The 131,020-nt window shown below is 38.6% G+C and overlaps 2 protein-coding genes and 1 non-coding gene across 5 annotated transcripts; 1 reads left to right on the top strand and 2 right to left on the bottom strand.

Moving 5' to 3' along the window:
* Positions 1-54,181: 54,181 nt before the first annotated feature.
* Positions 54,182-60,473, bottom strand: LOC107774342 (protein DETOXIFICATION 42). Of its 3 annotated transcripts, none has more exons than XM_016593836.2 (14): positions 60,263-60,468; positions 59,873-59,988; positions 58,797-59,158; positions 58,494-58,675; positions 58,306-58,374; positions 57,853-57,988; positions 57,630-57,726; positions 57,395-57,495; positions 56,502-56,665; positions 55,617-55,688; positions 55,410-55,526; positions 55,222-55,317; positions 54,507-54,628; positions 54,182-54,405 (listed from the first exon to the last, which is right to left on the bottom strand). In XM_016593836.2, the coding sequence occupies exons 2-14, from the start codon at positions 59,941-59,943 to the stop codon at positions 54,363-54,365; spliced, it is 1,632 nt and encodes a 543-aa protein (XP_016449322.1). In that variant the 5' UTR covers positions 59,944-59,988; positions 60,263-60,468; the 3' UTR covers positions 54,182-54,362. The 3 variants fall into 3 exon arrangements, with proteins under 3 accessions (XP_016449322.1, XP_016449323.1, XP_016449324.1); XM_016593837.2 differs by having other exon boundaries at positions 60,271-60,410; XM_016593838.2 differs by lacking the exon at positions 58,306-58,374 and having other exon boundaries at positions 60,263-60,473.
* Positions 60,474-71,728: 11,255 nt separating this feature from the next.
* On the bottom strand, positions 71,729-77,332 carry LOC107774341 (dicarboxylate transporter 1, chloroplastic). Its single transcript, XM_016593835.2, has 3 exons — positions 76,139-77,332; positions 73,793-74,014; positions 71,729-72,459 (listed from the first exon to the last, which is right to left on the bottom strand). Exons 1-3 carry the CDS (start codon positions 77,237-77,239, stop codon positions 72,097-72,099), a joined length of 1,686 nt encoding a protein of 561 aa, XP_016449321.1. The 5' UTR covers positions 77,240-77,332; the 3' UTR covers positions 71,729-72,096.
* A 47,066-nt stretch (positions 77,333-124,398) lies between these two features.
* TRNAS-GCU (transfer RNA serine (anticodon GCU)) lies at positions 124,399-124,480 on the top strand. Its single transcript has one exon. It is a non-coding gene; the product is annotated as a tRNA-Ser (tRNA).
* Positions 124,481-131,020: the final 6,540 nt, after the last annotated feature.

The following is a 131,020-nucleotide window of genomic DNA, read 5'->3' on the forward strand; positions in this document are numbered from 1 at the left end:
GGTGTGACAGCTCTGGCGACTCTGTTGGGGACTCTGAATTTGTAACCCAGAACCACTGGTTCAGGGTTTAAGAATTCAAGCTTAAAATAACTGTTATAGTTGGCTTTATTTATTATATGATTTTTACATGTTTATGCTTAATATGCTAAATGTTGCTTTTTACCACTTTAATATTATTTGAATTGTGAATATAAAACTGCTACGAAACCCGCCTTCTTTCTGAGTCTTCTAAATTTATGGTGCACACATGTGCGTGGCCCACCTTTCTGTTAAAGGTCATACCAAATAAGACGAAGTTGGGACAAGTAACTAGGCCGGGTAGACTTTCGTGCTCCCGGTACGTTGCCCCCACTTCGGCTCAAGCTGTCCACTTGGGTAAGCCAGGTTTAGAACAATATGCCTCAGGTTTTTCACTTAGAATAACTCAGCCTCGTACCGGATCCCTAGTAGGAACGTCTATTTGCATCATGTACATTTGACCTTGGAGACTCAACACAGGGGTTGGGTCTGTCTAGGACAGGTGAACCCGAAATGAAAAGACCATTCTGATGCATCCTACTTGCTACTTGTACATTCATTTGCCTCGGATTTGCTTGTTGACCAGCTTAATTGAAAAAAGATCATTGCGAGAGCCGAGAAATAAAAAGTTTTTTTTTAAAAAATATATATAGTTTTAAGTTTTGAAAAAATAAGAAGTGCTAAATAAATAGATAAAAAAATAAAAAAAAATTGATTTTTTTTAGTGTCTGTTTTCAAAATGTGTCTTGATTTTGTTAATATTAATTTCAGATACAAAATGAGCACCACACAAAATCCACCGTCCGCGAATGCAGACGAGTTTCTATTTCGGCTTCAGATGTGGTGGTATGAGTTAGGCGAAGATGGTCAAAAATGGGTCATTAAGCATTTGGGAAATCTCACAGATATTATGAAAGTTAAACCGTGTGATGATCTGATTGCGGCGTTAGTAACTTTTTGGGACCCTGTTCACAATGTCTTTCGTTTCTCTGATTTCGAGCTTACCCCTACATTAGAAGAGATAGCTGGATATGCTGGTTTTGACGGAGATCTAAGAAATCAAAATCTGATATTCACAAAGGCTTCCTCGGTGCATCGATTCTTCGGTCTTCTAAACATCAGTAATCAAATCAGAAAAAGCAATGTTGTCAACAGGTGTTGTTCTTTCAACTTCCTATATTCAAGATTCGGAAAGCCGGACGGGTTTGAAATTCATGAAAAGGGCCTTACTAACAAACAGAACAAAGACACCTGGCAAATTCACCGACGCTTCTCTTTCATAGTGGCTTTTCTGGGAATCATGGTTTTCCCAAACAAAGAACGAACAATTGATATTCGCACGGCGAAAGTCGTACAGGTCCTCACTACCAAAGAGAATCACACCCTTGCCCCGATCATTCTCTCAGACATTTATCGAGCATTGACTTTATGTAAATCAGGGGCAAAGGTCTTCGAAGGATGCAAAATTTTGTTGCAAATGTGGATGATTGAACATTTCCAACATCAGCCCAAGATCATACAGTATGGTCCAAGCAATGATAATTTCATCGAAAGTTATGAGGAAAGAATAAAAGATTATAAGTCCCTAGAAGGGATGGAAGCCTGGGTATCTCATCTAAGGGCTTTAACGGCGAATCAAATTGAGTGGACTTTGGGATGGCTCCCGATAAAGGAAGTGATACACATGTCAACCTTGAAATGTTATTTGCTACTATTGGGATTGAGAAGCATCCAGCCATATGCGCCACAGAGAGTTCTAAGACAACTAAGGAGATACCAAGTGGTTCCTGATGATGAAGATTTGAGCATGCAAGTAATCGAGTTACACCCTGAAGCCACTCTTCCCGAGGCTTTAATTCAGCAGATGTGGAATGGATGTCGATACTTAAAAGATGATACTCAAGTCCCAGACACTACAAAGGGCGAGATAAATCCAAGATAAAACGGTCCCGCGTGGATGATGCACCAGAACCCGATCTAAGAAGGCCAACAAAAAGACCCCATGTTCAGACCTTTAACGATAAAATCCAAGAGCGGCTGATTTGGGGACAAAAGGAAAAGGGGTACAAAGCAACTATCCATGCCTTAAAGGAAAATCTGAGGAGCCTCAGTCTGGATAAAGATTTGCAAGCACAAGAAGCCAAAGGCGAGAAGAAGAGTCTAGCTTGTGAGAATGAAAATCTTCACGCTCAATTTCAAAAAATGAGAAAAGCTTCCGAAATACCAATAAGGAGTTGGAAGGATCAAAAAATTATCGCCAATCTTTTTGAGAAAATGCAAGATTATGATTCCATTTTGGCAAAAACCGAAAAGGCGTTGAGCAAAGCTAAAGAAAGAATCCAACAATTAAATGAAGAAGCCAGATCTAATAAGGAACGCCAAGTAAGGCAATCCGAAGAAGACTGGGCACAATTAAAGAAGGAGAAAGACCGTTGGATACATTCAGAAGCCCAACTTCATGCACAACTGGAAGAAGCGAGAAGATACAACAGAGAACATCAGCAGGCAGACATCGACAGAGAAAGAGCACAGGCAAGACTCGATCTGGCCAGACTCCGAGCTCAGTTAGAGTCAGCTTTAGATCGTGAAGACCGTATCAGAGATATAGCCACAACTCACCAACAGCAACTGCAAAACCAAGACCAACATCTCCAAGACTTCAGGGCACAAATCCATGATTTAGCGGTTTACACTTCTCAAAGTTATGTGAACTGCCAAGGGATGGATTATGAAAGGTTTATAGAGCATGCACCTATTTTTGCCCGTTATCTGGCAATGGAGTTAGAAAGAATGTATCGTACGCTGGGAGGTCATCCAGGTCAAGCCCCACATTGAGCAGATAATCCAATGATTGATAACAAAAGTGGAAAGTAGGGCATGTTCAAAGATGTTAAGAGTTGTGTCTTTCATTTTGATTTGGGTGTGTGTGTTTTCAAACCATTATCTTATAATGTTTTCCAAATGTGATGTCTGTTTCATCTTTGTATTATTTTCAAGAATAAATAAAAGTGTTTGCCTTACGTGCGAACTACGCAAGGTCTGATTCATGCGGGGGCATGATACGTAGGCAATCTCTATAAGATTCGACCACAATAAAAAAAATATATAAAAAATAAAATAAAATAAGAGTGAGCAACAATAAAAGACCAAGAAAAGCTGGGATGACACAAGCAGCCGAGCAAATGCATAATAGAAATGGGTTATTTGTCTAGGAGCATTGCATCACAACGTGTAATTATATATGTGTTAAACTCTCAAAACTAACAAGTTTGCTCATTTCCAGAATTCAAGCAGTTAGTTTCTCTAAAGAGTATACTGGCATATTATCATTATCACACGAGATCAAAAGGACCAATACCCGAAAGTATGTCTATCCCAGATGTCGACACAGGTATTGAGATAGAGGAGATGGATGTCGGTAAAATGAAAGAAGAGATGTTTAAACTCAAGCAGCAAATGGTTGAGATGTACCGGGCCTGGTCTACAGGGCAGTCACCCCCATCTTACCCAACTAACCCTGCTCCATCACTAGCCCAAACTCAGGATAATCTTACTACTGAACTATCCCCAAATTTCCCCATCTACCAACACTACCGAGGCACCACTTCTCAGACACCACAGTCTCCCCCTCCTAAACCAGTTCCATACCTTCCTCCACCTATAACTCCTGTCTTTGTAGCACCTCCCACAGCTACACTCCACAAATCTCCTAGTGAGCCTACATTCCAGGCCCAGGACAACCAATACTACCCGCCGGAGCCTACTCTCAAAACCTCCGAAATCCATTCATTTACTCCCTATTTTGACCTCCCAACTGAAATTGACAAGCCAGACAAAAATGTTGAACAAGAAGAGATGTTCAGAAAGGTCAAAAGCTTAGAACAATCGTTCCGAGACATGCGAGGGTTGGGAGGACAGGTCAGTGTGGCTTACAAGGACTTATGCTTATTCCCAAATGTGAAATTACCAATTGGTTTTAAGATGCCCAAATTTGACCTATACAACGGTCACGGCGATCCAGTAGCCCACTTAAGGGGTTTCTGTAGCAAGATGCGAGGAGCTGGGGGAAAGGACGAATTACTAATGGCTTATTTCAGTCAAAGTTTGAGCGGATCAGCTCTATAGTGGTATACTCGCCAGGACCATGGGAGATGGTACACCTGGGATGACCCGGCACAGGCATTTGCGTATCACTTCCAATACAATCTAGAAATTATCCCAGATCGACTATCCGTGACAAAATTCGAGAAAAAGCACAATGAGAGCTTTAGAGAGTATGGTTTCCGGTAGAGGGAACAGGCAGCAAGAGTGGATCCTCCTATGAAGGAGAGTAAAATGGTAGACTACTTCCTTCAAGCCTTGGAACCAACTTACTATGACCATTTGGTTTCGGCGATAGGAAAATCATTCAATGAAGTAGTGAAGATGGGAGGTATGGTGGAAGAAGGCCTCAAGACAAATAAAATCATGAGCTATTCGGCTATTAAGGAGACTACTCAAGCTATTCAAGGCGGGGTAGGAGGAATCGGAAGAAAGAAAAGGGAGGAAGCAGCAGTAGTTGATTCAGGAACTTGGTCGGGATCCGGAGGTTCACCTCCTTACTATAATCAACATCGACCCCACCAATCAACTTACTACCACAATTCACCCCAACACTACTATCACCATTCGGAACCTCATTTTTCCATTAACCATGCACAAGCATACAATCAGCCACCTATTCACGCTAATTGGCGTGCTCCTGTCATACCAAGTACCTACCCTTATCCGCGAGCCCACTCCGGACCAGGTTTCAGGCCTAGTCCAGTATTCAGGGGTGAAAGGGGGCAGAAAAGGAAAACCTTCACTCCATTGGGAGAGTCCTACACTAGTCTGTTCCACAGGTTGAGACAGCTGGACATGCTAAGACCAATACAATCCAAGCTACCCAATCCTCCTCCAAAGAATCTGGACTACACCATTAGCTGTGAGTATTGTTCTGGTACACCATGCCATGATATGGAAAAATGCTGGCATTTAAAGAATGCAATACAAGAACTGATTGATACTAATAAAATTGAGGTTCAAACCCCCGAAGCTCCCAATATCAACAGAAATCCAATGCCAGCCCATCAGGAGGCCAATATGATAGAAATAGTACAGGCTGATGGGGAAACAAAGAAGCCGTCACAAACCGTCATGATGATCAGGTCTCATAAATCCAAGCCAGATAAGCAGTTAACAGAGGAGAAGTCGGTACCTAAGCAGAACAGAAATGGTGATGAACCATCTGTGGTAGTCGAGAAGGGATCTTCGAGCAAAGTTGCCACAAAGCAAGAAAGGTCGAAAGTGATAGTACCAGGGGTCGCCAACAAACCCATTGTAGTCGTGGAAGGAGCTCGTATAGATCGGGTCATTATCAAGCCGGTAACCCAGTTACCAGTGATCAGCAACAAAGCCATTCCATGGAACTATGAACGGGTGACGGTAATGTATAAAGGGAAAGAAGTCAAGGAAGAAGTCTGTGAGGTGCAAGACTTGACTCGTTCGGGAAGATGTTTTATTCCCGAGGAGTTAAGAAAGACTAAAAATAATCCAACACCAATAAAGAAAGCTGTGACGGAAGAAGAAGCGGAAGAGTTTTTAAGAAAGATGAAGCTCCATGACTATTCTGTTGTGGAACAATTGAAAAAGACGCCCGCTCAAATTTCATTATTGTCATTACTGATCCATTCAGAGGAGCACCATCAAGCTTTGATGAAAATCCTGAATGAGGCACACGTTCCTGATAAGATCTCCGTAAATCATTTGGGAAGAATAACCAACAGAATCTTTGAGGCAAACAGAATTACATTTTCTGATGATGAATTGCCTGTGGAAGGTACTGAGCACAACAGAGCTCTTTACCTCACCGTGAAATGTGAAAACTCCGTAGTAACCTGGGTATTGGTTGACAAAGGGTCAAGTGCAAACATCTGCCCTCTCTCCACTTTAAACAAGTTGAAAATAAAAGAGGAGAGGATCCAGAAAAATAGTATTTGCGTACGGGGGTTTGACGGTGGAAGCAGAGATTCATTTGGCGACATAGTGCTAGAGCTGACAATAGGGCCAGTTGAATTCACGATGGAGTTTCAAGTGTTGGATATAACTGTTTCTTATAATTTTCTGTTAGGTCGACCATGGATCCATGCTGCTAAAGCAGTCCCGTCAACACTACACCAGGCGGTCAAGTTTGAATGGGATCAACAGGAAATAGTTGTGCATGGGGAGGACAGTTTAAATGCTCACAGCAGTGCCATTGTACCGGTCGAGGGAATAGAAGATGACCAGGGACCATGGGTTTACCAAGTGTCCGACACAGTGTCAGTAGAGAAAATTCCAGAGGGGAAGTACCTTCCGAACTCAAAGATAACCTCTGCATCAGTCATGGTAGCCTATGAAATGTTAAAAAATGGTTTTGTACCCGGCAAATGATTGGACTCATCTTTACAAGGAATTATTCAACCAGTATCTCTCCCCGAGAACTGGGGAACATTTGGTTTGGGATTCATACCCACTGTCACAGACGTGAGCAAGGCCAGAAAGCTGAAACAAAAGGCATGGGTTCTTCCAAAACCAGTCCCACATCTATCAAAGTCTTTTGTCAAGACCGGTGCTAAAAATCACCCCGATAACAACAATCCCTAAATCCCTGGTCAATCCTGAGGAGGAATTAATTGAAAGATTCGAGAAATTGTTTGATGATGTGAATATGGTAGAAAGTGGGGAAGGTTGCAGCAACGCAGAAGTTCAATTCGTTGGGCCATAAACAAAGCTTAATAATTGGAAAGCCACTCCTCTCCCCATTCGAAAGGAGTCTTGGTAGTTTATTTTTGATTTTCCTTCAGTTTGTTTGGGGTTACCTCAGGGTTGTAATCCCAATGCTTATCTTACAGTTTGTTTGAAGTGTGCAAACCTTGTTATCTTTCATCATCCAATAAAATACAATTTCCTTTTTCATTATCATTCCTGATAGTTTTCTTTTCTTTTTCTTCTTTTTCTGTACAGTTCTTTTTACGCTGGCTCTAGTGATATGGCATGCATGAGGAATCCTCAACCCAGTCTTAAAAATCAATCTGGTTCCGAAATAATAATTCAAGAAATATATTGTGATTATGAATCAGAATATTATGAGGATGAAGCTTTTGAAGAGATTAGTAAAGAGTTAATTTATTTTGAAGAAAAAAGCAAACCTAACCTGAGTGATACCGAAAACATCAATATAGGGGGCACGAATAATATCCGAGAAACTAAAATAAGTGTCTATCTCGAACCAAAGATCCGAGAAGAGTTAATTAAAGCACTCATAGAATTCAAAGATATTTTTGCATGGTCATATGACGACATGCTAGGCTTGAGCACTGATTTAGTGGTTCACAAATTGCCCACTGATCCAATGGTGCCTCCTGTCAAGCAAAAGTTGAGAAAGTTCAAGCCTGATATGAGTGTGAAAATTAAAGAAGAAATCACCAAACAGTTGGAGGCAAAGGTCATTCGAGTCACTCGATATCCTGTTTGGTTGGCTAATATCGTTCCTGTGCCAAAGAAAGATGGCAAAATTAGAGTATGCGTCGACTACCGCAATCTCAACAAAGCAAGTCCGAAGGATAATTTCCCATTACCCAATATCCATATTTTGATCGATAATTTTGCCAAGCATGAGATAGGATATATTGTGGATTGTTATGCCGGATATCATCAAATTCTAATGGATGAAGAGGATGCAGAAAAGACAGCATTCATCACACCATGGGGAACTTATTGCTACCGGGTAATGCCATTCGGTTTGAAGAACGCCGGAGCAACCTACATGAGAGCAATGACCACGGTGTTTCATGATATGATACACAAGGAGATTGAGGTATACGTGGACGATGTGATCATAAAATCAAAGCATCAGGCCGACCACGTTGGGGATTTGAGGAAATTCTTCTTAAGACTTTGCAGGTACAACCTCAAGCTTAACCCTGCCAAATGCGCATTTGGAGTTCCTTCTGGAAAGTTGCTGGGATTCATAGTCAGTCGACGAGGCATCGAGCTAGACCCATCAAAAGTCAAAGCCATCCAAGAATTGCCACCTCCAAGGAACAAAACTGAAGTAATGAGTTTGTTGGGGAGGTTGAATTACATCAGCAGGTTTATTGCTCAGCTCACGGCAACATGTTAGCCTATTTTCAAATTGTTAAAGAAAGATGTTGCGGTCGAGTGAACTGATAAGTGCCAAGAAGCATTTGATAAGATAAAAGGATACTTGTCAAACTCACCCGTGTTGGTCCCGCCAGAGCCAGGAAGACCTCTGATTCTTTACTTGACAGTCTTGGAAAATTCATTTGGTTGTGTATTGGGGCAACATGACCCCACCGGCAGAAAAGAACAGGCCATCTACTACCTTAGCAAGAAATTCATAGCTTATGAGGTTAAGTATACTCATCTGGAAAAGACATGTTGCGCCCTAACATGGGTAGCTCAGAAATTGAAACACTATTTGTCATCTTACACTACTTACCTCATTTCGCGTCTGGATCCGTTGAAATATATTTTTCAAAAGCCTATGCCAACAGGGAGACTTGCAAAGTGGCAGATATTGCTCACAGAATTTGACATCATCTATGTGACTCGGACTGCAATGAAAGCCCAAGCGTTCGCCGATCATTTAGCTGAAAACCCGGTCGACGAGGAGTACGAGCCATTGAAAACCTATTTTCCCAATGAAGAAATAATGCATATCGATGAGATGGAGCAAATTGAAAAACCTGGCTGGAAACTTTTCTTTGATGGGGCCGCTAACATGAAAAGAGTCGGGATAGGAGCTGTAATTGTTTCTGAAACAGGGCATCACTATCCTGTTACGGCTCAACTTCGTTTTTATTGCACCAATAATATGGCTGAATATAAAGCTTGTATTTTGGGGTTAAGGCTAGCCGCAGACATGGGTATCCAGGAAATCTTAGTCATGGGGGATTCGGATCTTCTGGTACATCAAATTCAAGGAGAATGGGAAACCCAAGACTTGAAGCTCATACCATACCGACAATGTCTACATGATCTTTGTCAGCGGTTTCAAGCAGTGGAGTTCCGGCATATTCCAAGGATCCATAATGAGATTGTCGATGCATTGGCTACCCTGGCATCAATGTTGCACCATCCGGACAAAGCTTATGTAGATCCACTGCATATTCAAGTCCATGATCAGCATGCTTACTACAATATGGTTGAAGAGGAATTTGACGGTGAACCATGGTTCCACGACATCAAGGAGTATATCAGAATGGGGATATATCCAGCACAAGCCACAGGGGATCAAAAGAGAACCATTAGGCGATTGGCAAATGGATTCTTCTTAAGCGGAGGAGTTGTGTATAAAAGAACACCAGACCTTGGATTATTAAGATGCATAGATGCCAGACAAGCTACGGCTGTCATGTCTGAAGTACATTCGGGAGTTTGCGGACCCCACATGAGCGGATATGTGTTGGCAAAGAAAATTCTCCGAGCTGGTTACTATTGGCTTACCATGGAGCGAGATTGTATCAGTTTTGTGCGCAAGTGTCATCAATGCCAGATACACGGGGATTTGATTCATTCTCCACCATCCGAGTTGCACACAATGTCGGCACCATGGCCCTTCGTCGCCTGGGGCATGGATGTGATTGGACCAATTGAGCCGGCAGCATCCAATGGGCACAGGTTCATTCTGGTAGCCATTGATTATTTTACCAAATGGGTTGAGGCCAAAACATTCAAATCAGTGACCAAGAAAGCTGTGGTCGATTTTGTTCACTCAAATATCATATGTCGATTCGGAATCCCAAAGGTGATCATCACAGATAACGGTGCTAATCTTAACAGTAACTTAATGAGGGAAGTATGTCAACAGTTTAAGATTATACATCGCAATTCTACCCCATATCGGCCCAAGGCGAATGGAGCAGTCGAGGCAGCCAATAAAAACATAAAGAAGATACTTCGGAAAATGGTAGAAGGTTCAAGACAATGGCACGAAAAGTTACCATTTGCATTGTTGGGATATCGCACTACTGTTCGCACTTCAGTAGGAGCAACTCCTTATTTGTTGGTATATGGCACTGAGGCAGTAATTCCTGCAGAAGTTGAAATTCCTTCCCTTCGGATCATCGCGGAAGCTAAGATTGATGATGACGAATGGGTCAAAACCCGTCTGGAACAGTTAAACTTGATTGATGAAAAACGATTGGCAGCAGTATGTCATGGCCAATTGTATCAAAGAAGAATAGCAAGAGCATACAATAAAAAGGTGCATCCCCGGAAGTTTGAAGTGGGTCAACATGTGTTGAAACGTATTCTTCCACATCAGGTTGAGGCAAAAGGCAAATTTGCCCCGAATTGGCAAGGACCATTCATTGTGACCAGAGTATTATCCAATGGTGCATTATGTTTAACAGATATTGAAGGAAAATGTATAGACATGGCTATCAATTCTGATGCGGTAAAGAGATACTATGCATGATTTTTCTTTGGTATAATTATTAAATGTTTGTATTCGGCATTATTTCGAAGATTGGAATGACAAAGGCAATTTATTCTTCTATCCAAACACTATACCCTTTGTTTCCCCTTTGAGCCACATTCGTTTCTTTCTTACCCTCTCTGGGAATCAATGAAAATAAAAAAAATAAAAAAAAATCACTATTATGGCAGTGAACTACGTTTGACCTGATTCCTCAAAGAGGATACGTAGGTGCCTCACGGCTCGGTCATAGGGAGCATAATATGCATAATGTGAACAAAAAGAAACATCAAGAGACCCCAATCAAGAAACTGGGACAGGAATTGTATTGGTAATAAGAAAAAGATTCCAAGAGTTGTAATTTTAAACCCATATCGAAATTGTTTAACTTTTGATACCTTTTCATTCCAACCACATACCAAAAAGACCTTTCGATCAATCTTAGAAAAATGCTGAATCAAGCAAATGAAGATGATTCATAACATTCTGGTCCAAACAAGAAGAAGTGATGAAAATGAGAGAGTCTTATAGGTGAAAACCCGCACGGGCACCGTAATACGACGGAAGCTGAAAGAAAGTAAAATGAGAGAGTCTTATAGGTGAAAACCTGCACGGGCACCATGAGATGACGAAAGCTGAGAGAAAGTAAAACGAGAGAGTCTTATTGGTGAAAACCTTCGCAGGCACCATAAGGCAAAAAGGAATTAAGAAATGAACAAAGACTGGGCTGATTAATCCAAAATGCATACCCTGATCATTGGTGCCAGTAACTCCAATCAGATAAGTTCCTTATTCCTTTCTCCAATAGTCATCCAAAGTTGATTTTTCTTTTCATTCTATATTGTCAAAATCGTCATGTTTCGTCACTAAAAATCTTACTCTTCTAAAGCTTTTAAGGCAAGTTTTGTTCCAAACAAATAAGAAGGAATTTCAAGGTATACTACCAAGATTCAAGATTGCATAGGGCAAAATACGGCCATGATGGGCAGGAAGTAATAGGATGAAAATAAGGTATGGGTGTAAGAAAAGTTGAATCAGAAAAGTGATTCAGTAATGCCAGGAGAGACATATGATTACAATTGAAAGGGTTTGAAGTGAAAACAATAGTTGGGGATCCTATAGTTAAGGATCAATTACAAGGACAAAACAGTCTTTTCAACTATTCCAAGGCAGTAAAACAAGACAAAGAGAAACCCCACCCTCAGCAAGAATGCGACAACTAACCACCCTGCTTTAAACTAACGAAATTTTCTTTGATTTGAAACAGGGGCAAAAACAACATTTGTGTCAGGAAATACCCGGTGGAAATCAGGCGTCCACCTGGAGAATAAGGAAGAGCAATGGAAGTGTTAGAAGTCAAGAATCCACCTGGAAAACAAGGAAGAGCATAGAAGTATTAGAAATCAGGCGTCCACCTGGAGAATAAGGAAGAATCATGGAAAGAAAGACAATCAGGCGTCCACTTGGAGAACAAGGATGAAGAATTGAGATAGCAATCAGGTATCCACCTGGAGAACAAGGAAGAAGAAAAGAAAAGGCAATCAGGCGTCCACCTGGAGAACAAGGATGAAGAAAGGAAATGGCAATCAGGCGTCCACCTGGAGAACAAGGATGAAGAATTGAAAAGGCAATCAGGCGTCCACCTGGAGAACAAGGATGAAGAAAGGAAATAGCAATCAGGCGTCCACCTAGAGAACAAGGATGAAGAATTGAAATGTTAGCAATCAGGCGTCCACCTGGAGAACAAGGATGAAGAATTGAAAAGGCAATCAGGCGTCCACCTGGAGAACAAGGATGAAGAATTGAAAAGGCAATCAGGCGTCCACCTAGAGAACAAGGATGAAGAAAGGAAATAGCAATCAGGCGTCCACCTGGAGAACAAGGATGAAGAATTGAAATGTTAGCAATCAGGCGTCCACCTGGAGAACAAGGATGAAGAATTGAAAAGGCAATCAGGCGTCCACCTGGAGAACAAGGATGAAGAATTGAAAAGGCAATCAGGCGTCCACCTGGAGAACAAGGATGAAGAAAGGAAATAGCAATCAGGCGTCCACCTGGAGACCAAGGATGAAGAGTTGAAATGTTAGTAATCAGGCGCCCACCTGGAGAATAGGGAATACAGTTAAAGTATCAGCAGTCAGGCGTCCACCTGGAGAATAAGGGAATACAGTTGAAGTCTCAGCAGTCAGGCACCCACCTGGAGAATAAGGGAATACAGTTGAAGTATCAGCAGTCAGGCGTCCACCTGGAGAATAAGGGAATACAGTTGAAGTTTCAGCAGTCAGGCGCCCACCTGGAGAATAAGGGAATACAGATGAAGTCTCGGCAGTCAGGCGCCCACCTGGAGAATAAGGGAATACAGATAAAGTCTCAGCAGTCAGGAGCCCACCTGGAGAATAAGGGAATACAATTGAAATTTTAAATAGTCAGGAGCCCCACTGAAGAATAGAATGGCGATTGATTGGTTGAAGTCAGGAGCCCCCTGAAGAACAGAATGGCGATTTATTAGTTGAAGTCAGGAGCCCCCCCCCCTGAAGAACAGAATGGCGATTGATTGGTTGAAGTCAGGAGCCCCCCTGAAGAACAGAATGGCGATTTATTGGTTGAAGTCAGGAGCCCCCCTGAAAAACAGAATGGCGATTTATTGGTTGAAGTCAGGAGCCCCCCTGAAGAACAGAATGGCGAATTATTGGTTGAAGTTGGGAGCCCGCCCAGATAACAGAGGCATACATTTCAGTCTTTACATTTCAAGCATTGAAGTTGGGAGCCCGCCCAGATAACAGAGGCATACATTTCAGTCTTTAATTTTCAAGTATTGAAGTTGGGAGCCCGCCCATACAACAGAGGCATACATTTCAAGATCAAGTCAGAGGACAATAAAACAGAGGGTTACAATAGGAATCCCCAGCAGGAAACAATAAAATTCCCCGGCACCGGGAAGCAGAAGGTTGCAACAAGAGGTCCCAGCACAAACTCAAGTGCATGTGTCAAAAAGAAGAAAAGCACCGGAAAAAATGCAAGCAAACAAGAAAGCAAGGCAACAAGAAAAATTGCAGTTTAGCCTAGCTTCTTGTTTTCTTTTAAGCACGGTGTAACAAGGAGATCGGTAAGTAGTGGTAATAGCATGCAACAACAGTAACATTGCAGTCCTACGGTAGTCCCAGCTACCAAAAACTTCCCGAACTACATTGACCCGATTCCTGTTTAGCCCAGGATATGTAGGAAACCTTTGAAGCAAAGGTTCGGTCAAATCTTTTTCAAAAAAATGCTTCATACGGAGTACTCGGATGGGCAAAAATCGCTCGCTTTATCTTTGCACGAAAACCCTTCGTGTCTTCGGGCAAAGAGGGGCAGCTGTAAGCACGTGATTTTTCCCCGATATGAGAATTACTCCCAAAAAATTCAAAAATAAAATAATTTTCTTTGGTGTGCAATTTTGTGATATTTTTTGATATTTTTTGAATAATTATTTGTATTTGTCTGCGCATGTTTATTTGTTAAATTAATAAAAATACAAAAAAATGTCGCATTTTGCATGTAGGATTTAATCCTACAATTGTTAGTAATTAAGTTTGTTTTACAAAAAAATAAAAATTACAAAAATAGGCATCGTTTGCATTTTTAGCATTTAATGTCCAAATACACAATTTTATGCTTAATTATTATTTAATTGTGTGTTAATTGTTATTGGGAGTTAATTTGCGCTTTTATAACTTAATTTAGTTCTTACTTTTGTTCGAGCTTTGGTCGATATTTGTCAAAACAGTCCATACATGGTTCAAGTTCGTCGTTGTTCATCTCCGGTTAGTTGTTCTGAGTTTTATTTTTGTCCATATTTTTGTTTGATATTTTTCGGATCCAAAATCGTTAAATAATTTAATTCTTGTTTTGTTTGTTCGTCGTTGAAATAATTTTTTAGTTTGTTCATGTGATTTGTTGTTGAAATGTTGAAGAAATCATGTTCATGAGATTTGTTGTTTGAATTTATGTAGAAATTGGTCATATTGACTATATTTTGGTTGAGTTTGATTAATTGATGTGTTATAGCTGATGGGGTAATTTGGTAAATCGCAGTACGTTTGGGGGTAAAATAGTAATTGCAATAAGGTCGGAGGGGTAGTTTAGGAATTGTACATTTTGTAATTTTTTTGTATGAAGCATGGGGGACAAAATGTAATGGGGTGGGTTGTGATATAGTTGTTTAATATAAAGAGGGGACAAGACAAAATTTAGTGGGGAGGAATCTTGTATTTGTTTAGTGAAGCATGGGGGACAAAATATAATGGGGTGGTGATGATATATTTATTTAATGTAATGGGATGAGTGAGAAGATAATGGGTTTGGTAGGAAAAAGGGATTGATTTTAATTGATTAAAGGGTTGGGATTATATATAGGAAGTCTTGAACACAAAAAAAAGGACACACGGATAAGAAGAACGAATCTGAAGTAAGAAAAAAAAACGGACAGAGAAAAAGGGCTGAATATTTAAGAGAGAAAGAAAAATTCCGAAAAATATTTAAGCTTTCAAATAAAAAAAAACCTATAAAAAAAATCTTTTGCTTTCTTTCATTGTTTGAAATTAGTATTAATTGTTGTTGTTTCATTCAAAGCTTGAAGCTTTTGTTTTTGGGATTACTGCTCTACTGGTTTGCAAACTCTTTTCCTGGGTAGTTACTGTTGTTGGGCTGTTGTTGCTGTGCTGTACTGTTATTACTGCTGCTGATTCTCATCTTCATTTTCTTTTGCTTCCAACATCAGGTACATATCTGTAAACTCATGTCATTGAAAAGCTTCAATATGACAAGTAAATGAAGTTTGGAATTATAAGGATGTCTTCTACTCATTTAAATTTTATTAGTTTAAGTTTCAGTTTTGTTTTAGTTGGTTAATATAGTATTATACTTGACATGATAAACTGTTAACTAATTAACCTTCTGGAGTAGTAAATTCCACGATAATCTTATATATTTTGAGGACTAGTGATGACATTTACTGTTTGAATTGTTGAGATAGGGAACATGGCAGAAAGTTGGCCATTAATTACATTTTGTGATACTGTTGGTTAAGCGTAGGATAGTATGAAAATATCAATAAACTACATTACTAGCATATCTCGTCCAATATTTGATTTTGTTCAAAGCTAGATGATTGTTAGTTGTATTTCGATCATATATGGCGCAATAATGGTTATGTGTATAATCAATAGTTGATAGGTGAATTGATATAATCCGTTACGATTACAATGTTGGAATATTGTGAACAGTTCGTGATGTATGTTTGCGTTATATGAGATGTCGTCTTATTAAATCAATTGGTAGATTAGTTCTCTTTCTTAATAACAAATGGCCATAGTTATTTTGAGAGTGCGATCAACTCAATTCCTAAAAAAAAAATAAAGTATAAAAATAATGTCAATAAATTTTTATAAAATATAGAGTTAGTGTTTGCAAATATTCGCATAGGCCGAGAATAAGAATTGGTTTGATTATATTTATCCTAAATTCAATCATCATGAGCAAATTAACCAAATAATCATACATTTGGATTAAAAACAAGTGGTGTAGAAGAAGATTGGATTTATAAATTGCAACATTTTAAGAATGTATAAATAGCACTCGCTACAAATAGAATAATGCAAATTCTTCGAAAAAATATTAGTTTGTTTATCCGTTTATATCTTTCCGAATTTTGCGTGTAATTCACTTTTTATACTAATACCATATTAACTAATAAAATGGTAAGTGTAGCCGCGCGTTATTTATTCTTTATCATTAATTTCTTAAATTTGAATAATCTTTGAGAGACATAACCCATACGTGTAAAATATAACTCGCGGTCAACGCCTAATAAATTTTGAATTCTTTTTCAAGAAATTTGGTGGCATCCCAATCGGTGATTCTCCATGACTCTCACATTTAAAAATAGATGGATGCAATAAACATTTGTAGAGAATTTATATTACCATCAAGAATATTTGTATAATTAGGGATGCGTTCGCGTGACTTGATTATACTTCTAAAGGCAATTCGGATTATGTGTTCGCGCAACTTCGAGCAAATTTTTAATAAAAGGGGTTCCTCGGAGGATGTTAAAATAATTTCATATAACCCGAAATATGCAGTTCACTATTTAATAATACAAGGGTGATGATGTTCTTAATTTTATTTCGAACATATTTTTTTTATAACAAAAATATAAAAATATTATCAATCTTATTGTGTACACGTATGCGTAACACGATTCTCTACGTTTATAAAAAATATATAATACGAATATACGTGCGCGTGATTCGTTTCAAAGAAGGGTCTATAATTATAAATAATCTAAGGCGGTAACGAAATCATGCAACAAGAAAAAAAAAATTTAGTAAATCACATAATTAAGCCAAATATAATAGTTGAGCGACCGTGCTAGAACCACGAAATTCGGGAATGCCGAACACCTTCTCCCGGGTTAACAGAATTCCTTATCCGGATTTCTGGTTCGCGGACTGTAATACAGAGTCATGTTTTTCCTCGATTCGGGATTAAAATTGGTGACTTGGGACACCCTAAATCTCCCAAGTGGCGACTCTGAAATAAATAAATAAATCCCGTTTCGATTGTCCTTTAATTGGAAAAAACTCCTTGCGCCCTCGCGGGGGCGGAAAAAGGAGGTGTGACAAGGATCAATGAGATAGGGCGCCATATCACCACGAAGTGCCTAACATGTGAAGAGATGCCTCGTGATATCCTTTTTGCCTCAGTCATGGGTTATGTCCACCAGATCATGGAGGAACTAAAAAGCTTGCAAAGAGGACTGGCACCAAAGCCCGCGGAAAGGCCGAACGATGCCTCGCGGGCACCAAAATTCAAAGCTTTAATGTATCCCTAGCTCAATCTTGCACTTGTTTGAGTCTGTTGTCTACCCTTATGTTCTCTTCAAATGTTCCTAAAAAGAAAAGTATGGAGTCTGTATTTTTGTTTGTTTTTTAATGATGGCTTGTAATAGCATATTTGAATAATAAAAGTTAAAATTGAGTCTTTATTTTTATGGCACGAACTACGCTTGGTCTGATTCGTGCGGGGTCACGATACGTAGGCAATCTCTATAGGATTCGACCGTAGTTATGAAAAAAATAAAAAAATAAATATATAATATGTATACATATTATATATTTATTTTTTTATTTTTTTCATAACTACGGTCGAATCCTATAGAGATTGCCTACGTATCGTGACCCCGCACGAATCAGACCAAGCGTAGTTCGTGCCATAAAAATAAAGACTCAATTTTAACTTTTATTATTCAAATATGCTATTACAAGCCATCATTAAAAAAACAAAAAAACAAAAATACATACTCCATACTTTTCTTTTTAAGAACGTTTGAAGAGATATATCAGAACAAAATAAGTCGGGATGATGCATGCGGTCAGAGCAAAAGCATGTTAGAAATGATTAACTGCCTAAGAGCATTGCATCCCCCCAACGTGCAATTACAATATCTGTTAACACTCTAACACTGACAAGTTTGTTGTTTTTCCAATCAATACCAGTTAATTGTTAGAGCGTACTGGCACCGTAGCATTATCAAACAAGATCGAAAGGTCCTATACCAGAAAGCATGACTGGATCAGACAACAGCGTTGAGTCGGAAAAGACAGCACATCAGATGCTGAAGGAAGCTATGGAAAAAATGGAAAAAATGAGGCTGGAAATGAATGAAATGCAGATAGCCTTGGCTAGAGCCCAAAAGGGGCAGGAACTACCTGTTACTCCTACTCTCCAACCAGGACACATGTCAGAATACCCCTCTCCCGGTCCTTCAACAAGTTTCCCAAGCCATCACTATTTTCAGGGAAGAGAGGCTTATGATCCCCAAGCTCCACCACCCAGTCAAAACCCTCCTCCACCAAATGTTCCCGTCTTTGTGGCACCTCCCCCAGCCCCATTGCACAAATCATCCAGTGAGTCACTGTTTCAGGCTCACGACACACAATATCACCCCCTCGAACTCACATTCAAAGCACCCGAGCCACATACCTATAATCTCCACTTTGAGGTCCCGACGGAGATTGAAAAGCCGGCTAAGAGCCCAGAGCAGGACGAGGTGATGCAGAAATTTAAAAGCCTGGAGCAGTCCTTCAGGAACATACATGGGTTAGGCAACCAGGTCAGCATGGGCTACAAGGATATATGCCCTTTCCCTGATGTTCAATTACCAGTAGGGTTCAAAATGCCCAAGTTCGATTTGTACGAAGGGCATGGCGATCCTATGGCACATCTGCGGGGCTTTTGTAGCAAAATGAGGGGAGCGGGTGGCAAAGATGAGCTACTGATAGCTTACTTTGGCCATAGTTTGAGCGGGTCGGCATTAGAGCGGTATACAAGACAAGATCCGAGCAGGTGGTACACCTGGTATGATCTGGCACAGGCTTTCGCAGGACACTTCAAATACAACCTTGAGATAGTCCCAGACCGTTTCACATTGCTAAAGTTTGAGAAGAAATCTGGGGAAAGCTTGAGGGAATTTGGGTTCCGATGGAGAGAACAGGCAGCCAGAGTTGATCCTCTAATGAGAGAAGGAGAAATGGTAGATTACTTTCTACAAACTCTAGAGCCGACTTACTTCGGTCACTTGGTGACATCAGTTGGCAAATCCTTCAATGAAGTGGTGAAGATGGGGAGTATGATAGAAGAGGGACTTAACTCCAATAAGATCCTGAGTTACTCGGCAATTAAGGCAACAACTCAGGCCATTCAGAGCGGCACAAGAGGTGCGCTTAGAAAGAAAAGGAGAGAGGAGGTCGCAACAGTAGAGGCGGGCAATTGGTCCAGATCTAAAGGCACTGCCCCTCATTACCAACCCAGACCCCATCATCTAAACTACCCATCCAATCCATATAACCTTCCACAACCCTACTACCCACCACAAGAACAACATTTTTCCATACATCATGCCCAAACTTACACCCAGCCTCCGGCTCGTCCGCAATGGCGTGTACCGGCTCCCCAACATACATATCTACCTACACAAAGCACATATCCACCACCGAGGGCCTACAGGAATCCTTCAGGGCCAAACTTCCGAGGAAATCAGGCTTTCAGAAATGAAAGGATGCAGAAGCCAAGAACATTCACTCTGTTGGGAGAAACCTATACTACTCTGTTTCACAAGTTGAAGCAGATAGGCCTACTAAGTCATGTTGAAACCAAATTGTCAAATCCCCTTCCCAGAAATCTGGACCATTCAGTGAGCTGTGAATATTGTTCGGGTGCTCCCGGGCACGATACTGAGAAATGTTGGAAGTTAAAGACTGTCATACAAGATCTTATTGACACAAATAGGATCGAGGTTCAGGCACCAGGGGCCCCCAACATCAATGAAAATCCATTACCGGTGCACCATGAAGCCCACATGATCGAATTAGTGCACGAGGGAGGGAAACCAAAAACACCCTCACAAACGGTAATGGTGATTCGCGCCAGTACTAATGAAGAGTCAACCAGTGGAAAGGCAGTGGTACAGTCGGGAAAGGTATATGACAAGCCCTTTGTGATAGCAAGGAAAGGATCATCTATTACTGCGAAGAGGCCAGAGTCAATCAAAGCAGTATTGCAGGGAGTAGCAAACAAACCAAGGTTGGTAGTAAAAGGGGTCCATGTGGGACCAGTTGTTATCAAGCCGGTCATACAGTTGCCGATAACAAATGAGAAGGTTGTGTCATGGAGCTACAGTCAAGTGACAGTAACGCATAAGGGTAAGGAGGTTGTAGAAGACATATGCGAGGCACAAGGGTTAACTCGATCGGGAAGGTGTTTTGCTCCCGCAGAGTTGAGAAGGGTCAATCCTGAAACAATAAAGAAACCTGTAACAGAGGAAGAAGCAGAGGAATTTTTGAAGAAGATGAAGGCGCATGATTACTCAATTATAGAACAATTGAGAAAGACCCCAGCCCAGATTTCATTGCTATCCTTGTTAAACCATTCAAGCGATCACTGTCAGGCCTTAATGAAGATTCTAAACGAGGCCTATGTCCCAGACAAACTCTCAGTAAACCATTTGGAGAAGGTAGTGCACAAGATCTTTGAAGTAAACCGAGTGACATTCTCTGATGATGAGTTACCGGTAGAGGGTGCTGAGCACAACAAACCACTCTATCTGATGGTAAAATGCGAAGAATCGGTGGTCATTCGAGCATTAATTGATAACGGGTCAAGTGCCAATATCTATCCTTTGGCCACTCTCAACAAGCTAAAGGTTGCTGATGACAGGATCCACCAGAATAGTGTCTGCATCTGAGGTTTTGATGGAGGCGGCATTAACACAGTAGGTGATATCGTACTGGAACTAACCATTGGTCCAGTCGAGTTCACCATAGAATTTCAAGTAATAGATGTGGCAGTGTCGTACAATCTTTTGTTGGGTCGACCATGGATCCATGCAGCTAAGGCAGTACCTTCTACACTGCATCAAGTGGTCAAATTTGAATGGGATAGACAAGAGATTGTGATACACGGGGATGATGGCACACACGCCATCAGTGATGCTATTGTGCCCTTCATAGAAACCGACGATGATAAGGGCCCGTGGGTTTATCAGGTTTTTGATGCAGTCTCGGTAGACAAAATTCCTGAGGGTGAAGGCCTTCCACTTCCCAGAATCACAACTGCAGCCTTCATGATAGCAGCAGAAATGTTGAATAATGGGTTTGTACCAGGGAAAGGTCTGGGGGTTGATTTGCAGGGAATGATCCAGTCAGTTTCTTTGCCCAAGAACCTGGAAACTTTTGGGTTAGGATTCAAGCCTACCGCAGCGGATGTGAAGCGAGCCCGAAAATTGAAGAAAAGAGTTTGGGTCCTTCCTAAACCAGTCCCACGCCTGTCCAGATCATTTGTCAAAGCAGGATGCAGAAAGTTGCCAGTCCCGGAAGTTCTTGGACCTCTGATGGGGCCAAACGGAGATTTGAATGAAAGCTTTGGAAGAGTGTTTGCCGACGTCAACATGATAGAAGTTGGAGAGGGTTCTAGTAAGGCAGACATACAGTTTGTGGGTCCCAAAGTCAAGGTCAACAATTGGACGGCTACTCCTCTTCCTATTTGGAGGGAGTCTTGGTAGTTGATTCTGATTTTCCTTTTCTATTTTCTAGATTATTCCAGGACTGTAATCCAGATTTCTTTTTATTATATCAAATACAGTGTGAAGACTTGTTATCCCATAAATAAAATGAAAAGTTTCTTCTTTATTATTTTCTATTATTTTAATTTTGTTTCTTTCGTTTCTTTTCTGAACAGTTCTTTTCATACTGGTTCTAATGACATGGCATGCACAACGGATCTTCAACCTAGTCTAAAAGATCAATCTGATTTTGAGCTAATCATATAAGAGGTCGATTATGATAATGAGTCGGAATACGATGAGGATGAAGCATTCGAGGAGGTAAACAGGGAGTTAAGCCAGTTTGAAGAAAAATACAAACCCAATTTAAATGACACAGAAACTATCAATTTAGGGGATGCCGGCGATATCAGAGAAACTAAAATAAGCATCCACATTGCACCAAATATAAGGGAGGAATTGATCAAAACACTTATTGAATTCAAAGATGTTTTTGCATGGTCATATGATGACATGCCGGGGTTAAGCACAGATTTAGTGGTTCATAAATTGCCCACTGACCCGGCATGCCCTCCAGTCAAGCAAAAATTGAGGAAGTTCAAAACGGATATGAGTGTGAAGATTAAAGAAGAAGTAACCAAGCAGTTGCAAGCAAAGGTTATTCGTGTCACTCGATATCTAGATTGGTTGGCTAATGTGGTGTCGGTACCAAAGAAAGATGGAAAGATCAGGGTGTGTGTCGATTACCGCAATATGAATAGGGCAAGCCCTAAAGACAACTTTCCTCTACCCAACATCCATATATTGATCGACAATTGTGACGGACGTGAGATTGGATCTTTTGTGGATTGCTATGCTGGGTATCATCAGATTCTGATGGATGAGGAAGATGCGGAAAAGATAGCCTTCATTACGCCATGGGGAACTTATTGCTACCGGGTAATGCCATTTGGTTTGAAGAATGTTGGGGAAACGTACATGAGAGCAATGACCACTGTGTTTCATGACATAATCCACAAAGAAATTGAAGTGTACGTAGACGATGTAATCATAAAGTCCAAGCATCAGGAAAACCACGTAGCAGACCTAAGGAAGTTCTTTCAAACACTTCGGAGGTATGATATTAAGCTCAACTCGGCCAAATGCGCATTTGGTGTTCCATCTGGGAAGCTTTTGGGATTCATTGTCAGTCGGCGAGGTATTGAACTAGATCCATCAAAAATCAAATTTATCCAAGAGTTGCCACCGCCAAAGAACAAGACAGAAGTAATGAGTCTGTTGGGAAGATTGAATTACATCAGCAGATTTATTGCTCAACTCACAGCAACCTGGGAACCCATTTTTCGGTTGTTAAAGAAGGATGCTGCAATAGGATGGACGGCGGAGTGTCAGAAGGCATTCGACCAGATCAAAGAATATTTATCAAATACACCAGTATTGGTTCCCCCTGAGCTGGGAAAACCGTTAATTCTTTATCTAACGGTCTTGGAGAATTCTTTTGGTTGCGTGTTGGGGCAACATGACATTACCGGAAGAAAAGAGCAAGCCATCTATTATCTCAGCAAGAAGTTTACAGTAGATGAGGTTAAGTACACTCAACTCGAGAAGACATGTTGCGCCCTAACCTGGGTGGCCCAGAAGTTGAAACATTATTTATCCTCATATACTACTTATCTTATTTCCCGTCTGGATCTGTTAAAGTATATTTTCCAGAAGCCTATGCCCACAGGAAGGTTAGCAAAATGGCAAATACTACTCACGGAGTTTGACATTGTCTACGTGATGAGGACAGCCATGAAGGCCCAAGCATTGGCAGATCACTTGGCTTAGAATCCGGTTGATGAACAATATGAGCCATTGAGGACGTATTTTCCTGACGAGGAGGTAATGAATATAGATGAGTTGAACTTACCTAAGGAACCAGGTTGGAAGCTTTTCTTTGATGGAGCCGCAAACGGGAAGGGAGTTGGAGTAGGAGCAGTGCTTATTTCTGAAACAGGACATCATTACCCTGTTACAACTCAACTGTGTTTCTACTGTACTAACAACATGGCTGAGTATGAAGCATGCATTTTGGGTTTGCGATTAGCGGCAGACATGGATGTCCAGGACGTCTTGGTCTTGGGGGACTCAGACCTCCTGGTGCATCAAATTCAGGGTGAATGGGAAACACGAGATTTGAAACTCATACCATATCGACAATGTTTGCACGATCTGAGCAAGAGATTTCGATCAGTGGAGTTCAGACACATCCCAAGAGTTCACAATGAGGTTGCCGATGCATTGGCCACTTTAGCATCAATGTTGCATCACCCAGACAAAATTCATGTTGACCCGTTACACATCCAAGTTCGTGATCAGCATGCCTATTGCAACATGATAGAGGAAGAAGTGGATGGCAAGCCATGGTTTTATGACGTCAAAGAGTACCTCAGAATGGGGATATACCCGAAGCAAGCCACCGGAGATCAAAAAAGAGCCATGCGGCGATTATCAAATGGTTTCTTCCTCAGTGGAGGAGTGTTATACAAAATAACCCCAGATTTGGGATTGTTGAGATGTATAGATGCCAGTCAAGCCACGACAGTTATGACAGAAGTACATGCTGGAGTTTGTGGGACACATATAAGCGGATATATATTGGCGAAGAAGATTCTTCGAGCAGGGTATTATTGGCTCACTATGGAGCATGATTGTATCAGTTTTGTACGAAAATGCCATCAGTGTCAGATACACGGAGATCTGATTCATTCTCCACCAACGGAATTGCACACAATGTCAACACCATGGCCATTTGTGGCATGAGGAATAGATGTCATTGGGCCTATTGAGCCTGCAGCTTCGAACGGTCACAGGTTCATTTTGGTGGACATCGACTATTTTACTAAGTGGGTTGAAGCCAAAACTTTCAAGTCAGTAACCAAGAAGGCAGTAGTGGATTTTGTCCATTCCCATATCATCTGTAGATTTGGGATCCCGAAAGTGATAATCACGGACAATGGTGCTAATCTTAACAGTAATTTGATGAGAGAAGTATGTGAACAGTTTAAGATTACACTTATCGTCCCAAGGCAAATGGAGCTATTGAAGCGGCCAACAAGAACATCAAGAAGATATTGAGAAATATGGTAGAAGGATCCAGGCAATGGCATGAAAAATTACCATTTGCATTGTTGGGTTATCGCACTACCGTCCGGACCTCAGTAGGTGCAACCCCTTATTTGTTGGTATATGGAACTGAGGCAGTGATACCGACAGAAGTTGAAATTCCCTCCCTTCGGATTGTCGCAGAGGCTGAGATTGATGATGATGAGTGGGTCAAACCCCGTTTGGAGCAATTGAACTTGATTGATGAAAAGAGATTGGCAGCTGTGTGTCATGGCCAGTTATATCAAAGGAGAATGGCAAGAGCCTACAACAAGAGGGTACACCCCAGAAAATTTGAAGTGGGGCAACAAGTGTTGAAACGAATCCTGCCACACCAAGCAGAAGCAAAGGGCAAGTTCGCCCCGAATTGGCAAAGACCATTTATTGTAACCAGAGTATTGTCCAATGGTGCTTTATGTTTAACAGATATCGAAGGGAAATGCGTCGACATGGCTATCAATTCCGACGCAGTTAAAAGATATTATGTATGATCTCTTTTGATTGTAATTGGCATTTGTTTGTGGTTGGCACTTATCGGAGAATGAAATGACGGAGGCAATTCTTTCTTCTATCCAAACACCTTAACCTTTGCTTATCCTTTTGAGCATTATTTATTCTTTCATATCCCTCTTTTGGAGTCAGTAATTAAAATAAAAGATAAAAAGAGAAAAAATAATAATAATAAAGACAAAAAAAAATCACAAGAAAAACAAAGTAAGTGGGAACTACGTTTGACCTGATTCCTCAAAGAAGGATACGTAGGTGCCTTGCGGCTCGATCATAGTGTAACAAAAATAATAAGAATCCCCAAGCAACAAAAAACTGGGGCAGAAGTTGTGTTTATAATTTTGGGAAAGAAAGTTTGATTCCAAGAGTTGTAATGTTTTACCCGTCAAAATTATTTTGAGCTTTTTGATAGCCTTTTCTTTTAACCCCACACAAAAATCCCTATTGATGTCCAAAAAAGACCTCCCGATCAGTATCCGAGAAGTGCCAAGTTCATGCACATGGAAGTTGGGAACAACACTCGGATCCCCAGCAGTGAAGAGGATCATAAACTAGAAGTGAATTGATAGCCGAAAGAATCCCCCAACAAAGAGCGTCGTATCGACACGCTCCAATCCCCAGCTGAAAAATAAAACAAAATGAGAGAGTCTTATTGGTGAAAACCTTCACAGGCACCATAGAGCGATGGGAGTTGAGAGAAATGGGAGAGTCTTATTAGTGAAAACCCCTCGAAGGGCACTATGAGGCGACAAGGCGAGGTTGGCGGAAAAGGTGCACCTTTGGGAAAAGTTGAGTATTTATTTATCCCCAGCGAGATGAGCCCATCCGAAAGATTGATTGATACAAATAGACTGGGTTGATCGATTCGGAATGTACGACATGATCGTTGGGATTGGTTATATCTTTTCTTTTCTTTTTCCCCAGCGTTTGTTCAGAAAGACTTCTTTTTCTATCTTTAAAATTATCACTCTTTCATTTCTTAGTTTAAAAGATTTCATTTCCCTAGTAGTTTATTTTTGAAAAGGATTTTCAGAGTTTACTACCAATTGCCAAAATGGTGCAAGGCGAAATGCGAAAAGGACAAGCCAAAGATAAGGCGACCAAACGAAAGGAAGTTTGTCGCAAGACCAAATGATGAATGGATCTAGATCCTAAGAGGCCCAAATTTCCAAGGGAAGTTATGGATCAAATTCCAAGATGATCCTCAGAAGATTTGCGAGATATAGGGACAACTCCGACAGATTCTCGACCAAGCTCCACAATGGTCGGACAACACGGAGCGGGGGAGGAAGAGGAACGACAACCACCCCCAGCAGGAATATCAGCCTCAACAATCAATATTCTCCTTAGCAAAATATTATAGCAATGAAAGGAAAAGAAAAGGGAAAAACCATCCTTAGCAGAAGTGGCACGACCACTCGCCCCCATTTTCAACTAATAAATTTTTCTTTGATTTGAAACAGGGAAAAGAAATATTATTGACCGCAAGAAGACAGGGTCACAGAGAAGATCATCAAACTGGGGCAGAAAATTTTCTCTCATTACGAAAATTTTCTTAAAATCAGATAGTCATTTGGGAAAGAGAAAAAATAACACAAGTGTTGAAGGAAGGAAAAACTCCCCAGCAGTATACGAGAAGGGAGATATAAGTTTTAAGAGAAAAGTAATCTTGGAAGAAACAAGATAATCAGTATCATCCCCACCATTATTAAAAGGAGAAAGATAATTCCCCAGCAGTGTTATTCCCGGCAGGTTTCAGGGAAGTGAAAGCACCAGCTTTAAAGGAAATAGTCTTTAAGGAAGGAAAATGACACATTGATGAAATAAAATATCGGTGTTATCCCCAGCAATTTTCAGAGGAATAAAACACCAATTTTAAAGGAATCAGTTGAAGAAGTCAGGAGCCTGCCTGGAGAATGGAGGTGATAAAATGTAAGAAGTTGAAGAAGTCAGGAGACCGACTGGAGAATGGAGGTGATAAAATTTAAGAAATTGAAGAAGTCAGGAGCCCGCCTGGAGAATGGAGGTGTTATTTTTAAGGAATTGAAGAAGTCAGGAGCCCGCCTGGAGAATGGAGGTGTTATTTTTAAGGAATTGAAGAAGTCAGGAGCCCGCCTGGAGAATGGAGGTGTTATTTTTAAGGAATTGAAGAAGTCAGGAGCCCTCCTGGAGAATAGAGGTGATAAAATTTAAGAAGTTATTGAAGTCAGGAGTCCGCCTGGAGAACGGAGGTTGTTATAATTTTAAAGTTATTGAAGTCAGGAGCCCTCCTGGAGAATGGAGGTGTTAAAATTTTGAGAAAGTTGAAGAAGTCAGGAGCCCGCCTGGAGAATGGAGGTGATAAAATGCAAGAAGTTGAAGAAGTCAGGAGCCCACCTGGAGAATAGAGGTGATAGAATTTAAGAAGTTGTTGAAGTCAGGAGCCCGCTTGGAGAATGGAGGTTGATACATTTTAAGTTGAAGAAGTCAGGAGCCCGCCTGGAGAACAGAGAATGGAGATTGTTATATTGTTGAAGTCAGGATCCCGCCTGGAGAATTGAGGTTGTGTCATCTTTCAAAAGTTAAGATTGAAGTCAGGAGCCTGCCTGCAGAACAGAGGAATACATTTCAAGATCAAGAAGAAGGCAGTAATGAGGAAGGTCACAACAAAAATCCTCAGCATAACAAGCTTTAATGCAGAAAGCAACGTCCCCAGCAGACAGAACGGAATAATAAAACTTATACTCAAAAAGGCAAAAGGTCAGTGTCATCCCCAGCAGTTTTCGAAAGAAAGGCACCAGAGGAAACACAAGCCGACAAGAAAGCAAGGAAACCAGAGCAAGGGGAAGACAGATAAGATCTTGTAATCCGTAGTCTAGTCTAACTTCTTGATATTTCTTTTAAGCGTGGGATAATAAGGAGGTCAGCAAACAGTAAAAGTAGCACGCAACAGCAGTCTCATGGTAGTCCCAGCTACCAAAACTTCCCGAACTACATTGACCTGATTTCTGTTTAGCCCAGGATATGTAGGAAACCTCTGAAGCAAATGTTCGGTCAAATCGTTTTCAAAAAATGATTCACACGGAGTACTCGGATGGGCAAAAATCGCTCACTTTATCTTTGCACGAAAACCCTTCGTGTCTTCGGGCAAAGAGAGGCAGCTGTAAGCACGTGATTTTTGCCCAATATGAGAATTACTCCCAAAAAATTCAAAATAAAATGATTTTCCTTGGTGTGCAATTTTGAGAATTTTTGTGACATTTTTGGATAATTATTTGTATTTGTCTGTGCATGTTTATTTGTTAAATTAATAAAAATACAAAAATATGTCGCATTTTGCATGTAGGATTTAATTCTATAATTGTTAGTAATTAAGTTTGTTTTACAAAAATTAAAAATTACAAAAATAGGCATCTTTTGCATTTTTAGCATTTAATGTCCAAATATACAATTTTATGCTTAATTATTACTTAATTGTGCGTTAATTGTTATTGGGAGTTAATTTGCGCTTTTATAACTTAATTTAGTTCTTAATAATAATTTAAGTATTTTATAATTTAGTTTTAGAAAAATAAAAGAAGAAAAGAGAGCGAAAATATAAAGAAAATCGGAATTGGGCCTCTTCTTCAATTTCAAACAACAGGCCCAAAAAATTGCCCAACCTTCCCCATGACCTGGTCCATTTCAAACCGGGTTGACCCAGTCCATAACCCCAAAACCCAACACCCCCTATCTTGCATTTCAAAAAAACAAAATAAAACAAAACCCTAAAAAAAACACTACCTACTCGCCCCCACTCTCTATCTTCTTCTCCAAAAATCTCCAAACAAACCCATCAATGGCTGCCCTTCCCCCGCCTCTTCTCCTTCACATACACACACACACACAACCACGGCAACGCAACACACACACACTTGCTGCCCGTGTTTCTTCTTCTTCTTCAAGATCGCGAGGGTTTCTTCTTCTTCAAGTTCACGTTGATCGTTGCTTCTTCTTCCTCCTCACTTCATGCTGCTGCATTTCCAATGACCCCATCACTGCCACTGCTGCGGCTTCGTCTTCAAACAACCAGCCATGGACGAGATTCATCGAGCTCGAACTCGAGCTCCCATAGCTGCCGCTGCTGCTTCAGCTGTGCTACTGTGCATCGTTTGCTTCTTCTACTCCTTCAAGGACGTCCATGGCTTACCCTACTGTGCGTCGTCGAGCAGCTGAGTTTAAAACAAACCTCCACTGCTGCATCATCTGCTTCATCTTCTTCGTTTCATCTGAGCTCAAGTTGAGTGGTCGAGTTCCCGAGCTCCAGCCATGGACGTGGGGCTTTGCTTTCATCTTCTCCATCCAAGCAACCAAACGACCTGTTGCGTCATCCATGGCTAACCCTACTGTTTTTTCTTCGCTACGTCCAAACAGACCTCATACAGAAATGGGTTCGTTGCTTCAGTCCGGTCCGAAAACGAGACTCAAACCATCTCGTTTGTTCAAGATTTGGTTGGGGTCATCAAAACAGTCCCTACGAGTTCGTCGTTGGTCAGTCATTGATTCGTTGTTTCGATCCGGTTAGTGGGTTTTGAGTTTTATTATGTCCGTATTTCGTTTTGATATTATCGAATCTAAAATCGGTAAATGTTTGATTTTTGTTTTGTTTCGTGTTCATTGTTTTGTTAATTTTTCAAGTTTGTTTCATGTTTGTTTTATTGTTCTTGTTTATTGTTTAGGTAGAAATTGTTAGTTTAATGTTTTTTAGATTCAAATTGAAATTTAAGTAATTATTTCTTCAATTTGTTTCATGTGTTTTATGTATTTTTTCAGAAACTGTTAACGTTGTTTAAATCATTTGAATCCGTCATGTTTTGTTGTTTAAAATAGATTTAATTCATGTTCATCTTTGTTTGAAGTTCATTTTTAATCCATTGATTTAATGTGAATTTATGTTTTGGTTTTTGATTTGTTGATTTAGTTTGAATCATGTATTGTGTTGTTAATATTGTTGTTTCCTTACTCATCAATTTTTGGTCTAAGTTAACCAGGATTGGTTCCCAATATGGTTAATTTATGCACATTAATTTGATGTTGTTCAATTTGCGTTCATGTGATTTGTTGTTGAATTGGTTCAGAAATCATGTTCATGTGATTTGTTGTTCGAATTTGTTTAGAAATTGGTCATATTGGCTATATTTTGGTTGTAATTGGTTATAGCTAATGGGGGTAGTTTGGTAAATTGCATTACATTCAGGGGCAAAATAGTAATTGCAATAAGGTCGGAGGGGTAGTTTTGTAATTGAACATTTTGAATAATTCTTTATGTTAAGCATAGGGGACAAAATGTAATGGGTTGGGGTTGGTAATAATTGTTTAATATAATGGGGGACAAGACATAATGTAGTGGGGAGGAATATTGTAATTGTTTATGTTAGGCATGGGGGACAAAATATAATGGGGTGTGGGTGATACAATTATTTGATATAATGAGGTATTTGTTTATTAAAAGGGGGATGAGTGGAAGATAGTGGGTTTTAATTTTTTTTTTTAAAGCTGAAAGATGTTAATAAAAGGAAGGACTTGATCAGATTTTGAAAAAAAGAGAAGAGGACGGATAGAGAGTGAGAGAGAGAGAAAAAAAAAAAAGAGCTGAATATTTAAGAGAGAAAGAAAAATTCCGAAAAATATTAAAACTTCCAAGAAAAAAAAGAAAAGGAAAAAAAATACAAATAAAAAAGGAGCTGAAAATTAGAAGAGAGAGTAGTACACACCTGATAAATATTCTGATATACGTGTTTAGAAAAGAAGGGTTAAAGATTAATTAGCCTTTCAAATCCGAAAATTCCCTTGGTTTCTGGCCGTTGTTTGTTGTTGGTATTTCTGGATTTTATTTTGATTTTCAAATCTGTCACTGAGATTTCTGTTGACTGGATTGCTGGTTATTATTGTTGTTGTTGTGTTACGTACTACGTGGCTGACTTTCTTCTTCTTATATTGACAATACCGGATACACAACTGTAATTTTGGCCTTTTGTAAGATGAAATGAAGAATGGAAGTTAAATTTTTTTAAATTTAGTTTTTTTTATTAATTGCATTCAGGTTATTTCATGTATTATTATTCTGTAAATCGCCGTTGTTTTGCATAATTAGGCATATTGTAGCGATGTATTAAATAATGCTTTGCTTTAACCTGATAATTAGGTAGTATATATTTAAGCATGTTCATTACTGATTAAACTGTCAAATAATTAAAATAGAAGAAAATAACGTAAAAATGGCTTTATTAAATCAGTTTGGCAAAATTGATTAAGTTCCTTATTCATAAGGGTTTTAGTATCGCGAACGTTAAGTTAATCGGAATCATGTAGCTAAATTCAGTTAAAACTTGAATTAGTTTTGCGAATCAAGTATTAGGACAGGATTTGAATTAAAACAAGGTTAGTTAAGGTTAAATTATTTAATTTTTAGAAATACGGTTTAGTAATCAAGATTATTTCTAATTTTCAGTATTTGTAAATAATTAATTTCAATAGCTCAAGTCATCTAACAATATGATTTTTAATCCGACTATGGGATAATTAATTTTTTTTTATTTGACAATTTCATGTTGTATTTATAATTATAATTTTAGTAATATTACTTTCCGTTAATATTTGTTTTAAACTAGTATTTAATATGTTTTTTTTAAGTATGTCGAGATTGATTTTATATTTATAGACAAACTTAGTAATAATAAAAATGTAGTCATTAAAAGGTATTCATAAAATAAGGGAGGATTTCACTAAAAATAAATAAATATAAAGAATACAAAGATTTGCAGAGTCCTCCAATCTTATTTATTTTTCTTTTAAAAAAATAATAATAAAATACTTAGGTTCTGGGATGGGCGATTTAGTAAATTTCACAGTCATACCTAATAGTATAATAACGCGTAGTATTTTGGCGCATATTTAATAAGGTTATTTTTTAAAATACGGGTGTGCATTTATGTAACCCAAATCCCGATCTTGACGAAGTCAAAATGTGTCAACAAATCACGTGTACACTGGTTGTGACGTGGTTCGAGATGCGTTTTCACGACGTTGCAATTTTGTATAAAATAATAAGAAGAATAATGATAAAAGCGGTTTTAAAAGCTAAATTTGCATATAAGTTCTTAATTGTTTAAAAAATCAGATAAATGAGCCAAATATGACAGTTGAGCTACCGTGCTAAAACCACGGAACTCGTGAATGCCTAATACCTTCTCCTGGGTTAACAAAATTCCTTATCCGGATTTCTGGTTTGTAGGCTGTAATACAGAGTCATTCTTTTCCTCGATTCGGGATTAAAATTGGTGACTTGGGACACCCTAAATCTCCCAAGTGGCGACTCTGAAATAAATAAATAAATCCCGTTTCGATTGTCCTTTAATTGGAAAAAACTCCTACTCCCCTCGCGGGGCGGAAAGAGGAGGTGTGACACTGGGCTCCGAAACCAAGATACGAACCTGATACTAACAAGATCAAATATTAACCAAATTCTTAAAACCATTAGATTTTCAACTTTTCAATTTTCAACAAAAAAACATATCTTGAGCAAAGGAGCTCGGAATTCGATTCCGGGCATACGCCCAGGTCCCATATTTTATTATGGACCCACCGGGATTGTCAAAATACGAGTCCGGGACCGTTTACCAAAACAATTGACCGAAGTCTACTAAAATCAACTTTTTAGGCAAAAATTATTATTTTCATCAACTTTTAACATAAAAGCTTTTGGGAACTAGGCCCGGACTGCGCATGCAAATCGAGAAGGATAACAATGAGATTTTTAAGGCTTTAAAACACCGAATTTAATTTTAAATCATAAGATGACCTTTTGGGTCATCACATTCTCCACCTCCAAAATAATTGTTCGTCCTTGAATGGACATTGAAAAGTACTTGAGCTGGGGGGAAAAGGTGGGGATATCTACCCCGCATGTAGGACTCGGACTCCCAAGTAGCTGCCTCAACGGGTTGACCTCTCCGCTGCACTCGAATTGAAGGATAACTCTTTGACCTCGACTAACGAATATGCTAGTCTAGAATAGCTACCAGCTCTTCCTCATAAGTCAAATCTTTGTCCAACTAGACAGAGCTGAAATCTAACACGTGGGATGGATCACCTTGATACTTTTGGAGCATGGACACATGGAATACCGGATGAACTACTAATAAACTGGGTGGCAATGCGAGCTTGTAAGCATACTCACCCACTCGCTGAAGAATCTCAAAAGGCCCGATGTACCTAGGGCTCAATTTGACCTTCTTTCCAAATCTCATTACACCCTTCATGGGTGACACATGGAGCAACACACACACTCTCTCTCTCTCTCTCTCTGACCATGAATGCAACATCACGGACCTTACGGCCGGCATAACTCTTCTACCTGGACTAAGCTGTACGAAGTCTATCCTGAATGATCTGGACCTTATCCAAGGCATCCTGTACTAAATCTGTACCCAATAACCGAGCCTCTCCCAACTCAAACCATCTGACTAGTGATCGACACTGTCTACCATATAATGCCTTATAGGGAGCCATCTAGATGCTCGACTAATAACTGTTATTATAGGCAAACTCTACACGTGGCAAGAACTGATCCCAAAAGCATCCGAAGTCAATAACACAAGCATGGAGGATATCCTCTAAGATCTGAATAGTTCGCTTGAACTATCCGTCAGTCTGGGGATAAAATGTTGTGCTCAACTCAACTTGCGTGCCCAACTCACGCTGCACTGCTCTCCAGAAATGCGAGGTGAATTGCGTACCTCGATTAGAAATGATAGACAAGGGCACACCGTGAAGATGAATGATCTCACGGATATAAATCTCTGCCAACCTCTTTGAAGAATAGAAAACTGCCATAGTAATGAAATGCGCTGCCTCGGTCAGCCTGTCCACAATGACCCAAACTGCATCGAACTTACTCTGAGTTCGTGGGAGTCCAATAACAAAATCCATAGTGATTCGCTCCCACTTCCACTCTGGAATCTCTATCTTCTAAAGCAAACTACCTAGTCCCTGATGCTCGTACTTTACTTACTGACAATTTAGACACTGAGCTACATATGCAACTATGTCCTTCTTTATCCTCATCCACCAATAATGTTGCCACAAGTCCTGATACATCTTGGTGGCGCCCCATGAAAAGAATAGCAGGAACTGTGGACCTCCTCTAGAATCAACTCATGAAGTTCATCCACATTAGGCATACAAACACGACCCTACATCCTCAAAACTCCATCATCTCCTACCGTAACCCGTTTGGCATCTCCGTGTCGCACTATATCCCTAAGGACAAGCAAATGAGGGTCATCATACTGCCGCTCCCTGAGGCGCTCAAACAATAAAGATCGAACGACGGTACAAGCTAGAACACAACTGGTCTTAGAAGCATCCAACCTCACGAACTGATTGGCCAATTCTTGAACATCTAATGCAAGCGGTCTCTCACCGATTGGAATGAATGCAAGGTTGCCCATACTGGCTGACTTCTTACTCAAAGCATCGGCTACCACATTGGCCTTTCTGGGATGATACAAAAAGGTGATTCATAGTCTCTCAATATCTATAACCACCTTTTCTACCTCAAGTTAAGTTCCTTTTTCTTAAACAAATACTGCAAACATGATCCGTGAACACCTCACATGACACGCCATAAAGATAGTGCCCCCAAATCTTCAATGCATGAACAATAGCTGCCAACTCTAAGTCATGAATTGGATAATTCTTCTCGTGAACCTTCAGCTACCTCAAAGCATATTCAATAACCTTTCCATCCTGCATCAACACCGCACCAAGTCCAATAAGAGATGCATCACAATATACCGTATAAGATCCTGAACCTGTTGGTAACACTAACACTGGCGCCGTAGACAAGCAGTCTTGAGCTTCTAAAAGCTCGCCCCACATTCGTCTGACCATCTGAACGGGGCATCCTTCTAGGTAAACCTAGTCATCGAGGCTGATATAGATGAAAACCACTCCAAAAACCGATGGTAATAGCCCGCCAATCCCAAGAAACTCCGGATCTCTGTAGCTGATGTGGGTCTGGGCCAGTTCTTGACAGCCTCAATCTTCTTCGGATCCACCTAAATACCCTCTACTGATACAACGTAACCCAAGAAAGTAACTGAATTCAACCAAAACTCATATTTCGAAAACTTAGCATATAACTGGCAGTCTCTCAGAGTCTGAAGAACGATCCGAAGATGCTGCTCATGCTCCTCTCGACTGCGGGAGTAAATCAAGATATCATCAATAAACACAATCACATAGAAATCTAGATAGGGCTTGAACACCCGGTTTATCAAATCCTTAAATGTTGCTGGAGCATTTGTCAGCCCAAATAACATTACTAGAAACTCATAATGCCCATACCGAGTTAGAAAAGTTGTCTTAGGGACATCGGATGCCGTAATCCTCAACTGATGGTAGCCAGATCTCAAATCAATCTTCGAAAATATCTTTATCAATCATCGGCAATGGATACTTGTTCTTGACGGTGACTTTATTCAACTGTCGATAATCTATGCACATGCTCATTGATCCATCCTTCTTCTTCACAAACAACACAGGCGCACCCCAGGGCGAGACACTAGGTCTAATAAAGCCCTTGTCAAGCAAATCTTGCAACTGCTCCCACTACAAAAAAAAACTGGAATTAGCTATGAACATCATCGCTAAGGTGTAGCTAAAATGATCATAGCTAAAAGAATTTTTTGATAATCCGTCGCTAAATGAGATTAGTGACGAATTTTTTTATTTAGATACAAATTTGTTCGTCGCTAAAACCTGATTTTTTTAGTAGTGTCCTTCAATTCTTTCAACTCTCTCGGGGCCATACGGTATGGCGGAATAGAAATGGGCTGAGTTCCCCGAGCCAAACCAATACGGAAGTCAATATCCCTATCAGGTAGTAACCCAGGCAGGTCTGCAGGAAACACCTTTGGAAACTCACGAACAACTGGTACTGAATCCATAGAAGAATCTTCCGCACTGGAATCACGAACATATGCCAAATAAGCTAGACATCCCTTCTCGACGATATGCCGAGCCTTCACATATGAAATAACTCTGCTGGTAGAATGACTAGGATTCCCTCTCCAGTCTAGTAGAGGAAACCTTGGTATGGCTAAAATTAACCATATCGAGAAGCAAAAAATATACACTAGTCTCAAGGCCTCCAATGACAATCACGTATGAACGATAGACACGATCTACAACAATAGAATCTCTCACAGGCATGGACACATACACAGGAGAACTCAAAGAATTACGAGGCAGATAACTAGGCATTCTAGTCTATTTTATACTCCTTTTTTCTTGAGTTTTAGATTAAAAGTGTATACAAGTAATCCCGAAAGCTGACATGTTGTACTTGTTTACAGTGTATGGTCAAAAGTGACAAGGAAGTCAAAACCAACTCAAAAAGGAGTGAAACCTGCACAAGTTCCAAGAACAAGTTAAAGCACCGCTATAGCAGTAAATCCACAGCGGTTGCAATAGACCCACCGCGACCATAGTGCTTTTATCGTGGTCCGTGATGGCAAAGATCAGAGAGGATGCAATTCTGGAAATTCAAGCACCGCGGTTCGCGGTTGATTCTTCGCGACCGCGGTAGCTTCATCGCGTCCGCGATCCATTTTTTACAGTCTGCGGAGAAGAGATTTAGAGAACATGAAGTTTGGAAGTTTCAAGACACCGCGGTCCGCGATCCATTTGTTGCGGTCCACGGTAAAGCCATCGCGGCCGTAGACAATTTACTACGGTCCGTGGTGGCTAGATTCATAGATCAAGATTTGAAACCAAAAAGTCTCACCGCGGCCGCAGTCCATTTTCCGCGGTCCGCGGTACCTCCTTCAGGGGCATTTTTGTCCAGAAAAATTGGCCTTGTGTAAATACTTCTTTTTCAAATTTTTAGGTTATCTTATCTTTAGTTAAGCACGTGAATGTCGTTCTTTAGATATTTTGAGTAATTATGTAGCTAGTTTAACATTGAATCTTCGAATCTTAGCTTGTAATTATATTTTATGGGTTATTCTTCATCTCAATATCTGATTTCTTTCATTATTATGAGTAACTAGACCCATTAGCTAGGGTTGTGGCTCAACCCTAGTGTAGGTATTTGATGGGTCTCTTGTTTTAGGGCTTAGATGTTTATGGGTGGTTGATATTTGGCTTGATTTGTGTTTTTCATGTTGAATTAGGGGTTGAAAACACTAATTTGTGCCTTTTTGACTTGGGCTCTTCTTGAGAAAGAGAGCTTGAGTTTAGTAAAATCGGGCCAACAAGGAATTGGACGTATTCAAGAGATTGATAGCCCCGATTAAAGGGTTAAACCTAGATATAGTAATACCCGACTTGAGCCTATATTGTTTGCCATATTTTGACACCCAATTGGTCTTGAGAAAGTCAATTAGGGCAAAGTCACTCAAGCTACCGAGAGGTATAGAGTGAGTAGTTTCGTGCATTATCTATATCGCGATCCCAAACATAACAACTTTGCCTTAGGCTTTAGAACCCGTCAAGTATTCACCTAGGGGAAAGTCACTTCCCTAGTGCCTCTTTAACCATTTAGAAAACCTTACAAATATTTATACTTAGCTCAGTTTAGCACATCATTAGTATAAAATTAGAAGTAACAAACAAACAAATATGATTGGAAGTGTAATCAAGAGCACTACACACTGCTAGATTAGATAGAAATCAAACTCCAAATATTGTTGTAGCTCCCTCTAGACTCGATCCCGACCTTCTCAGGTAAAAGATGTATAGACCGTTCTCTCCACTCTGTAGTGGTGTAGGGTTGGACCCAATCACTTTTTTGCGTCGTTGTCGGGAAGCTAAGCATTTTTGGCTATCTATTTGAATAGTTTTGTGTATTGTTTTTCTTTCCTTCTATGATACTAATTTATGTGTGTCGCCAATTCAGGTACAAAATGGCGGTAAACAACAACAATGACCCTCTTGGAAACGTGATCCCGGGGGAGAAAGTTGATGATAATGGTGAAGATGAGGTGTCTCTAGTACCTCAGGGACAAATGAAAGTCTTTCAGGCCAATGATAATGTTCCAGACCCACGCCTGCCACCTCCAAGAGTGGCTCCTCGGGTGCTTCCAAACCAAGGATATGCTAGTGCAATTGTCCCACCCTGAATCCGGGAGGGAAATTTCCAAATTACAAATATGATGTTGACTTTGTTAGAGCAGCGAGGGTATTTCATAGGTGCTCCCCATCAGAATGCTTACAAACATCTTAAGGGTTTCATGGATACCTGCTGGGGGAGCAAGCAAACAAATGTGTCAAAGGATTCGCTTCGGTTGAGACTATTCCCTTTTTCACTTAGAAGGAAGGCGTTGGGCTAGCTTGAAAGGCTTCCCAACCATTCCATCACTACTTGGGATGAGTTTTGGTGGATAAATTCATTGCAAAGTTTTTCTCGCCGGGCCACATGGAAACCTTGAGGGATGAAATCTTAGCTTTCAAACAGGATCCCAATGAACCACTGCATGAGATATGGGAGAGATATCGGACTATGGTAAAGGAATGCCTAAATAATGATATGACTGAGGCAATGATACAACAGACATTCTACCCAGGCATTAACACAACAAATTAGTGAATAGTGAACTAACTCGCCGAGAGAAATTTCATGAACACACTGTATGATGAGGCTAATGCAATATTGGATGAGATGGCTGACACGTCCTCCGCTTGGCAAAGTAGAGCCAATATGCTACAGGGTGATCCCACGGTCACTCATTTGCACAAAGAGCTATATGACCATGGGCAGGCTATAGCAGAACTGATAACAACAATGAACCAGCTAGCAAAGGCACAATTACAACAAGTTCAAAATTCACGCCAAGTGAATGCTATGGAGGGTGTCAACATGCTAGTGAACAAAATAAGACAAAGAGGTCAATAGAACCAAGGGAGTTCGTATCAATATGACCAATATAGTGGTGGGTTCCAAGATGATGGGTATGATGAGCAAAATGAAAAACTATAATACGTGAACAACTATCAAGGCCAAAGGGACAATTCTTCTAACCAAAAACAACAATGGAGATCCCAAGGCAATTGGGGAAATCAAAAACAAAAAGGGAATAGTAATTAGGGGAACAACAACCAACATTCAAATTGGGGCAACCAGAACAATTAGGGTAATTGGAGTGGCAACAACAACAACTGGGGTGGAAACAACAATCAGGGTGGTTGGAACAATGTCAATTAAGGAAATTGGGGTCAAGGCTTTCAAAGGCCCTCAATGTATCAACAATCGAACAAACCACCCCTATTTCCATCCCAAGGTCCTAGTTCATTCAACACTGAAATGGGGAGAATCGAAATGATGTTTGAATAGATGTTGAAAACGAATGCTGACTCTAATGCCCAGTTGGCATCCTATAATACTTCAATCATAAAATCGGAGGTTCAATTAGGCCAAATCTCACAATACTTGAATATTCGCCCTAAGGGGGCTCTACCTAGTGATACGGTAGTCAACCTGAAGGGTGGGAACAATACCAGTCATGCAATAGAGGTAACTACAAGAAGTGGACGAGGCGGTGATGTAAATGCCTCTAAACAAGAAGAAATTTTGAGTGATGAAGTTGAGTTGCAAGAGGATGATATCCCTTTGGTGGTTGAGAATGTGACTGATAAGAACTTGAATGAGGAAGTGAGGATTGATATCCAAGATAACAAGGTGGGAACTCAGAATGACGTGAACCCTTCTAGGGAACACGTAATAGACATGCTGGAAACAGTTGTGCCTAAAGCCAAGGCTCCTTTGCTAAGGCCACCTCTACCTTATCCTCAAAGGCTTGCGAGGCGGAAAAATGAGAACCAGTTTAAGAAGTTTATTGACATGATAAAAAGCTTATCAATTAATGTGCCTTTGGTGGAGGCTCTAGAACAAATGCACGCCAAGTTCATGAAAGACTTGGTGACAAAGAAAAGATCCATGGATTATGAGACCATCAAGATGATCCACCAAGTTAGTGCAATAGTGCACTCGATGGCTCCAAAGCTAGAAGATCCCGGCACTTTCACCATTCCTTGCACCATTGGGAGTGCAAACTTTGCAAAAGCTCAATGTGATTTGGGGGCAAGTATCAACTTGATGCATTACTCCGTTTTCAAGACTCTGGGTATTGGGTAACCGAGGGCTACTTAAATGAGGTTGAAGATGGGGGATAGAACTATGAAGAGGCCGTTTGGTTTTGTAGATGATGCTCTTATTTGGGTGGACAAGTTCATTTTGGCCGCTGATTTTGTGATCTTGGATTATGAGGTAGATTATGAAGTTTTGATCATTTTGAGAAGACCTTTTCTTACAACTGAGAAGGCCTTAGTTGATGTGGAAGAAGGGGAACTCACCTTTCAAATGGGTGATGAAAAAGTGGTCTTTCATATGTGCAAGTCAATGAAGCATCCCAACAGTACTAAAGTGTGCTCTTTCATGGATCTTGTCATGGCAGTGATAGTTGATGATACTAGTGCAATGATTAATGTGGAGGACCCTCTAGAGGAAGTATTGTTGAATCTTGATGTAAATAAGGATAAAGGCCGGGTGGAGTGTGTTAATGCTTTACATGGAATAGGCTCTTACTCTTATGAGCCTCGGAAGCTCTCTTTGGATTTTGAGAATAGGAAGACTCCACCAATAAAGCCCTCAATCAAGGAACCTCCCGTGTTGGAGTTGAAACCGTTGCCTCCACACCTCAGGTATGAATTCTTAGGCCCTAGTTCAACTTTGCTAGTTATTCTTTCCTCTTGTCTTAAAAATATGTCGGTAGATGCCACATTGGCGGTGCTCCAAAAACGAAAGAAGACAATTGGATGTACTTTAGATGATATCCGAGGAATAACCCCCATCTTTTGTATGCATAAAATTATTCTTGCAGATGATGCAAAGCCCTCCGTGGAACATCAAAGGAGGTTGAATGAGGCAATGCAAGAGGTTGTTAAAAAGGAGGTGATCAAGTGGCTTGATACAGGGGTTGTGTAACCCATATCGGATAGTTCTTGAACTTCACCGGTGCAATGTGTGCTGAAGAAGGGTGGTATGACCGTGGTTACCAATACGCAAAATGAGTTGATTCCTACCTGGATTGTTATCGAACGGAGGGTGTGCATGGATTATCGCAAGTTGAATAAATTGACCTACAAGGATCACTTTACATTGCCTTTCTTGACCAGGTGCTAGATAGACTTGATGGGTGTTCCTTCTACTATTTCTTAGATGGATATTCTGGGTACAACCAAATTTTAATTGCTCCGGAAGATCAGGAGAAAACCACTTTCATGTGTATGTATGGTACCTTTGCCTTTTTAGGATGCCATTTGGATTGTGTAATACACCGGCTACATTCTAGCGGTGTATGATGGCCATATTTACCGACATGGTGGAGGACATTTTGGAGGTGTTCATGGATGACTTCAGTGTTGTGGGTGACTCGTTTGATGAATGTTTGAAAAATCTTGATAGGGTGTTGGCCCGGTGTGAAGAAACCAATCTTGTGCTAAATTGGGAGAAATGCCACTTTATGGTCGAGGAGGGCATTGTCCTCGGCCATAAGATATCAAAGCAAGGCATAGAGGTGGACAAGGCTAAAATTGAAGTGATCTCAAAGCTTCCTCCTTCTACATCAGTCAAGGGGGTTAGAAGTTTTCTTAGGCATGCGGGGTTCTACCAAAGATTCATTAAAGACTTTTCTAAGGTAGTAAATCCCTTGTGAAAGTTATTAGAAAAAGATGCCAAGTTCGTGTTCAATGAAAAATGTATGAAAGCTTTTGAACTCCTCAAGTACAAGTTGACCACCACTCCTATTATTACCGCACCCAATTGGAGCTTGCCTTTTGAGATCATGTGTGACGTGAGTGATATGGCGGTTGGAGCGGTCTTGTGTCAAAGAGTGAATAAAATATTTCACCCGGTGTATTATGCAAGCAAAACAATGAATGATGCTCAAGTGAATTACACGGTGATGGAAAAAGAGTTGTTGGCTATTGTGTTCGCAATGGAGAAATTTCGGTCATATCTCATGGGTGCCAAGGTGATAGTTCATACCGACCATGCCGCACTCCGATACTTAATGAAGAAGAAGGATTCCAAAGCTCGGTTGATGAGATGGATCTTATTGCTTCAAGAGTTTGATTTGGAGATTATGGACTGGAAAGGGTGTGAAAACCAAGTGGCGGACCACTTGTCCCACTTGGAGGAGGAGGGGAGGACCCGTGATGGCCTTAAAATTAATGATTCTTTCCCTGATGATCAGCTCCTCTATGTATCAATGAATAGCATGCCATGGTTTGCGGATGTTGCCAACTTCCTTGTGATCGGTATTGTACCATGTGAGATCTCTTCTAACCAAAGGAAGAAGCTTTAATGAGATAGTTTGGACTACTATTGGGATGAGCCTTACTTGTTCAATATATGCACTGACAGTGTGATCCGAAGATGTGCCCCGGATGAGGAGCAATTGAGTATTTTAGAGGCTTGTCATTCCTCTCCCTACGCTGGTCATCATGGTGGGGCGAGGGCAGCTTCAAAGGTTCTTAATTATGGTTTTTACTGGCCAACATTGTATAAGGATGTAAGTGAACTTGTGAAGAGATGCGACGAATGTCAATAAGCGGGTGGAATTTCAAAGAAGGATGAGATGCCTCTCACCACTATTCTCGAAGTTGATATCTTTGATGTGTGGGGCATTGATTTCATGGGCCCGTTTGTTAGTTCATGCGGTAACATATACATTCTGGTGGCAGTTGACTATGTTTCAAAGTGGGTTGAGGTCGTGGCTTTACCCAATAATAAGTCCCGGAGTGTTGTTGCATTTCTCAAGAAGAGTATTTTTACTAGGTTTGGCACTCCTCGAGCAAACATAAGTGATGGGGGTCTCATTTTTGCAATAGGTTTGGCCCTCATCGGTCCATAGTGCTAAATGTACAAAAGTGATAGTTCTCTGAAGTTTCAACCGCGACTGCAATGCATTTTCCGCGGTACGTGGTGCCTTAACGCGACCGCGGTGCATTTTCTACTGTCCACGGTGAAGTCCATGCCAGTGCCCTTTTGGGTTTCATAACTGCAGTCCACAGTGGATTTTTCACGGTCCGCGGTGGGTACGTAGTGTGGGTCCCAGGTCTTTTCTATAAATAGGACCTCAGGCCCCCTTTTACACTTTTCGCTCTTTGCATTCTCAGTATTGTTCACTCACACACTGATTTGCACAACACAAGAACTAAGTTTCATCTGTATTGCATCTCACTTCTGGTACTTCAAATCCATCCTTAGTCTTTAATTTTGTTTTTATTTTCTTTTAATCTAATAGTTCTTACTTCTTCTTTCAATTTTTAACTTAGGGCTCTATAATGTTAATTAGATTAGGTTTTAATTAGTCAGAAAGGGTGATTAACTACATAGTGGGTTGATAATATGTTGATTAATGCTAAAATGCATGAAACTTTGAAAACCTAGGTGTTGAGCACAAATATTTGACCATCGCGGTCCGCGGTCAACTATCTTTTGAGAGATTATAAAACCTTGACAACCGCGGTTCGCGGTGGCATTTTTCGCGGTCTGCGGTGCCTTACCGCGGCCAAGCATCATTTTTCACGGACCGTGGGGAACCTGAATCAGAGGGTGGGTAATCTGAATCCCACACCACTGCGGTCTGCGATGCAATTTTTCGCGGTCCGCGGTGGTAACTTTGCGGCCGCAATGCATTTTATGTTGTCCGCGGTCAACTTTTTCCAATCATATTCTTTACTGCTTCTTTTGGTATTGATACCAACAAACATTAACTGAATTCTCCTTGTAGACAATGGTTAAATCAAGAGGAGGTGGTGACAAATAGAAAGGAAGAGGGGAGTCCTCCCGGAGTAGGGGACGAGGAATGATAAATTGACCCCACAGGTTCGGAAAGCAATTGGGGAAACCAGAAAACAAATCAAGGCTGCAGATAGAGTTGCTTCCCATTCAAAGGGAAGTGAGTATTTGCCCTCCCGGGAGGCAACAGAGTCTGACTTAGTGCCGGAATATGTACCCGACTTCCAGGAGAGATTTAGGTTGAGAGATGTACCTACACCTCTGGCCTCTCCTACTGCTCAAGATTCAGTTCAAGTTTCTTCTGAGTCATTTGAGGGCTCAGCAGAGAGCAGTGATAGTGCAGCCTCTACTTCACCTATAGCTTCAACAACCGGTGAGGATCCTATTGATGAAGAAGAAGGGGGAGAAGCCCAAACTGGGGGTGTAGAAAGAACTAGAAACCCGGAGGTTTGGCAAAGGAGATTTGTTGGTGAGGTTGCATACCACAAGTTCCAAGAGTGGTGGCCCCAGAGGAAATTGATTCTTGAGCGAAAACTCATTGAGAGGGACCTTCTACCTCACAACCCTAATGTGAAGAGGAAATTCATAGAGCGACCGGGCTGGGAATATTTTACAAGTAAAGTCTGGGATGCAAACGAGCAATTAGTTAAGGAGTTCTACGCAAATCCCGCCCACATAAAAAAGGGCACTAAAGTGACTAAGGTGCAGAATTTGATAGTGAAGTTTGATGGGAAGACACTTAATGACTACCTTGGCTTTCCCGAGGAAGATGAATCACTATACTTGGAAAAGGTAGCATTGGATGAGGCAACCCGTCCGTGGTTACCAGAATACCTGGCACTCCCGGGTACCACCCCAGCATGGTTGACATCAGGAGTTTAAATTTTGAGGAAAACTTTAAATTTTGAGGCGAAGGAGTGGGAGACTTTTGTATGCAGCAGGCTAGACCCCACTACCCATGAGAACTCTATGTCGGTCTCCCGAACAATATTGGTGGCTTCTATTATGGTGGGGTTCCCGATCAATATTGGGAATGTTATGTCTAGGGTGATCACTAGGGTGGTCAATGAAGGTGATAGATCATACCCCTTCCCAAATTTCCTTACAATGTATTTTGAGGACCAGGACGTGGAAAAAAAGAAGTTTGACGTAAAGGTGAAACCAAAGATGCCTTTTTCATGGTACAGCCTCAAGGATGATGATAACACCAAAGCCAAAGATCCTAAAGGTAAAGCCACTACTTCTACTGGCCAGTATGAAGAGCCAGTAGTAGTAGTCAGTTCTTTTTAGCCTCCCACAGCCACACCAGATATTGCCTCCAGACCATCGACTTCCATTGCTCCAGTTATCCCCTCATCCTCAGCCTACCCATTGACTGCCCACCGTTTAAGCCAAACACTCGCCAGTATCAACAACTGGATGCAGATAGCTACTTCTAAGTTGTTTGTGCTTTCCAGTTCGATGGCAGCCCAGTTCGTACCCCCACAACCACAGGTTCAAGCTTCAGTGAAGGAGACTCTCAAGGAGTTTCTAGACAACCAAAAGAAGCTCCTAGAGAACCAAAAGTTGATTATGGAAGCTATAGATGCTCATAGGAAGTCACTGAAGGAGCTAACCAAGCAGACAAAGAAGCTAAAGCATACTCGGGCCTCAAAGGAGTCTGTGAAGCAGTTGAGGGAAGAAGTAGAGAAGATGAAGGTTGCAAATCATCTACTATTGGAGCTATTGTTGCATGACCAGCCTCTAGCAGCCCAGTCTGGGCCGGAGCAGGAGCAGGAGTTGGAGAGGGCACCAAAGAGGAGGAGAGTGATCCCCCAGGCAGATGATGTAGTGATTGAGATGGAGGACCCGCAGGGGGTTTCTCTAGCCAGCCTCAGGTCCCAGAGCAGGCACAGGTTACAGGGATTCAGTCATAGGTTCCTGAGCAGTCCCAGGACCCAGGGACCCAGGCTCATGACCCCATGCAGACGGAGGACCAATAGGGAGTTGTCTTTAATCTCTATCTTCTTGTTGAGCTTATTTTTGGCTAGTCAGTATTGAGGACAATGCTAGCTTTAATTTGAGGGGGTAGCCCTATTTTGATTATATTGGACTGTAATTATGATTCTATTTTACTTTTTGTTATGATTTTTCACTTTTGGTATGTACATAATTTTACCAGTTTATTTCACTTTTCGTATTTTGCAATCTTGGTTTGTATATAAAGTTACTTTCTTATGTATATATTCATTCTCTCTCATATATATATTCGTTTAAATCCCCTATTGTACATATTTAGTTTACCTTCCGTATTTTCTTTCATAGCTTCTTACTTCATTTTAGTAGCTTCTTTTTCAGTTCATATCTTCTTATTTTGAGTCTTGCGTTCAATAAGCCTTTGGTATTCTTAATGTCACGGTTCTTTCCAAAGGTGGAGTTTGTCTGAACCGGGTGGCTCTTCCCGATGATAGATGGCATGACAACCTTCTTAATGGTTTGAGTCTGTTTTCTTTTCGTTTTTGTGTAAACAGTAGCTAGTGAGTAATAGTGCCTCAAGCAAAGCTTCACTTGGGCCTAACACATTTGTCTTTGATCTTATGGTCAAAAACAAATTGGTGTGTATAAGATGGTGATAGTTGTGACCTTGAGACTCTTGTGTTGGCTAACAATCATCAAGTGGTTTTTTGGGACCATTTGCATTGCTCTAATATTAGCTAAGGTTTTTGTAGGCCCCCGACTCTGTCTCTTTAGCAATACTATATCTTGTGGGTTGAGAATTTAATTTGCAAGTCCAAATCCCGTGCCATTGAGTCTAGAACTTGCCCTGAATGTTTGTCTAGGCGAAATTGTAAGTGTAGTTTGACATGAGAAGTGATTATAGTCTCTCCTTGATGCGAATGGTATCTTGAAAACATCCATAGCCTACCAATGATAATATCCCTAGTCAACCCCTTTGAGCCATAACCCTTTTTCTTTCAAAGACCATGATACAAGCCTTTACCCGTTCTAAAAAAAACCTCTCTTGGCACCCGATCTTTCCTTAGCATAAGGTAACAACATAAGTTTGGGGGGAGAGATGAGGAATGCAAAAAGTGGTAAAAGGTACAAAATGAAGAAAAGGAAAGGCAAAAAGAAAAAGAAAGAAAATCAAAAAGTAAAAAAGAATGAACAATGTAGAAGAAATGAAGGGATTCAATAAAAGTAAAAAGATGAAAGGCGTGGAAAGACTATAAAGGAGAAAAAGGTTTGAAATGAACAAGAAAGAGTGACGGTGTATCTCTTTAACCCCTAAGAAAGAAGTAAATGACTCAAAGAGTCAAGAGAATGTGTGCCAAAATAAAACAAATGAAGTGCTTAGGGAAGATGAAACCTTCTTAGACTAAATATATCATACACTGAACCAAAAGCCTTCATTGTATCCCCACAAAAGCCCTATATGATCTTGAGTTGAGTGAAGCTTACATTAGTGGTGACTCACATAAGGGGCAAGCTTATGGTACTTAGAACCGGACTTCTGACCTTTCTTTGAGAGATATGAGTGTGTTTTCCACAATCCTCATTCTGAGTGCTACAATCTAAAAGTGAGGTTTTGCTTAAGGAAGAGTGAGGAGCATGAGTTTGGGTTCCACAATGACCAAAGTAGTAGAAAGAGTTTCCTTGATGAGTTGAGTCAACTCTGATGCTTTTGTGTCGCACTAAAACCATGGTGCTTAAAAGGTTGAATGTTGTCAATGATTCATTTGAATTGAGGGCAATTGTTAATCCCCATTGATGCTAGAAGAGGTCACTTTAGGTCAGCTAAATTTTCTTGGTTTTGTTCTTAAAGAGTTGGGACTTACATTGTTTGCTTGAGGACAAGCAAAAGCTTAAGTTTGGGGGAGTTGATAACTAGGGATTCTAATATATTTTATACTCCTTTTTGCTTGATTTTTGGATTAAAAGTGGATACAAGTAATCCTGAAAGCTTACATATTGTGCTTGTTTGCAGTGTTTGGTCAAAAAGTGACAAGGAAGTCAAAACCAGCTCAAAAAGGAGTGAAACCTGCACAAGTGCCAAGAACAAGTCAAAGCACCGCTACAGCATTAAATCCACCGTGGTTGCAATAGACCCACCGCGATCCTAGTGCTTTTATCACGGTCCGCAGTGGTAAAGATCAGAGAGGATGCAATTCTAGAAATTCAAGCACCGTGGTCCGCGGTTGATTCTTCGCGGTCGCGATCCATTTGTTGCGGTCCACTGAGAAGAGATTTAGAGAACATGAAGTTTGGAAGTTTCAAGACACTGCGGTCCGCGATCCATTTGTTGCAGTCCATGGTGAAGCCATCGCGGCCGCGGTCCATTTACTGTGGTCCGCAGTAGCCAGATTCAGAGGGAAAGATTTGAAGCCAAAAAGCCTCACCGCGGCCGCAGTCCATTTTTCGCGGTCCGCGGTACCTCCTTCAGGGGCATTTTAGTCCAAAACAATCGGCCTTGTATAAATACTTCTTTTTCAGATTTTTAGGTTATCTTATCTGTAGTTGAGCACGTGAATGCCATTTTTTAGCTATTTTGAGTAATTATTTAGCTAGTTTAACATTGAATCTTCGAATCTTAGCTTGTAATTATATTTTAGGGTTATTCTTCATCTCAATATCTGATTTCTTCCATTATTATGAGTAGCTAGACCCATTAGTTAGGGTTGTGACTCAACCCTAGTGTGGGTATTTGATGGGTCTCTTGTTTTAGGGCTTAGATGTTTATGGGTGGTTGATATTTGGCCTGATTTGTGTTTTCCATGTTGAATTAGGGGTTGCAAACACTAATTTGTGCCTTTTTGATTTGGGCTCTTCTTGAGAAAGAGAGCTTGAGTTTAGGAAAATCAGACCAACAAGGAATTGGGCGTATTCAAGAGATTGATAGCCCCGATTAAAGGGTTAAACATAGAGAGAGTAATACCCGACTTGAGCCTATATTGCTTGCACAATTTTGACACCCAATTGGTCTTGAAAAAGTCAATTAAGGCAAAGTCACTCAAGCTAGCGATAGGTATAGAGTGAGTAGTTTCGTGCATTGGCTATATCGCGATCCTAAACATAACAACTTTGCCTTAAGCTTTAGAACCCGTCAAGTATTCACCTAGGGGAAAGTCACTTCCCTAGTCCTCTTTAACCATTTAGAAAACCTTACAAACATTTATACTTAGCTCAGTTTAGCACATCATTAGTATAAAATTAGAAGTAACAAACAAACAAATATGATTAGAAGTGTAATCAAGAGCACTATGCATTGCTAGATTAGATAGAAATCCAACTCCAAACATTATTGTAGCTCCATGTGGATTCGATCCCGACCTTCTCGGGTAAAAGCTGCGTCGACTGCTCTCGCCACTATATAGTGGTGTAGGGTTGGACCCGATCAGAGGCACAACCAGATACAAAGAAAAATAGGACGATACATATGAATAAATAGATCTCGGATCAAATAGAACTGAAGCATTTGTACTGCAAACTGAAACAGTACTTGTGATAACATCATCGGATGACTCAGCCTCAGGCCTGGCTAGAAAGGCATAGCATCAGGGCTGGGCCCCACCACTCTGAATCATATCTCTAAGACGGCCTCCTGCTGGCTGGCCTCCACCTCTAGCGGCCTGACCTCCACCTCTAACGGCATGACCTCTACCTCTAGTGGACTGAACGGGTGGTGGTGCAACCGGTGCCGGAATTATGGCACGAGAACCCTGTTGTGACGTGCCGCCCAATAATCTCGGACAAGTCCTCCTAATATGCCCATAATCTCCACAATCAAAATACGCATCCTGGTACTGTGGCTGCTGAAATAGAGACTGGCCCGAATGGGCCGGATGAACATGATAACAACTCTAAATAGGAGGCGCACTGATAGGAGCTGGCGGTGCACTCTGTCCAGAATGAGGCACATAATGACCACAACCCCCTTAAGCACTGTGGGACACCTGAAGCGCTGAACGATATGGCCTGGGAGGATGACCTATGCCGAAAGTATCCCTGCCTCCAAATGAGGCACCACTGAAACCACATGAATGACGAGGTCTCTTGTCAGACCCCTGATTCCTTCCCAGTGAAAGAACATCCTCGATACGCCTGGCGACATTAGCATCCGCCTGAAAGAAAATCTCACTCCCTGTATCCTTAGCTATCTGCAATCTGATAGGTTGAGCAAGTCCCTCAATAAACCTCCCCACACTCTTTCTCTCTCTCTCTAGAAAGCATAAGAATATCATGACTGGCCAAATCCACAAATCGGATCTCATACTCAGTGACGGTCATTGAGCCCTACTGAAGACGCTCGAACTGCCTCTGGTTGCTCTCCCTCTAAGTGATAAGAAGGAACTTCTCAAGAAACAAATGGAAGAACGGGTCCCAAGTAAGAGCAGGCGATCCCACTGGCCTGGTCAAAATATAATCCCTCTACCATCTCTTGGCGGAACCTGACAAATGAAATGCAGCAAAGTCGACCCCATTGGTTTCTACTATCCCCATGTTCCAAATAATCTCATGGCAGTTGTCCAAATAGTCTTGGGGATCCTCTGAAGATGCACCGCTGAAGTAAACTAGGAAAAGCTTGGTAAACCTATCCAATCTCCACAAAGTCTCAGAAGACATAGCTGATCCATCACCGGTCTATGCTGGAACACCCGGCGAAACTACCCCAACTGGCTGGGCTGCTGGAGTCTGAAACTGGGGAACCATCTGTTCCGGAGTGTGAGTAGCGGGAGTCTGGACTCCTCCCCTAGCGTGAGAGACGGTTGGTGCCACAGGAAATGTACTGGTCTGAGCAACGCTCTCTATAAGGCCCACTAGATAGACCAAAGCATCCTGAAGCACTGGGTGGCGATGAACCCCTCCAGAACCTGAGCTGGCCGGATAGGCACAGTCTGGGCTGGAACCTTCTTATCAAACTCTACCTGAGGCTCCACCGCTAGTGTTGTTGCTCGTGTTCGAGGCTGAAGATACGGTACGCGTTCTCGCCATCCGCGAGAGAACAAAATAGAAAAGTTCAATCAGCTATGATAGAATAAAATCGCACGACATAGAAGAATAGAAGTGAAATTGTTCCTAACTCTTTAGCCTCCGGAAGATAAGTACAGACGTCTCCGTACTGATCTACCAGACTCTACAAAGTTTGCTCGTGACTCGTGAGATCTATGCAACCTAGTGCTCTAATACCAACTTATCATGACCCGGAATTTCCAGCGTCGGGATTGTGGTTGCGCCTTATATTTCACTTGCTAGGTAAGCCAACGTTAGAATAATATAATTCTTTTAACAGCTTAAGTGATAACAAAAGGCAACTAGAATAACTAAAATAACGATGTGGAAGATAAAACTGCCAAACGTCTATAACAATCCCCGAATCTGGTGTCACAAGTGCACGAACTACTAGAATACTGCATACAAAGGTCTGAAATAACATAAAGTTGTTCGAAAAGAAGATACACAACTAAGTAAAAACAAGAAGGGGACTTCAGGAGCTACGAACGTTAAGCAGTTGTACCTCAAGTCTCTGTAAGCTGTCCGATCAAGGCTCTCTAATATTCGCCGGTGGGACCGTCCCCAAAATCTGTACAATGTGCAGAGTGCAGTATCATTACAACCGACCCATGTACTGGTAAGTGCCGAGCCTAACCTACCCTAAAACATGTACGCATTATATAATAATGACAGAATAATTGAAATAAAGTCATAAATTAACAGCCAACAGGAAATGATAACCACGGCCTCGAAATAAACCAGTATTGTCCAGATTTACCAACCTTTGCCAGCTCAAATAGAAGTACCGGAAAAATAAATAAACAATGCAGCTCAAGAAATGTAAATATATAAGTTGTTGCAGCGTGCAACCCGATCCCACCAGACAACACATAATCCTCCCTTATTCCTCCGTAACAATATCAATAAATAATATATATATGTTGCGGTGTGCAACCCGATCCCACCGTATAATATATATTCACCTTTATTTCACAATATCAATCCACCCTTATTTCACCTATTGCGGCGTGCAGCCCGATCCCACCGTGTATATATATATATATTCTCCCTTATTCCTCCATATCAATATCAATATATGTATTTGCGGCGTGCAACCCGATACCACCGTATAATATATTCTCCCTTATTCCTCCAAATCAATAAATAATAAATGTACACAGTTAATTCAGCAATCGAAATCACAAGACCTTTACGATAAATAAATACCAAACTGAACCAAGAAAAGAAACCTCGTTCAACATAGAGTCTACACGAAAATAACACTACACAACGAGACCAAACCAACAATTTACAGTTATAAAGTGCAAACAAGTCAAATTAAATAAATAGCAGGGATTAAGGGAAACTATGAAAGAAGTAGCATGGTTAACAGAAGAAGATATTGATTAGCATATAGCAGATGAGCATGGACAGCATTTAGAGCATGTAACAAATAAAACATGGAAAGAAACAGTTAAAGTAAAGCAGAAAATCATGGGAAAACAAATAATTCGGCGGCGTATAAGCACTCGTCACCTTGCATATACGCCGCTCACATGAAATTCACATAATATATAGTCCGAGGGTTCCTAATTTCCTCAAGTCAAGGTTAGACACAACACTTACCTCGCTCCAAAGGCCACTCAAATCTCAATCACAGCTTTGCCTTTCAAACACGCCTCCGAACCAACAATATCTAGCAAATTACCAACTAAAGATTTCAAAATAAGCCTTAGGAATAACCCACGATCGATAAGAATTCAATTTAGGCCATTTTTTAAAAAGTCAACACCCGCACCTACTTGGTCCAAATCCGAAATTCGGACCAAAACCCGTTTACCCATTCACCCCTGATCCCGGATATACAATTGGTTTTGGAATCCGACCTCAGTTTGAGGTCTAAATCCCTAAATTTCGAAATCCCTAGCTTCTACCCATAAAATCCGCATTCCACTATAAAAACCTTAGATTCTAGGTTGAAATCTTATAAAATTAAGTGAAAGATTGAAAAAAAAAACTAGTTAAGAATCACTTACTTATGATTTGTGAAAGAAGAAGTCTTTGGAAAATCGCCTTTGTGTTTTAGGTTTTGAAAATTGGAGAATAAATAAAAAATCACGTCTAAGTCCCTTTTTACACAACTACAGATGTCGCATCGCAAATGCGAGACGCGCAAATGCGAACTCCCCACATTTCTGTTGCCTTCGCAATTGCGAACAGTTGTTCGCAACTGCGACTAAAATGATCGCAATTGCGATCTAGTCTTCATAATTGCAAAGTCTACCTTCCCCCTATCCCATCGCAAATGCGAAGTATTGTTCGCATTTGCGAACATATGCTAGCCCAGCTTCTCTTCGCATTTGTGATGAGAAGCTCACAAATGCAACCTCAACAGTAGTCGCAAATGCGAAGCTTGACCTCGCATTTGCGAGGTCTAGGTCCTGCAACACAGCTGAAGAATCCAGCAATCTTTCTAAGGTTCAAATCACTCTGTAGCCCATCCGAAACTTACCCGAGCCCTCAGGGCTCCAAACCAAACATACACACAAGTCTTAAAACATCATATGAACTTGCTCGCGCGATCAAATCGTCAAAATAACATCTATAACTACGAATTTAGCACCAAATCAAATGAAAATTTTTAAGAAAATTTAGAACTTCTAACTTCACAACCGGACGTCCGAATCACATCAAACCAACTATGTTTCTCACCAAATTTCACAAACAAGTCTTAAATATCATAATAAACCTATACCAGGCTTCGAAACCAAGATACGGACCCGATACCAACTAGATCAAATATTAACCAAATTCTTAAAACCATTAGATTTTCAGCTTTTCAATTTTCAACAAAAATTTATATCTTGAGCTAGGAACCTCGGAATTCGATTCTGGACATACGCCATGTCCCATATTTTATTACGGACTCACCGGGACTGTCAAAATACGAGTCCAGATCCGTTTACCAAAAATATCGATCGAAGTCAACTAAAATCAACTTTTAGGCAAAAATTATTATTTTCATTAACTTTTACCATAAAAACTTTCTGGAAACATACCCGGACTGCGCATGCAAATCGAGAAGGGTAAAAATGAGATTCTTAGGACTTTTGAACACAGAATTTAATTTTAAATCATAAGATGACCTCTTGGGTCATCACATTGTGAGAGCATGAATGGAGTAGTCATGGATATTACTGCATGCAAATCATCAAAAACACTGATTACTTTAAGGCAGAAGTGCAGTTGCTTCAGTTATGTACAATATGCTATGTAGGAATAAGACTTTAGCTCTTGAGGAATTTCCAGGGACCTGTTCCAGTTCCTATCCTGTAAATGCGAAGTAGAAAACAAATAGATTATTTGCTTATCCTTTTAAGTGCTTTTACTCAAATGTACTTTATTTAGAGTACATTAACAATTAACCATACCTCCAGAAACCTGCAAAAGCTCTTAGGCTCATATAGACGGTCAAAGCGACCCAAATTCCGACGAATTTATAACTTGATGAAAGAACGAACAAGAATACAATGCTGAATATAGCCACTGCAACCTGAACATAAATAGCATTCTCTTTTGTAAATATTTACTAATTAATGAAAAAGGAAAATGGGCTAAATATTTACTAATTAATGAAAAAGGAAAATATATATACTGACATTGTCTTCGGATCATAATCAAGGAAGATATCTCTGTTCATAAGGATGTTTTTCCACTCGCATTAGGATTTTGGGGGTCTTGAGGGGAGGGAGAGGGTGGATTTTGATGTAAGCATCGACTGGCGGAAACAGTTTTAACCAAAGTGCTATTGAGGTAACATTCCAAAACTACAATAAAGGGGTGGCCTGGTGCACTAAGCTCCCGCTACCCGTGGGGTCCGGGGAAGGGCCGGTCAATAAAGTTCTATTGTACGCAGCCTTATCCTGCATTTCTGCAAGAGACTGTCTCCACGGCTCGAACCCATAACCGTCACATGGCAGCAACTTTACCAGTTACGCCAGGGCTCCTCACTGCGATCTTTACCATAATATAGTTAAAGATTTATAGTGATTTTTCTTTGTTAAAAACTTTTGCACCACTTGAGGATAACATGTTTGCTTTGTGTTGTCGGTAGAAGAAAAAAGGAATGTCATGTGAGCTAATTACCATCGAGTAAGCAGAATATGCAAAGTCAGATGCGCCAAAGTTTACACCATCAAAGACAAAGGCCAGGGCATTGATTGGTTGAGTTGTTGCGACAAACTGAAATAAATAAGTTGTGAGTTCCAAATACATAGCTTGTTTGAAAAGGTAGTTAAAGTGTATTGTCAAGTATATTAGGATATGGCGAATACCGGTATGCCAATGCCAATTAGGTGGATGACATTGATGTCATTTGTAAATAATCTAGCTCCAAAGTGTAAACCAACTCCAAGGATGAGAGCTAGCACCAATCCTAAAACTAATCCCAACTGCAATTTTCAAGAATTCTATGGTAAAAAAATAGTTACATTACTGAAATCAAGGATATGTTCAGATCTACTACGGAACAACCTAATTACCTGTAATACTCTTGATGCTGTAGCAGTAGCTCTACCGAAGTCCTTCTGAGCAAACGCACTTGCTAGTATCGCCTGATATGATAAAAGAAAGGTCAGAATTCCGAATTTTGTTTACATTTTCGTAATGCTGATGCTTTTTCAGGCTAGAAGATTAAAATTTTAGTTATCGGTACAAATTGCGTCATTTGAGTCTTGGCGTAATTAGTAAAGTGGCTGCCATGTAACCAGGAGATCACGGTTCGAGCCGTGGAAATAGCCTCTTGCAGAAATGCAAGGTAAGACTGCGTACAACAGACCTTTATGGTCCGGCCCTTCCATGGACCCCGTGCATAGCGGGAGCTTAGTGCACCGGGTTGCCATTTTTTTTTACAGACTGCATCAGAGATACACAAATTAAGAAATATAATACATTGTTTCTGCAGAAAAGATTAATATTAGAAATCTACGTTTGAAGCTAGTGGTACTAATTACTGATTCACATTTGGGCTTCGAAAGTGAATAATTTGCTGCATTATAGCGGTACTAATTACTGATTCACATTTGGGCTTCGAAAGTGAATAATTTGCTGCATTATAGCGAACAACAATGTAAGGTGCTAACTCGCTTCGAGAAATGACACTCTAGTAGCGAAAACCTTGTTGATGTAGCAACAACTATAGGTGCGCACATAGTGACAGGTTATTTTGAGAGGGAATAATTGCGATCTTTCTTCAGTACAGCAGGAATTCAAGGACAATACGGTATAGAAACATTTTAGGATAGACATTCTTCCACTTTATTACTTAAGTATTTGGAATAGATTTTTTCGTAGCATCTGGCTGTTTTATTATTTGAGACAGTTGATAGAAACTGGCTTTCAGCAAACGAAAGGAAGATTTGTATCACCTGACCCGCAACAGCCAACCCATCAGCTAAAAGAGATGTAGCCAACCAAACCTGCAAGCAGACCTGAAATGCAGCCATTTCCGTTGGTCCTAACCTTGCGGCCAATGATGCAGCTAATGTTACGCAGAACGTAACTGCTATCACCCTCATTAACAATAGAAATCCTGAAATTCCCCAAAAAAAGAGAATGAAATGAAGAAAAAATACACTTAGTGAACTAATTCATCTTTATAATGAAACATTAGAAACCATCTTTTATTAGAAGATCTAAAAACAGAACAAAATCTGGACTAAAAGAGAAAAAGAAAGTAGAAAGTTCAAAACTATGATATCTCAGATTAAGTTCACGTTTGTTTCGCATAGATCATGTGTTCTTCGATGATTTGTGTTTAACATTCATCAGAAAACAAATACTAACAGTGATTCAAACAACATAAAAACAATGCATTTGCCAATAATTTGCTACTGTAGAAGCTTCCCGTCTACTATCTCCATTCAACTTCCTATCGCAAATGCCAAAGAAACAAGATGCTATTACATAGGACCACAAATGCAAGATGAGACAGACCAAATGTGAAGTTCATGCAATATAGAAATAGCTCAAATTTCTTGTTAAAAAAGATTCTGCAAACTGAAATCACTATTTTTTATGAACCAAAAACTTCAGCATATAGCTTAACATTTACAAGATTTTCAGTATGATTTCAAAGTTCAGATAACTGCAAAATCATTGTAAAAAGTAATCAGAAAACAAATAAGCTGATAAAAGGGAAATGGCCTACTTATCCCGAAACTATAATATTCTAACTTACGAATTTCTTAAGCCTCATTACAACATTTTTTGTTGTATATCTATCTGTAGTAAACATTAACAACATCAGAGAGAAGCTCACCATTTGTAAGAAATCGAGCAAATTGCAGATACTTTAGACTAGGAGGTAAAAGATCCACTTGTTCCATCAATCTCCAAAAAAGTATTACTGAAATTAGGTACCTGCACGACGAAGTCATATACATAAGAATCTACATCTTAACATATACCAAAATACTTTTCTGTAAAGCAATGATATATTTGAGAACTGTTCTCTCACAATTTTTGTCTTTTGGGAGACATGATAATCTACTCACTGTGAAATTACATGAGCAATCGCAGCACCTCTGATGCCCATATGGAATACAAAAATGAATATAGGGTCCAAAATTATATTTGTCAAATCTCCAGCCACTGATGATAACACAGAAATTAAATTAGATTTTACGTACTAAGTTTCAAACAGAAGTAAATCTTTGTTAACTGAATTTTGAACTTCATCCATCTGTGGAAACTTGATTCAATTTCTTAGTTGCTCACCAGTTGCAAAAAGTGGAGTTTGTGTATCTTTAAATCCTCGAAAAACTCCTTGCATCGCCAATGAGAGAAGAACTGCCGGTGCACCAAGTGACCTCAATTTCAGGTACTCTTGGGCAGGTTTTAACACAGGTGATCCCTATAATATGAGAGGAGTAAACAGAGGCGGATGGAGCATATATTCAACAAGTTCAACTAATCCTAGTATTTTTGACACGGATAGATATATGTGAAAGATCGAAAATATATAGTAGTAAATGTTGAATATGTAATTTCAATAGAAGAATTAATAAATAGCCGCTCACTCAACCGCTTAAAACTAAAAATAACTGGTGGATGTAAAATATGTGTATAACCATACATAATCTGTGTATACTGGTTGGGAAAACTAAACAATGAATCCGGCCTGCTATTTATGTAAAGATCCTATTTCAAGATGAATTTAGAGCTAAGAACCTTAAAGATAGAATCGTTCAAATTTGTGTCTTGATTACTGGCAGTAAATACTGGCCAACTGTATGATCCCTTCCTCGGCCCAAAAAACAAAAAGAAAAAGTAGACATAAGATTGGAAAGGGGTAAAATTTTGCGAATCATTTGAGAGAATTTCGTGTCTTTTGCGACTTTATTAAGAAGTTTACTCACAGATTTGACTCCCATGAAGTTTAATATAGGCTTTGCTCCGGAAATTAAAAAAACTGCTTGGATGAGGCCAAGGATGGCACCGATGATCAATGCAGACGATGCAGAAGGAATGTGCCTCTTTTCCGGCTTTCGCTTCAAAACTTCAAAGGTGGTAGCTATCATTTCGAACTTGTACATACTCCCTACAAAATCAATTGATAAAATGGAAGTGAATATCATTATCACGAAGCGGAAGGAACTTACATGTAAACTTTTCTACATGATGTGAAAAAAAAACATGTTGAACATGGATTTCCTACTTACTACTTTGAGGTATGAGCTCTTTGTTTTCACTGTTTGATTGGAACTCCGTATCCAATCCTTCGGCTTCTTGTGATTGTAGATCCTGGCTTTCAGTGTCTCGTGGTTCAGGGCTTACTTTTGTGATGGTATCCTCCTCAGCAACCATAGATGTAGTGACACTAACAAGTGGGAATATTGCAATCCTCGATGCTTGATTAAAAACAGCAATCGAAACTCCCACAGCAGCAAGCTCAATGGGACCTATTTGGCCAATGAATGCTGTATCAACAAGAGATGCAATAGGATCTGCTGTTAAAGCTAGTGCAGCAGGAATGGCAATTCTTGCAATCTCTTGGCCTAGCTCATCCAATTTAAATACTGATCTGCTCATGCCACACAATTAATAAAAGAGAAATATATTACTACTACTAACTTGTGAAAATCTCAACATTTCAAAAACATCAAAAGTTTCTTAGAATGTTAAACTAGTATTAGCATATAGCATATAAAGTTGTTGCCATGTGAGGGGATGCCACGGGTTCGAGCCGTGGAAACAACCTCTTGCAGAAATGCAAGGTATGGCTGCGTACAATAGACCATTGTGGTTCGGCCCTTCCTCGGACCCTGCGCATAGTGAGAGCTTAGCGCATCGGGCTGCCCTTTTATATAGGGCTATGTGAAAGGAATGAACAAGTGCATAATATAAAAGAAAACTTGATATAATAGATTTTCAAGGAAGTAATTGAGTATAACTATCAGATCACCTAAAAGATAACTACACGTAATCATCCTTAAAAACTGAATTAGTAACCTGAAAAATAAAATAAATTACCTACAACATGTAAAAACGTATAAAAATAGGCTAATAAAAGTCAGCCCGGTGCACTAAGCTCTCACTATGTGCAGGGTCTGGAAAGAGCCGGACCACAAGGTTTATTGTATGCAGTCTTACCTGTATTTCTGCAAGAGGCCGTTTCCACGGCTTGAATCTGTGACCCCTTGGTCATATGACAACAACAAAGCTCCCCTTCTAATAGTGTGTACATATTCTTTAAATGATGATCACAAATATGAACAAGGAAAAGACTTAGAAATACCTTGCTTCCCTAAAGAAAATGCAGAGTGGGATTTTTCCATTATCTGAATATGGAACTTCTTTCTCTGCCATACTAATAGCTAACTCAACCAAGAAAATGGTTTCCACTCCCCTCTACTGAAAATGGTAAATTCACAATATTAAATACAATTCAGATTTTCTTAAAATACATTTAATGAACATCTCCCCCCACCCCCACCCCAAACAAGACCCCCTTAACAACTTAACACACACATATATGATATATGTACATGTTTTTGTATTAATGGAAAAACTTAAGGAAGATACTACAAAGTCACAACTGGTTTCCAAGAAAGTTGAATTTGAAGTTAAGTTTCAAATCTAATTAAGACCAAAGAAAGAAAATTCAAGTGGAAAGATATAAACTTACCAACTTACAAGAATTTTATGAGCTTGGAAAATGGAATGAAAGAGAGAGAAGCTTCAACTTTAAAGGAGAAAAAATTGTGTTAACTTTAATGAAATTTTTTCATTGTTCACTAAAAAGTACCATACTATTAATGGACCTAAATTAAAGATACAAATGAGAGGAAGACAACATTCCTTTAATGCAAAAGTCTCTCTTCTTTTTCTTTTGTTTCTCAAATTGCAAGAAGACCATAATCATGAAGTTGGCTCTGACACGTGTCTATGTTGTATTTCAAGAAAGAAAACACGTCTTGGAAGTCCTTACTAGTCACTTTCTTTAAATAGTTGACATGTTTGTCATTTTTTCGTTTTAATTTATATGATAGTAATATTTGAATTGATCAAAATTTAAGGAAAAAAAAAGATTTTTAAAAGCTTATAGGGATATGATATTTATGTGGCTATAAAAATATTTTAGTAAAGATAAAGTAAAAACATAAAATGTTTAATGTAAATTGTTACGAATATTAAAAGTATATTATTTTTTTTTTTGAACAAACTAATAAGAAATGTGTATCATTTAAATTGAAATCGAGAGTATTAACTTTTCCAAAATTTATATTAGTTGTCCTATACACTCTTCTAAGGTATTTAATAATTTAAATTATAAAAATATACTCTTTTTCTCACTTGAATATTTTACTTACTAAGTACTACTTTTGGTCCTTATAATGGGCTTTTAAGGTATTTGAACATCCCTTGAAAATACATTTATGAGTCGTAATCACAAATGAGCATTGCCTAAATTACCTCTATCTCTTCCTTATTAAACGTGTACTTAACATCCTCTAATTGGAGCAACAAAGATAGTATAGAAAATATTTATAATAAAAAATGACTTCTTTGTTAATTTGAAATATTTCTTTGTTAAATTCTCGTTCTAATAAAAGCCTTTTTTCTTATCCCCTACCCCCCCCCCCCCCATATATATATATATATATATATATATATATATATATATATATATATATATATGAAATAAATTCAGTATGCTAAAGCGACTAATGTTTGAGACAAAAAGAAATAATTTATATCTACTATTAAAGCAATAAAGGTAGATTTAGAAAGTAATAAATGAATTTTAACTAAATTTATTATAATTCTGGAAGAGCGCGGGTAGGCTTGGAGTGGCTCATTGGACTATTTAATATTATTTTCAAGACGAAAAAGATGCTCGAAGAACGGAGGTGGAGTACGATGATCCCTTGTACAAGAAAAATGATGATATCCAAAATTGCAACAATTATAGAGGTATCAAGTTGTTGAATCACACTATGAAGGTTGCGTGTCTATTTTTGAGAATCGGTTTGGATTCATGTCGGAGCGTTCAACTACGGAAGAATTCATCTGGTAAGGAGATTAGTGGAGCAATACGGGGAGAGGAAGAAGGACTGGCATATAGTGTTCATTGATCTTGAGAAAGCGTACGATAAATTTCCGACGGAGGTTTTATGGAGGTGTTTGGAGGCTAGAGGCGTTCCGGTAGCGTAAATTAGGGTGATTAAGGATATGTATGATGTTGCTAAGACTCGGGCGAGGATTGTGGGAGGTGACTCGGAGCATTTCCCTATTATAATGGGATTGCACCAGGGATCGGCTCTTATCCCCTTTTTATTTGCCTTGGGAATGGATGTACTGTCGCAACAGATCTAAGGGGAGGTTCCTTGTGCATGTTATTTGTCAATAATATGGTATTGATTGAGGAGACGCGAAGCGGAGTTAACGCGAGGTTGGAGGTTTGGAGACAGACATTGGAGTCTAAAGGCTTCAAGTTGAGCAGAACCAAAATAGAATACTTGGAGTGCAAATTTAGTAACGTGACCCATGAAACAAACGTATAGGTAAAGCTTGATGCTCAAGTTATCCTCAAGAGAGCTAGTTTTAAGTATCTCGAGTTTATTATCCAAGGTAACAGGGAGATGACGAAGATGTCACATATTGCATCAAAGCAGGACGGATGAAATAGAGGCTCGCTTCCGGTGTTTTATGTGATAAGGATGTGCCACCGAGACTTAAGGGTAAGTTTTATATAGTGGCGATTCGACCGACTATGATGTATAGGGTTGAGTGTTCGCTAGTTAAGAACTCCCACGTACAGAAGATGAAAGTAGCAGAGATGAAGATGTTGAGATCGATGTGTGGGTGTACTAGGAGAGATAAGATTAAGAATGAAGTTATCTGGGACTGAGTGGGAGTAGCCTCCGTGGAAGACAAGATGTGAAAGTCGAGGCTGAGATGGTTCGGACATGTTAACAGGAGAAGCATTTATGCTCCTGTTAGAAGGTGTGAGAGGATGGCGATGGCGAGTTTGAGAAGAGGTCAAGATAGGCCTAAGAAGTACTGGGGAGAGGTGATTAGGCAGGACATGACCTCAACTCACTAAGGACATGACCCTTGATAGGAGGGTGTGGAGATCGAAGATTAGGGTACAAGGTTATTAGGTAGTTTCTTAGTTGCTAACCGATAATCTTAGTAGCATGATTGTCCGTTCATATTCTTAGATTTTTATTGCGTTGTGTGGTTTTATTCGCCTTAGGTATTGTATTCCCTATTGTATTATTTGGTACTACTTATCCTTTATCTCCCTCTTTTACTTCAATCTTCCTTTCTTGCTTTCCTCCTCCTCCTCCTCCTTCTCGTCCTTTTTAAGTCGAGGATTTATCGGAAATAGCTTTTCTAGGTCTATGTACAAAATTACTTTCCCCAGACCCCATCTATTAAAAATATAGTGGGCTTTTTGTTGTTGTAACTAAATATATTATAATAAATTTGAATTGTCAAAAAGAAGTTATATTTAAGGTCGAAAGAGCACTAAAGAAAGAGACAATAGTCTTTGCCTAACTTAGGTTAGGTGGACTAGGGGTGTGCATTCAAATCAGTTTATCCATAAATCGAATCGATTATTTGTTATCGGTTTATCGATTTCGATTTATCGATTTATCCATTTCGATTTCGATTTCGATTTCAAAATTTTCCTTATCGATATCGATTTCGATTTTGTCCTCTTCGATTATCGATTTATCAATAAACCGATAAGCTACAGTAAAATTTATTTTTAATTTTTTTTACCCTTATTCTATAATACCCTTTCTTTTACCCTAAGTCTCTAACCCTATTATTTCCTCTACCACATTTAAGGAATGATCATATTTAAAGCTCAAGGGAATGAAGTTCAAATTAATGGAAAATAGAATTAGCCGTGATGATGTATTTTGATTTTTTGTTTGTTTATACCGTTGGAGTGTTGGTGGCATACATTTGATCCCTTACTTTAGTTTTGTTGCATGTGCTTGTTGACACAATTTTTATGTTATAAACGGTGTTCTTCTTATTTTAGCTTCCTTTTGTCCATATTAGTTAGGTGTGTTTGTAGCGATATACTTTCTGTGGAATCCCGTAAATTTTCTTATTGGTGTAATCGATAACCGAATCGATAAGCCCCAAAAATTGATAAATCGAAATCGAAAAAATCGAAACCTTATTGAAACGATAACGATAAGCATATGTACAAATCGATAATCGATAAATAATTATCGATAAGGGTCAAAATCGAATCGATAAATCGAATGCACACCCCTAAAGTGGACAATAAAAGATTAGTGGACGTATATATGTGGACAAAAATATAAAGTAATCTTTGTTATGAAATAAAAGCAATTTAGTAAAACATGAACAAGAAATAAAAGCAATTTAGTAAAACATGAACAAGAAATAGAGTTCTTCTTCAATTGTGTGTATTTTCCTATCTATTACAAGGCCTTTATATAGGCATGAAAAATGAAGAAAATATGTCATGGAATATGTCATTGAATATGTCATTAACCATTTGAGAGAAAGATCATGGAGGAAGAGTAGACATCCACCATATTTTGATTTTTATCTTAACACTCCCCCTTGGATGTCCATAAATAATGTGCCTTGTTAAAACCTTATTAGGAAAAAATCCTATGGGAAAAAAATCCTAATGTAGGAAAAAGAGTACACATATTTAGAAATACGCCTCTTAGTTGCCTCGTTAAAAACCTTGCAAGGAAAACCCAATGGGACAAAACCTTGTAAGGGAAAAAGAGTACAACGCGTATTAACTCCCCCTGATGAGATCATCAGTTCACATCGTTGAGCCTTCGCATCCCAATCTTGTACACTAGTTTCTTGAAGGTTGATGCCGGTAGATATTTGGTGAACAAATCAGCCATATTATCACTTGAACGGATCTGTTGCACATTAATATCACCATTCTTTTGAAGATCATGTGTGAATAATAATTTAGGTGAAATGTGCTTTGTCCTAACTCCTTTATGAATCTTCCCTTTAATTGGGCAATGCATGTTGTATTTTCTTCATACAAAACTGTGGGTAGTTTATTACACTTCAAACCACATTTGTCTTGAATAAGATGTATAGTAGACCTCAACCATACACATTCTCGACTTGCTTCATGAATAGCAATTATCTCAGCATGATTAGAAGAAGTAGCCATGATTGATTGCTTAGTCGATCACCAAGATATGACAGTGCCACACATGTAAACACATAACATGTTTGAGATCAAGCCTTGTGTGTGTCAGATAAATACTCCACATCGACATAACCAACAAGATCGGTATTGCAATCATTGCCATAAAATAAGCCCACATCGGTAATCCCCCTTAGATAACGCAATATGTGCTTGATTTTATTCCAATTTCTCCTTGAGTAGAGCTATATCTTGTTAAGACATTAACTGAAAAAGTTATGGCATGTCTTGTAGTGTTAGCAAGATATATTAGCGCACCAATTGCATTAAGATATAGTACTTTAGGACCAAGAAGCTCTTCATTATTTTCATGAGGTCGGAGTGGATCTTTATTTATATCGAGTAATCTCGCAATCATCGGGGTACTTAATGGATGTGCTTTATCCACATAAAAGCTCTTTAAAATCTTTTTAGTGTATGCTGATTGAAGGACAAAAATTTTATCTTTCATATATTCAATTTGTAGACCAAGACAAAATTTTGTCTTTCCAAGATCTTTCATTTCAAATTCTTTCTTTAAATAGTCTACTGCTTTAGGAAGCTCTCCGGGAGTTCTAGTGATATTTGAATCATCAACATACATGGCGATTATAACAAATTCAAATCCATATCCTTTTATAAGGACACAAGTACAAATTGAATTATTCTTATACCCTTCTTTTAACAAGTACTCTCTCGGGCGATTATACCACATGCGCCCTGATTGTTTCAATCCGTATAAGGATTTTTGAAGCTTTATTTAATAAATTTCTTGGAAACTTTAATATGCTCCAAGACAATTTAAATCTTTCAATGATATCCACTATACGCATATCAAGTTTTTCATATATTGCCAGATTAAAACCTGAAGTGACTATATCCACTATAAGAGAACATGTCTCCATATAATCAATGTGAGGATATTTACTAATTTTCTTGTGCCACAAGTCGTCTTTATGTCTATCGACTTGAACCTTTCGCACAAGAACACATTTATACCTCAATTGACTTTATACTTTCAGGTGTTGGACTATCCGTCCGACTTCACATTTTTCAAGTGAAGTCAATTTCATTGCATATTTTTTATTTGGCCAATCTTTTATCCGTCCAAATTTCATGATAGATTTGATCTCAAGATCCTCGTCAATATTAATCATATTGAGCGCTACATTATATTAACAATATTGTCGACAATCATTTTATGTCGGTTCCATTATTACCCAATAACGACATAACTTATTGAGATCTCTTTATTTCATTTTTTTCAGGTACCTGAGCCTCTCTCATGAGGTCTTATGAAGTGTTATGACGTGGTGCTCTTCTAGGGCACTTGCCTCCTTATTATGACCATTTTGAATATTTGCCCCTCTCCTTCTTCAAGGAGTTTTATCTTTGGAACCGATTGGTCTGTTACACTTCATGCGTGCCATAGACTCTGTCCCTCATGGACTTTATTCTATTCGGAGCATTAGCAGCTGAAATATGACATTTAGCTTTGGGTCAGCAAATGCGTCTGGCAATAATTTATAAATGAATTATCACTTGAACTTCAAGTTTATATTTTCTTGTGCGAGGATCTATATGTATTCATAATAATTCATTTCACGTATCACTTTCTCAGCTGCCCATTTTCTCCCCCTAATGTTGGAATCACCAATACATTTCCCAACCATCTTTGGGAACTCATCTTTGTGCATTTTGGTGGCATAATTAATTCATATAGCACATCCATATTTCTGTATAGAAATTATTTTGTTCCTGACCCTGAACCGATTATGATAGGGAGAAATTTTTATAACTTGGCTAGATGCGTACAAGTGTTGTTGTATATTAAATAATAAATCTCATATCAAATTTCATTTTTGGGAGTTTTGTTCTCATAACCAATGATTTAGCTATAATCGGAGGCATACAATTTCTGTTAAATCAACTTGGATTTAAACCAGTATTATCAAGATAAATCATCATAATTTATATTCTGGAACTGTGCTCTAATAATTTGAGCAAGCAATCTTGCAAAAGTCAAACTGCAAGTTGATAACAAATGCACATGTGACCATAGAATAGATGCATCTATTAAAAAACATATATTAGTAAACGGTCCACATGGCAGGTGACTGGGCCCATATATTTATCACCTTTTATTCGTTCCAGAAATCAGGGGATTCAATCCCAACCTTAACTGGTATATCATGAGAATAAGCAGCACAAGAGAATTCTTGAAGAATCTTCTATTCTTCAATATATGTCAATATAATTCTTAATTAATTTTTTCGCATCATAATTGAACTGAGATGGTCAACCGGTCATGCCAATTAATATTTGTTTTAGTAAACCTCTAGTTTACTTGTGGCATATGATTCCATCATCATGCTTATATTTGTATAGTACAAATAGGAAGAAAATCGGATAACCTTTTATATTTACCCGGTATGATTATAGAAATATGAAGATAGTCAATCTTCATTTCATTTATAGTCTCAATTTGACAACCACTTTGACTTATACATTTGAAATTCAAAAAGTTTCTTTTGAGACTTTACAATATCAATGTCATGAATAATTTTATTCATCTGGGTAGTAACAAATTAGTTTTTTCGGAGCTCTTAACAACTTTTGTACTACAAGATCTTTTATCATACCATTCATATGGTAAATGTCTCCTTCACGGAGAAACTTATATCATAATAAATTGTCATGGTCAAAATTATCATAAGCAAAATTATTTCTTGCTTTAATTTTGCCTTTAATAATTTTTATAAGGTATGCCAAAATATTTTGGCGTATCACATGTACGAGACCAATGACATATTCATGTAACCACACAATAATATTTGTTCTCTTTATTTCATTCAAACCTCCCTCAAAGGTGAGTTGTGTGGTACTCATCCAATCATGCCTTGCATGTCTTTATTCATTACTTTTATCACATATTACCACATTCACCTTTAGGAATGGGTCTGCATTCTCAATGCTTATCACAAGTCACATTCTCTTCAAGGAATGGATCATAATCAGCGATGTGCTTCATACCAATTTGATGATAAACATTGCCTTCACATTTTGAAGGACTATTTTGAGAACCCTTGTTGTTCTCCTTTTATAATCATTGTGATGATTATTATTATTTGGAACGCTCTCGTTCATTGTTCAACCACTTGTCTTCATTTAGACTTATTATGCACTGCTATCACATTTACTTCAAGAATGTAGCAAATCAAGTGGGACAATTTTCATGCCTTTTCATGAAAAATATATTATTTTTCTTTAGTCATCATTATATCATAAATATGGTACATTGGGACTCAAACCCAATATCTTACCAATATAAAGACATGTTAGGTCATAATAAATTGAGACTCAAACCCAACTCTTATCATTATGGAGCATCAGGACTTGATCTCGATGTCTTACCCTCAATCAATGACATAATAGGCTAAACAATATTGAGATTCATTCTCAAGACTTAATTTCAATCACATGCCAAGAAAGTTATACACAACTAATTTGCATCTTAGCAAATCAAATTTGCTTTGTTAAATAAGTGTACAAATCTCAAATCAGCGTAAAGCTTTATTAATCATTTGTAGCATCTATATGAAATACAACCGTTTGTAGTCAGAATATTTCTTTTAAATTCTATTAGAGTTTAAAAGGATCATAAAATCATTGTCATAATATTTATTGAGTCTCTTTAAAAAATATTGTTGTTTTCGGGGTATACCCTACCTATTGGATTTGATTAAATGTCATGACTTTCCTTCACTCAATTCAACCAAGCAATTAGTGAATAAATTTATCAAAAGTACACCATATAGGTAACAATACATATATATAGTACTAATACATAAATTCAACATTTATATTACCTGAAAAGTGACATTATAGGTCACAACTTACCAGTTGTAGCTTGTGCATCATTCATATAAAATACTTAATAATGGTAAGTCAGTAGCAAACATCAAGTAGGTCATGGATACTCAAAAACACCTCTTCTAGTAGTCATACTAATCATTGTTTGCTTTCAAATGATACGACCATAAATTATGAAGTATACTTTCTCAATAGCTGGTTTGTTTTCCAAACTTCAAAGAAGTAATTAATCAACCTAGATAAAGATGTGAAGTATTTCTTGTTTTCTTCAAGATGATTTATGCTTTTAATCAGTATGACCGATTTTATTTTATTTTTTATTCCTTTTTTTTTTGGTGCTATATGCAAGTGTAAAAATCCAAAAGAAAAAAAATATTCATCCAAGTAAAAGAAAATGTTTAAAGCGGCAAGAGAGATTGAAGATAGTTAACACATAAATATGCATAGGACAATTTATATAAAATATCCTTGGTTACCATGACATGCATCATATCAACAATTAACTGCTACTATGATTTTCACATATAGAACTTCAAAAATTTTATTTCATTCATGTGATATAAAAGATGTAATATTAATATGTGCTTATGCAATACAGGTGTAGTACGAAGTTGTGTGCATATGAGATTTTAAAGGAATGACAAGTATAAGATAATCATACATTCTTACATTTCATTACTTACCATATGTCGTTTCTCTTTACATTTAACCATGTGATGATATGTATAGCTTTTAATTGTAATTTTTTCGGATGTAGGAAATTTTTTTTGTAGGTATATATACAATTGGTTAGAGACTCGTGCTGATAACATGTTATGAAATAAAAGCAATTTAGTAAAACATGAACAAGAAATAGAGATAGAGAGAAGGAAGAGATTTTCTTCTTCAATTGTGTGTATTTTCCTATCTATTACAAGACCTTTATATAGGCATGAAAAATGAAGAAAATATGTCATGGAATATGTCATTAACCATTTGAGAGAAAGATCATGGAGGAAGAGTAGACATCCACCATATTTTGATTTTTATCATAACAATCTTAAACTTTTACAGAATAGTAATAATAATAATACCGTGAATAATTCAGCACAAGATACAGGTAGGTTTAGGTATTAGGAGCGGTGGCGGAGCTACCTTATCACTAAAGGTGTCAAGTCACACTCCTTTGTCCAGAGAATTATATTGTGTACCTGGGTAAATTTTTTAAACGTATATATTACTTACTATATCTTGATTTCCCTTCACTTTTTCGTATGTTTACTTTTTTATATTTTGACACCCCTTAGTGAAAATTTTAACTCTGACACTAATTACCACGAACAAATTTGTATGCTTAGGAGATTTTGGAGCCAATCAACAGAATTTATTCTCTAAAAAATTGATTTATAAATGACAATGAGCTTTGAACCCTCAAGAAAGTTAATAAATGGGCATGACTAATTTTCATTTAAAAAGAATGTCAAAAGAAGGTTTAATTTTTACAAGTTATCCTAATTTTTAAGTGCATATTTTAATAAAGTAGGGAAAAATGGATGATCTTGAATTATTTCAAGTTGAATCAATTTGGCTAACAATATTCTAAGAAAAGAATATCTTTAATGGAAAGAATGATAATTTAATTAAAAGTTGAATCAACAATTTGGAATGCTGATGCTCTATGCACTACAACAGGAATATGTTCTGATAAAGTGGATTGATAATATTTCAGCCTTTTTGCTGTATTATAATTGAACAAGAGATTCCATATCATTGTCAAATAATATGTTCCAAGTTCTTGAAACTAGATAAATCGTGTTATCAGACAATCAAATTATATATTTCAAGTAATTAGTTTCACTTCTTATGAGCAATTACGTGTAGTCAAGGATGGAGCTAGGGAATCGCAAGAGGTTCATCTAAATTCCCTTTTTATGTATATATGTTAGATGTTAAATCACTTTGAATTTTTCACGTATTCATGTTTTTTAATCTCCTATGTGAAAATTCTACCCTCTACTACTACTTTTTTTTTTCTCTTTTACATGATTTGACAATATAAGTAACATTTAACATTGTCATTATATATAAGTTAAACTCAAAACCAGAAACAAAAGAAGAAAAATATATGGCATAATTCAGAAGTTCACTATAAGTTGGCTACAATATTTTTGATGTATTGAATAAGACTAGGTTATTAGCAAAAAAAAAAAAAAAACAAAAAAAAAAAAAGGAAAGACTTGGCGATAGTGTCACAAGAGCTTACACTAAAACTTAAGCTGCTACCAACTCAACTATTTTAGTATGTATTTGCTATTTCGCACTAGCATAAATATCGAGTTGCTATCTCCCATCAACAGAGGAATAAGTCTAAACCATATGAAATAACCACAAGGTCGAAGGTCAAGCCCTTCTTCTAGCGAATAGCTTCCTAATAAATAAATTATTTTAAAAAAATTATGAAAAGAATTCATTTAATGTTTATTTGTTTATCGATTCGAATTTGAATCTTAATTTCTAAAATTTTCTTTGTTTATATACCCATTTTGTAATCTGTTAACTGTCCATTTTACCACCTCTAAATATGAGAATACTATCCAAGCTAGTTGATGAGCTAAACGGACATTTGTATACGAAAAAAGCTGTTGTTTTACACCATACTATCTTCCATAAAATAATGGATTCATATCATTATTGAAAATGAAAGATAACGAAGTTTCCACTAACCAATTTGGTCGTTATCTCAAGTCTATCTCTAACTATGGTCACAGGAAAAGGATGGAGATATATTCCACTTTTTATCACTCACTTCCATTTTTTGGTACACAAGGCAATTTGAATCCCTATGAAAATTGTACTGATCAGTGCATTAAGCTCCCGTTATGGGTACTGATCAGTGCATTAAGCTCCCGTTATGGGTGAAGTCCGTAGAAAGGCCAAACCACAAAAGTCTATCGTATGTTGCCTTACCTTGCATTTCTACAAGAGACTGTTTCCACGGCTCGAACCCGTAACCTCCTGACCACATGACAACAACTTTACTAGTTACATCAAGGCTCCCCTTCACTAATATGCAACCAAACGTGATGAAAATATATTTGTTATAATGATCCAACTAGGTCCAAAATCACTTCTAAGTTGCCAACTACAGAATAAGCAAAGTTGTAGGCAATAAATGTAAAAAGAATTGAAGTGAGCTAGTCACTCAGCTCTTACAATTTGAAGTTTCAATGTCAAAAAAAATTCAGCAAAAACTTGAACTTCAGCTACGAATGGACCTAATTTCTACACCATTCTTTAACTATGCCAGTCTCCACCAATAATTACCAAAACTTATTTCAAAAAAAGAATAGGAAACTAATCTTAACGGCCCACGCCAAGATCATATGAGGAGGTTGTAACAGGTATCGTTAACTACTGTAAATCAGAAGGTTTCGTCTTAACCAGCAACTCTACCACAAGCCGATGGCCTTCCACCAAATTCCTCCGACTCCAAGCCAGATAATAAGGTTGACTATAGAAATTATGAACCCGTATCCCCACCATTTCGCGAGGGGGACATAGTTTGCACCGTAGAATACAGGTGCTGATCCGATTCCATAGTGAGTAATGCCACCCATAAGGTTTGAGAGGAAAGAGAGCACCAACGCTCCCAAGTATGGTGGAGTACCTAGTGCACTAGCAACGGATAAGAATGCTGTGAACATTGCTCCGATATGAGCAGCTCCACTTGCGAAGAAGTAGTGAGAGTAGAAGTACAGAAGAACAAGAATTCCGAATGACAACTGCCACGAAAGTCCTAATCCACCGACGACCTGCAAAATAGAGCGAGTAAATCAAGCATGAGCGATAAATTAGAGGAGCAACCCCCATACTTGTGGAGTAGTGGACACACAGATGCTTCAGTAAATCAATTGGAAAAAAAGGCAAAATGGGCTCACCACCTAATCTTTATTAAAAAGTCGTTTTGTTGCTAATGAGAAAAATGTTCACCTACCCCATAAGATGCACTCACCACAGACATAGTCACCACAGATAAATACTTACAGATTTATCGAGATGCTATATTGACGTCTGACCGTGGTACATTAACGTTAATAAATAATACAATGTCAGCAAGCAGATAAGGATGAAGCAGAAGACTACAAAGTATTATAATCCGGATCAGCTTTCTAAGAGTTCAATACACGAGCATCATTATGAGATAATTTAGTCTTTTACATAAACAAATGCAAATATAAAACTGAAGGATAGCCCCACTTCAATTCCACCCAGATTTTCTTTTACGCTCATGCCAATCAAGGTTACATGTACCTCTTTTTAACTTCCCTCAATACACTTGTTAGTGGCAAGAGAGTGATGTCAAATAACAATTTACTCTACCTAAGATGGTAAGTCAAATGATCTTTATGAGGCCTTTCAATAGCTCCTGCTGAGAAGTTTTTGTTGACAATGTCCAACATTTTGGTCTTTAATTCACACATACAAAGATATTTCTATGTAAAACCATGCCTTTTCCAGTGCACAGAGAAGCACCAGTATCAGTTCTCTTTTCTCCTTTTTTTGGTTGTGGTGTTTGAGGGGGGGAGGGGAAGGGGAATATGGGATCACAATTTTTTTTATTTTTTTTCAATAGCCGACATCATTATTGAAAGAAACTCTTACCTATGATTAGAAATCTTCAGATAAAACTTAAAGCAAATTGTAAGTTTGTAACAACCTAAGACTTAGGTGTCGAGATGCAAACTTGAAGGCCATGTAGCTATATGTAGAATTAGTTTTGAGCAAATAAAGAGCTCATGTTAAATGTTTGTTTTTTTTTAGTTTCAGAAAGGCACGACAAAGTTCATGTCAAATGTAAATAGCTACTACCATGTGTGAGATAGAGATCCTATTTGAACAATGAGGAAGTCAATATGGCTGCATAAAAGGAGAAAACCAGTGGATGAATGTCAAATGGTAGGTACTGAGACAAAAGATCTTAAGTTGTATCCTACACTTGCACATGACCTGAAAGAAGGACCAACAAGAGCATAGGAAGTAATAGAATATCCTTAAGTGTCTACTTCCCCTTTGCATAAATTACTGAACATTTAGCGAAAAAGCAAACAAAATATCACGCAGTGCAATTAAGCAATGAAAACAAACCTTGACCACAGTTTCACTAAACCAAGAGATGAGACCGTATTTGTTCAGATAACCAGCCATTGCAATCAGTGCAGCAAACCAAGTAAGGGTGTCCCAAGCAACTGCCTCACCCAAGCATTCCTTCCATGTGACAACCCCGGTAATAAGGAGTACAGATAGTCCAAGAATTGCCGCAGTAACAGCATCAACCTTTAACGTGCTACCAAAAATCCAAAGACCGACCTGAAACAAAGCATTTAGAGCGAAACATCAATAGATGGTATCAAACAAATATAAGCCACGTTTATCATTTCTTATAGAAAAATGCATAGGGGCAAAACCAAAACACAAAAATGCATTTTTATATGCTCCTAAAAAAGGGCAAAACCAAAACACAAAAATGCATTTTTATATGCTCCTAAAAATACTATGTTATAACTATCGGAAAACATGTGTTAACAAGATATCAGATTAAATGAATCATACAAAATCTTCAAGCACTATTAGGACGTCAATGAACTCAATGAAGTCTTGACATGATCCACCTTATAACAGCTTCAATTCCACGGGGATCACCAATTAGTCAGCAATATCTGGGCCATTAAATTAATACTTCACAAGACGAGAACTTACTTTTGTGCATTGACATTCAGTTTTTGAGTCAAACTAGTGATTCTATTATCTCCCCTTCTTTTCACCTGCACCTTTTCCCAAAAGGTTCCAACTTGATACCTGAGCTGGGAACGATTTCCCTTATCACAAAGCTTTAATTACACATCACCATATATAAATTAAAACCCTTGAGGTAGGAATTCTCAGTCAAATGAGTACTATCAATAACATTATTCATATCGGAACTTACAAAATCATCTCTTTAAGTCTGATGGGTCTCATGTGCTTCATTTGAATTCCTGATTTACCTCACTTCTAAATAGACTAACGAAAAAACGAATAATAACGATAAAAAGGTCGGCAGGGTAAAACAAGATATTAACCTCAAGGTAGAGGTCTGAAGTATACTTTCAAAAGTTCACCTATATGCTCTTATGTCAATCATGCATTTCACAACTGAATAATGAAAAAGAACGCTTTCGAAAAGAAAGATAAAGGGAGCTTGTGATTATCCCTCAAACAAATATGATGAGATGTACATCAGAATGAAAACACAGTATATTAAAAGTAACTGGTAAAAAGGAACAGTATGGAAGTATCACCAGGTATGAGGCCAATGACTTGTCTCATCTATGTATGATCAATTGCATAAAAAGTATAATACGAAAGTATCAGCTAAATATGATAAAAAAATGAAAATAACTATTTGTCTATGTTGACTACAGATGCACCGAAAAGTCAAGAGAAAATTAAGCAAAAGCTGCCAATGCTAAGCTAGTACACAAGCGTTTGAAAATGCAAAAAACCATAAGCATATATTGATCACTCAAAACTAAGTGGATCTGCATCTCTGTTTATTACGCTGGGAACAAACCAACATTTAGTGAACAATAGCTAATTGCTTGGCCATTGCCACTTCTTTTAAGGATCAGTAAAATTCAATGCAAAGTTCAGCATCCAAAAAGGGACAAAAACCAGCTTGACAAAAGTAACGAGTCTAGGACACATTAACATTGCATATTAACCAGTAGGAGTGTCAAATGGGCGGGTTTGGCCGATTTTGGGCGGGTCAAAAAGGGATGAGTCAATAACTGAGCGGGTCATTGACCGCCCAAAAGTTACATAGGCTAAGATGGGCTAGGTCAAGATGGGCTAAAATTTGGTTTATAGCCCAACCCGCCCAACTATTACCAAACTTTAATTAATATGTGATGTTTTCTTATGAAATGTATAATTACTAAACAAGACTGTTTTTCTTTTGTCATGGTCATGTATAACATATCAATAAATAAGAATAATTTCTAAGATATTTTGACAAAGTTACTCATACATAAATTTGGGCTAAAAACCAGCCAAACTTTAAATGGGTTGAGATGGGTTGGGTCAAGGTGAGTTGAGTTTAATAAATGGGCGGGTCAATAAGCAGTCCAACATTGGCCGGGTTGGGTGGATCTCTTGGGCTTGGGCCAAATTTGACAGCCCTATTACCCAGCAATGCATTGACAAAATCACTCTATAGAGTTGTACACACGTTTACGTCGAAGCATAATCCTCTCCGCTGAAGTGTCAACATGTACTAATCCCTTAAATCTAAAAGCGTAATTTACATCCTAATCTGATCAACTCATGGTTGTTACCATTAATTCAGATATTTTCAGAAATTTACATGGAAAAAAAAACACATTTCTGCTTTCAATCAACAAGAAGTTAAAAATAATGCGACCAGCAAGCAAAACAAATTATTTCTTTTCTTACCGTAAGAAGCAGAGTTCCAGCCATAATCATCTCATTCTTAGACATTGGCCCCATTTTCTCCAACTTCTCCTTAGCCAACCTAGGTGCATCCGGACTACTCTTCACAGTAGGCGGATAAATTATATACAAAAGCAATGGAACCACAATTAAAGACACTAAACCAGGAACTATAGCTGCTTTAGCCCAATCCATCCACCCAATTGTTTGATTAATTGTACTTAGAGTCAAATTTGCACTCAAAGGATTAGCAGCCATAGCTGTCAAGAACATGGATGATGAAATAACAGATGTTTGAAAACAAGTCAACATTAACCAAGATCCTAACTTGTGTTCAGTTCCATCACCTACATTACTTCCACAAGCTACACATAGTGATTTTACCAAAGGCAAGAAAATCCCACCAGCTCTAGCTGAAACTGAAGGAATAGCAGGAGCTAAAAGGGCTTCACTAAAAACCAAACTATAACCTAAACCCAATGAACTACTACCAAATAATGAAACAAACTGATAAGCAATTCTATTCCCTAATCCAGTTTTAATAAAACCTCTTGCAAAGAAAAATGCAAGAGCAATTAACCATGGAATTGGATCACCAAAAGCTGAAAATGCAGCAGCAAAAGTAAGTGTTTTAGTTAAAACACAAGCACCAAGTCCCATAAGTGCAACAGCACCAAGAGGTAAAGGTTGAGTTATAATCCCAACAATTGTAGCTAAAAAAATGGCTAATAATTGCCATGCATTTTTTGTAACACCAGCAGGTGCAGGAATAAGCCAGAGGATAATTCCAGTGGCTATAGATGCAATTAATGGCTTTATTGCTGCACCTTGCCATGGCTGCTGAGGTGGAACTATAGCTGAAGGTGTAGAAGAAGCTGAAGCTTTTATAATTACACTTCTGAGTTTATCAAGATTCAATCTTTTTCCAGGATTCAAGCTTTTTTCAAGATTTAAGGGGTTCTTGAATGAAGAAGTCAAAAAAGATGGGGTCTTTTTTGATATTTGAGTAGATTGTAGGGATTGGGGAGAAAAAAGGTGTGATTTTTGAGATGGGGTTGGCCGGAGACGGAGGTTGACGGCGGAGGTGAGGGCCAAAGACGCCATCTTTGTGATCTGTAAGAGAGAAAATCTGGGAGAAATAAGGGAGTTGAGTTTATAGTATGGGCTAAATTTTGTGGGGATGAATCGTGACCGTAGATTAGAAATTGTACGGTAGTGATGGGGTTTGGAATATACACCGTAAATGACAGGGCCAGCTTTTGTTTTGGTCTGTTTGTGTCAGCATTGTGAAATAGGCTTCTTGCAAAGTCCGTCACAGTTCTTGATGCTAAAATGCACTGGCTCAATGCTAACATGCGCCGTTTAAAGCTTGTAGTTAACGTGAACATTACACGTGGCAGCAGGTTATCGGTGAAGTGCCTGATATAGTGACTTTAAGGATCGATCCACATTCTATTCCGTGACACGTGGCATGATTTAGTTGGTGGAGGTTATGCTGTGCTGACCCATAAATGGTATCGTCAAGCGATTTGGGGCGTGGGAGGAGGAGATGAAGGATAAAATCACACAAGAGTATGGAAGGGTGTAATTTATCGACAGTCAACTTATCTACCATATCTTTATATGACAGTCATTTATTATAAAAGTCTAATTTTTTTCAAAATTAATTTTTTATATCATATTTTATATTTCTATAACAGCGTCATCTTTATGACAACACGCTCTTTATAAAATTACTTCTCTATAACAGCCATGTAAATTTTTTTAGATTATTACTAATAATAATTCTAAATTTTTTAATCAAATATTTTATAACTTTAATATACAATTTATAATAGAAATATGTATCTTAAGGATAAGGTACGTTTCATGAAATATGCACTTTTTTTTTGAAGAACTTCAAATAATATATTAATATATTTTTCATTAGAAAAATGCCAAAAACTACTTAAAAGATTTATTTATATTTTTTGAAGATATGCACATAATATTTATATTTCTTTTTGAAGATCTACACATGATGTATTTTATATTGGACAAATGCCGTCAATAATATGTAAACGTAATATATTCACATTTTTTTAAGATATACATCATAAGTTTTATTTGAAGAGATTTGCACGTGATACTCTTTGGATGTTTAAATGTTTGAGTGAGTTTCTCTTAGTGCATAGTGTATTGGTCAAAATCTGACCGTCACGGTCGAGCTGATCAATGCATCGCCCAAGTGACCGGGCAGTAAAAGATGATATGGCCCACTTTACATCTGGCACTCTCGACACCCGTAGAGTTAGAAGGAGCAATGTCTAAAGGACGACCAAGGCACACTTAGTGCGAGAGAGCGTCAGACCAAGTAAATGACAAAGGTGCATTGACTATATATAGTAGGGAAAAACCCTCGATAGAAAGGGGGGCTCCTTCCCATTCTCTCCCCTAAGTTCTCTTCTTGTAATCTTCATAAGAAGGAAGTAATCTACAGAAAAACATGTAAAACTACCTCTCCCATCGATTGATGGGAGCCACAATGAAGAATTTCTATAAGATCGATTATATCTATTTCATCTTATATATTGTCTATTCTGTTAGCTCATTGATCTAGAATTTATTATGTTTGACTAAGATTTACCCCTTCATTTTCTTTGATTGATTTATTCAAAAAGGTTCCGATATCTTTTGAGTCAAACAATTTGGCGCCGTCTGTGGGGATTTCTTAGTGAAATTTCCTAGTCTCTCTCAGATCAAAGACAAGAAACACGATTACCCACCGAAAAGAGCGTTAAGGCAAAACCCAACCCACGCGGGACAAAAGCGCAGCACAGAAGGGGAAGGAGAACCGAGTAGAGTCACCGAATTTAGAAATCCTCGCCTCATCAACCATCGAAATGCCAAAAAAAACGAGCAACGTTACAAACCTGCTCTCCTTCACCGGACCATCGGATGAGGGTAAGGAAAGTATCATTTTAACTCACCTTCTGCTCTTTGCTCAAGCAGGAACACAAATGCCGCGCGGGCGAGCAAGCAAAGAAACATCTCAATTAAAGAATGAGAGACTACTACAAAACAACCAAAATACCGCCCGCCAGTGACACCTCCAAGTCGGAAGGCAGGAGTCAGACAAGGAAACTACAATATGTGCGCAGAACAAACCTAAGCGAAACAGCAGCACTTCGTACTCTCCGACATTGCACTCTATGATGCAATCAATGTCAAACGAACTGGGACTCCCCCAGAGGATGTCTGATTCTCCAAACACTGGGACTGACGACGAGTTACTATTTTGATAAGCTCGAAATCACCCTTTAAGGCCAAGGGCCTTCGCCAAAAAGAAGAGTTTGACCTCGATCAAACAACGACGGGTTACTATTTCGATAAGTTTGAAATAACACCCTTTAAGGCTAAGGGCCTTCGCTAAAAAGAAAAGTTCAACCTCGATCGAACGACGACGAGTTACTATTTCGATAAGTTCAAAATAACACCCTTTATGGCCAAGGGACTTCGCCAAAAAGAAGAGTTCGACCTCGATCGAACGACAATAGGTAACTATTTCGATAAGTTTGAAATAACACCCTTTAAGGCTAAGGGCCTTCGCCAAAAAGGAAAGTTCGACCTCGATCGAACGACGACAGGTTACTATTTCGATAAGTTTGAAATAACACTCTTTTAGGCCAAGGGCCTTCGCCAAAAAGGAGAGTTCGACCTCGATCGAACGACGACGGGTTACTATTTCAATAAGTTCGAAATAACACCCTTTAAGGCCAAGGGCCTTCGCCAAAAAGAAAAGTTCGACCTCGATCGAACGACGATGGGTTACTATTTTGATAAGTTCGAAATAACACTTTTTAAGGCCGAGGGCTTTCGCCATAAAGAAGAGTTCGACCTCGATCGAACGATGATGGGTTACTATTTCGATAAGTTCGAAATCACCCTTTAAGGCCAAGGGCCTTTGCCAAAAAGAAGAGTTCGAAATAACACCCTTTAATGCCAAGGGCCTTTGCCAAAAAGGAAAGTTCGACCTCGATTGAACGACGACGGGTTACTATTTCGATAAGTTTAAAATAACACCCTTTAAGGCCAAGGGCCTTCGCCAAAAAGAAGAGTTCAACCTCGATCGAATGATGACGAGTTACTATTTCAATAAGCTCGAAATAACACCCTTTAAGGCCAAGGGCCTTTTCCAAAAAGGAAAGTTCGACCTCAATCGAACGACGACCGGTTACTATTTCGATAAGTTCGAAATAACACCCTTTAAGGCCAAGGTCCTTTGCCAAAAAGAAGAGTTAGACCTCGATCGAATGACGACGGGTTACTATTTCGATAAGTTCGAAATAACACCCTTGAGGCCAAGGGCTTTCACCAAAAAGAAGTTAAATCTTAATCAAACAGCGACAGGTCGATTTTTCGACAAAAGTTCGAAATCACACCCTCAAGGCCACAAGCCATCGCCAAAGGGAAAAGTTAAAAATATATCTAAGGCCGAGAGCCGTTACTGAACAACAAGGTAAGAAAAGATCGGGACTCACCATACGGGAATCCATCCCGCGCCAAAGGCACAAAAAAGCGAAAGCAAAGATAAAGCACGAGGTAGATAACAACGAAAAAATTCTTCCTTATACAAGGTCACCGCGCTAATGGTCCCAGACTACATATGGCCCAAGCCAACAATATAAAAAAAGAAGAAAGAAAGGAACAACAATAATCGACAATGAATAAAAAAGAAAACAAAAAATAGACTAAGATAGCATTATTTCACTCGGCGTCATTACCGCCACCATCATCTCCAGGAAGCTCTCCCTCATCATCTGCGTCCTCTTCGCTCTCCGGAGTCGCAGAGTCATAACCATAGTTGACACGGGCCTCCCGCGCCTTTGCTCGTGCTTCTTCATATACGGCCTCATTAATATTGCCTGCCTTCCATAGACTCTTGTATATATCTCGCTGAGCTTCAGCATGAATCCAAAGCTCGTGTAGGCGACGGGGAGCAGGAGAAGAGGAAGACTCAATCTGAGCCAACAGTCGCTCCTTTTCAGCCTCAAGAGCGGCGACCCGATCTCCTAAGGTCGAAGCTTCCCGATCGATCTCACCAATACGCTCCTCAAGCCTCGCATCCATCACCGTTGTCATCGCTCTCTCCGACTCCTGCTCAAATTGGAGGACGCCGATAGTGTTCTCCAGTGCCGCCGTCCTTGCTGAAGCCGCAGACCAGGCACTCTCGATACTCCCCAGCCCGGCGACCTTTCTCTCCAACTCGGCCATCTTTATCATCCACTCTGCACTCATCACCTCGACCTTGATAAAGTTCTGGTCCATTTCAGCCTGCATCGACCTCAGCCTCCTCTGCAGATAGTCACACTTTGCAGCCACCCCCTTTCCCACCTCGAGCTCTTTATCCTTTGTGTGAAGCTGCTCTTCCAGCACACTGTTCCTATGAATGGCCTCCATCAATTACTGATCTCTCTTCTCCAATTCCTCTCCAAGGGATCGAGCAACAGGGTTCTACCTCAGTCGCCCGTACATCTCACGGCACTTGTTGCGATAGCATCGATACTTTTCCAACATCTTCAAGAAAAACTTGGCCCAAATGTCGGCCCTGTGCATACTCTCCACTTCCACCATGTACGTCTGAAAAGCGAGAAGGTGGGTTAAAAATATACCAACAAGAAAAATGGGAGAAGTATAAAAGAAAAGGGCAACGTACCCTCAAGCCCATAGTAGCCACTTCATTCATCAAATCGACATCAGGAACATTCCGAAGAGCCTCGTTCTCGGTAGTAGAACACAGAATGTCAAACTGTGGCACCAGATCCTCTATGTCCCCCAGGAGATTAACATCCAAAGAAATTTCAAGAATATAGGTCGGCCCTCCTACACGAACCACCGAGTGGGTAAAACCCTCCTCAAACATCTTAACATCATCAGGATCGAGGACTGACTTGGATTCATAATCGTCGACCACAACACCCTTTCCTCTTTCAACAGCTGAGGACGAAGCACGACCAGGTACAAAGGATGAGGGTACGTCCGAAACTACAACGGTGGCCTCAGACATCTAGCCCCCCATCACGTCAGGCTGTTGATCAACAACAGCAGTAGGAATTTCCGTCGATGGGGCAGATGCGACGGCTATCTCCATCTCTACGGGTGGAGCAGTATCAACCCCCCCAAATTCTGTCAAGGGAGAGTCGTCCAGGTGAATTACAGTTGGAGGGGATGCCTCGAATTCCACTCGCTGCCTCTTAGATGACCCTTCTTCTTCCTCAGCGTGGGGAGACTCGCCCGTCTGATGAGCAATACAAGTCGGAAGTTCAATCTGAGAAGTGGCCTCCGGAGGAATAACCGCAGCTGCCGACTCGACCGAAGCAGCCCTCGACAAAGTCCGAACGGCAGGTGCTGCAACAGGGCAAGCAGACACTGTCGGCTGATGAAAAGCCAATGGAGTAGCCCTCACTCTCCGCACTCTCCCTAGCATCGACAAACATCATATAAGAAAGTAAATAAAAAGAGAGGAAAGGTAACAAACAGAAATGACATCTCACCCGTAAGGGGCCTGCGTCCAAATTTTTCATAGAAGGCCGACCAGGTGCGAACCCCCGCTATATGGGGAAGGATGGCACTAACCCCCTCGCGGATACCTTCGACAGATGAATGAGGCAATTTCTCGACTGCAGAGACATAACAGGGTTTAGTACTGTAACGAAAAATGGTCGGATATATCCCTGACTAAAAACATAAGAAACTTACATGCAAAGTTCCATTTCTCAGGGAACCCCGTCGGATCCGCCACAATGTGCTTAGTCCGCACATAGAAATAATTCTCATAGAAATGACGGTTAGCCTTTGTCGCGCCCCCTTTTTTCCTTCCGCGCGAAAATCGGGTTCATGACATTTTTTGGTATGGGACAACTCTTTTCCTTTTGGGAAGGGGTTTGCAATTTTGAAGAGTCACCACCTAACGATTGTTAAGGTGCATTAGGGCACCTATGAGGTTCATCTACAACTACATTTGCTAACCAGAGATAGGGTAAAGGCTTGAAATTATCCTAAGGGGAAGGTGTTAGGCACCTCTCAAGATCCACTAGTGTGGTTCCCGACCAGACAGGTTTTATGAATTTGTGCAATTAGCAAATAGACAAGTAGGGCTCAAATAATAGGGAATTTAAGTTAAGATACACAAGAGTTTTGAAATAGTTATTGAAAGGCGAAATTTTGAAAAGAGTTACAATCTAAAGTATGCTTATGAATATAAAGGAGTTTCCTAGGTTTGTTTGTAATATAGATCACATCAATGCAATACCCGGTACGATACTCCTCAGAAGAGGGGCTACACGTGGTATTAGCGCACCGGTCATCATATCCATATCTCATCCCGTAAAGGTAATTAAGCGAAGATTGGTCTCGACTCTTATTGCATGCTATTACCTGTCCCTTCCTATCAGTCTCGGAGGAATTTATGACTACTATTCCTATAAGGAGGGGGTTCTAGGCAGGCCCTCAGGTTTAAAGATAAATTACTAAGGTGACATACAAAAACATATAAGACTGCAATTAGGAGGGGGAAACATATAAGCAAGTAGAAGGCTCAGTTATACCTTCACAAGAATGCACATAGATAGCATGACTCATACACAGTTAAGGTCTGAACTTAAAAATCCTAAAGCAGGGTGTTTAAGTTGTTGAAGCAGAACCAAATTTATTACATGACTCAGATAAGAAGTCTGAATCAGGTCTGCCTGCTGGTTGTAACAGTTAATAATTAAACAAAGGCAGTTCCAGTTTTATTCAGGTTATTACCTAAGGCTTGCCTAGGCGTAAAATAATGCAGTACTCAGTAGTCATTCAGGATTGCTCAGACAGTTTGGAGCTTATTATTACCTAAAACATGCTGTTCTAGGTGTTTAACACATAGAATTATTGCCAGTTGATTGTAAAAACTGAGTAAAATTATTTTATTCCTTTTTATGCATTCATAGTTAGCCTAAGCGTGCTTAAGCGAATATAAAGGAAATCCTAAATACATGGTATCTAATGTACAGAGATGCAGAATGATGCAGAATCCTAAGCAAGATTTCTATATGCACAAATATTACAACGTTTAAACATGATTTCTAGAATACGCAGAAATGATATGTTTGTTAGTGTTGTTTAGCCTAAAACAGGATCTCTAAGTGTACATGGCAGTAGGAACATGATCGCATAAACTTCGGTTATTAACATAATTAACGCAGGATTTTATAAGTAATATGATAGTGAAATTGACATGCTGAAAATAGTAAGCGTAAGTCCTAGGGAACATGATCTCTAATGCATGAAATGAGTCCTAAGCATGAATTCTATTGCGCAAGTAGGAAGATAAACCTAATAACATGTTTTCTACCCCTTTTGATAGCTAAAGCATGCATAATCGCCCCTTCCCTTTCCACTATCCATCCCAGAGTTGTTTACAATTTATTACAAACCATGTGATTGACTTACATAGTAAAAATGTAAAATAAGAAATTACAACCATAAGAAGCCTGATTTTGACTTCCTCTCTGAGTTGTGTAATAAACCCTCTCAAATGCCAATATTGTTCCAAAGCCTTCTCATATCTGGGTATGTCAGAGTTCCCTAAGGACCTCAAGGGATCACAGGCAGAGCTCACACCCAGATTGCATAACCAAGAGAGTAAGTGCAGTATGGAAAGGCCAGCTTTCATGTGTCCAAGTTCAGAGGGAGATCAAGGGTCCCAAGGCAAGGCTCACACAAAAGGGGCAGAACCTAGTATTCTAAGAGTATATGTGAGAGTGCTTGACATAGTTTGAAAAAGAGTTTGTGTAAAAAAAACTGGGCTGTCAACTCCATTTTTTGAAAAGCAATCAGTAACAGAGATGATTGAAAGCAGTGGTAGTAGTAAACAAAACTCAAACACCTCAAGAGGGAATCACACACAAAATCAGTAGCCACACAGGGAGGTCAAGGGATTTGGGGATATATAGACATTTGTTAGTGAGCACATAACCTCAGCAAGGGTTTGGTCTGGACATGCACAACAATAGCTGATACTGGCATAATCACAAACCGGCCAAAAGAACATAAACACATGGAAAGGATAGGGGTTTGGGATTTATAAGATAGCAAGTACACAATAAGTGATTGACAAATGCCTTAAAGCACACACAGGGGAGTGCATTAATCTAAAGGGGAAGGGAAAACATTACAGCATGCTTAGTAGAACCACAAGCAGAAGTAGACCAAAAACGAAAGAAACTGAAACAAACAAGGAAGCATGTTGTTGTTGGAGCTTTAAAATTAAACTAGGACATACCAGTCAAAAAAGCAAAGTGCAGAAAAGTAAAGCGAGTAGAATTCCACAGTCTAGCCTTGGCTTTCAGCCGGCTAGACACGCAGTAGCACAAATAACAGAGAAGAAAGAGTTTAAGTTTGTAAGTATGTGTTCTGAACTAAATTGTTCGTCTGTTTAGAGAAGAGAGGGTAGGGTATTTATAACTTTGTAAACGAGTAGAAAATAAGGTAACAAGTAAAAGTTTAATATAAATACTGAATAATCACAATCAGAATCTCATTAATATAAGTACTTTCCTTTAATCAAGGAATTACTGCTTAACGGATACCAACAAGGATAATTAAGGAAAGAAATCAGTTTTGAGAAAGATTGATTCTTACCATGTAAGGGAGTAGTAAAAGTATAGAGTAAATAATTGAGTCTAAGTACAAGATATACTTAATTTTGGGAAAGGATTCAGCAGGGGTAAAACATCACAGCAAAGGAAGGGAATCAATCAATTTAAGCAAAACGAGTAAAACTAGGGGTTTATAAGAAAACCTTGCAATCAAACCGTAACTTAAGGAAATCAAGATCAATAAAGAAGGGGTCATGATTCTGCACTTAGACATATAAATAGAAAAGAAGGAACAAGAGTATCAGACATGCAAGGCCAAACATATTGGCAAAAAAAGCAACTAGATAAACATATAGCAGTAACACGAGTAGGCTAAGGATTCAATAGTAAGAGAACCTACTCGAAACATGGTGGTCAACAAAGTCAAGTAGTCACATAGAACCAAAAGAAAAAAATGAAGGAAATAATATAACACATAGCAACAGGTAGAGGAGATCAGACCAACTCACCGAAATAAGTAAAAGAAATCTCCAAAAGTCACAATAACAAGTGAGGAAAGTTTTTAAGAAATTAGGGTTTTAACAGAGTTGAGTTAAAAAAAGGTAAGAACTTATAATCAGTTAAGTCAAACAAAGAAAAAGATTTAAACACAAAGAACTCAGTCGAAACAAGTATACAAAATAAAAGACGGTTTCAGAACCTTGGATAAAACCAAAGATATTTAGGGTTTTCAACATGCTAAATCAGGTAGAAGAAAAGCATAAACAAATCATTTGAACATAGTAAAAACAACACTGAAAATCGGAGAAGAGATCTTTTAAAAGAGGTTAAGAAAACCCTAATCGTTGAAGACGAAGAGTCGCTTTGAAAAATCAGAAAACCTTCAAGAAAAAAACTTAAGAGGTTCATAGCATACACAGATCTAAGAAAAATCTGAAAGAAAATTGGAAAGCCTTTAAAGCTTGGATTTTAGAGAACCCAGAAAAATGAGATAGACTTCAAAAAGTTACCGATCTAGCAGGAAAAGCCATGGATCTGACTCGAATGGCCATGGATGGCCGGGGAAAGACCATAGATAGAAGTTGATCCAAGACTGGACTAGATCTCTTTGAGATCTGTCCATGAAATCATGAAAACAAGCAACCAGGAGACATAGGAGACCGGCACACGTCTCAAACAGCCATGGGAGTCCATGGATTAGTGAGAATCGAATAGGATTAGGGTTGGTTTGGATGGCGGCGTCTAGGGTTTGGGTGAGGTTGCAGAGAGAATTGGAGAGTAAAGGGATTCAAGGGCGGTGGGTTAGTGGAAATGAAGTAGGTTAAGGGGGTCGTTTGGGTTTATTTTAGGTAGGTGAAATGGTGACCGTTGATCTGAATGATCAACGGCCTAGATTAAATGGGGGTAGGTAGGGATCCGGGTTTGGTTTGGGTTTAAAGGGTTAGGGTTGGGTTTAAATCGAAACTGGGCTAAGGAATTGGGGATTCGATTTGGGCTAGATTTTAAAGCTAATTTTGGCTATAAGTTAAACAACCATTTTTTCCCTTTTTAATTTTATAAAAACAATAAATAATTTCTAAAAACTAATTTAAAATGCTAAAAGGATCTAATTTTATGAATATAAACCCTAATTAAACCTTAAAAAGGGCTAATATTGCAATTATATGCAATTTAGCTCTAAAAATACTAAATAAAATTATAAAAATTTGTAAAAATTACTTTAGACATATTTTGGCATAAATATAAAAATCTAAAAGATGAGTTATCAAAAATAATAATTTTGGAAATAATTATTGGGATTTTATGGATAAAAAAAGGAAAATAAATCAATCAAAAGCCTTTAAAAATTATGAAAAAATAATAAAATACTTGGACAAGCTTATATATGCATATATATGTTATTTCAAAGTTATTTTGCATATTAAAAAATATATAGGGAAAAATTGGGCATCAACAGCTGCCCCTCTTTACCCGGGAAGGATGAAAGAGTTGTCGGGTAAAGATATGATGGTTAATTTTGACCGAGCAAAACGGGTTGAAGATGTTTAGGCCATACCCTGGCTTCTGAGTTGCCTACATATCCCTGGTTTTACAGGAATCAGGTCGTATGTAGTTCAGGATTCACCTGCAGAGTATGTCGATGAAGATATTTCAAGGACGAGCGCAATATCTAGGTCAAGGTGAATGGACGGTTCACGGAAATGGTTGGGTTTGAATAGCTGCAGGAACTGAAGCGGGATCACTCCTGTTGGGATGGTCGTTGCTCGCCAGTTTACCTGCAATCAGAAACAATACATGCGTATACTGTGCATAAATTTAAACATGATGCAAATTCACGTTGGACCATGAATGTTGTCTTTGGACGGTTAGAATGACGTCCTTAGACCATGATGTCCTGGGCCATGAAGCGTATGATAAGGTATTCGCAGACCATGAAATGATGTTCTCGAGCTATGAGGATGGTGCCTCTGATCATGACGCCTTTGAATAATGATATGCAAAAGATTGAACGAGATCCTCATGCCATGACATGGTGTTCTCGGGCATGAAGATGGTGCCTCCGAACGATGACGCCTTTGGATGAGTTGGCGATATTTCGGCCCATGAAGGATGAAGTAGCATGATGCGGACAAGACAGAGCTTAGTCTTGCGAATTGAAGGGCACAACTTAGCCCGTAAGAAAAATGAGATAAATAGAGCTTGGGATAGCGCCACGAAAATGGGAGGCAGAGCTTAGCCTCGGAAGGCAGAATGATAGCCTTACGCAAAGATGCGAATGCAGATGGAGGTAGAGCTTAACCTCGGAAGGTAGAATGGTAGCCTTATGCAGATTGGAAGGCAGAATAGTAGCCTTATGCAATGCAAGGATGCAGATGGAGACAGCGTTTAGTCTCGGAAGGCAGAATGGTAGCCTTATGCAAAAATGCAAATGGAGACAGGGTTTAGTCTCAAAAGGCAGAATGGTAGCCTTATGCAATACAGATACAGATGGAGACAACGTTTAGTCTCGGAAGGTAGAATGATAGCCTTATGCAGATTGGAAGGCAGAATAGTAGCCTTATGCAATGCAGATGCAGATGGAGACAACGTTTAGTCTCGGAAGGCAGAATGGTAGCCTTATGCAATGCAAATGCAGATAGAGACAGTGTTTAGTCTCGGAAGGCCGAATGGTAGCCTTATGCAAGAATGCAGATGGAGGTAGAGCTCAACCTCAGAAGACAGAATGATAGCCTTATGTATGAATGCAAATGCAGGTGGAGGTAGAGCTTAACCTCAGAAGGCAGAATAGTAGCCTTATGCAAATTGGAAGGCAGAATAGTAGCCTTATGCAAATTGGAAGGCATAATAGTAGCCTTATGCAATACGAATACAGATGGAGATAGTGTTTAGTCTCGGAAGGCAGAATGGTAGCCTTATGCAAATTGGATGCAGATGGTGATAGCGTTTAGTCTCGGAAGGCAGAATAGTAGCCTTATGCAATGCAGATGCAGGTGGAGGTAGAGCTTAACCTCGGAAGACAGAATAGTAGCCTTATGCAAGAAAATAAAATAATGAATGGTAATAGAGTTTTCTTAGCTGATAGCAGATTGCGACATTGTGATGAGTGGGAGCATTGTGACTATGGAGCATTACTCGTGTGTGCTGATATCAAATGTTGTCAAGTGCAACGGTTCAGAGAGTCGTGCTCTTGAACAATGTTGGTTCCATGTTGTATAGTATGTTTAATGATTTCGCAATTCTAGTGCCTGCATCCAAAGAAAAATCATGAGTTCTGTAAGGGGGAAGGTTAATTCGTATCCCTACTGGCTTTGCTTGGCTTGTTTGGCTTCGACCTGGTGATACCGTCTGTATTATTGGGGTAGCGTTGCTAAACAAAGCAATTTCAATAATAAACATGCATGATTTTGTAAAAGTATGACATAAATGTACAGTTAAAAATAGCTTTTAGATGAACCGATGACTGTGATGTGGTTCAGGACATTGCAACCTCTCCTGCTACAGAATTTTGAGGGTCTTTCTCAAAATTCTGCCCCAGTCTCGATGGGTTGTCATTTCTGACTGTTGCTCGTGCTGCGATCGGCTGAAATTACTTCGGAATTTTGAGGGTCCTTCTCAAAATTCTGCCCCAGTTTCCAATTGTGGAGGGAAATGAAATTTTTATTGAGTTGTGACTGAACCCATAGGGCTGCCTACGTATCCCCTCTTGTGCGGGAATCAGGTCAGGCGTAGTTCAATTTATATCATACAAGAAAAGTATAAAGATCACACATAGTAGCGCTTGACTGCATCCAAATTTATTGGTTTTGGCCAAACTTCTCTGTCCATTTCTGTAAGTATGAGGGCTCCTCCTGTCAAAACCTGGTAAACCATGTATGGACCCTGCCAGTTGGGAGAGAACTTCACTTTGGCTTCATCTTGATGCGGAAAAATTTTCTTTAACACCAGCTGCCCCGGTGTGAACTGTCTTGGCTTGACTCTCTTGTTGAAGGATCTGGATATTCTGTTCTGATAGAGTTGGCCATGGCAAACTGCATTCATTCTCTTTCCATCTATAAGGGCTAGTTGCACATAACGACCCTTTACCCACTCTGTGTCATCGAGCTCAGCTTCTTGTATGATCCTTAGGGAAGGAATTTCTACCTTAGTAGGAATGACAGCCTTTGTACCGTAAACCATCATATAGAGGGTTGCCCCAGTTGATGTACGGATTGTTGTGCGATACCCCCGTAGAGCACGATAACTTCTCGTGCCATTGTTTATGCTTCTCTATCATTTTCTTCAATATCTTCTTGATATTCTTGTTGGCAGCTTTTATAGCTCCATTCATTTGAGGCCTGTAGGCTGTGGAATGTGTCTAATCTTGAAAGTTTCACACATAGCTCTCATCAAATCGTTGTTGAGGTTGGAGCCGTTATTAGTAATGATTGACTCCGGAATCCCGAATCGACAAACAATGCGGTCGCGAACAAAGTCTGCTACGACTTTCTTAGTTATTGCTTTGTAAGATGCTACTTTGACCCATTTGGTGAAATAGTCGATGGCCACTAGGATAAACCTGTATCCGTTGGAAGCGACATGCTCGATTGGTCCAAAAATGCCCATTTCCCAGGCGGCGAACGGCCATGGTGAGCTTGTTGCATTGAGTTTGTTTGGAGGTACCTTTATTATGTCTGCATGTATCTGACAGCGGTGACATTTACGGACATACTGGATGCAATCTGTTTCCATAGTCATCCAAAAGTAACTAACCCGGAGTATCTTCTTTGCTAAGACAAAACCGTTCATACGTGGACCGCAGGTGCAGGCATGAATCTCCTCTAGTAGTCTGGACGCTTTCTTTGCGTCGACACATCTTAATAATTCTAAATTAGGAGTCCTCCTATATAGAATTCCTCTGTTGTGAAAGAAGTTGTTGGACAATCTCCGAAGTGTTTGTTTTTTAGTAGGATTTACAAGTTCTGGGTACTCCCATTTTGCCAAATATTCCTTGATATCATGAAACCAAGGCTTTTCGTCTGCTTCCTCTTCAACATGGGCACAGTAGGCTGGCTGATCATGTATTTTCACTAGAATGGGATCAATGAAATTCTTGTGTGGATGTTGTATCATAGATGACAGTGTAGCCAATGCATTGACGAACTCATTCTGGACTCTGGGAACATGCTAGAATTCTGTCTTTGTGAACCTCTTTCTCAATTCTTGTACGTGATGTAGATACATGAGTATTTTGGAATTCTTGGTTGCCCATTCTTCTCGTACATGATGTATAAGTAAGTATGAATCCCCAATTACTAGTATCTCTTAAACATTCATGTCAATGGCTATCTTGAGTCCTAGGATGCAGGCTTCATACTCGGTCATATTGTTGGTGCACGAGAACCTGAGTTTAGCAGATACCGGATAATGCTGACCGGTTTATGATACTAGGATTGCTCCTATGCCAACTCTTTTGAAATTTTCCGCTCCATCGAAGAACATTCTCCAACCGTCATAGGATTCTGCAATGTCTTCTCCTATAAATGATACCTCTTCATCAGGAAAATACATTTTCAGGGGTTCGTATTCTCCATCCTCGGGGTTTTCGGCAAGGTGGTCTGCCAGTGCCTATCCCTTGACTTCTTTCTAAGTTACGTAGACAATGTCGAACTCACTCAACAGGATTTACCACTTGGCCAGCTTGCCGGTGGGCATGGTCTACTGAAAGATGTATTTCAAAGTATCCATCCTCGATATGAGATATGTAGTATAGGCACAGAAGTAATGTCTCAGCTTCTGAGCTACCCAAGTCAAAGCATAACAGGTGCATTCCAATAGAGAATATCGGGCCTCGTACGGGGTGAAATTCTTACTGAGATAATAAATGGCTTGCTCCTTCCTCCCCGTTTCATCATGCTACCCCAGAATGCAGTCGAAGGCTCCATCCAATACTGCAAGGTAGAGTAGTAAGGGTCTATCTGGCTCGGATGAGACTAAGATTGGTGGTGTTGATAGGTACTCCTTGATTCTGTCGAAGGCCTTTTGGTAGTCATCAGTCCATTTGGTAGCGGCGTCCTTCTTCAACATCTTAAAGATTGGCTCACAGATAACTATGGACTGTGCTATGAACCGGCTGATGTAGTTAAGCCTTCCCAAGAAACTCATAACATCCTTCTTGTTCTTTAGCGGTGGTAGTTCTCGAATGGCTTTGACTTTTGATGTATCCAGTTCTATTCCTTGGCGACTCACAATAAACCCAAGCAATTTCCTAGTAGGAACCCCAAATGCATATTTTCCGGGGTTTAGTTTCATGTTGTACCTCCGCAGTCTATTGAAGAACTTACTCAGATCTTTCATGTGGTCAATGACCTTCTTGGATTTGATAATAACATCATCTACATATACCTCTATCTCCTTGTGTATCATATCATGGAAAATGGTAGTCATGGCCCTCGTGTAGGTGGCCCCTGCATTCTTTAGGCCGAATGGCATCATCTTGTAACAGTACATTCCCCACGACGTAATGAAAACTGTTTTCTCAGCATCTTCCTCATCCATCCAGATCTGATGATAACCAGCGAAGCAATCGACGAATGACTGTAGCTCATGCTTGGCGCAATTGTCAATCAGGATGTGTATATTTGGCAAAGGGAAATCGTCTTTTGGACTGGCCCGGTTGAGATCCCAATAGTCGACATAGACTCTAACCTTCCCATACTTCTTTGGCACTGGCACAATGTTGGCTAACCATGTCGGGTATTCTACTACCCTGAGAACCTTAGTTTTGATCTGCTTGTTAACTTTTTCCTTGATTTTCAAACTCAGATTAGGCTTGAACTTTCTGAGCTTTTGCTTTACTGGTGGACACATTGAATCGGTTGGAATTTTGTGATCCACAATAGACGTACTTAGACCGGTCATATCATCATACGACTAAGCGAATATGTCCTCATATTCTTTTTGAAATTCTGTGTATTCTTTCTTTTCTGATGGCGATAGGTGAACGCTGATTCATGTTTCCTTAACGTTCTCTGCATCTCCCAGGTTGATAATTTCGGTCTCGTCCAGGTTGGACTTAGGTCTGTGCTCAAAGTTCTTAACTTCTTTGACAATCTCGTCAGGTATGGTATCTTCCTCTGAACCAATGTCCGTTTGTTGCGTTGTCTCGTTGCATGTCACAATCATTGGTTCATCAAGATAAGTAATAGTAATGTTGTATTTGTGAAATAAAGAGAGAAAATGATAGCAATAAATATTAATTCATAAGAAAAATCAAAAATGCTTTTGATAAATGGAATAACTGTTTTGAACATTGAAGATCTTATTACGGGAATTGAAAATGCGAAAAGAAAATCATTTAGTAAATAAAATAGTGAATGATGCTTGTTTTAGCCTTGCTACCCCGAAGCTCGTCGGGCTTTGATTGTCCTGATGGTCCAATTATTGAGATGTGCACCTCTGTTCATAGCCTGTATGGAAGGGCCTTCCTCCCCTCCTCCTCGAGAATAACACAACAGTCCTCCATAAATAGGTTCTTCACCGTTGCAAGAGCTTCTTCTTCATCTGACCCATAAATAATGTCGGCTTGTTGGAAGGTCTGCTCTAGATGTGGTATTGGTTGCTCTAGTGGATAGTAAGGACCGCGCCATGGTGGCGACCAGTTATTGAATTCTTCCCAGGTGTAATCATATCCCAAACCGAAGGTAGTGCCATATTTCTTGAGTTTTATGGGCTTAGAGATTCCTTGGAGGTTCTTGTCGAGCCCTTTGCCAGGTTCGTACCCACTCCAATTCAGTATACTCTCGATTTTGTTATCCCACCATTTGTCTTTGTCGACAGCATTGACTCGTTCGATGTGGTGGTAAGTTTCTCCACCCAGCTTCATTCTTCCCTCGATCGTCGGAATGGTCTGGCGACTGTATATAGGGTTGCTACCTTCGCCGTGAATGATCACTTCCTGGTGATTCCATTTAAACTTTACTGCCTGATGCAACGTTGATACTACAGCCCCAGCAGCATGAATCCATGGTCGTCCCAGCACCAAATTGTAAAATGTTGGCACATCTATCACCTGGAAATCGACCTCAAACCATGTTGGTCCCATCTGCAAGCATATAATAATCTCACCAATGGTGGACCTCTGAGAACCATCAAAGGCTTTCACATTGATTGCTCCATCTTTTATCTCATGCAGTCCTTTACCTAGTTTCTTGAGCATTACCAGCGGACAAATGTTGAGACCATAACCTCCATCGATCAGGATTCTGGTGATGAAATAATCCTCACATTGCACGGTGATATGTAATGCTTTGTTGTTCCCCAACCCTTCGGGTGGCAGCTTGTCCTCATGAAAGGTGATCTTATGGCTCTCCAGCTTTTGTCCTACCATGTTAGCCATTTCCCCGCCAGTGATGTTACTTGGTACGCATGCTTCACTTAGCACTTTTAACAGAGCATTCTTGTGTGCCTCAGAATTTTGCAACAAAGAGAGAATGGATATTTGTGCTGGCGTCTTGTTTAACTGGTCGATGACCGAGTATTCCTTGGCCTGTATCTTCCTCCAAAGGTCGTCCAGACCTGTCTAAATGAGGGGTGGCCAATTGGAGGCCTTCTTGCTTGATTCAGCTAGGTGTTCAGGGATATATACTCTACCAGTTCTTGTCATACCCTGTGCTGCAACGGTTTCTTCAAACCTGACCTTGCCTTTCCTTCTTACCTCGGTTGTGTAGTCCCAGGGTACAACATTGGTATAGAATGGTGTCATGGTTGACATCGCCACTAGGATCGGTGCGGCTATCCTTACTCCGAACAGAACATGTTCCTTGGGTGGCAAAACTGCAACCTCAAATGGTGCGGGTGCATTTGCTGGCGACACTAATTCAACCTCTATTGGTGCTGGTGTCTTTGCGGATGATGTTGCTTCAAACTCAAGTGGTACATACATATTCACCTCAGCGTCCTCAAACGGTTGAATCTGGACTATGATTGGATTGAGAGTAATTGTTGGTTTCTTTGGGTCATCCCCTCCTGCAATCAACCCGATTGACCCCTTGGGATCCCAGTCTCTTCTATTTCAATCATGTGGATACCTCCACCCTTATGGTCTGGCAGAGGGTTATTGCGGACATTTGGAGCGGGTTTTTTTGCCACAATGATCTTGCTATCAATCAAAGACTGTATCTTGTCTTTGAAAGAACGTCACTCATCCATGGTGTGCCCTTTCATGCTGGAGTGGTATGCATAGGATTTGTTTGGGTTAACCCACTGAGGAGGATTCTCAGGGGTTGTAGCAGGGATGGGGGTGATATAAACAACAACTTTGAGTCTCTCATACAGCTGGTCGATGGGTTCAGCGATGGCTGTATATTGTTTTGGAGGTCTGCGATCAAAATTTGGTCGAGGTCTAGGGAAGTTTTGGCGTGCAGGGGGTGATTGATAATGGGATAGTTGAACATTATAGGTCTGGTAGACATGAGCGGGTTTGGGAGTATCTGGGTAAAGTAGGTTGATATGTAGGAGGTGGAGGTGATTGATAATTTGGTGGCGGAGCTTGGTATGAGGGTTGTCGCGCCCCCTTTAACTAAGGCGAAATTGGGTTCATGACATTTGGGAGGACAACTCGTTCCTTCTTGGGAATTGAGTTTTTTGGGTTGAAGAGTCGCCACCTAATGATTAAAGTACATTAGGACACTAAAGAAGAGTTCGAATTGGAAAACCAGAGTTCGGGTAAGGGCTAGAAATTATCTCGAGGGGAAGGTGTTAGGCACCCCCCAAGATCCACTAGTGTGGTTCCCGACCATGTTACAATTGTGACTTTGAATAACAAGTAAGCAAAAAGAAGTCTCAAGTAGAGGGGGGTTTTCACATAATATTGCAAGCAAGTTGAGAGTTTGACGAAAGTAAAGAAAGCAGAAATTTTAAAGAAATAGTTAGAGAATAAAATAAATAAATAAAGGGAAGGGAGTCCTAGGTTTACAAATAATATGGATCACATCAATGCAACACCCGATAATCACTCCTCAAAAGAGGGGCTACACGTGGTGTTAGCGCACCGGTCATCATATCCATATCTACCCTTCCCACCCCGTTAAGGTATTAAAGCGCGGAATAGTCACATTTCTTATTACATGCTATTACCTGTCCCAATCCTATCAGTCCCGGAGGCATTTGAGACTACTAATCCTTAAAGGGAAGGGAGTTGGGGCTTTTTAGAGTTTTAAAAGGATAAAAAGTCTAGGCGACAAATAAAACACATAAGCAATTAGGGGAAAAACAAATAGCAGTTAAGGCTCAAACAAGCCTCCTCACTCAGAGGAGCAAATATATAGCATGACTTCAAATACTGGTTATGGTCTGAATTAAAGCGTTAGGACAGACTGATTTATCACATATTTCTTAGATGAGGAGTTCGAATTAGCCTTGTGTGATTGTAGTTTATCAAAACTGACACATTTAATTAATCACCTAATGGTTTGCCTAGGTGAGACCTATAGGCATGACATCTAACAATACTGATTTTAAAGAAAGGTTCACTGGTTTTATAAACAAGAGTTCTGCAGATTGTAAACAATATTACTACTGATTTTAAACTCAGACATGGAATATCGAAACTGATTCAATTGATTACTCCTATAGGCATGATTTCTAAGCGTTATTGTTTTTAAACGATTGCAAAAATGCAAGATTCCTATAGGCATGATATCTAGAATAAAGTTGATTATTATTAAACCTATGATTGTTTGCCTAATGACATGTATATGCAGAAATGCAGAAAACCTATGATCATGATTTCTATATGCAGAAATGCAGAAACTTAGAGACAGGATTTCTATATGCAGAAATGCAGAAACCTTGATACAGGATTTCTATATGCAGAAATGCAGAAACTTAGAGACAGGATTTCTATATGCAGAAATGCAGAAACCTTGATACAGGATTTCTATATGCAGAAATGCAGAAACCTAGATACACGATTTCCATATGCAGAAATGCAGAAACCTAGATACAGGATTTCTATATGCAGAAATGCAGAACATATAGGCATAATTTCTAAGATGCAGAAATTTATAAGTAACCTATAGGCATGCTGTTTATGTGAATGCAGGAATAAAAAAATCCTATAGGCAAGTTATCTACCCCTTTGCATACATTCATCCCATCCCTTTCCACTAGCCATCCCCAATAGTTATTACAAATTATTACAGACCCAAATGACTCAGCAAAAAAGGCAAAAAATTATATCAGAAGTTCCAGCTACAACCAGACAGCCTAATTTAGACTCAAAGTCCAACAATATGAGATAAACCAACTTTTAGTATCGGATTTCCAAAATCCTTTCTCATACTTGGGATGTGTCAAAGTTCCTAAGAGTCTCAAAGGGGCTCCGGGCAGTGCTTACACCCCAAACACATTGCAGAATTAAGATCATAGTGCAGTGTGGAAGGGCCAACCCTCAGATGTCCAAGTTCAGAGGGAACTCAAGGTCCCAAAGCAAGGCTCATAAGAGGGGGCAAAACTTAAGAGTCTAAGAGTAAGTGTAAGTGCATAGGGGGGGATCGGGGAAAGCCATGGCAGGCTGGCGGTCATGCCCTGCAATTGGGAGTGCTGGCATACCCCTAACCAGCCTGTCAGCCAAAATTCGGAGTTAGGATCCATTGAGGATCAGGTTTGGACCTGGGCAGTAAGTTGTATACTGCCAGGCCATGAACCTTAACTCAAACACATAGAAGGGAATAGGGGTAGGGATTCATAACAGAAAACAAATGCAAGGAAAGAACATACATAGTTAACATTAATCATGAACAACAAAGTAAACATAATTGCAGAAAACTGTAAATAAATACATAGGGGTGAGGCAGGAAAGCTAAATTAGAACATACCAGTTTCAGGGGAAAAAACAAGTAAAAGTAGTCTTGAAAAAGCCATGTTGCAAGCAAAAGTTCCAAAAGATCCCAGAAAGAGAAGAATGTTGTAAGAGTATTGAACTCAAAGCAATAAAGTGTGTAAGTAAGTTGAAAGTATTGATCTAAAAGTTCGAGGTATTGAACTTGAAGTGTTGTCAAAAGTGCAGAAGGGTAGTCCCTTTTATAGTGCAGAAAACGAGTAAGAAAGGTAAGGAAATAACTTTGAAATCAGTCTCATATGATCTCCCTTCAGTTAAGGGATTTGATTTCAAACAGGTAGAATACAATTGAGGAAAGAAATTTGATTAAAATCTTTTCACAGAAGCATAAAAAGGGTAAATACATAGAGTTTATTTAAGGCAAAAGTCCATTGGTACTTGGTTTGTAAAGAAAAAGGAAAGGGAATCAATCAAACAGCCAGTAAAATCAACATTACAGGCTTAGTTCGAATGAACCAAGTCAGGAATAGGTAAAGAGGGTTCAATTAAAGTAAATCAGTGACAATTTGTTAGCCTTATTAAAAGGATTTCAGAATCAATCAATCAGTTGGTAAAAACCTTTTGAAAGAGTAATTTCACATATATAAAGCATACCAATCAAACGAAAGGAATCTTCAGGTTACTCAGAAAAAGAGTCTAACATTGAAAGCCTTAGAGTCACAAACAAAAGGGAATCAAGTTCAGTTACAGACTCATAGTGAGTCTGAAAGCCTAGGGTCCCAAAGTGGAACCCTAGTATCACTTGCAAAAGAAACCCCCAAATCCTAGGGTTTCGAATTGAGTCATACATAGAGGTGAGAGAGCAGGTCATTGAAAGAGACTCAAAAGTATGTTCCAAAGACTTTATGAGAAACAAACATACATGATAGAAAGAACTGATTCAAGGTCATGAGAACATGTTTGAGAAAACTCGGAGTTTAAACAAGTTTAGAAGAAAGAGATGATACGAGATTAAACAAAAGCAGGTGAAATATGCTTAGCAAGAACACAAACAGAGCTAAATAAAGTGAATAAAATCAAAGAACTCAACCATAAACACGTATAGTAAAAAATAGGGATTAACAACACGGATTAACATATGAGTACAGGAATAACAACAAAAGTAGAAGAATATCGCATAATAGAAAGGAAACAAGAGAGCAAACTCAAGCATAGTAGAAAAGAAAGCATACGAGTATAACATAGGTAAACACAAAGGGGGGTTTGGGAATTAAAAATGAAAGGGTGAATTACGGTCGTTGATCAAAATGATCAACGACCTGGATCAAAGGGGAGCCAGGTGAGTTTTTTTAATCGGGTCAGGGGTCGGGTAATTTGGGGATTGGGCTAGTTTAACTTGGGGGCAGAATTGGGTCAAATTGAGGGCTAAAATTGAAAGGTGAAAGGGCTGTAACTGAAATAGAAATGGGCTAAGTGTTAAATAGCCTATTTTCCCTTTTTATTTTATAAACATAGTAATATTAGTTTTAAAAGTAAATTAAAAACACTGAGCCAACAAATACTCTACAAATATTAATTTAAAAATACTGGAAATAATTTATAATTATAAAATACTACTAATCGTGAAATAGGCTATAATTGCAATTACATGCAATTTAGCTTAAAAATACCAAATAGATTTGTAAAAAATAAACAAAAAAACACCTAAATTATATTTTGGTGTAAATATGAGAATAAAATAATTTATTCACCAAAATGATAATCTTGGGAATAATTATTGGATTTTGTACTGCTAAAAATAGACAATAAATTAATTTTAAAATCTTAAAAATTAGGAAAAAATACCAAAACTCTTAGGCATGCTTATATATGTATTTACATGCTATTTTGAAAGTATTTTGTATATAAAAATACATAGGGAAAAATTGGGTATCAACAACTGCCCCTATTTACCCGGGGAAGATGAAAGAGTTGTCGGGTAAAGATATGATGGCCAATTTTGACCGAATGAAACGATTTTGAAGAGTTTTGACCGAGCTCTGGTTTTTGAGCATCCTACATATCCCTGGTATTACATGAATCAGGCCATATGTATTTCGGGATCCATCGGCGGAGTATGCCGATGGAGATTTTCGAAAAGCGGACGCGATGTTCAGGTTGAGAAAGGATGGTCAAAGTCTGATAGGCTACGGGAACTGGAGCGGGATCGCTCCTGCTGAGACGGCCGTTGCTAGCCTGTACCTGTGAATGAACAATACCAGCATATATATATTGTGCATAAATTTAAACGTGATGCAAGTTCCCGTTGGACCGTGAATGCTGTCTTTGGACAGTTAGGATGACGTACTCGGACCATGATGTCCTGGGCCATGAAGCGTATGATAAAGGATTCACAGGCTATGAAATAATGTTTTCGGGCTATGAGGATGATGCCTCCAAACCATGATGCCTTTGAATAATGATATGCAAAAGATAAAATGGGGTCCTCAGGCCATGACATGGCGTTCTCGGGCTATGAAAATGGTGCCTCCGAACAATGGCGCCTTTGGACAATTTGGCGATATTTCAGCCCATGAAGATGCAAAAGGTGGCGATCTTTCAGCCGATGCAAGACGTAAATAAAGAGTGGCGGTATTTCAGCCATGCAAGAGAAATAAGATGGCGGTATTTTAGTCATGCAAGAGAAATAGAGTGGCGATATTTAAGCCATGCAAGAGAAATAAGGTGGCGATATTTCAGCCATACAGATGGAGGTAGAGCTTAACCTCGGAAGGCAGAAAGGTAGCCTTATGCAATGCAGGAGATGCGAATGGAGGTAGAGCTTAACCTCGGAAGGCAGAAAGGTAGCCTTATGCAATGCAGAAAATGCAGAAGGAGACAGAGCTTAGTCTCGGAAGGCAGAAAAGTAGCCTTATGCATTGCAGAAGATGCAGATGGAGACAGAGCTTAGTCTCGAAAGGCAGAAAGGTAGCCTTATGCAATGCAAAAAATGCAGATGGAGATAGAGCTTAGTCTCGGAAGGCAGAAAGGTAGCCTTATGCAATGCAGAGAAATGCAGATGGAGGCAGAGCTTAACCTTGGAAGGCAGAAAGGTAGCCTTATGCAATGCAGAGAAATGCAGATGGAGGTAGAGCTTAACCTCGGAAGGCAGAAAGGTAGCCTTATGCAATGTAGAAAATAAAAGGCGAATAGTAGTGAAATCTCTTAGCTGATAGATGATAGCTGATAGCTGATTGCTATATTATGGTTGCTGTGGATGTCATGTATGAATAGCAACTGTAAATATGTGATGATTTCGAGAGTTGTATTCCCGGGAAGTATGAGTGTATAGATATATCTGATGATTTTACGACTTGAGTGCATGCACCCTGAGGAACCTCTACCCTTTCAACTGAGTTCTCCTTTCTGATGTTGCTCAAATCTTCCATTTTTCCTTTGTTCTTGTTTCTGATAGGACTCGGAGGAGGTGGAGGGCCCTTATATCTTGTGGAGTATGATGACGATGCCAGAGTGCATGAACTAACCTTTGAGGAGGGGAATAAAACAAAAATAAATAAAAACAAAGGTAGCAAGTTAGTGCGGGTTGTAAGAAAAAGAAGTTGCGATATTTAAACACATAGTGCGAGAATATAGTTCGTGTCCTAATTTGGGAGCCTCGTTGTGCCCGAGGTAGGCCTAGAGACAAGTTGATCTGGAGAACTTATAATGTTAAATGTCTCATTTTATTGATAAAAATAAGACGAATCCCAAAACGACACTAAAAATAGCAGAAAATAAAATGTCACTAATGACCATTGGCCTTATTACATTCTTAAAGCAAAAGAAAAGACTCCTAGCTACTTGGTCCCAGAAGGACCTTCTTCAGGTTGAATGTTTTCATTGATCAGATCCTCCAGCTCGCGCAGATTTTCTTGTAAAATGCCTTCGCCAGGCGTTCTCCTTTGCCTTCCTCGGCATTTTGACAGTCGGTGACTCTTTTCCTCACTTTTTCTTCCAACTCCAGCAGACTGTATTCTAGATATTACAGCTTCTCACTAGCCCTAGTGACTCTCTCTTTCCATTCGTTGATTTGGTTACTTGATGGGAGGTTCCTCCACCAGGTCAGCAAGAGTGAGGGTATGTTGACCATACCAAAGTCGGGAACTTTGTCATTCATTTCTGCAAAACAAAAGGGTGAGGCCATACTTCTGACAGACTCGGCTATTAAATATCAACAATTAGCATGAGCATCATTTAGTTCTCCAAATAAATGCACAGACATGGTAGCGTCCGTTTGGGTTTCAAGGAAACCCAATGGACTTTGGACAAGGCTATCTTAAAGAGTCATTATGCGGAAAACATAACTGACTCGACTAAGTTTGATAGTGATGCATGCACAATTGAACAGAGTAAGGTTTCTATGGATGTTAGACCGGTACCCTTGAGCGGACAACTCAAGAGGGAAAGGCATGGAACCGTCGACTGCACCGCTGATCGACTGGTTTTACCGCAAATACGTCTTTGCCAAATTTAGGGGTGATAATATTGGAAGGGCGCAACCACTCATTATAAGCGTTGCTATGGTATTTTGTTTGGCATGAGTGGAATATGATGTTGGATACACAATTACAAGAATGAAACAAGTTGTCACGTATTTGCACGTTCATAAAGTAATGATTACAATAATTGCTCATAATTACAATGACATTGAAGGAAAGCGGTAAAAGAAAGCATTAAAGAAAAGAAACAAAGACCCAAGTCAGTTTCATAGCAGAAAAAGGTAAAGACATTAAATAAAGGTAATAAAAAAGCAGTGAAGTCACGAGTAACATGAGATGGTAAAAGCCTAAAGAAGTCCCCAGCAGAGTCGCTATGCTGTCGCACCCCCTTTTTCTAAGGCGAAATCGGGTTCATGGCATTTGGGAGGACAATTCGTTCCCTCTTGGGAATTGGGTTTTTTGGGTTGAAGAGTCATCACCTAATGATTAAAGTGCATTAGGACACTAAAAAAGAGTTCGAGTTGGAAAGCCAGAGTTCGGGTAAGGGCTAGAAATTATCTCGAGGGGAAGGTGTTAGGCACCCCCCAAGATCCACTAGTTTGGTTCCCGTCCATGTTACAATTGTGACTTTGAATAACAAGTAAGCAAATAGAAGTCTCAAGTAGAGGGGGGTTTTCACATAATATTGCAAGCAAGTTGAGAGTTTAACGAAAGTAAAGAAAGCAAAAATTTTAAAGAAATAGTTTGAGAATAAAATAAACAAATAAAGGAAAGGGGGTCCTAGGTTTACAAATAATATGGATCAGATCAATGCTATACCCGGTAATCACTCCTCAAAAGAGGGGCTACACGTGGTATTAGAGCACCAGTCATCATATCCATATCTACCCTTCCCACCCCGTTAAGGTTTTAAAGCACAGAATAGTATCATTTCTTATTGCATGCTATTACCCGTCCCAATCCTATCAGTCCCGGAGGCATTTGAGACTACTAATCCTAAAGGGGAGGGAGTTGGGGCTTTTCAGAGTTTTAAAAGGATAAAAAGTCTAGGCGACAAACAAAACACATAAGCAATTAGGGGAAAAACAAATAGCAGTTAAGGCTCAAACAAGCCTCCTCACTCAGAGGAGCAAATATATAGCATGACTTCAAATACTGGTTATGGTCTGGATTAAAGCGTTAGGACAGGCTGATTTATCACATATTTCTTAGATGAGGAGTCCGAATTAGCCTTGTCTGATTGTAGTTTATCAAAACTGACACAGTTAATTAATCACATAATGGTTTGCCTAGGTGAGACCTATAGGCATGCCATCTAATAATATTGATTTTAAAGAAAGGATCACTGGTTTTATAAACAAGAGTTCTGCAGATTGTAAACGATATTACTACTGATTTTAAACTCAGAGATGGAATAGCGAAACTGGTTCAATTGATTACTCCTATAGGCATGATTTTTAAGCGTTATTGGTTTTTAAACGATTGCAAAAATGCAAGAGTCCTATAAGCATGATATCTAGAATGAAGTTGATTATTATTAAACTGATTGTTTGTTTGCCTAATGACATGTATATACAGAAGTGCAGAAAACCTATGATCATGATTTCTATATGCAGAAATGCAGAAACTTAGAGATATGATTTCTATATGCAGAAATGCAGAAACCTAGATACAGGATTTTTATATGCAAAAATGCAAAAACCTAGATACAAGATTTCTATATGTAGAAATGCAGAACTTATAGGCATAATTTCTAATATGCAGAAATTTATAAGTAACCTATAGGCATGCTGTTTATGTGAATGCAGGAATCAGAAAATCCTATAGGCAAGTTATCTACCCCTTTGCATACATTCATCCCATCCCTTTCCACTAGCCATCCCCAATAGTTATTACAAATTATTACAGACCCGAATGACTCAGAAAAAAGGTAAAAAATTACATCAGAAGTTCCAGCTACAACCAAACAGCCTAATTCAGACTCAAAGTCCAACAATATGAGATAAACCAACTTCCAGAATCGAATTTCCAAAAGCCTTTCTCATACTTGGGATGTGTCAAAGTTCCTAAGAGTCTCAAAGGGGCTCCGAGCAGTGCTTACACCCCAAACACATTGCAGAATTAAGATCACAGTGCAGTGTGGAAGGGTCAGCCCTTAGATGTCCAAGTTCAGAGGGAACTTAAGGTCCCAAAGCAAGGCTCATAAGAGGGGGCAGAACTTAAGAGTATAAGAGTAAGTGTAAGTGCATGGGGGGGGGATCAGGGAAAGCCATGGCAGGCTGGTGGTCATGCCTTGCAATTAGAAGTGCTGACACACCCCTAACCAGCCTGTCAGCCAAAATTGGGAGTTAGGATCCATTGAGGATCAGGTTTGGACCTGGGCAGTAATTTGGATATTGCCAGGCCATGAACCTTAACTCAAATACATAGAAGGGAATAGGGGTAGGGATTCATAACAGAAAATAGATGCAAGTAAAGAACACACATAGTTAACATTAATCATGAACAACAAAGTAAGCAGGATTGCAGAAAACTGTAAATAAATACATAGGGATGAGGCAGGAAAGCTAAATTAGAACATACCAGTTTCAGGGAAAACAAACAAGTAAAAGTAGTCTTGAAAAAGCCACAAGTTGCAAGCAAAAGTTCCAAAAGATCCCAGAAAAGAGCAGAATATTGTAAGAGTATTGAACTCAAAGCAATAAAGTGTGTAAGTAAGTTGAAAGTATTGATCTAAAAGTTCGAGGTATTGAACTCGAAGTGGTGTCAAAAGTGCAGAAGGGTAGTCCCTTTTATAGTGTAGAAAACGAGTAAGAAAGGTAAGGAAATAACTTTAAATTCGGTCTCATATGATCTCCCTTCAGTTAAGGAATTTGATTTCAAACGGGTAGAATACAATTGAGGAAAGAAATTTTATTAAAATCTTTTCACAGTAACATAAAAAGGGTAAATACATAGAGTTTATTTAAGGGAAAAGTCCATTGGTACTTGGTTTGTAAAGAAAAAGGAAAGGGAATCAATCAGACAGCCAGTAAAATCAACATTACACACTTAGTTCGAATGAACCAAGTCAGGAATAGGTAAAGAGGGTTCAATTAAAGAAAATTAGTGACAATTCGTCAGCCTTATTAAAAGGATTTCAGAATCACTCAATCAGTTGTTAAAAACCTTTTGAAAGAGAAATTTCGCATATATAAAGCATACCAATCAAACGAAAGGAATCGTCAGGTTACTCAGAAAAAGAGTCTAACATTGAAAGCCTTAGAGTCACAAACAAAAGGGAATCGAGTTCAGTTACAGATCATAGTGAGTTTGAAAGCCTAGGGTCCCAAAGTGGAACCCTAGTATCACTTGCCAAAGAAACCCCCAAATCCTAGGGTTTCGAATTGAGTCAGACATAGAGGTGGGAGAGCATGTCATTGAAAGAGGCTTAGAAGTCTCTTCCAAAGACTTTATGAGAAACAAACATACATGATAGAAAGAACTGATTCAAGGTCATGAGAACATGTTTGAGAAAACTCGGAGTTTAAACAAGTTCAGAAGAAAGAGATGATACGAGCTTAAATAAAAGTAGGTGAAATATGCTTAGCAAGAACACAAACAGAGCTAAATAAAGTGAACAAAATCAAAGAACTCAACCATAAACACGTATAGAAAAGAATAAGGATTAACAACATGGATTAACATATGAGTACAGGAATAACAACAAAAGTAGAAGAATCTTGCATAATAGAAAGGAAACAAGAGGGAAAACTCAAGCGTAGTAGAAAAGAAAGAATACGAGTATAACATAGGTAAACACACATGAAGAAAGAACATAAAGAATCAGAAAGATATTTGAAGAAACTTTTTCAGAAACCCTAAAATTGAAATTGAGCGATTTTGAAAAAGAAATTTGGGGAAAACCTTTTAAAATGTCAAGTAAAGCCCAGACATATCACAGATCTAAGAAAAATAGGCGAGTACAGAACCTCAGACGACTTTGAGTTGCAGAGAAACCCCTAGAAATGAGAAAGGTCTTGAGGAAAGTCAGATCCTGAGCCGAAAAGACTCATATTGCTTGAACATACCGGGGTAATGGCCGGAGAAGTCATAGATCTACAGATCTGAGAAGGATCTGAAGAGAGCCATTGAAGTCGGGCTTCAAAACCTTGAATGGTTTAGGTCTGATGATGAGAAAGGATGAGTACAGACCATCCATTGCCGGAGACGCCATGGATTCTGGTGGAAACATGGTGAGATAAGGTGGGAGACGATTAGGGTTTCAGAGAGGCTCGAGAGGATTTGAGAGATGAAGGGGTTCAAAGGCAGCATCTCAGATGAAATGAATTAGGTCAGGGGGGGGTTTAGGAATTAAAAAGGAAAAGGTGAATTACGGTCGTTGATCAAAATGATCAACGACCTGGATCAAAGGGGAGCCGAGTGGTTTTTTTTAATCGGGTCAGGGGTCGGGTAATTTGGGGATTGGGCTGATTTAACTTGGGGGCGGAATTAGGTCAAATTGAGGGCCAAAATTGAAAGGTGAAAGGGCTGTAATTGAAATAGAAATGGGCTAAGTGTTAAATAGTCTATTTTCTCTTTTTATTTTATAAAAATAGTAATAGTAATTTTAAAAGTAAACTAAAAACAATGAGCCAACAAATACTATATAAATATTAATTTAAAAATACTGAAAATAATTTTATAATTATAAAATGCTACTAATCGTGAAATAGGTTATAATTGCAATTAAATGCAATTTAGCTTAAAAATACCAAATAGATTTGTAAAAAATACACAAAAATTACCTTAATTATATTTTGGTGTAAATATGAGAATAAAATAAGTTATTTACCAAAATTATAATCTTGGGAATAATTATTGGATTTTGTACTGCTAAAAATAGACAATAAATTGATTTTAAAATCTTAAAAGTTAGGAAAAAATACCAAAACTCTTGGGCATGCTTATATATGTATGTACATGCTATTTTTAAAGTATTTTGTATATAAAAATACATAGGAAAAAATTGGGTATCAACAAGGGTGAGGTGCTTGGTAATTCAGAGTTGGCTGGTATGTGAGTGGAAGTATTGGGTAAGTTTGGTATTTGAGGGGAGATTTGGTCCTTTGTGCGACCATCACGGCCCATATGTCCCTTTTCTTGGACACACCACCGAACTGTAAAGCCTTATTTGTAGCTTGCAAGGCCTCGAAGTTTGTGACCATACCGCTTTTGATACCTTCTTTAATCCTCTCACCTAATTTGATAATGTCGGAGAAATTATGGTTCTCAATCATCATCAGCCGTTCATAGTACTGTTGGTCCTAAGCTCGGACAAAGAACTTGTTCATTTGCTCCTCCTCCAGGGAGAGTCTGACCTTGGCAGCTTCGGACCTCTAGCGAGTAGCATACTCACAACGTCTTTGTGGGCTTCTTCTTCAAATTCTAGATATAGAACATATCTAGCGCATTCTCTGTATTAAACCTGAATCTGTCTACGAAGTCAGAGTCCATGCTTACCCAGCTTGACCACTTCTTGGGATCTTGGTTGATGTACCAAGATAATGCATTTCCTTTCAAACTCCTCATAAACAGCTTCATGCGGATTCTCTCGTCTTTCCCTACTCCAACCAGCTTGTCGTAGTATGTCCTTAGATGGACCTTTGGATCACTCGTACCATCAAACATTTCGAATTTAGGAGGTTTGTACCCCTCGGGCAGTTCGATATTAGGCTGTATGCAAAGATCCTCATAGTTTAGCCCTTCGATTCCTTTGCTTCCATCAACGCCCTGAATCCGGCTAGTCAATTTCTTAAGTTTCTCAGCCAGGTTCCTGATAAGCAGATCCTTTTCATCAGACTCAGGTGTGCTTGAGATAAGTTGGGTGGAGTGTTGCATGGTCTCCACATAGATAGGAGTGTTATGGTGGCCTTGTGTGTGGGTGTGGAAATGGTTGTTTGTTTGAGTTTTGGGGTTCTGGGATGAGTAGCGGAGTGTTGTTTGGGGTATAGCAGATGTTGCATTGATTCTTTGGTGGAGAAACATGATGGTGAGGAGTAGGATGATTCTATTGTTTTGGGATATTTTGAGGAGGTGTAGGGTTTTGAGTGTTGGGGAAGTTAATATCTGGGGTGCTGAGGGAAAATGACAGGTTTGCCAGATTCCGAACCTGATCGAGCTCTTCCTGGAATTTCATCAGTTTTTGTTCAAGTTGTGACACATTCTCGTTAGGAACTCGAATACCCTGGCCATCAGTGGCCTCAACCAGTTCAATAGTGTTCTCCTTCCTAATGTTGTTCAAATCTTTCATTTTACCTTTGTTCTTGCTTTTAACAGGACTAAGAGGAGGAGTGGGTGGAGGGCCCCTAAATCTTTTGAAATACGGTGATGATGCCAGAATGCACGAACTACCTTGGGGAGGGGAATAATAAAACAAAATAAAAGCAAAAGGTAACCAAGTTAGTGAAGATTATAAAAGTATTGCAATATTTAAACACGTAGTGGAGGAATGTAAAGGGTGTCCTAATTTGGGAACCTCGTTGTGCCCGAGGTAGGTGTTGATACCCAATTTTTTTCTGTATATTTTATATATACAAAATAATTTTAAAATAGCATATATATGCATATATAAGTATACCCAAGTGTTGTAGTATTTTCCTAAATTTTAAAGATTTTTAAATCAATTTATTGCCCTATTTTAACAGTACAAAAATCAATAATTGTTCCTCAAATTATCATTTGATGGTTAATGTATTTTATTCTCATATTATAACAAAATATAGCTAAGGTAATATTTGCATATTTTTACAAATTTATTTAGTATTTTTAAGGCTAAATTGCAATTATATGCAATTTTAGCCTATTTTAAGATTTAATTGCATTTTATACTTATGAAATTGGTTCCAGTATTTTTAATTTTATATTTATATATTATTAATTAAGTTAGTACCTTTAATTTATTTTCAAAAATCATTTTACTATTTTTCATAAAATAAAAGGGAGAAAGTGGTTATTTAAATGCTAGCCCTATTTCATTTCAATTGTAGCCTGAATCAACCCCCCAATTAACCCAATTTCAAATCCCAAATTGATCGGCCCAATTTCAATTTAACCCGCCCCTGACCCAACTAATCTAACCTGCCCGGCCTCCCCTTTTGATCTAGGTCGTTGATCATTTTGATCAACGACCACAATCATTCCTTTCCTTTTTTAATTCACATACACCCAACCCTAAAATCATTTTCCCCTAACCTGTCGCCTCTGAAATCTTCTCCTCTCTCAGACTCTCTCGAACATTCCCTAACCCTAGCCCCTCTCACCGTCTTCAAACCTTGAAACCACCGGAATCCATGGCCTCTCAGGCCATGAGAGTCTTAAACTCACCTCCCTTTGCTCTTATACTTGAAGATTCGAGGTCTGACCTCGAAGATTTTCGCTCAGATCTCCACCGACTCAAGTTTCTACGGCCATCTCCAGCCTTGCTCAGGCGTACAATGGTGTTTCGAGCCTGGTTCTGACTTCTTCGACTCAGATCGGACCTTTTCCCAAGCCTTTCTCATTTCTAGGGCTCTTCTAAAACCTAACTCTTCGAGGTTTTCTCCGATCTTTTTAGATCTGTTATGTATCTATGCTCTACTTGAGTTTTCAAACGATTTTCCCAACTTTTCTTTCAAAAATTACTTTCAAAATCACTTCTTTCCGATTTAGGGTTTTCTGAAAATGCTTAAAGTATTTCTCTGACTTTTTCTTTTCCTTTTTCATTGTGTGTGTGTGTCTCTACTGTGTTCTTATGTTCTTCTTTTACCACACATGTTCTTCTATTGTGTTTTTACACTATGTGCCTGTATGCTTTTCACTATGCTCTGCTATTTTCTTCCACTACGATCTGATATGCTTCGCCTATTACTTCCTTCTACTATGTTCTTAAGTGTTCTTACTATTTTACCTTGTTTAGGTTTTTCTAAAAAACCTGCTTAAGCATGTTTTGCTTCTACTGTTTCTTCTACTATCAGTTGTTCTTTCATTATGCCTCAAATTAGTCTCTTCACTCTTGCTTGGACCTTTTTACTTGTTCGCATATTTTCTCATGAGGTTTTGAAAGAAACCTCTGAGTATGTTTCGACTACTTGCCTCCTCATCTTTGTATCTGATTCAAGGTAGAAACCCTAGAATTTGGGGATTCCGCCGAGGTTTGATTATGTGACCTAGGGTTTTATTTTTAGAACCCTTAACTCTTTCAGACTGATTTTTGAATCTCGGAACTGAGTTTGGACACCTTTGTTTTCATACAATGTTGAACCTTTTTGCTAAACTCTTCTACACTAGATTCTTTCTATTGATTTTGCAAGGGCATGACAAATTTCTTTCATGTTTAAACGTGTCTGTATGCTTTTTATATATGTTGATTCTTTCTTCAAAGAGGTTTTCAAACTAGTGATTGATTCAGAATCCCCTTTTAATAGGTCTAATAGATTGTTACTGATTTTTCTTAAGCTAAAACCTTTTCCACCTTTCTGATTTGGTTCATTTATACCAAATCTATGATCTCTGATTTCTTGGCCGTTAACTAGTTCCCTTGCCTTATTTGCAAAAACCGTGTACTGTCAAGACCCTGTCCTTAAATAACCTTTATGTATTTGCCTTTAATTTACTACTTTGCACAAAGTATTTGACTACTTTATTTCCTTAATTAGTTTTACTCGTTTGAATCTGAATCCCTTAATTAAGGAAAACCTTGTGTAATTGATTGACAATTAGTGTTCAAACTATTTGCTTACCTTATTTCTTCTTGCTTTCTACACTATAAAAGGCACTACCCTTTTTAACCACTACAGACTTCAGACTTCATAAGCTCACAACCTCTTCTGAATTCATACTTAAAGTGTTCTTGCTTCTTGTCTGCATTTTGGCTTTTACAAGACTACTGCTTTCTTCTTTACTTGTCCCTTTGAAACTGGTATGTCCTAACTTAATTTTCAACATCACCCTAATGTGTTTACTTACAGTCTTTGTATCCATGTCTACTTTATTGTTTTCTGTAAAGTTTAGCATCTAACTTAATATGCCTATGTGCTACTGCTTGCCTCTTTCTGTGAACACTTTCTCCCTATCCCATTACCTCTATATGTTTGTAAGTCGAGACTTAGGGCATGACAACAAGGATTGTTGTCTATGAACTGAGTTTTGAACCCCTGAGGTCTTAACCTCTAAGTAGGCTGGAGGGTGTGCCAGTATGTCTCATTGCTGGGTATGCCCCCTTTGCATGCTCTTCCAACAAATTCCCCACTCCCCTATACCCCTATGTGCAGTGGTTTTAAGTTACTTCCTTCTGTTTTCCCCCTCTCAAAACTCTGCACTTGCACTCACTCTTAGCTTCTAAGTTCTTCCCCCCTCCTATGAGCCTTGCCTTGGGACCTTGAGTTCCCTCTGAACTTGGACACTTGAGGGCTGGCCCTTCCACATTGCACTATGACTTAATCCTGCAATGTATTTGGATGTGAGCACTGCCCGGAGTCCATATGAGGCTCTTAGGGAACTCTGACACATCCAAATGAGATAAAGGCTTTGGGTCTTGATCTTGGGAGTTGGTTTACTTCATACTTTTGACAGGAAGTCTGAATCAGGCTCTCCTTGGTTGTAATTTTCAATTTTTTGATGTATTTTATCTATTTTATTTTTTGGATTGTAATAACTTTATAATAAACTTTTGGGGTGATTAGTGAAAAGGGAGGGGTAACCATGCATGCAAGGGGTAGACGTCCTGCTCATAGGGTTTTCTGCACTTCGGCATTTATACAGATAACCTGCCTATAGATTTTGCACTTTTGCATTCATGTAGATATCTTGCTCATAGAAATTTCGAATTTCTGCATTCACATAGATAACTTACCTACAGGCTTATTAATTTCTACATCCTACAAATAACTTGTCTATATGATGCATATGCATGTAGATAGTATGCCTATAAGTCCTTTCTGATTCTTGCATACTCGCCTCTCATTAGGCAAACATGTTATAGGTTTTAACAACCAGTGAAATCAGATATCGCGTTTGTAATAAAATGCAGCACCTAGATAACATGTTTTAAGTTAACAAACACATAGAAAACATGCCTATAGGGGTTCTAATCAAATCTGAATCGCTTCACTCACTTGTAAGTTTAAACTGTCAGTAGTAACACATTATCGATTGCAGAACTTGTATTATTCTGTTAAAACTGGTAACCTATCTGTAATCAGTTTACCTCTTCATTTCTGAAATCAGTAGATAGCATGCCTATAGGTCTTCATCTAACACTTAGGCAAGCCATAAGGTAAATTTGTCAGATTTTTTTACAACCAGCAGGCAGGCCTGATTCAGATTTCTTATCTGAAATATGTAATAAATCAGTCTGCCTCAACCTTTTAAGTTTTAATCAGACCCTAAGCAGTATGTGCAAGACATGCTAAATTATGTGTTTTTCTTTGGTTTTAAGGAGGTATGTTGAGCCTTATTTGTTTATGTGTTTCTCCCCAAACTTGCTACATGTGTTTTTTGTTTGTCGCCTTAGAATTTTGCCTTTGAAACCACAAATAAGCCAACTTTCCTGCCCTTTTAGGATTAGTAGTCCCAAGTACCTTCGGGGCTGATAGGATTGAGGTGGGTAATAGCATGCAATAAGTAAACGAGACTATTCCGCGCTTTAATACCTTAACGGGGTGGGAAAGGGTAGATATGGATATGATGACCACGCGATATTATCTCGTGTATCCCCTCATTTAGGAGTGATTACCGGATGTTGTGTGGGGTGATCCATATTATTTATAAACCTAGGACCCCCTTTCCTTTACTTGTTTATTTCATTGTTTACTTTCAAATTTCAAACTATTTTTCTCAAAATACAGCTTTTCTTTTGTTTTCTTTTAATTTCACCTATTTGTAACCCTTATGTGCAAATCCCCTTTTTAGTTTAAGTCCTACTCGCCATCATGTTATTTGTACTTAAAGTCACAACCATAGCCTGACCGAGAACCACACTAGTGGATCCTGAGGGGTGCCTAACACCTTCCCCTCGGGATAATTTCAAGGCCTTACCCAATCTCTGGTTTCCTAAATCAAATTATTCTTAGTGTCCTAATGCACTCAAATCATTAGGTGGCGACTCTTCAATCCAAACCTAATTCCTAAAAGGGAACGAGTTGTCCTCCCAAATGTCATGAACCCTCTTTCGCGAGGAAAAAGGGGCACGACAGTAGTCCTAGCGACAAAATGATTTGGAGAAACTTATAATGCTAAATGCCTCATTTTATTAATAAAAATAGAAGAATCCCAAAACGACACTAAATAAGCAAGAAATAAAAGTCACTAATAGTCATTGGCCTTATTACATTTATAAAGCGAAAAGGATAAACTCCTATATACTTGGTCCCAGAAGGACCTTCCTCAGGTTGAATGCTCTCGTTGATCAAATCCTCCAGTTTGCGTAGGTTCACCAGTAAAAATTCCTTTGCCAGGTGTTCTCCTTCATTTCCCTCAGCATTCTTGGCAGTCGATGACTCTCTTCCTCACTTTTCCTTCCAATTCCAGCATACTGTATTCCAGATATTCCAAATTTTTGCTAGCTTTGGCGGCCCTCTCTTTCCACTAATTGATTTGGTCATTCGATGGAAGACTCCTCCACCAATCTAGTAAGAGTGAGGGTGTGCTAACCATACCGAAGATGGGGACCTCATTTTTCATTTTCTGCAAGACAAAAGGGTTAAGACCATACCCCCACCAGACTCGACTATTTAATATCAACAATTAACATGAAGCATTTAGTTCTCCAAATAAATGCACAGAACGTGATGATGTCCGTTTGGGTTTAGGGAAACCCAGTGGACTTTTGGACAAGCCTATCTTAAAGGATCATTATGTGAACAACATAACTGACCCAACTAGGTTTGACCATGATGCATACACAATTTAAACAGAGTAAGGTTTCTATGGGGTTTTAGACTGGTACCCTTGAGAAGACAACTCAAGGGGGAAGGCACGGAACTGTCGACTGCACCGTTGATTGATTAGCTTTACCGCAAATATGTCTTTCCGAATTTAGGGGGTAATGATATGGGAAGAGCGCAACCACTCATTAAAGCATTGCTATAATATTTGTTTGGCACGAGTGGCGTATGATGTTAAGCATGATTATGCAATAATTAAAAAAAACATGTTGACATATATTTGCACGTTAAGAAAACGATAAATACAACAATTTTATAATTTAAAGTAACAATAAAGGAAATAAACAAGGAAGATACGTCAGTTTCGCTTTTGAAGAAGAAATTAAACGCTTAAAGGAATTAAACAAGTAATTGCACATAAGAGAGGGGTACAAATTCACAAGAACAATCTGAAATGGTAAAAGCCTAAATATCCCCAGCAGAGTCGCCATGCTGTCGCGCCCCCTTTTTTCCTTCTGCGCATAAATCGAGTTCATGACATTTTTTGGTATGGGACAACTATTTTCCTTTTGGGAAGGGGTTTACAATTTTGAAGAGTCGCCACCTAACGATTTTTAAGGTGCGTTAGGGCACCTATGAGGTTCATCTATAACTACATTTGCTAACCAGAGATAGGGTAAGGGCTTGAAATTATCCTAAGGGGAAGGTGTTAGGCACCGCTTAGGATCCACTAGTGTGGTTCCCGGACAGACGGTTTTTGTGAATTTGTGCAATTAGAAAATAGACAAGTATGGCTCAAATAATAGGGGATTTAAGTTAAGATACAAAAGAATTTGGAAACCGTTATTGAAAGGCAAAATTTTGAAAAGAGTTACAATTTAAAACATGCTTATGAATGTAAAGGGGTGTCCTAGGTTTGTTTGTAATATGGATCACATCAATGAAATACCCGGCACGACACTCCTAAAAAGAGGGGCTACACGTGGTATTAGCGCATCGGTCATCATATCCATATCTACCCTTTCCCGCCCCGTAAAGGTAATTAAGTGAAGATTGGTCTCGACTCTTATTGCATGTTGTTACCCGTCCCTTCCTATCAGTCCCGGAGGAATTTAGGACTACTATTCCTACAATGAGGGGTTTCTAGGCAGACACTCAGGTTTAAAGGCAAAATACTAAGGCGACATACAAAAACATATAAGACTGCAATTAGGGGGGGAACATATAAGCAAGTAGAAGGCTCAGTTATACCTCCACAAAGAATGCACATAGATAGCATGACCCATACACAATTAAGGTCTGAATTTAAAAATCCTAAAGCAGGGTGTTTAAGTTGTTGAAGCAGAACCAAATTTATTACATGACTCAGATAAGAAGTCTGAATCAGGCCTGCCTGCTGGTTGTAATAGTTAATAATTAAACAAAGGCAGTTCCAGTTTTATTCAGGTTATTACCTAAGGCTTGCCTAGGCATAAAACAATGCAGTACTCAGTAGTCATTCAGGATTGCTCAGACAGCTTGGAGCTTATTATTACCTAAAACATGCTGTTCTAGGTGTTCAGCACATAGAATTATTGCCAGCTGATTGTAAAAACTGAGTAAAATTATTTTATTCCTTTTTATGCATTCATAGTTAGCCTAAGCGTGCTTAAGCGAATATAAATGAAATCCTAAATACATGGTATCTAATGTACAGAGATGCAGAATGATGCAGAATCCTAAGCAAGATTTATATATGCACAAATATTATAACATTTAAACATAATTTCTAGAATATGCAGAAATGATATGTTTGTTAGTGTTGTTTAGCCTAAAACAGGATCTCTAAGTGTACATGGAACTAGGAACATGATCGCCTAAGCATGAATTCTATTGCGCAAGTAGGAAGATAAACCTAATAACATGTTTTCTACCCCTTTTGATAGCTAAAGCATGCATAATCGCCCCTTCCCTTTCCACTATCCATCCCAGAGTTGTTTACAATTTATTACAAACCATGTGATTGACTTACATAGTAAAAATGTAAAATACGAAATTACAACCATAAGAAGCCTGATTCTGACTTCCTCTTTGAGTTATGTAATAAACCACCTCAAATACCAATATTGTTCCAAAGCCTTCTCATATCTGGGTGTGTCAGAGTTCCCTAAGGACCTCAAGGGATCCCGGGCAGTGCTCACACCCATATTGCATAACCAAGAGAGTAAGTGCAGTATGGAAAGGCCAACTTTCATGTGTCCAAGTTCAGAGGGAGCTCAAGGGTCCCAAGGCAAGGTCACACAAAAGGGGCAGAACCTAATATTCTAAGAGTATAGGTGAGAGTGCTTGACATGGTTTGAAAAAGAGTTTGTGTAAAAAAAACTGGACTGTCAACTCCATTTTTTGAAAAGCAATCAGTAACAGAGATGATTGAAAGCAGTGGTAGCAGTAAACAAAACTCAAACACCTCAAGAGGGAATCACACACAGAATCAGTAGCCACACAGGGGGGTCAAGGGATTTGGGGATACATAGACATTTGTCAGTAAACACATAACCCCAGCAGGGGTTTGGTCTGGACATGCACATCAATAGCTGATACTGACATAATCACAAATCGGCCAAAATAACATAAACATATGGAAGAGATAGGGGTTTGGGATTCATAAGATATCAAGTACACAATAAGTGATTGACAAAGTATGCCTTAAACACACATATGGGAGTGCATTAATCTAAAGAGGAAAAGGAAACATTATAGCATGCTTAACAGAACCACAAGCAGAAGTAGACCAAAAATGAAAGAAGCTGAAACAAACAAGGAATCATGTTGTTGTTGGAGATTTAAAATTAAACTAGGACATACCGGTCAAAGAAGCAAAGTGCTGAAAAGTAAAGCGAGTAGAATTCCATAGTCTAGCCTTGGCTTTCAGCCGGCTAGACAAGTAGTAGCACAAATAACAGAGAAGAGAGAGTTTGAGTGTGTATGTGTGTGTTTTGAACTAAATTGTTCGTCTGTTTAGAGAAGAGAGGGTATGGTATTTATAACTTTGAAAACGAGTAGAAAATAAGGTAACAAGTAAAAGCTTAACACAAATATGGAAATAATCACAATCAAAATCTCATTAATACAAGTACTTCCCTTTAATCAAGGAATTACTGCTTAATGGATACCAACATGGATAATTAAGGAAAGAAATCAGTTTTGAGAAAGATTGATTCTTACCATGTAAGGGAGTAGTAAATGTATATAGTAAATAATTGAGTCTAAGTACAAGATAGACTTAATTTTAGGAAAGAATTCAGCAGGGGTAAAAAATCATAGCAAAGGAAGGGAATCAATCAATTTAAGCAAAATGAGTAAAACTAGGGATTTATAAGAAACCTTGCAATCAAACCGTAACTTAAGGAAATCAAGATCAATCAAGAAAGGGTCATGATTCTGCACTTCGACATATAAATAGAAAAGAATGAACAGGAGTATCAGACATGCAAGGCCAAACATATTAGCAAAAGAAACAACTAGATAAACATACAACAGTAACACGAGTATGCTAAGGATTCAATAGTAAGAGAACCTACTCGAAACATGGTGGTCAACAAAGTCAAGTAGTCACATAGAATCAAAAGAAAAAAATGAAGGAAACAGTCTAACACATAGCAACAGGTAGAGGAGATCAGACCAACACACTGAAATAAGTAAAAGAAATCTCCAAAAGCTCACAGTAATAAGTGAGGAAAGTTTTTAAGAAATTAGGGTTTTAACAGAGCTAAGTTAAAAAAGGTAAGAACTCATAATCAGTTAAGTCAAACAAAGAAAAAGATTTAAACACAAAGAACTCAGTCGAAACAAGTATACAAAATAAAATACGGTTTCAGAACCCTGGATAAAACTAAAAATATTTAGGGTTTTCAACATGCTGAACCAAGAAGAAGAAAAGCATAAACAAATCGTTTGAACATAGTAAAAACAACACTGAAAATCATAGAAGAGATCTTTTAAAAGAAGTTAAGAAAACCCTAATCGTTGAAGATGAAGAGTCGCTTTGAAAAATCGAAAAACCTTCAAGGAAAATACTTAAGAGGTTCATAATATACATAGATCTAAGACATATCTGAAAGAAAATCGAAAAACCTTTAAAGCTAGGGTTTCGGAGAACCCAGAGAAATGAGAAAGACTTTGAAAAGTTACCGATCTAACCGGAAAAGCCATGGATCTGACTCGAACGACCATGGATGGTCGGGGAAAGACCATAGATAGAAGTTGAGCCAAGACTGGATTAGATCTCTTTGAGATCTATCCATGAAATCATGAAAACAAACAACCAGGAGACATAGGAGACCGACACACGTCAACAGCCATGGGAGTCTATGGATTAGCCGAGAATCAAAGGGGATTAGGGTTGGTTTGGGTGGCGGTGGCTAGGGTTTGGGTGAGGTTGCAGAGAGAATTGGAGAGGAAGGAGATTCAAGGGCGGCGGGTTGGTGGAAATGAAGTAGGTTAAGGGGGTCGCTTGGGTTTATTTCAGATCAACAGCCTAGATTAAATGGGGTAGGTAGAGATCCGGGTTTGGGTTTGGTTTAAAGGGTTAGGGTCGGGTTTAAATCAAAACTGAGCTAGGGAATTAGGGATTCGATTTGGTCTAGATTTTAAAGCCAATTTTGGCTATAAGTTAAATAACCATTTTTCCCTTTTAATTTTATAAAAATAATAAATAATTTTTGAAAACTAATTTAAAAGGCTAAAATGATTTATAACATATGAATAACAATTTAAAATTACAGGATCCAATTTTATGAATATAAACCCTAATTAAACCTTAAATTGAGCTAATATTGTAATTATATGCAATTTAGCTTTAAAAATACTAAATAAAATTGTAAAAATTACTTGAGCCATATTTTGGCATAAATATAAAAAACTAATAGATGAGTTATCAAAAATAATATTTTTAGAAATAATTATTGGGATTTTATAGATAAAAAGGAAAATAAATCGATCAAAAGCCTTTAAAAATTATGAAAAAATAATAAAACACTTGGATATGCATATATATACTATTTTGAAGTTATTTTGCATATTGAAAAATATATTGGAAAAAATTGGGTATCAACAACCTTGTCGTCCATTTTCACCACCAGACTCTTCAACCCCTGAGGACGCGTGTGAAGCATCGTGCCACGGATAAGCTGAGGGGCGAAGATAGTGAGCATGTGTTCCAAGGTGATCTCACGACTGGCGAGTTCCGCAAACTTGAGCAACATAAGGAAAAACTTGTACAAGTACAGTGAAAGTTGGGTGGGGCATACCTCATAAAAATGGCAGAAGTCTACCACCAGAAAAAGGAGAGGAAGTGTGTATCCAATAAGAAAGGGGTAAGCGTAAAGTACACAGTACCCAGGATGGTCAAAATGAACTATGTTGTTTCCTATCGCCGGTCACATGTCGACGTAACCGGGGATCCCCCACCTGACTTTCAACTATGCAATGTCTTCTTCTCTCATAACAAGAGGGACAGGCTCCGGCTCCGCCCCGACGCGACTGCTGAAGTCGGTCAATTCTCTCATAGGGCGAGGCAAAATCTCAACTACCAGCAGGACCTCCTCGTCTTCCACCGCTTCTACCCCTCTAGTGGCCTGATCAATATTTTCCAATGTAGGAATTGTGACATGGAGATCGGTGCGAGAGGATTCACTAGCCATTTTGTCCAGATGATGCGGCAAAAAGACAACGGAAAGAAAAGATGAAAATTTTCAGTTAACTGAGGGCAAACGAAAACTCGGAGTGTTAGAGAGAAAGTATATCTGCAGAATTCTTTCGAGTAAAAGGCAAAGAAGTGTGTCAATCGAATGATGAGTTCCTTCTATTTATAAGAGATATAAATCCCCCAAGCACGAAACCCAAGAGTCGCTAATCGAATCTGATAGGGCACGAAACGTTTCAGTTCCCTAGGAACGTGTGTCATAATGGTGGCAACCACGAAATAATGCTTTGATGCCAAACGATGTTTCGGTTCCGAAACAGCCGTAACGGTCCAAGGATATCGAAAGAACGTCGCCATCTCACTTGAAACCCGAGTAACGTAACTAAGGAACGAGAAGTCAGATTTCGCTCGAATTTGTAGCAATCATGATCCGTATGCCAAGCCTGACAAGGGACGACCCCGACAGACGGAGGAACTAACTGTATTGTTCAAAATCTGACCATCATGGCCGAGCTGACCAATGTCTCGCCCAAGTGACAGGGCAGTAAAAGACGACATGGACCACTCTACATCCGGCACTCTCGACACCCGTCTAGTCAAAAAGAGCAATGTCTAAAGGACGACCAAGGCACACTTGGTGCGAGAGAGCGTCGAACCAAGTAAATGACAAAGGTTCCTTGACTATATATAGTAGGGAAAAACCCTCGATAGAGAGGGGGGCTCCTTCCCATTCTCTCCCCTAAGTTCTCTTCTTGTAATATTCATAAGAAGGAAGTAATCTATAGAAAAACATGTAAAACTACCTCTCCCATCGATTGATGGGAGCCACAATGAATAATTTCAATAAGATCGATTATATCTATTTCATCTTATATACTGTCTATTCTGTTAGCTCATTAATCTGGAATTTATTATGTTTGACTAAGATTTACCCCTTCATTTTTTTTTATTAATTTATTCAAAAAGGTTCCGATATCTTTTGAGTCAAACACATAGGTAACAAAGAACTGACTAAAGTTATTCGTTTAAAAAATTCAAGCTATTCCTTTAATTTTTTTCATGGCATATGGGGTCTAAACGCCAGGCTATTCCTTTGGAAACAAATTAAAGGTAGCATTGTGCCAATACAAAAAAGATAATTCTACCATCACTCATGAATAATTAAAGTATAAATTTTTACTTGCTAGTTGTCAGATAGTCACCGACATTCTTAGCAATTTTAAAAAAGAAAAAAAAATAATTTTTGGATAATTTTTGTCTATAACAACTAAAATATATTCAAATGCTAAATACTGTTATAGGTGTATAACAATCATTCACTATAAAAGCAATAAAAAAAAACAGAACAAACGATGATGTTATAGAGAGGTTTGACTGTATCAATAAAATTATTGAAAATCATGAAATGTAATTAATTTAAATTCCGACATAGACAAAAAATGTTTAAATAATTATTTTTTTCAAGTCTTAACGAGCAAAAGTAAGGCATACACTAGTTTTTGAAGTGGTTTTCCTAAAGAGCCCCATATATACAGAAGTAGAAGAAGAAATTCTTAATTGGGGTGCACGTAAATATTTATTTTTAATATATTTAAAAGAATGATGAAATTACCAAAGAGGGTTTTTAAGTGATGTTATTGACAGCCACAGAAATGGTAAGTGGTGTGGCATGTTGGGAAAAGGACAAAGAAGAGAGTTGAGAGAAGTGTGAGGCTGTGGGTAAATCTCAAGAAGAGAGAAAGTAATGTCAAAATGGAAGTGCCTCTTTTTCTGATCCAAAGGTCAGAGAATTTAGAAGGCAAATTCACCTGAACCTCACGATTTTTCTCTTATTTGTCTTTATTCAATTAATAATAGGACAACTTACATGTTCACCAGGGCCAGTGGGCTACTTACATAGTGTGCTGTTATTTGTTATACTATGTATTATTTCCTGTTCAGTTTATTTTAAAATAAATAAAAATTTAGAAATAATTTAACTTTTAAATTCTTTATTTTACCAATTTTATCCTTAATGAAAAACTTTTATAACCACACAAATATTATGACCCCACAAAGCTTTTAAGACCATAAGTTTTAAAAGTCTTTTTTTTTCCCTTAAATTACGTGCCCAGTCAAACTAGCTCATGTAAATTGAAACGGATGAAGTACTTAAAAATGTAGTATTAGACTAGTATATATGCATGTCGACTAATTTTATGTGGTAAATATTATTTTTTATTAATATAAAAATCGGGTAACTCTGTTAACAAATACTTGAACATATACGAAGAAATCACTTTTGCTTCCGTTGAAATTAAAACCTGTAATTTCATAATTCTAGACTTGCTGCATTGATCGCTGGCTCCATGTTGGGTGCTACCTCCCTCATCGTATTTTCAAATAAAAAGCTTTATTTTTCAAAGAAAGTTCCTCTTTAAAACGTGTTTCCTGAGACAACAATCAACCAAAAAACCAGCTGTTTGGACAATGTTGAAATGAAAAACAAAATATTGTGGAAGTTGATCATTCTCTTGAAAACTTTTCCGAATAATGTTTAGAAAAAGAAAATGTCTTAAAAGATCTTCAAAAAGTTGTCTAGGTTGGCCGACATTGAACATTATGAAGAGGATATAACATTTAAGTCTATAATTGAAAGGATGTAGCTTAGACTTGAATAGATGAAATGTTGTTCATATGTTCCTAATTTATTGTAGAAATGGTGCCGGCCACATAGTTCTAAAGGGCTACTAGTTAGGAATTAACAAATGTATTCTGAATTTTAGTTTTTCAGTTTAATTTTTGTTAAAATAGCACGAGCTAGCTAGTTTTCGGACTGGTCATTCAAAAATAGCCAGCGTTTGTCAAGTCATTAAAAAATAACCACTATTTTGCTGCAACAGAGACCAGTCCAGAATAAAATAATAAAGTTCGGTGCACCTGTGTATGAACTTCCAGTATATTATTCAGTATATTATACTGGAATTTCAGCATATTATGATGGAGTATTTTTCGGATTTTGAACAGTATTTTCGTTCAAATTTATCTTTACATGAAAATTGACTAAATTTCGATGACTTTTGAAACAATGCTATTTTTGAATGACCACTTGTAAATGTGGCTATTTTTGAATTTCTTCCTTAATTTTTTGGTACACAAATTTCTTAAATTGTTCTAAAATTAAAATTTTTAGTTCAAATTTTCAGGATAAAATAAATACTAACTAATTACTAAATAGCTAAGAATGGCTGTTTGTGCACTTCATGAGTCCAAGCCTACTGAATTCATGAGTCCAGAATTTTATAATTGAAACCAGGCCTCTTTATCAGCCCATGTTCTCCTAATCTCTTATGTTCGGCCTGGTTCTTGATTCCTAAAATCTCTTCTCACAAATTTCATAACATGTAGTACACTGTTTATAGGAATATGAAGAAAAAAATTGAAAACGTATTTGTGGAAAAAGCAAATATGCTTAGATTGTTCATTTTTAAAAAGGGTAATATTTTTAAGCCACTTGTTGACACATTGCTTTTTTATTTTTTTTAATGTTCCTTGCATTTTTTGGAAGCAGCGGCTTTGGCAATAATATAAAGTTCATACCTCAAGTTTATCTTAGCAAAAAATTCTCATATATATATATAGTGGCGGATGCAGGATCTCCACGAAGGGGGTTTAAAAAAAAATTGTATCTAGTGGGAATTGAACTCATGACCTTATATAAATTTTGAACCTCCTTGACCACTAAACTACACTTTTGGATTGTGTTAAGGGAGTTCAAAACTTAATATATAGAGGTAAAAAATATATTTTGCCTTATATATACAGTGTTGTTTCGGCGAAGGGGGTTCGGGTGAACTCCCTTGCGCCCCCCTAAATCCGCCCCTGTATATAGATAGATAGAATGATATATCAATTGCTGATAAAGATCAGTTGCGTGTTGCTTTTTATTTAATAGGAGTAGGTACTTGCAGTTTGCTCGTTGTCTACTTAATGAGCCTTCACTACTAGCTTCTATCTTTAATCTTAACTAAATTGAAGTCAAATCAATGAATTGAGCAAGAAAATAGTAATGAAATCCAATGTGATACTCACTAAATCTCGTAATATCTAACAAGCTTAGTCTTAATTATGTCGGTTATATAGAATACCAATGTATAAATGAGGCTTATATATAAGGACAATATAGGCCGAGGACCTAGTTGAATTATCAACATCGGTCTCAAACCTTTTTCCTATTTTCTAAAATTATCCAAAAACGTAATATGAACATGCGGAGGATGTGACGTCGCTTTGGCCGAGTGGTTAAGGCGCTTGCCTGCTAAGTAAGTGGGGTTTCCCCGCGTGAGTTCGAGTCTCACAGGCGACGTTTAATTTTTTTTTTACGCACTGATCTTTTAATTTTGTCCTTTCTTTTTTTCCTTTATTAGGAAAATAATAACATCTTTGTTATGAAATACATATTATATAGATGTCCTAATCAAATATAACTCTCACTACTCTTCTCCATTATGCAGATAACCCCCACTACTTCTCACTATTATAGTTGTAACTCCCACACCTCTATAACCTCCCCATTATCTTCCCTCATGTTCTGAATAGTTAATACCATGTTTATGATATCCCTTTGTATACCTCAATGTCATCCTATAAATAAAGGGTTTGAGCATCACATTGTATAGACTTAAATACATTGAAGAAATAAGAATCTCTCCTTTTTCTCTCTTTATATTCTTGTCTATTTGCTTGTTTCATCTTATTACTTTGAACTAAGTTTTTTAACACGTTATCAGCACGATGCACTAACCAACTGAGAAATATGTTTCTCACTTGAGGGATGCGGGTGATAGGCCTTTCTAGGAAGGTTTAGTGGTATTACACAATTAGTGATATCAACATGGCACAAATGTTCTTCGGTAAGTGTGAGGTATGTTACTGTCTTCAGTTGTTATATTCTTTTAGTGTTTTACTATTACTCTAAAGACACACTAACAAGAAAATGGAAACAGTCTAAGACTAAGATATCTAACTTTTCCATGGTTAATCTTTAAAGCTTTGAATTTTTATTTGATTACCTAAGGCGTAAAGAATGAGCCAAAAAGTGGTTCACTCTTGGAGAATATGTGTAAGTAATTAAGGTGGTGTCTTAGCCGATTTTCTTTTACAAGGTGTATAATCTACTTTTTAAGTAGTAATTAGTACGCCAATCTCACAATGATTTTTAGTATACATTTTGCTAACATTGTCTCGGTGACAAGCCTGTTTAAGTTTTATCTCTATTACTTTAAGGACGTAATCTTAATCTTACCAAAATGTTTATAACGATCTTCATAGGCTAGAAGTTGACACCATATTTTCTGATTTCGGCTCTCTATATTTCTTTATCCTAATCTCTTGTTTGCATGCAAACTAGATACCATGTAATACATACTTAGCAATTTGGTTACAATTGTATTTTGAATCATGATATCCATAGTGAGATGAAATTATTAAAGTCACTGGGAAACCATTAGTAATAAATATTAATTTTGGTTCTTTGTCAAAATTAAAATTGACATATGTTGCTCTAAATTATTTTCTCTTGATTAACTGAAGTTCTTATCAGGAGAAAACAATGAATATAGAGGAAAATTTTAATTATGAACTTGCTTTAAATTATGTGTATGTTTTTGTCTAACACGCAATTTCCATTCTTCAACATATAATATAAGATTTTTCTGGAATATATTTCTAATCATTGAGATTGCGTAAGTTAAATTGGTATTGATAAAGACGGCTACAATATTAAGATAATGAAACTACTAATTATTAGAACATGACTAATTAATGTGAATACAACAAGGCGTTTGTGCATTTTGTTTGGTGACTCTGTTAACAAATGAAAGGAAGATACAGCCTGTTAACTAATGAAAGGAAGATGCAGTCACATATTGATTTTCCTTGCTATATGTACTGTTGACATTCATGCTTGATAGAGCGTGAATTTTGGCTCTTGCTGCTTCAATGTTTGGTTGGAATTACATTTACACTTGAGTGAATTGCAAATATTACCTTGTCAAAGGTAATTGCTTGTTTATATCATAGTGCACTTCAAGTACAGTTCACTATAACAGTAAGGCATCGGGTTCTAATCCTGATGCACCATGGTAATAAGACGTTGGGTTTGAATTCCAACGCATTGTGGCCTAATATGCCTTTATATGGATAAAATGTTGGTTTAAGTCCCAATACACCACGAGAGTAAGACATCGGGTTTGAGTCTTGGTGCAACATAATGATAAGAGTTGGGTTCGAGTCCCAATGCATTATAGCCTTACATGCCTTTATATGGATAAGCCATTAGATTTGAGTCCCAATGCACCATATTGATGATCTAATGATGACTAATGAAAATAATTTTTCATGACTATATGAATGTACGAGGGTATGGCAAGCGACGAAATAATAATTGTCATCACTATGGTAACTATAAAAGGAGAACAATAAGGGTTCTCGAAGTAATCTTTCCAAAGGTGAAGGAAATATTTACCGTCAAATTGGTATGGAAAATTTATAAAGCACATTGCGATAATTATACTCCATTATTTGAAGAGAATGTGACTTGTGATAAGCATTGTAAATGCAAACTCATTTCCTGAAAGTGAATGTGAAAATATATATATGTGATACAAATTATGTATAAGAATGTGCTTATGCATGGTTGAATAAATGCTACAACACACCTCTACGGGAGGTTTGAGAGAAAGAAGGATAATGAACATTACTGCATGGTTACATGAATATGTCATTGGTCGTGTACATGTGGTACGCCAAAAATATTTTGTCATGCCTTATAATAGTTATTAAAGGCCAAAGTAAAGCAAGAAACAAGTCTTGTCTATAATGATTTTGACTATGACAATGATAAGATAATTTTTTCCGTGGAGGAAAAATTTACCACTTGGATGATGTTATAAAAGATCTTGTAGTACAAAATTATTGAGAGCTCCGGAAGAGTGAATTTGTTACTACCCGAATATATAAAATTATTCATGGCATTGGTGGTAGTAAGTCTCAAAAAGGAATTTTTTGAGTTTCAAATATATTAGCCAAAGTGATTGGCATATTGAGATTATAAATAAAATAAAATTGATTATCTTCATATTACTATAATCATTCCGGGTAAATATAAAAGGTTGCCCGATTTTTTTCTATTTGTACTACACAAGTATAAGCATGATGATGAAATCACATGCCACAAGTAAACTAGAGGTTTACTGAAATAAATATTAGTTGGCATGACCGGTTGGTCATCCCGGTTCAATTAATTGAGAACTTACATTGGCATATACTGAAGAATAGAAGATTCTTCAAGAATTCTCTTGTGCTGCTTATTCTCATGATATGCCATTTAAGGTTGGGATTGAATCCCTTAAACTCTGGAACGAATAAAAGGTGATATATATATGCCCACTCACTAGCCATGTAGGCCGTTTACTATTATATAATTTTAAAAGATGCATCTATTGTATGGTCACAAGTGCGTTTGTTGTCAACTTGCAGCGTGGATTTTGCAAGGTTGATTGCTCAAATTATTAGAGCACAATTCCAGAATATAAACTATGATAATTTATCTTGATAATGCTGGTTTAAATCCAACTTGGTTTAGCAGAAATTGTATGCCTCCAATTATAGCTAAACCATTGGTTATGAGACGTATTAATTAACGTACATCAGCACTTGTACGCATCTAGCCAAGTTATGATAAATTCTCCCTATCACAATTGGTTCAGGGTCAGGAACCAAATAAGTTTTATCTAGAAAAAAATATGCTATATGATTTAATTATCATACCACAATACACAAAGATGGGTTCCCAAAGAAGGTTGGGATATGTGTTGGTGATCCCAACATTAGGGGGAGAAAATAGGCAACTGAAAAAAATAATACATGGAACGAATTATTATGAGTACACATAGATCCTCGTACAAGAAAATTTGAACTTGAGGTTCAAGTGATAATTCATTTGCAAAATATTGTCAAGCGCATTTGCTGACCCAAAGCTAAATGTCATATTTCAATTGTGAAAAGTCCATGATGGACAGAGTTTATGAGACGCATGAAGCGTAATAGACTAATCGGTTCTAAAGATAAAACTCCTTTAAGAAGGAGAGGAGCAAATGACAAATATGGTCATAATAAGAAGGCAGGTGCTTTATAAGAGCACCATGACAAAACGCTTTATCAGACCTCATGGGAGAGACTCAGATACCTGAAAATAATGAGATCTCGATAAGTTATGTCTTTATTGATTGATGATGGAACCGACATAAAATGATCGTCGATGATGTTATTGATATAATTTGGCGCTCAATATTATTAATATTGACGAGGATCTTGAGCTCAAATCTGTCATGAAATTTGGATAGGTAAATGATTGGTCAAATGAAAAGTACACAATGAAAATTAACTTCACATGAAATATGTAAAGTTGGACGGATAGTCCTAAAACCTGAACGTATAAAGCGAATGGAGGTATAAATGTATTCTTGTGCAAAAGATTAAATAAAAAATCAAGTCGATAGACATAAAGACGACTTGTGGCGCAAAAAGATTTGTAAATATCCTGACATTGATTATATGGAGACATGTTCTCTTGTGTTAGATGCAGTCATTTCAGGGTTTGGTCTAACAATATATTTGATATGCGTATAATGAAAATCCTTGAAGGATTTAAATTGTTCTGAAGCATATCAAGGTTTCAAGAATTTATTAAATAAAGCTTCAACAAACCATTATTATGTGGATTAGAGCATCATGGCATACATGATTTATTTTTGTTGGTGCACTATGTATATTGAGTATAACAATATGCTGAAGAGATATAGTTTAATTCCTATATGAAGATATTGGGATACTATTCGTATTATATTGCAAAAGGAATTCTTGATATAGATTTGTTTATTCTAACAAATATTGTCAAGGTTTTATTGGTTATGCAAATGCAGGCATTTTCTGAAGTTCGTTCATCAGACAATCTATTTGTACGTGAGAGTACTTCCATATTATTATTTCACAAGGCAGTCAATTGTTGATAATTATTCAAGTTATGTCAATATACTATCAACTGATAAAGCAAGTGACTCAACACACAACCAATGTGTGACTTTTTTTTGAAGAGAAGATTCCAATAATAATGAAAACGATGATGATTGCTTATCTCAATTGAAAGAAGGATATATTGAAGGAGACAGAATAAAGCATATATTTCATCAAAGTTTTTTATCAGACACAATCTTCATTGTACCAGTGAAATAGATGTTCAAAAATTTATTCGCTTGATAATTTGATGATCTGTTCAGTGAAGTATGAGCAACCTCAACATTTGAGAAGTTGATATACAAGATCGGAACGCGTCATCTAGGAGAAACAAATTGATGTTTTCATCAGGGGGAGGCACATACGCGCTGTACTCTTTTTCCTTAGCTAAAGTTTTATTCCACTGGGTTTTCCTGGCAAGATTTTTAACGAGGCAACAAGTAATGCATATTACAAGATATGTGTACTCTTTTTCCTTCACTAAAAGTTTTTCCCACGGTTTTTTTTTCTTAGTAAGATTTTAACGAGGCACATAATTTGTGAACATCCAAAGGGGAGTGTTATGAAATACATATTATGTGAATATCCATTAATCAAATATAACTCTCACTACTCTTCTCCATTATGTAGATAACCCCCGTTATTTCTCACCATTATAGTTGTAACTCCCACACCTCCATAATATCCCAATGATCTTCCCCCATGTTCTCAATAATTAATACCATATTTATGATATCCCTTTATATACCTCAATATCATCCTATAAATAAAGAGTTTGGGCATCACATTGTATAGACTTGAATACATTGAAGAAATAAGAATCTCTCCTTTTTTCTCTCTACATTCTTGTCTATTTGCTTGTTTCATATTATTACTTTGAGTTAAGTTTTTTAACAATATTATCTTTATCTCAAATTTATCGATCTCTAAGTCACATTTGACTACATTAGATAAATATATTCTTATCGAACAGATGAACTAATAACACTATAAAAGCAATGTTTAAGTAAATAGTATTTGACCCAACTTTTGTTTGAGCAAATAAATGCTAAACTAATTAGTAACAAATTGATGGAGTGAATCTCAGGTGAACATAATAATTTCTAGATCAAATGGAACGCGATTCTAATATAATGAGAACAGTTTAGGAGCATTAAATGATATGTTCAATGCGTTATGATTGACAAAATATATAATATCCTAAAAATGCCATGAATGCAAGAAATGACAATGGTTATAGTATAAAGGGACTGTCACCCAATGATTGTGTAACACCCCGCACATTCGAATTAGGTATGAATGAGCTAAAGGAGTATTAAGGTTATATTTTGGACATATGAAATCCTATCGGGATGATTATGGGTGAAAACAGTGGTTTCAAAATCAAGATGGAAAGTGAGGTGCATAAGATTCGACAAAATCGACTAAATTTGCAGAAGGTCCATCTTCTAGCAGAGTTTAGTGAAAATGTGTAAGGAATTTGAGAAGATTCAAAGCATGAAAGTTGTAGGAATTTGAAATATCTTTCCAACGATATATTGTTGAGCCCAAACGGAGCTCTGTGCAAAATATTATTCCCATTTTACAAAATGATGCATAACCATCGCGTTCAGCCGCGACCGCGGTCGTGAGACAGTGCTCCAGCGATTTACCACGGTCGGGACTGTGATCAGGCCTACTGGGATGCGGTGGATGACTTGCGAAGTCAATTTTTTAGCCATATTTCTTCCCCCCACAGTCCCAAAACATAAAAACTTGCTCTAGAAAGGAAAACTCTCAAAAACCTAACTCCTTAAGGGTCCCTCCACCACCCAAGGTAAGTTCTAATGGT

This window comes from Nicotiana tabacum, chromosome 18 (genome assembly GCF_000715075.1).
Source record: "Nicotiana tabacum cultivar K326 chromosome 18, ASM71507v2, whole genome shotgun sequence".
In the NCBI taxonomy this organism is placed as follows: Eukaryota; Viridiplantae; Streptophyta; class Magnoliopsida; order Solanales; family Solanaceae; genus Nicotiana; species Nicotiana tabacum.

Bases quoted from the DNA above. Each gene is read 5' to 3' on its own strand.
- LOC107774341 (XM_016593835.2), bottom strand. From the start codon at position 77,239: ATGGCGTCTTTGGCCCTCACCTCCGCCGTCAACCTCCGTCTCCGGCCA. The intron at 74,015-76,138 runs GTAAGAAAAGAA...GCTTTGTTTCAG, and splicing joins CTGGAACTCTGCTTCTTACG to GTCGGTCTTTGGATTTTTGG. The intron at 72,460-73,792 runs GTTTGTTTTCAT...TCTATTTTGCAG, and splicing joins TTAGTGAAACTGTGGTCAAG to GTCGTCGGTGGATTAGGACT.
- LOC107774342 (XM_016593836.2), bottom strand. From the start codon at position 59,943: ATGGCAGAGAAAGAAGTTCCATATTCAGATAATGGAAAAATCCCACTC. The intron at 57,727-57,852 runs GTGAGCAACTAA...TGTTATCATCAG, and splicing joins AACTCCACTTTTTGCAACTG to TGGCTGGAGATTTGACAAAT. The intron at 55,318-55,409 runs GTATTCGCCATA...TATTTATTTCAG, and splicing joins TAATTGGCATTGGCATACCG to TTTGTCGCAACAACTCAACC.